Genomic DNA, 144179 nt, shown 5'->3' on the forward strand with positions numbered 1-144179 from the left:
TTTTTTTAGTTATTTATAAGTGTTTCTCTCCCTCACACATGGACAGTGCTTTAAACAGAACTCCATATTGGTGGGGCATTTGGTAGGTGTGATTTACTTAGTTGGTAACATTTTGTTGTGTTGTTTAGTACTGCTCTAAAAATCAGGTTTAAATGTTTTTAATTGAAAGGGGTTGGGACAGAACAGAGGCATCTGAGCCACGTCCAGTCTCACTTGTAATTTAAAAATAATAACATACAAGACCATTTTTCATAAGATTTGTACATGGACGTTTGGCCATGTAGAAATCCAGTCTGGAATAGACTTAACTGGCATCCACAACGTGAACTCATATTTATAAACATGAAATACATGTGTGCGCTTGGCTGGCTCCGGTGTGGGCAGCCCCGCTCTGGAATGCTAACGCACCAGGATTAGAACTGAACCGGACCACCCACAAAAGCAAGGCCACCCAAGGGAAAATGCAAGGCTGAGGCGTGCGGAGCTGGCAGGCTGGCCCGGGGAGAGCAGCTGGCCACCCCGGCACCTGCTGCCCTGTTCCAAACAGCTGGGACTCAGGATGCCTGGCCCAGCTGCCCCTGGGATGGGCACACACATAGACCACGGCCGCTTGGGCATCTGTCAACTCCAGTTATATTTGGTAGCGGAAGTTTGGCAGGGAGTTGTGTGGTCTACCAACTAAACTTGAGGCCGATTATTCCCAGGCCAGAATCATAAAATTATCGTGCTGGAAGGAATTTCCAGTGCAGGAGGTCCCAAACCTTGGTGTGAATTACAATAACATTGGGAACTTCCTGAAAGATTGATTCCAAAACCCAAACCTTAGAGTCTAATTCTGTGGGTCTGTGGCCGAAGCTATTTGAAATGTGTATTTTTTTCTTACAATCACGAGGACAATATAGACAAGGTATTTATCTAACACAGATGAGGTGGAAGTTGCATTCTAAGAGTTCAAAAAACACAAAAGATGTTTGTCACTGATCCAACGCACCCGCCTGAAAGAGTGTAACTAGGTTGTATCTTATTGACTTTTAAGTTAGGGAGTGCGTAATTACACCTAAAAGTAGAAATTTACCATTTGGTAAATAGTAAATTAAAAAGTCATTAAAAGTGATCTCAGTTCAAAGAGAAAGCACAGTGAGTAAGGCACTTGCTTTATACACAGCTAACCTAAGTTCCATCATCTGCACCACATAGTGTACTTCAAATTTTTCCAGAGTGATCCTTGAAATCTGAATCCTTGAAATCCCTGGTTTCCCCCCAAAACAAATAAAATTACCATTTCCTTTGCAAAATTAAAAAAAAAGTGACCTCTCAACTTAAAAAAAAAAGTGGTATCTTTTTTTCCCTCTGGTTAGATAGCTTGGATCTTTAGTAAGGTAAAGTAAAGGTAAAGGCCCTCCCGTTGTTCGTCGATTTGCTCAAGCAGGCCCAGTAACGTCTCCATTGGAGACTTTGTTGTTACTGTGTTTGGCATATCGAATACATCATGGGGAGCTTGCCAGGCTCTGCCGTGCAGACGAGATACTCTCGGTAGCTTGCCGGGCTCTCCGAGAGGGGCTGAGGAATCGAACTCGGGTCGGCCATGTTGGCTGCGTGCAAGGCAAACGCCCCACCACTGTGCTATCGCTCCAACACCCATTAGTAAAATAAATAAATCTTTAGCAAAATAAATAAATTATTATGTATTTATCTTTAGTAAAATAAATAAATTTTACTATCTTTAGTAAAATAAATCTTTATCTTTAGTAAAATATCTTTAGTAAAATTTATCTTTAGTAAATATATCTTTAGTAAAATAAATAAATTATTCACACATGGAATTTTCTATTTTTCCTTTGCAATATAAATGAATAGGCTGGTGAAACTTTTTAGATAAGGTGTTTAACTTAATGTATCCATCTCCTATTTCTTTATTCTCACTTTAAAGTAAGTCTAAAGTTCTAAGGATTTGAAATAAAAAAAAATGCTCTCATAATACAAATAAACATGGAGAAAATTAGACTACTCTGTGAAAAAACTTAATGATTTTTGTGTGGCCCAGAGGACAATACAAGCATTGGCATTGATTTGGCAAGACAGGAAAGAGAGCAGCCAAATTGCCCACACTCTGCAGAAGAATCACTAGCTGAACATCAGTAGCTTTTGGAAACTGAGTCCGACTCACTTCTATGATGGTTTTACAGAGGTATTTAGGTTATCTGAGAGCCATCTCAGATTATATTCACATGACTAACTTTTTAAAGACAAGGTTAATAGCTTTCAAAGGAATTTTGAAAATTGAAAGATAAGACCTAGCTTATCTGATAAGTTATTAACAAGGCTTCTTACCGGGTAGCAGTGGAATTACAAAAAGCAGTATATAATTTTCATCTCAATAAATACAAAGGAGTCCAGAAAACAACAGGTGAAGAGCTTTATGCATCAATAGCTTTATTCTTTCAAACAAGTAAAATATCTCATTTAAATTTACATTTAAAAATGCTTTATAGTCTTGCGATCGTTTTAGTGTTTATGCTTTGCAAGATTTGAATGTTTTTGTAGTTAGTTGGTAGGTTCCCGTCAATAAATTTTCTATAATATATATGATGCATTTGTTTCTTTTATTACGTATGAGTATGTATGTAGGAGTAACATATCTATACTTTTAACTAAGAATATGTACCCAGCCCACATGCATGCACATGAACACATACACACAACATCATTATTTAGATCAATTTTAAATATTCCATTTCTTCTCATCTTTTGTTTATTGTTGCCATGATAGATTTTTTTTTTCCTTTTCCTTCAAGTTTTCACTTAGGAGAGAATGGCAGATTCGAAGTCCTGGAATCCATAGATCTAGATTTATCAATGTTTTTGTCAAGCAGAGAGGTAAAAAAAAATGTTTTTATGTCTCTGTGTTGTTGAACAAGGGCTTTGTTGCATGAGACAGTAGGCAAGAAGGAGAAAATGAGAAAGATAAAGGCAGAGAGACATAACAAAAGAGACACACAGAGAGAGCAAAACAGAGATAGAGACATTAAGTTCAAGACTGAAGTAGGACACATTCTATGCATATTATCACTTTGCAAAGTATTCCAAATATACATATACAAATTTATTAGTACAAAATACTTTAAAATTGTCAATACATTCTTTTGTTTTTAATATCATAACATGGGCTGGAGCGATAGCACAGAAGGTAGGGTGCTTGCCTTGCAAGCAGCCAACACGGCCAACCCAGGTTTGATTCCTCCGCCCCTCTCAGAGAGCCTGGCAAGCTACCAGAGTATCTTGCCCTCACGGCAAAAGCTGGCAAGCTACCCGTGACGTATTCGATATGCCAAACACAGTAACAACAAAGTCTCATGATGGAGACGTTACTGGGTCTGCTCGAGAAAATCGATGAACAACAGGAGGACAGTGATCATAACATGAATATGTTTTGGGGTGTTTGTGCTCGGCTGGCTCAGCCAAACTGGGTTTGATTCCTCTGCCCCTCTCGGAGACCCCGGCAAGCTACCGAGAGAATCTTCCCCGCATGGCAAAGCCTGGCAAGCTACTCTTGACATATTCAATATGTCAAACACAGTCACAAGAAGTCTCACAATGGAGACATTCCTGGGCCCACTCAAGCAAATCGATAAACAATGGGAGGGCAGTGCTACAGTGTTTATAACACGTTTAACAAATGCTCTAAAGTAGTGCTTGAGGAAATAGTTCAAGTGAGGGAACACATGCCTTGTATATGAAAGACCCAGAGTTAAATCCCTGCTACTGAATGTTAACTAAAGATAACCAGACATAGTCCAGGAAACCTGGGACATCCTGGATTCTTCTGTCTTATACTGTGCCAAGCAGTTCTGGTCTGAATCCTATAAAAATTACTTAAAATGTTTTCAATAATACCGTATTCATCTTCTTGTATCCTTAATGTATTTGGAGAACAAGGTCATTTATTTTTGCCAGTTATTCAACAAGTGGCACAGAAAAGAAGATTGTCTTTGGAAATGGTTTGTAACAAGGCTATGACTTCCTACCTACTTAAGCTTTCATTTTGATCACATGGTATTATATATTTTGCATCTGTCTCCATTTCTTGGCAGAATTCCTAAAGCCATAAGAATTTCTAGGTTATATGACTATTGGTTATTTAAATATTGCCAAAATACATAATGACAGAAATGGGATTTTGACCTTGAACTCTGACAGAACTGTGGGGAAGAGATTGGGGATAAAGTGTGAATTCAGTCACATGGACAATAACACAATCAGGGGTACGTAGTAAATGACTATACAAAGTCTTGAAACAATAAGACTCTAAAATATTTTGGGTGGATGAACATAGATGTGTTAGGAGAGTGGTTTACTCAAAACAAACAAAGGAAAAATCCCAAACTTTAAGTCTGTCTACCTCTACCTCCTCCCACCCATTCCCCACACACCAATTTTGCCAAAAGCATCCTTCATTTGATTGTTCCTGAGCTGAATTCTTTATAATGAAGCAGATAAGAAATATAGCTCTTTTCTGAATTACTTTGCTCACCTAGTGAATTATACCTTGAGAGATTCCTTGAAGCCCATAAAATTATACCTCGTTTGTTAAGTATGAATGGTCTCTGACACTGATTTCAGGCTTCTGAAACAAGGAAATTATGATGGGGTGAAGTCTTCAAGCCCATTGAGTCTGATAGTACCTTGGGTTTTCAGTGTCATATTCAGATTGAGTTGTGGTGTTTGCAAATAAGTGGTACTGAGGAAAAGATGTTAGAATGCACACACTAAAATCCATGACGTGTTTTTTGTTAAAAGAGGAAGCGCTGCAGGTTTAAAGCATTTTCATAAGATTACCAATTCTTCTGGATCTTCAGGACTCTACAGTTATTGGGTTTACATTAACTTGAGTTTCTTCCATCTTCATTGCTGAGTGAATGATTTTCTAGACACGTGAGGTCATAAAGTAAATTCTGGCATCAGGTTTTCAATGGATAGCCTGAATTCCCTAGCTAAGAAGAATGTATTTAAGAGCTATATCATAAAATATAAATATTGTGAAAAATCTATCATGGAAGTATTTTGAATCAAAGTGTTGTTTTAACTTGGGTCAAAACATTGAGTAATAATAATAATAGATGGTATAAATAATGATTATTTGGCCCTAGAGTGACAGATGCTTGCCTAGCATGAAGCCAACCCATATTTTACCTCTGGCACCACATGTAGAACCCTGAGCACTATCAAGAGTAATCCTTGAACACTGAGAGAGACAAGCTCTGTGCAATGCTAAGAGCAGAAAAAAAGGGTATGATTATTTTCTCTTTGGAGGATTCAAATCAATTTAAGGTTTTAGAGAAAAAAATGTTTTAGAAATCTCTTTACCATCACTCAATATGTTGAAAAATGCCCCACCTACATAAGACTAAGCTATGATCATTTTATCTTTCCTTCAAGGTAAATGCACAGAATATATAATGAAGGAAAAGTTGGTGATACACTCCAGGACCTCAACATAAAATACCTATTTGAGAAAGGGAAACAGAAGGGAAGAATAAGGGAATTAGACTATAAGAAAATAGAAAAGCTCCTGGTATTTAACTATGACAAACCCTTTGCCCCAAGTTATAAAACTTACAAGCAAACAGTACGTGTGTGAGGGGAGGGTGGAGAAGAAAGATTTTTCTGGAAGTGACCTAAGGATCCTAGTGAGTTTTTGAAGGCACATTGGTGGTGGGGGTGCTTTAATTTTGTACATTTATTCTATAAACTTTAACAGTACTGCAAAAACACTTCAATAAAAATAAAAATCTTCTATGGCTTTTTCCCTCTAGAGAAGCCTGTGTTCTCATTTGAACACGTAACTCTAAATGTTCCCTCACAACATATCTCTAAATTTCTTTCAATGAAAACCATTTTATTTCTTTAAAATAAATTTGCACAGCAGAAAGAGAGAGAGAGAGAGAGAGAGAGAGAGAGAGAGAGAGAGAGAGAGAATCACAAAAAGAATAGGAAACCACAAAATTTGGAGGAGATTTTTGCACATCATGCATCTGACAAGTGGTTGAGATCCAAGATATCAAATATATATATATATAAATTTTTATTAGTGAAACACCATGAGGTACAGTTGTAGACTTACAAATTTTTGTGTTTGGGTTTCAGTTATACAGTGATTGAGTACCCATCCCTCCACCGGTGCCCATTCCCCACCTCCAATGCTCCCAGCATCCCTCTCACCCCCCCAGCCCCCATCCCACTCCACCCCTGTGGCAGGACATTCCCTTTTGTTCTCTCTTTCCTTTTGGGTGCTGTGGTTTGCAAAAGAGGCATTGAGTGGCTATCATGTTCGGTCTATAGTCTACTTTCAGCATGCATCGCTCATCCTGGGAGGACCCTCCCAAAACTCTTTACTTGGTTCTCCCCTCTCTATGTGAGTTGCCTTCTCCCTCAGCATGTGCGGTTGGCCTCCAAAACATGGATTGAACCTCCTGGTACTTATCTCAGCTATTCTTGGGTGTTAGTCTCCCAATTTGTTACTTTATATTCCCCAGATGAATGCAATATTTTTGTGTCTATCCCTCTCTTTCTGACTCATTTCGCTAAGCATGATACTTTCCATGTTGTACCACTTGTATGTAAATTTCATGACTTCATCTTTTCTAACAGCTGCATAGTACTCCACTGTGTAGATGTACCGAAGTTTTTTTAACCAGTCATCTGTTCTCGGGCACTCGGGTTTTCTCCAGACTTTGGCTATTGTGAATAGTGCAGCAATGAACATAGAAGTGCAGATGTCATTTCGACTGTACTTTTTAAAAGTATATTTCTTGACAAACTCACACAACTTAATAAAAACGGTCATAAAACAGAGCCAATGAGATGATATAGTGGGTCATTCCATGCACCCTACTCAGGTTGGATTCCCATCACCGTGTATGGTCTACTGAGAATCACCAGGAGTAATCCCTGAACAGAGAGCCATTATTAATCCCTGACCACAGCTGGGTGTGGCTCAATCTTAAAATTGGGGCAAAACACTCAAAAACATGTCTCACAGATGCATGAAAAGTTATTTATTCTTACTCATAACCAGGAAACTGTAACTAAAACCATAATATGCCATAACTTCAGACCTGTGAAAAATGATATTATTCACAAGGCAAAAAAAAACAAGTATTGATGCTGATATGGAGAGAAAACTCTTATATATTTTATGTGGGAACGTGAACTGGTATAGTCCCTCTTGAAATTCTTTGAAAAAAAAAAAGAAAATAGGGCCAGAAATGTAGTACAGCAGGTAGGGCACTTGACTTGCATGACACCAACTCAAGTTTAATCCCCTGAACCCACCAAATGGTCCCTATAAGCACAGAGTCATGAGTAAACCCTTAGTAGTGCCGAGTTTGGCTCAAGCACCCTCTCATAAAAAGAAAACACTCTATTATCCAGAAAATCTAGGAATGCATCTTCTAAGAGAATATTCGTACCTCTAGGCTCTTTGGAGTATTATTCACAATCACCAAATCATGGAGCCCTGTTAGAGGATGAAGGAATCAATAGTGTGTTCATGCAAGAAATGTTATCCTCACATTAAAGAAAATGACATTGTGCCATTTGGAACAATAACTGGATGTTTTAAAAAATATCTCTTTTAAATTTGCATTTCCGTTTATTTTTTCTGTCTATAATACTAATAAAGAAGAGTATAGATTTCTGTACACCTCTGAAGTACGATGTTATAATACAATGCCCAGAAGGAAAGTGTCAGTATCTCTTTAGCAGAGGCTGTTCAACCCTTTCAGCTGTTCTCGTTCCCTAGGTAAACTCTACTCTGTAATCAGAGTATAAAGGTTTATTTCCATTGGACATTTTATCCTCTTCTACTTCCTCCTCATTGACCATGTGTGAATAAGATCATATGGAATCTGCCATTCTTCTTCTGGCTTATTTGATCTATCAAAACGGACAGATTTCTTGAGGTTATTAGTTACATGGAATCAGCAAGAGTAAAAAGTAATTAGCAGAAAGTTTCAGTCACATGTTGAATATAAAAAACTAAAGCAACAGTCTGATCAGAAAAGGTAAAAGGTAAAGGCCCTCCCGTTGAGTCGATTTGCTCGAGCGGACCCAGTAACGTCTCCATTGGAGACTTTGTTGTTACTGTGTTTGGCATATCGAATACGTCACAGGGAGCTTGCCAGGCTCTGCCGTGCGGGCGAGATACTCTCGGTAGCTTGCCGGGCTCTCCGAGAGGGGCGGAGGAATCGAACTCGGGTTGGCCATGTTGGCTGCGTGCAAGGCAAACGCCCTACCGCTGTGCTATCTCTCCAGCCCGTAGGTTAACAGTAAGAAGAGTAGTAGGTTAACAGTAAGTAAGTAAGTAAGTAAGTAAGAGAGTAGGTTAACAGTAAGAAGACCAGGGATCGGTAAGAGGTTGCAGAAGCTGAAGAATGTGAAAACTTTAAGTAGCAATCATTAAGACTAACTGAGAACTTAACATGAGGGGTCAGATGATATGATAACATGAGTGTTTGCATAGATAATGAATGGATTTATGATAGGTAAATCACATAATTTTCTGGGAATTATTTTTCCTGTGCTTTTTAATAAGTATAACCGTAGTGCTTTGTCAGGTATTGTGAACACATAAGGATATAGTTATATACAGTGTGTGGCATATAATAGACTCAAGATAAATGAGGACTCTTTATTATTGGCTAAGATTTGGGTGTCAGGAGAACTGAGTGACAATTATATCACTGCATCACTGTATCATTGTCATCCCGCTGTTCGTTGATTTACTCGAGCAGGTGCCAGTAACGTCTCTATTCCATCCAGTCCTGATATTAGCAGCCTCTCCTTACTCATCTTTCCCAATGATTAGAGGCTCTTTCAGGGTCAGAGGAATGAGACCTATTATCATTACTGTTTTTGGCAAATCTAATACACCATGGGGAGCTTGCCAGGCTCTGCCCCTGCAGACAGGATACTCTTGGTAGCTAGCCAGACTCTCCAAGAGGCATATGCTCACTCATTTGTGAGGGTTGGCCTGAACGTGTGGAAGGTTGCCTGGAGGTGGCAGTGGTTGGGTAGTGGAGGTCAGCTACCAGGTGGGGAGGGTTCTCACCTACCCACCTCTGGGGCGCCTCGAGTGAAAACATCCTGGCATGGAGTTTTTGAGTTTCTATTTTTGATCCATCCTCAGTGGTTCTTAGGGCTGATGCCTGGCTCTGTTCTTAGAGATCACTCATAGAGGGTGCTAGTGTTTAAACCCAGTTCAGCCATGTACAAGACAAGTATCCTACTCACTGTACTTCTCTCAGCACGTAAAGTAGTATTTTTAAAATATTTATGTTTGTTTACCTTTTCTCATCCTGCATAGCATATAGGAAGAGCATAAGACTGAGTTAAAGGAAGAGTAAACGATACTGGTTTCAACTCTTAGGAAGCTCCCTCTCTAAAGCTCAGTTTCTATTCTGCAAAACTTAATGCTTTCTGTGAAACATGCAGTGAGAAGTTGAAATCAAGTGAGATAATGAAGCTTAATTTAATAAGGCAACTATTTATGTGTATGTATATATACACACATATTTATTGCTTTGTTCTTTTGCTTGCACTTGCTATTATTAATCATTACAGCCCCTGACAGAAAATCCATCAATCAGTGTGAACTTCTTCCTTCTTTCATTCCTTATAAATTCCTCAATGAAGAGACTTCAAACTCATGGGACAAGTTACCCACACCTCAGTAAATCTGTCAAGCTGTCACCTCTGTTTCTCACTTCTGAACTTTCTGGTTTGTAGTGCAAATAAATAATTTCTTTGATGCCTCAATATCCTTCAGGAAAGACTATAGTTTTTATTCTCTCAATTTGTGTGCTATATTGAATCACAACTAAATCCTTATTTTTATCTTTTCTTGGATTTAATAAATTTCTAACCTTGTCTCTGAGAGGATGTTACCTCTTCTCAATTGAGTTATGACTGTGGATTAAACTTTTCTTCTTGAAACCCAACCCCTCTCTAGTTTTGTTTTCTGTACTTTTCCTCAGATAAGTGCAGAAAACTGAAGTCTCCAAGCCTGCTTGGATCGGGGCTTAGCATCCTCCACCCAGATTCTCCACATTCCAGTAGGCAGGGGTCACACCCACCAACTGGCCCCCTGGCACCATGTAATCCCATCAATGGTCAAGACCCAGAGACTATAAAACCCAGCTCCCAGAAGAGAACAGCTCAGAGTCTCCTGCTCTTGCGCCTGGCTGTCCTCGCTGGGGCCCTTGGAGGGGAATGGATTGAGTTTCCCTCCCCGCCCCGACCAGGGCTCTGGCAGCCGAAGACCTCCAGAACCAGCCATCACCATGCTGAGACCACTCTCCACACGCATGAAGGTACCGGCAGAGGAACAAAGGCATGCGGGTCCCGGGGCTGAGATCTCCAAGCCTGCTCGGATCAGGGCTGAGCATCCTCCACCCAGATCCTCCACATTCCAGTAGGCAGAGATCACATCCACCAACTGGCCCCCTGGCGCCGTGTAATCCCATCAATGGCCAAGACCCAGAGACTATAGAACCCAGCTCCTGGAAGCGCACGGCCACATTTGCGGCCACAGGACATATTATTATCTCATTCTTACTTAGGACAAAATGGCAGGCTACTGAATATAACCTGCCCACACAGCAGAGTCTGACAAACTCCCTGTGGTGTACCAAATATGCCAAATACCAGTAACAATGATGGGTCTCATTCTCCTAACCCTGATAGAGCCTTTAATATGGCACTTATTAAAAAATCTCAGGGCTAGGATGAAGGAGACATTACTGGGGTCTGCTCTAGGCAATCGACGAACCACAGGATGGTCGTGATCGTGATTCCTCAGATATTCCTTAATTTTCATTATAGATAAAACATGGCTACATGATATCATTTACCTGAGAAATAAGTGAAATAATTTATAATCATAAATACTTGGATTTTATATTATCTTCTTAGCTGAGATTCTTAGTTTTATTAAAAGTTAAAATTTATAAGTATTCAAAATATGTATTATCTGTTTAAATTCTTTTCTAGCAAACAGATATTGTGTTAGAATTCAAATCACAATGACATATGAACTATTATAATGCCATATGACCCTTATATTTAAATAAAATATAATAGCTCTCTGGAAAGAAAGATGGCGGCCGCACGGGAGCCTTGTGGACAGCAGGTTTGAGCTGAGGATGGTGGGAGCGGCAGGGACCTCATGGGAAGGGGGGCGTAATGGGCCGTCCTTCACGCCCGACCGAGGTCGCCAGCTGCCCCCCACGAGCGGCTCTCCGGCACGGCCACGACTCCAGAGCACAGAAACCAATCTCTTAACTATCTAACTTTTAATAGAAATTCTTCCAGGGTCAATAAGTAAAATAGCAGAAATCTAAAACTGTGCGGCCGCGCGACATCATTTTATTCTTAAACCAAGTTGTAGAAAGCAAATCATTTCACAACGCTGTTTAAGCATGTCTGATTGGGGGGGGGGGTCGTAAACTCTAAACAATAATTGTGCATCTTCTATCGAAACAATGTATCTAGTCAAAGTAGATAGAGTATTAACTAGAACTCATCTGCCTCACAGGAATTGGGAGGGGTGGGAGGTGGGGTTCTATTGGGGTTCGCGGTTAAAAATAAGTATTGGTAAAGGGAAATGTGCTTGATACTTACATGACTGAGACCTAAACCCGAAAGCTCTGTAACTTTTCCCACAGTGATTCAATAAAGAAATAAATTAAAAATAAATAAATAAATATAATATAATATAATATAATATAATTCAAAGATTAATGAGAAACCTGTCATTTCAACATCTTCTAAAGTCAAGGTGGTATGCTGTGTAGTGTTTTTGCATTGTGAATGCAAAGTACACTGTAACAGAATTGTGATTTACCTTGTAATGTCCTCTCCAAACAAAGATAATTTCTTTAAGGTCCTGGTAACCAAAGAGAATTTCTGTGAAGCAGTGCCTAAGCTCAAGAAGATAAAAGTATTGGGCGCCAGAGTGATAGCACGGGTGGGGGAGGGGGAACTCGCCTTGTAAGCAGCCTGACAGGGTTGGATCTCCTGAGCACTTCCAGGAGTGATTCCTGAGTGCAGAACCAGTAGTAAACCCTTAGTTGTGTTGGGTGTGACTAGAAACAACATCTTTTAATAAAGGAATATAAAAGTATATGGAAAGTATATGGTAATCTTTCTATTTAAAACTATAATATGAGTAGAGAACTGGGACTTTGTATTTACTATTTAATTGTACTTACTTATAGAAAAGGATAGTCTAGAATTTGTCATCATTTTACTGTTAGAGCACAGCTGACTGAGAAGTACAGTTGTTAAACACTTTGAGTAGAGTAGAAACAGCATTACTAAAACATTATTTCTAGAGACAAAAGTTATTCAGTAAAGACAATTGAAAATGATGAAGTAAATACATGAGTTTCAAAAAAATATTTCATAACAATTGAAAACAATTGCTCTCACCAGCTTTTCATGACCATTTTCTGTTACTTTAGAAGCAAATAACTAGCACAGCAGAGTATAAAAAATTAAGAAACATAAAACTAAGGTTATCCTTAGCTGTGTTTTATTTATTTATTATTATTTTTTTTTTAGTATCTGTTTTCTTTTCTTTTTTTTTTTTTTTTCTTGTGAAGCACCATGAGGTACAGTTGTAGATTTACAAATCTTTGTGCCTGAGTTTCGGTCATACAATGATCAAATACCCATTTGATTTATTAATTTATTAATTTATTATTAATTTATTTCTTTATTGAATCACTGTGGGAAAAGTTACAGAGCTTTCGGGTTTAGGTCTCAGTCATGTAAATATCAAACACATTTCCCTTTACCAATACTTATTTTTAACCGTGAACCCCAATAGAACCCCACCTCCCACCACTCCCAATTCCTGTGAGGCAGATGAGTTCTAGTTAACACTCTATCTACTTTGACTAGATTCATTGTTTCAATAAAAGATGCACCATTATTATTTAGAGTTTACGGCAGAGTCTGGCAAACTCCCTGTGGTGTACCCAATATGCCAAATACCAGTAACAATGATGGGTCTCATTTGCAATGAACATTTCAGAGTATTATGCAATTTCTTATTTTTCTGAGTTCATTTGAATATGGTGGTCTCTGAATAATTCCTTTTTATTACTGATTCAAATATTTAGATTTAATTTATCTAATGCTATGTCTCTCAACTTTTTTGTTCCATTGAAATAAATTGAAAAATAAAATTGTAAGCTATTTAAAGTTAATATCCTTGTGATATGTCACATATTGACATATTGGGAAAGGATTCCACTCATCCAGTTAAGTACCATACCCATCACCAAATGCATACATACATATGTTTAAATAAAACTTAGTGAAAACGTGGAACTTCTATTCTCAATGAATTTCAATAAGAGAACATGGTTTTCTAAACTATTATACAATAGATTGTCAGATCTAAGTCATCCCGTAGTCTGAAATTTTTTCCCGTTTGCAAAACTCTCCCTCTTTTCCCCATCTTGTGCCCTAGCACCATTTTTCTTTTCTTCTTCTAGTAATTATCCCTTTATATATATATATATATTTATAAGAGACACCTTAAAATGTCTATTTTGCTTATGTATTTTATTTAAAACTATGCCCTCAAGTCTCACCCCTATTGTTACAAATGCCAAGATTTCCTTCTTCCTAGTGGTCCACCGTTTCCTTGTCTATGAATATTAGACATTTCCTCTTTATTACTCGCCTACAGTCTGTTATAAACTGCCTTTACATTTTTGTTTCAAGTAGGAGAGCGTTTTCTTGCAATGTATGATTTCCACACAGAGACTCTCCACACTCCTTCCCCACCGCATACCTGGCACCACCATTTTTCGTTTCTGAAAAGAAGCTGAAAATCAGCTAATAACTTCTGTGGCACAGACAAACTCTGTGAATTTCTTGCCTGGGTAGTAAACTATGGCATGGGAAGGGGTGGGGGGAGGGGTCTAAAGGCTAGGAAAATACTAGTCTCACTTTCTGATTAAAATTTATCAAATATCTGCCTTCCTGCATTTAGCAATCCCCAGAAAGGGGGATAATGGTATGACGTAGACGAAAGTGGATGAAGGGATGAGCTCTTTAATGGCAGATAAAACACAACCATGGGCAATGTCTTAAGAAAAGAGACTCACTTCTCTAGTCTATTTTCTTTAATGTAGTGAGGTCTTGTTTTGCTTCAGTTTTGTTATTTGGGGGCCATATCCAGCAATGCTTAGGGTTTAGTCCTTATTCTGCACTCAGGAAATACTCCTGCCTGTGCTGGGGAATATTTCCTGTAGGATGCTGAGAACCAAATACATGTCAGCCAAACGCATGGCAAATGCTCTAGCCTTTAAGGTGTTTTTTTTTTCTTGTTTGTTTTTGGGGGGGCGTCACACTCAGCTGTGCTCAGGGCTTACTCCACTCCTGGCTCTGCACTCAGGGGTCACTCCTGGTGGATCTAGGGAGACCATTTGTGTTGCTGGAGATTGACCCCATGTCAGCCGTGCAAGCAAGGCAAGCAGCCTACATGCTGAACTGAACTATCATTTGGTTGCCCCATAATGTCTTATTTTTTTATTCTTAGTTTACTGTATCTTATTCTTGATCTGGGGCCAGACCTCACTTGCTGGGCAGCTGCTCCAAGCTGTGTTCTTAGGGGTCATTCCTTAGCAGTGTTCAAGAGACCATTTGGTGCTCTGGGTTGCCCCAGGCCTCCCACATGCAAGATAGGCACCTTGGCCCTTTGAGCTCTCTCCCAAGCCATAAAGTGCTTTAAATGGTCTCTGTTGATTAATATGTCAGACTTGAGATATGGGGCATGTTTTATTATGTTAATTTTATGGATGTGAAACTGGGGCTGAACAAAAGTCCAGAAAACTAAAATAATCATTGTGGAATGAGGCCTCCCTTCCCAGCTGATCCCTCTGTGTCACTCGACAGAGCATACCACTCGAGAGTCGGTGAAAATGAAAGCCAATGGCATGTCTTTGAGCTTGACAGGTGTTAGGTCTTACCCAATTTCCACAAACAAGATAAAAGAAGGGCATGCTTTTTTTTTTTTTTTAAGAATGGGACTCTGTAACTGGATTTGGAAACAAGACAAAAAGAGATTCTGAGGAAGAGATCTTGTGGCAGCCCTGCATTCCAAATGTGTGAAAAACCACGGAAAAAACATGAACTGCAATAAATTGTGACTAAAGTGAGTTAGCTGCCTCTGCTTCCTGGTGACTGGCTGTCAGCTGGCAGTTCTCAGAAGCTTTCAAACCCTGGGCATGATAAGCATCCTCCAGTTCAAAGACTTCCTTGAACCTTTTGGACCTATAACTGCAACTTGAGTTCCTGTTGAAACAGGCTTCTCTGGGGTGGTTTCCAGCCCTGCTGGAGACACAGCACTGTCAGAACTAGCACCCTCAAGGGTGCACGCCGCTGACATTCCCTTCTCAGCTCCAGGAGAACAGAGGCTGCCTGGGAGACTGGCCTGAGGCCTGACACCTGGTACTTCATACCTGAGCCAACTGACCCTGGTCACTACCACAGCCAATGGGCCCACCCCTCCCTGCACAGCTGCCACAGAATGCCAGATACACTGCAGTAACATTAGAAAATGTGTCTCTTGAAAAGGCAGCTTTGAAGGGAGTTCTTATCAAAGGAAATCTTTTCGCCTTCATCTTACTGGTTTTATTTTTGGGGGGAAAGAGGCATGCCATGGTGGTCCTTAGATCCTGCTTCTTGCTCTGTGCTTAAGGATTATTTCTGGGTGCTCAGGGAGGTCATACAAGCATCCAAAGAATTGAATCAATGTTGGCTGTGTGCCTTATCCACATACTATCTCTCTTGATCTCTCTATCTTACTTAAAAATCCAAATCTAAAAGGACTTTTCTGTTTCTTTGGGGGTGTCACATCCGGTAATGCTCAGGGGCTATTCCCGGATCCGTGCTCAGGGATCACTCCTGTTGATGTTCAGATGTTCATATGCGGTGCTGTGGATTGAACCCAGTTAGCTGCACACAAGAAAGTCACCTCAACCCTATACTATGTCACAGACTCAGTACATTTTGTTTGTTTTAACGCATCCATTCCCTAGGACTAGAATGTCATCTTGATACTAAATCGTATATATTAAAAATTCATATGTTGACAATGATTAGCTAGGTTGACCTATGTTCCAGAGGCGAGGGAAATCTGCTTAGAAGTATAAGATGCTATCATCTTTTCTTGATTGGTTGCACTGAAAAATGAAATTGGTGGAGCAGAATTACCTGCCTCCACCCCCACCCCCCACCCCCACAGATATTATTTCTTTTTTACTTTAGAGAGGAAGTTCAGCTACACTGAGCAGAAACAATCCCGTCTGATCAATGAAACACTTCATTCAACATTTGTGCCAGCTTTTGAAAAATAGTAGGTAAATCTGCACACAACTCTTGGTATTGCTTTCAAAATTGCCAAATTATTGACTGGGTGATGTACTTTAAAAAAAAAAGAGTGAGATAAAGAAAATCAAAGAAAGTAAAAGAAACAAGACCATCTGCACTCAGCAGGACCCAGATCTTAGAAGCTTTCAGAAAATGTTAAGAAAAACTTTCAGACCCAGATCTTCTAATCTATTCAGAAAATTTCACATAGAACTCATTCCTTGCAAGAGGTGATAGGTTTAGCTAAGACTTGCATAAAATTACTGGAACAAAAGTTCTTGTTGAAAGGTTCAGTTGTTGGATTCTAGAGACAAGACTGACCCTAAAAGAATCATTCCAATGGAACTTACTTGATTCAGAAATTTAGGAGAAATTGTTGAAAACCTAAAAATACTGTTCCAAAGATTGACTTCTCCTTAATTGGATTCAGCTCCCAAGTTACAGTCTTTCCCTTGAGTCTCCCTTGTATTGAATGATTATTTTCCTGATCTATGTTTATAAAGAGTCCTCTTTATTGAACACTAGAAGTCAATATTTTAAAGTATGTAAGAGGCAGATTAGATTGTATACAGATTTTAAAATTTAGCAAGTTCCTTTGGTGTGGGAATGGTAGAAGAACGCATAATATCTTATAGGAATAATAAATAATACTTATAATTTTCCTGAAAATCAAATGACTTCCTCATTCCAGGCCAGTATTTCCTCAAAAGCATGCAGATATTTCCAGTATCTCCATGAGAAATGCTTCTTGTATCATTGCCCTGACAGTTTTCTGTCAAATACATTTCTCATTAAAATTTGATTTAAAGCTGATGAGATATTTATTAAGGTACATAAATGTACAATATCATTTTATGATTCCTATATTAAGAGGTTTTTATTTAGTTTACCAAATGATAAAAATCACTTTTTTTGTGTGTGTGTGTTTTATAGTTCACTCTAATATGAGTGAAGTCAAAGTATGTTGGTATCATTTACTGTTAACTTTTCTGCATACTTGTTTTACTCAGAATCTCCCAGCTTTATAAAAGATGATGAGGACGACAGAACAAACTTACCTATAAGCATCCTTACACACTGTAAGAGGTGGTTGACTCTTGATTAATATACTTTTAAATTAATATACTTTTAAAATTTTCATGAGAATTCATTGAAAGAAAATTCAATCATTTAAATATTTTTTCAATAAAATAATGCACTTCTCAGGGCATACATGGAAACAACTAAATGCATTTCTTATATGTGACAAATTTTCCATGATTAATATAACACACACATTATTGCGTTTTCCTCTTTTATTCTTTCATAGCTCACAAGTGGGACTCAGAAGACCCAGGGTCTGCCCAAGTGATTCACAGCCAACTAGGCTGAAGAATCTATGCAGAAGGCCTGTCAGTGTGAAGTTTCTCTGCCCTGCAGTGCTCTGGGTGATTTGGTGCACTCAGTGGGGCTGGGATCTCCAGACAGCAGCAGGCACTGCTCAGGGGACGCTGTGGTGTCAGGAACGGAACTCTGTAACAGCGACCAATCATGCTCAGGACTTACACCTGGTTCTGTACTCAGAGATCACCCCTCGCAATGCTCAGGAAATCAAACGGGGTGCTGGAGAGTGTATTCTGGTTGGTCATATATGCAAGGAAAAAGCCTTACGTGATGTGCTATTTTCCTGACCCACAACTCTCTTCTATTCATATATTTCATTTCCTTCTGAAGAAATTAAAATCTAACATACTATTCAGTTTGTTTTGTTCGTTATTTTCTATAGTATTCTGTTGGAATACAGTCTCCTTAAGGCCAGGGGTTTTAGTCAATTTTGTTTATTTTGCTCCAACCCCGATATTCCCTGTCCATGGTTACTCACTAAATAGTTATTAACTGAAGAGGCAACTGTTTTGAAAATCTAAACTCACAAGTGAAGTGCACAAACTTCACCTCAGTATTATATTAATGTAGCAATATGTAGTCATCATATAACTGTAAAAGAGAAATAAATAAATTGATTTGCTCCATGATAAGTGCCAGTTTTTATTTTTATTTTTGTTTGTCTTTTTTTAAAAAAAAATTAATAACTAAAACACCATGAGGTACAGATATAGACTTAGAATTTTTGTGCTTGGGTCTCAGTTATACAATGATTGAGTACCCATCCCTCCACCAGTGCCCATTCTCCACCACCAGTGATCCCAGTATCCCTCCCACCCCACCCCCTTCTACCCATCCCACCCAGCCTAAATAGCGGGCATTACCTTTTGTTCTCTCTCTCCTTTTCCGTGCTGTGGTTTGCAAAAGAGGCCTTGAGTGGCAATCATGTTCGGTCTATAGTCTACTTTCAAAATGCGTCTCCCATCCTGGGAGGATCCTCCCAACACCCTTTATTTGGTGCTCCCTTCTCTATCTGAGCTGCCTTTTCCCCTAGCATGTGCAGCTGGCCTTCAAACCATGAAGTGAACCTCCTGGTACTTATCTTGGCTATTCTTGGGTGTTAATCTCCTATTTTGTTACTTTATGTTCCCCAGATGAATGCAATCTTTCTATGTCTTCCCTCTCTTTCTGACTAATTTCACTTAGCATGATACTTTCCATGTAGTACCACTTATAAGAAAATTTAATGACTTCATCTTTTCTAATATGACTTCATCTTTTCATAGGACACCATTGTGTAGATGTACCAAAGTTTCTTTAACCAGTCATCTGTTCTCAGGTAATCAGTTTTTTTCCAGATTCTGGCTATTGTAAAAAGTGCTAAAATGAACAAACAAGTGCAGATGTCACTTCGACTATACTTTTTTTGGCTCTCTGGGAATATTCCCAGGAGTGGTATTGCTAGGTCAAATGGGAGACCAATTACTAATTTTTTGAGAATCGTCCATACTGTTTTCCAAAAGGGCTGGACCAGTTGGCATTCCCACCAGTAGTGAAGGATGGTCCCTTTCTCACCACATCCACGCCAACACCAGTTGATTTTGTTCTTTTGGATGTGGGCAGTCTTTGTGCTATGAGATGATACCTCATTGATTTTTTGATCTGCATCTCCCTGATGATTAGTGATGTAGAGCATTTTGTCATGTGCCTTGTTACCATTCGGATTTCTTTTTTGAGAAAGTTTCTGTTCATTTCCTTGCCACAATTTTTATGGGGTTGGATGTTTTCTTCTGGTGGAGTTCAACCAGTACTTTGCATATCCTTGATATCAACCCCTTGTCAGATGAGGATTAGGCAAATATCCTTTCCTATTCTTTAGACTGTCTTTGTATTTTGGTCACTGTTTCTTTTGAGGTACAGATCTTCTTAGTTTAAGATAGTCCCATTTGTCTACCTCTGTTTTCACTTGCTTGGACAGTGGCATGATGGCATGATATCTTTGAAGATACTGTTAGCTTCAATGTCATGGAGGGTTTTGCCAACTTTGTCTTCAATGTACCTTATGGATTCTGGTCTGATGTTGAGGTCATAAATCCATTTTGATCTTATTTTTGTACATGATGTTAGGCAGAGATCTGAGTCCACTTTTTTTTGCATGTACCTGTACAGTTTTGGCAGCGCAATTTGTTAAAGAGGCTTTCCTTGCTCCATTTCACATTTCTTACTCCATTATCAAAGATTAGATGATCATATATTTGGGGGGAGATGTCAGTATTTTCAACCCTGTTCTATCAGTCTGCAGCCCAACCTTTGTTTCAGTACCATACTGTTTTAATTATTACTGCTTTGTAGTAGAGTTTGAAGTTAGGGAGTTTGATTCCTACCATTTCCTTCTTCCTAATAACTGCTTTAGCTACTCATGGGGGCTTATTGTTCCATATGAATTTCAGGAGTGTTTGCTCCATTTTTTTGAAGAATGTCAAGGGTATCCTTACAGGGATCACATTGAATTTGTACAATGCTTTGGTAAGTATTGCCATTTTAACAATGATAATTCTCCTGATCCATGAGCAGGGGATATCTGTCCATTTCCTCATGTCCTCTTCTACTTACTGAAGTAGCATTTTCTTCATAGAGGTCCTATACTTCCTTAGTTAAGCTGATTCCTAGGTACTTGATTTTCTGGGGCACAATTGTGAAGGGGATTGCTTTTCTGATGTCACTTTCTCCTTTCTCATTATTTGCATACAGGAAAGCCATGAATTTTTGGGTATTGATTTTATAGCCTGCAACTTTACTATACAAGTCTATTGTTTCTAGCAGTTTCTTGGTAGAGGTTTTAGATTTCTCTAAGTATAGTTAATAGTGAATAGTGAATAGTGAGAGCTTGATTTCTTCCTTTCCTACCTGAATACTCTTGATATCTTTTTTCTTGCCTAGCTGCTATTGCAAGTACTTTCAGTACTATATTGAACAGCAGTGGAGAGAATGGGCATCCTTGTCTCATCCCTGATCTTAGAGGGAAGGCTCTCTGTTTTTTGTTGATTTCTGCTCTAAGTTTTATAATCTCTTTCCTTCTGATTGGTTTAGGCTTCTTTTGTTGGTCCTTTTCTAAGAAGATTGGCACAGCATTGGGGATGAACTGGAAGAGGCTCACAATAGTGAGCGTCCCAAGATCCTAGACGATGCCTGGGGGATGTATGTGGAGAAAGCCCAAGTGCCAGCTTTTAAATGCAGACCAAAATGGAGGTTGAGTCACCTTCTAAGGAAGAGGAATGAGATAAAGTTAGAACTACAATGTACAGAAATGCAAAAGGTGTGTATTTCAGCAACTTTATTTTCTAAATTGAGTAATTTCACAAATATAAACAGTATGGTTAAATTCACAATGAAAAATTTCTTTATTATACTTACTTGGCAGGAGATATTGCATAATTATGAAGGTGGTATCTCCCGGGTGGGATTTATTCACTTTATTCCAGATCTTCAGATCCCTCCTATTTGTAATAATGGAGGAAATTTCACTACATAATTGTGATATTAGAAAACTGCATTTGCTTTCTTCTCTGAAAAATATCCTTGATAACATATTTGCTATGTAATGTCTTCCCATTAAGAATATCTAAGTAATGTTTGGAGAAATTCTCTAAAAATATACAGTAGTTCAATGCTTCTAAAACAATAGGTTGTTTCAAAATATTTAAGGTAAGCATATTTATATTTCAAAAAATGAAATTTCATGTTTATGCTCAACTAAATTAAATTTTCATTATAATTTGAAAATTTTAATTAAATTAAATCTTCACTAAAAACAAAGGAAGGACTATAAATAAAGTATGGCCTAGAGAATTGAGTTTTGATTGATTTGATCCATGAGAACAAAATCTTGGAGGTTGTGTAAAAAATGAGAGCAAAGATTGCAAATAAAGCTGAAATGTACGTGCATCATATATGATCCCCTGAGTGCCACCAAGAATAATTCTTGAGTACAGGGCCAAGAGTAACCGCTGATGATTGCTAGGTGTATCCCTCAAAACAAACAAAAACCAAGCAAACAAATGCAAAAAGGGCAGAATTTGTGCTGGAGTAAGACTTAGAATTAAAATATTGTTGTATCTTTTGACTTTAGTAAGTAGAATTTTTAAAATGAAGACAATATTATTTATAATAAACTTGCTTGTTTTTTAGGGTCATTATTTGCAGTAGTCTAAGTATAACTAGGATTTTTTTTTTTACTTTGCCTGTTTATTTTGATAGTACTAACTCTGTACTCAGGAGTTACTCCTTGCAGTTATCTTGGGGCTATATGGAGTGGTGAGGCTCAAACCCTGACTGGCAGTGTGCAATGCAAATGCCCTGACTTCTACACTACTGTTCTGATCCATAATTAGGATTTTATCAAAGGGCATAGGTCTACTCTTTGGAGAGACCCCAGTAAGTAACTTGTTTTATTTCATGGTGGTAGGGAGTTTGCGGGTCTTCTTTGATAAAGACTGTGTGATTACTGACTCTTTGGGAAAATCTAATCCTAAACATTAAGATAATGACCCCATTATGCCTTCACCAAAATGTTGAGAACAATTTTTTTCCATTCATGGATCTTATAATTCTACTTTCTATAATCATGGAAACTGTGACTTAGAAATAATTTAGGAAGAATTTCTTCAAGAATACAGGGACTGGCTAAAGAAGTTCCTCCCAGAAGCAAGAACGGTTGATACTCCATAGTTGCTGCCACCACCTAGTACCTCTCCTGTCACAAACTGGAAAGCTAGGACTCATCCAACTAGGGACAATTTTTTTTTTTTTTGCTTTTTGGATCACGCCCAGCAATGCATGCAGAAGTGTTACTCCTGACTCTGCACTCAGGACTTACTCCTATGGTGCTCAGGGGAGCATATGGGATGCTGGAATCAAACCTGGGTTTGCCGCGTGCAAGGCAAATGCCCTACTTGCTATGCTATCACTCCAGCCCCAATTCTTGAAAGCAAATTAGATATCTACCAGAATAAATTCTTCTGGAACAAAAATCATACTGGTCAGATTTTTTACATATTAAGGTGTTATTACTTAAATATGGTACCATTAACTTTAGATCACTTGATCACTTGACATCCCATTACTCACCAATTTACTCGAGAAGGCACCAGTAATGTCTCCATTCATCCTTGTCACGTGCTAGTGTAGGCCAAAGGCATCTGCTCGTTCTAGGAACATGAAGAGCCTCAAACCGATTGTTCAGGGTCTTGACGAAGAAGTCTGACCATCTCGTATGTGGGTGGCGACGTGATCTTTTGACATCCCATTGAATCCAGTGGGTAATGGCTCTAGTCCAGTGGTCATTTCCAAATCTCATTACTTGTCCAGCCCATCTGATTTTCGATACCTTGGCAAACGAGACAATGTCCCTGATTCTTGATCGTCAATGGAAGTCAGAACTCTGGATTCTTTCTCTCATTTGAGTGAAGCCTGATACTCTAAACATAGCTCTTTCGATTCCTCTTTGGGAGACCCGAATAACATTCTCATCCTGTTTTTCATAGGACCCAGGTCTCTGAGATGTATTTTAATGCAGGAAGAACAGTGGAATCAAACAGATGTGCCTGGAGCTGGAGGTTCTTCATCCTCTTAGCTATTTCTTTGACACTCTTGAAGGCATTCCAAACCGCTCTCTTCAACCTGTGCAACTCAGGTGCCAGGTCATTCATCATGTTGACTTCTCGACCTAGGTACACATAACTGTTGCATTCAGAGATGTTTGTTCCATTGAGAGCGAATGGAATGTCAGGAACGAGACCGTTTCTCATTGTCTTTGTAAGATTCAGCTGTAGTCTGACCTTTCCACACTCACGGTCGAAGTCGGCCAGCATTTGTACTGTTTGGCTAATGTTTGGTATTATTAGAATGATGTCATCAGTGAACTGGAGGTGGTGTAGTTGCCTACCATCTATCTTTACTCCCATTTCTTCCCATTCCAGTCGTTGTGTGATGTTCTCGAGGGTGGCACTGAAGAATTTTGGTGAAATGGTATTACCCTGACGAACCCCCCTCTTGACATAGATGATCACTTCTTTGTATAATGATGAGATCCTGGCAGTAAATCCATAATAGAACTCATGGAGGATCCTGATGTGTTGAGTTTGAATGCCCTGTTTGGCTAGGTAGATCATAAATGATGCAGAACTTTTAAATAGTCAATATTTCACATGTATATGAATGAGGTTTTTTGTTTGTTTGGGGCCATAACTTGCAATACTCTGGGATTAAAATTGTCTCTATACTCAGGAATCATCTGGGATGCCAGCGATTGAACCAGGGTTGGCCACGTGCAAGGCAAGTGATTTACCAACTTTACTATCTCTCCAGCTCCTGAATATCAATATTTTAAACTTTTTGTGTTGTCCTCGTATGAAGCAGCATAGACTGCTGTTTAGAGAAAGAAATAATGCTGCCAAAGTGTCCTGAAATAGACCTCAAAGGAGTTAAGAGGTAGAATCAACATTAAAACCAGCTAGGTCCTACAGGTTAGAAAAGAAAGTGAAAAATAGTCTCCTTATCATGTGCTCTCTCAAAGCTTACATGAGGAAGATAAGTGCCTCAGAGGGCAGAGGTGGGATTTACCGCCGTAGCACCTGCCAGCCAGCACCTTTGCTTTCTAGAAGACGAGTTCCTGCTTCCTTTCCCCTACAGTCTCTCTTGGAGCATGCAAGGCAGATAGTTCTCTGCCCATCTTTGAACTGTCTCTTGTTGTTAATAGAGTTTTCTCCACCTTATTGCTTTAGGGCTCCCTTGGAGAGCTACTTGGACCTTTGCACTTATGCTTCCTCCCTTTTGCATTGTGATAAAAAAGTTCATTTTACCTGAGGATTCTTCTGCTTTTTTGTTCTCTCTCTCTCTCTCTCTCTCTCTCTCTCTCTCTCTCTTTCTTTCTCACTTACACAATCTCTCTTCTCTCTCTCCTGTTTATTTTAGGCCACACTGCAGTGCTCAGGGCTTACTCCTGGCTCTGTGCTGAGGAATCTTGCCTGCATGTCCTTGGGGGAAACATACATGGTGCCAGGAATCAGACTAGAGATGGTCATGTGGAAGGTAAGTGCCCTACCCACTGCACTACCTCTTTGGCCCTTGTCTTCTCTTTTACCAGGGAGACAAAAGGCCTTCTAGGTAGTGTCCAGAGCCTTGGATCCACTCTCACTGTTACTTGGTGGACAGTAATGGTGCTCCAATTCTGGGGTCAGACGTTGTGTGAATGCTCAGACTCTGACATGCTGTGGACCATATGCATCGCCGTATTCTGTTCAATGGCCTCCAGGAATACATTCAGAGATGCTGGGGGCCGTATGATATGGGAGAAGAACCTGATGTATGTAATATGTGCTCTAACCCTTTTGCATTCTTCCTGGTTCTATTTCTTTTCTCTTCACTCGATTTCTTTGGATTCGAATTTCAAAAGGCAGCAATTTTCTTGAATGTGCTCTAAGAAGATTGTCATGCTCTCTTAAGTTTTATATTCCCACAACTCTAGATTAAAACATTACAATAATCAAAGCGTGACTAATATTTTAAGGGAAACATTAACTTCTATAGTTAGCTTTATAGGTTTTACATAATTCTTCATTGCATATGATTATTATTTTTGTCACTAGGACAATATAGTGCTAAATCTTTTCTTTCTCTGGGATTGTGGATCTTTCAGTAACAGTGAAACAGCTTTGCGTATGTGGAAGTCATATAATGTCACAAATGATGTTTCATTTTGTAAGATTATGAACAGTTTTCCAAAGGAATTATAATGCTTCTATTAGTATTAGCATTTTCTAATTATGTTCTCTCCTGACTGAAAGAAATCAATATTTGTCTTCCTCAAAAGAAGCTCTGTTCTAATTTGATAGTTTAGAAAAGCACAGAAGAAATATATTTTTTCTCATCTGCTACTTCAAGGAAAAGATTCACACAAACTTATGGTTCTGAAGAGCTCATGTTGCCACCTATTTCAACTACACAATCTGTATGCCAATTTATCTATGCATTGATTACAGACAAAATGTAAATATGAATGGATGGATTTCATAAAGTATGATATCCAGTGATGGTTCTAAGTTCTGTCTTTCCTAACCCCAAACTAGAAATTTCCATACACACATTACATTATACACAAATTTCCATACATAATATATATAAATGTATGAACAAACCTTTAAAAGTATATAGGAATACATGAGGAGCAAACACATTCTGGTATCAATTGTTTAACACTTTATTTCAGTCACATGGTAAAAATAATCTTTATCATGTTAAGTTGCAGTGCACAGGAAGTTCTGGTAAAAAATTAACTTGAACAAGGGAAGAAACAAACATGCATTTTCAGCTAGACAATTTATACAACCCCAATAAGTCAAAAAACTTATTAAAATTGTGACTTCCCCTTAAGTGCTCTTATAAGTCAGTTCTCTTAGTCTTTGATAAACTATGTTGGGATCACTCCTTTGCAGCTGCAAACGAAAGCAACTTCAGCAGAATTCAATTCTGTATGCTGTCCTGGGACTTAGCCAGTGGGGAATCACACATGCACTCAGAGCAAGGATCAGATTTGAGAACCAACGGAAAGGGCTAGGTGGTTTCTCGTGCATTATTTAAAGCCCTTGTTAGTGTTTTAGATATCAGAGTACTGAGAGAAGGGGGAAATACCTTGTTCTCTTATATCTAATGAATCCACTTTTTAATAGACTGGACATGCGCAATAAAACCCAATAGTGATTTACTTACATCAGTCAGCTGACTTTTCCCCAGGCAACTTTGTGTGCAGGAGTGAGATGGGCCCTTGGGATTGAGAGATGCCCTCATAAGAGGGTCAGTAAATTGTTCCAACTGCAATAAGATTTTCTTTCAGTGAATGTTGGGTTCTAATAAAAGTATTCCCACCAGATCCAGTTCTATACTGTTTCCTGCCATAAAATTCCTACATAGTAAGTTACAGGAAACTCTGAGGACAAAAGTCCCTGGAGAAGTAGCTGATTTAATAACAAATCTATCTTTCAATATCGAGTAGACATGCACCTGCACTTTCACAGCTGCTGGATTACAAGAATGTCGCAATCTCTACCCTAGATTCCCAGATGGAAGAGTAAAATTTAATGGGTGATTTCTACTGACATATGCTTTTAGCTCTTCCATTTTTAATACTCTAAACAAAATGAGTTTTAGAGAAGCAGAGTCTATGGACATCTTTATAGTAGAATACAAGGAGATAAAGAATGGCTACTTGTCTTCAAATGCTACTTGACTTATGAAGCTGTTTGAATCTTCAGAGATTAATTTCTTTCTAAAATAAATTCATGGAAGGTCAGCTATTTGAACTGCGATTGATGAACTTTAAGGATATCATCACATTATTTCATCCCACATATGGCAGCAACATTTAGAGTTATGTAGAATGACGTTCAAATAAAGAACATTTCTTCTGGTTTTCTGGGGGCCACATCTGGCTGTGCTCAGGGGTTTCTCTTGGCTATGCACCAAGGGAACACTCCTGGAAGGGCTCAGGGGACCACATGCGGTGCCTGAGATAAAACACAGGTCAGCTACTTATAACTTAATCACTTAACTTCCCGTTAGTCGTCGATTTGCTCGAGCGGGCGCCAGTAACGTCTCCATTTGTCCCTGTCGCGTGCTAGTGTAGCCCAATGGCATCTCTTCGCTCCGGGAACATGGAGGGCCTCAAACCGATCGTTCATGACCTTGACAAAGAAGTCTGACCATCTGGTAGGTGGGCGGCCACGCGGTCTCTTGACATCCCGTGGAATCCAATCAGTAACAGCTCTAGTCCAACGGTCGTCTTTAAATCTCATTACGTGACCAGCCCATCTGATTTTCGACACCTTGGCAAATGAGACAGCATCCCTGATTCTTGATCGTCGACGGATGTCGGAACTCCGGATTCTCTCTCTCATTTGAGTGAAACGTGATATTCCAAGCATAGCTCTTTCTATTCTTCTTTGGGAGACCTGAATGGCGTTCTCATCTTGTTTGCGTAGGGCCCAGGTCTCTGAGGCACATGTTAATGCAGGAAGAACAGTGGAATCAAAGAGATGTGCCCGGAGCCGGAGGTTCTTCGTCCTCTTAGCTATTTCTTCGACGTTCTTGAAGGCGTTCCAAGCCGCTCTCTTCCTCCTGCTCAGCTCGGGTGCCAGGTCATTTCTCATGTTGACCTTCACAGAGCGGGGAGAAAGGGCTGCAAAGTTCAAAAAGAGAACTCCCAGAATGACCACCAACTGGGAACTCTTTGGTACTATTGCGGCAACATGGGAAGATGCCATTGTTGACAACATTGACGAGGAATACGATCGACTGGTTCAGCACCTCCATGAATGTGCGAGGAACGCCAAGAGAGAGATAGCCACAAAAAAACGCCTGTCTTCGAAAACTCTTGAGCTAATTCGCCAGCGTGGTTTGGCGCATGCCTCAGGCAACCGCAAGCTAACATCCGAGCTTGCAAAGCAGTGCAGAGATGCGATCAAGGAAGACCTCAAAGAGAGAAGAGCAGAAGTACTGGTAGATGCGGCAGAAGCCAGGAAAAGTATTCGTAACGCCCGCCTGTCCTTCGCCAACTATAAGACCAAGATGACTGCCCTCCGACGTCCTGATGGATCCATCACATCCTCCAGAATGGCAATGGAGAAGATTATCCATGACTTCTACTCAAATCTCTTCGATAGCCATGTCCACTTGCCGACATACCAAATTCCACAGGATGGGTATGTCGTTCCCAACGTTCTCCCTTCCGAAATCCGACACGCCATTTCGTTGGTAAAGAAGCAAACAGCACCCGGCCCAGACAAGGTCAGGTCAGCTACATGCAAGACAAATGCCTTAACCTCTGTGATCTCTCTGGCCCTACTGAAGAATACTGTTAAAGTGGTGGATTCTTTATAGAAGCTGCTCCTGCTGTGAAGGCTGTTCCTGCACAGTAGACTCCTGGAGACTGTATTTATTTTCATGGGTAGGACTGGGAAGTCTCTTAAGATCTTTGTTCAAGAAACAAAGGGACTACTTCATTCCAATGATACTCAGCCAACAGTGCTGAACATTCAGTGTTGGAATCCAGTGACTCTGGCTGCATGGACCCAAAGGTGCTGGGCCTCCAGGATTATACCCAGCAGTGTTTGGGGTCCAATCAGTGTAAGAGATTGGAAAGGAAACCCTGACTCCTGAGCTACTTCCCCAGCTCTTAATTTTTTTTAGAGGAGTACTAAATTAAAAGCAGTTTAGACAAAACCTTACATTATTTCACCATTTATAGGAAAGAGTCCTTGCTGGTTGAATTTATCAATGTTAGAGATAGTAGTCAGTTTATTAATTTATAAATTAATATACAAAGGAAGAGAATAATTTAAAACTTAACTCAAATATTACTTTTCTAAAGCAACGTTCTTGAAAGTAATTAACGAATAGATACATTTAATTATGTACACCCTTATTATTTGTTATTTTTGTTATTTTTAATATTTTTACAATGTTGTAGGCAGGTTGATAAGTGGGCTTTCTTAATGAAGTTTTCAAGGAAGTTAAAAAGGAATTGTTTAGCCTGAAGTAATCAAAGCTGAGGACCATATCCTATTTGAAATGCAAATCCTGAACTCTTTGCAAATAAATAAGCTGAGACTCAAGAAAAGAGAAAAGGGAGATGCGAGAGGAGAATCTAAAGATATCAATAAAAATATAAAGAAAAAACATCATTAATACTTTCCTATTAGACACATTTCACATAGATTAAAAAAAAACAAAGTTTTTTTTTTCTGTGATATCACCCAGACTTTTATGCATGCAGAAAACAATAGGGTAAGACAATTTTGAGAAATTGTATCTAACATTCCCTAACATTCCCTAAAAAGTCCTTCTCTGCATTTTCCCCTCTGGAGAAGCTCTTGTTTTCTCTTGAACATGTGTGATTCTCTTTCTCTCCATTCACCTTTCTTTAAGTGAATGTCAAAAAACTATTCAACTTCATTATTTTGTCTCTCTCTGAAACTGTTTTGCAAGGTTATGTTTCTGAAATGCTGATTCTAAGGTGAATGCTAACTTTCTTTTCCTGCAAAGACCGATTCCTCACTTCAGGGTGAGTTCATGATTCCCTGAGAACTGAGGTGGTGGGTATCAGTTCCCACACCATGAAGATCAAGTGGATTTCAGGATTTTACCTGTAACAGTATTCTCATACCCCTTTAATTTTTTGATACTACAGTTCCTTTCTCTTAAAGAAGATATTCACCTTGTGCTTGTCTTGGCACTGGTCCTGTCCCCTAAACATTGGCAGGCAGGATCACTAAGAATAGATCTAGGAGTAAACCCTGAGAATAGCCAAAACCTCCATCTCCACCCCGTCGTGCCCCCCTCCCCCAGTGATACTGCTTTGCTGGTAGTGAGAAAGAAGATATCTTATCGCTAAGAAGATAATTGATTGAGAAAAGCTAGAACCTCATGCAATTTTTCTCTAAACATACATCTACCTACAATTTGATGAACTTTCAAGTTTCCTACTTCATTCACTTACACAGTTAAAGGTATGTGCCTTACCTTCCGTTTCAACTTCTTAACCCTGTGGATATTTACTCCTCTTTGTGTGAAGGAATATGGGCTGTGCAAGGTAAATTATAATCTTTATTTTTTTACATTCTAAGCAACGTTTCTTATGTTTTCAATAGAGATTAGTCTTCTCTTTCAAGAGTTTCGGTTTTAAATTCAAAATAGAAGGATTTGTACACTTTTGGAAGACCTCCAATTTTATAAATTCTTCATTGCGGAATTAAGGGTGTGAAAGGATGTGTAAATATTTGGTGAGTGGCTGAGTCATTCCAATGGAAATATTCCCCTTCTGGTATTTTGGCTTGAACTGAAAATGCCCTGGGCCTGAGCCTTGACTTTTCATTCAAATATAAGAAGTTGAAAAATAAATGTTACATATAGCACATATTAATGATCCCCTTGAGTACTCTATTTTCCATAAATATAAATTATAAAAGGGGCATTTTCCTGCTACACATTGAATACTTAGAAGTTAGAAGGAGTGTGATAGAGAGAGGTATGGGTTGTGGAAGAAAATAAGGAAGAAACAATTTCATTTCCCATATATTCTAATTTAAGATGAAGGAAGGAAGGAGTGTCAGGTTAAAGCAGAAGTCCTCAGTTCCCTGTTGTAACTTAATCTTTAAAGCTGGAAGACAGGACCATCTCCTGCTTCTCTAATTAGATTTTTCTTTTTAATTCTCTGTTGATGACTTTCCCATATACTAAATCTCCTTTTCAGTTGTGTTTTTGTGATCCAAAATTTTTGAAGTGTAATTATATACAAGGAAGTAATAGAAATTTTGCATAAACTTTATTCTGATTTTTCCACTGTTAATTTTGCCTGTTTTATAACTTAATTTAAGCAGACTTTTATGGCGTGTATTTATTGGACTTTTTATGCAATATTCAAAAATATTTTATGCTGTGGCCTATAGTGCTAGTTTGGGTTTTTCAACCGTGTAGTATTCTACTATTAACTTATTAAAATCTGTGTCTCAGTTCAATTTTTTTTACTGGTAAGGAATTTGTGGTTATTTCTGTTTTAAAAAAATATGATTAGCAAAGCTCCATGTACATTTTCTGACATATATATATATATATATATATATATATATATATATACTCTTTGTGGGCTGGAGCGATAGCACAGCAGGTAGGACGTTTGCCTTGCACGCAGCCAACATGGGCGACCCGAGTTCTATTCCTCCGCCCCTCTCGGAGAGCCTGGCAAGCTACCTAGAGTATCTCGCCCGCACCGCAAAGCCTGGCAAGCTACCTGTGACGTATCCGATATGCCAAACACAGTAACAACAAAAGTCTCATAATGAAGACGTTACTGGGCCCGCTTGAGAAAATCGATGAACAACGGGAGGACAGTGACAGTGACATACTCTTTGTATTTGGTAAATATGTGTGTGTGTGTGTGTGTGTGTGTGTGTGTACAAATGCGCACATATGTATATGAGAAATTTTGGTGGGGTCACAGGATGTGATACTAACAAACAGAGTAAAGTAGATTTCCAGAGTAGTTGGAGTTGTTTTGCAATCTCTTCTTTTCTGTATGAGAGTCGGTTGCTCTGTAGCCTCACCAAGACTTGCATAACTCTACCGTCACATTTCATGTGGAGATCATTTTCTCTTTTATAATCATCAAATAGCAATCTACTGTGAATATTCCACAATTCATTTATTCTATGATGAAAACACTGGGGTCTTTAGCCATTATGATGGGAACATAATAGCGTTTAGATTTCATGCCCCTGAGGATCTAAGTTGTTGAGATCCCTCTCATACTCTTTTGCAAGGATGATACCATGAGATGCATACGAATCAAAAAATACATAAGAGGTTAAACTGTTTTTCCAAATTATAACTTGAGATGCTAGTCTACACCGACTGCCTCAGAACGTGATCTATTTAGGAATAGAATCAATGTAGATGTAAATACTTACGTTGAGCTTACGCTGGAGTCGGGTGATTCCAAGTGAATCCCAAATAAGTACATGTGTGTGGAGGATGATCATCTGTTACACTAGCTGCGAATAGAAAGCCACATTTCTTGCTTCTAGAACTGTGAAAGCCACCAACGTTTGATCTTATAATGTTTCAAATGTGTGCTGCTTTGTTGCATCAATCTAGCAAGCTAATAAAAGCAGCAACTCCCAACTCTCTGAACAGCAATCAGATCGAAATGATGTTACCTTTTCTTTGGGGAGGGGGGAACGATCACTTAGATGATGGGCTGAATGGCAGCATTCCAGCACAGAAACATCTCGAATCCTGCCAGTACAGCAGGGACTTGGCAGGGGAATGAAATAAGATGGGCTGCGAGGGAGGGGCCCCGGAGCAGGGATTTTTATGTTAAAATATTAACAGAACAGAAAACTATGTTAGAGGGCATTAGGCTCCTTGCTTAAACAAGTCTTGAATAATGGTCTGCCCTTTTTAACGTGTTTTGCCAATTTTGATAAAAATAAAACCAATTTTCAATTTGGACCTTATTCAGGAATTGCTGCACCTTCACAGCTCACAAAGACTGTGAACCTGTGTTTCTGTGTCTCCTTAATCTCCCTGATTCATTCAAAACATGACTTAAGTGAGAGGCTATCTGAAATGGATGGAAGAATAGTACTTATGATGGTTTATGTACAAAAAAGATATCACTCAGTTAATAAACTTACACTGGAGTGAGAAAGAAACAACGTTTCTCTGTTTCAGTTCTGGGCCATATTTACCTGAATGATCATTCTGCATCATAACTGTCATTTTCACATCATAACTGTCACTTTCATATTATCTGCCTCAGTGAATTAGGGATTGTAAAAGAACAAATGGAACATAAAACAGAAACTGTTTCTCTGAGAGGGATGTATAATTTAGTTTACGGGAGATATTTGATAGCACATCACAGTAGAGCCATGATGGAAATATACTTTTCTGCACTGCTGAGAAACCAGGGCCCAGTCAAGCTTGAACAGAGAATTAACACCCAAGTACACCACTTTGACCTGATTTAGGTGAAAAAAATAATTCCCAGGCTGGGATTATACTAGTGGCTTCCTTCCTTCCTTCCTTCCTTCCTTCCTTCCTTCCTTCCTTCCTTCCTTCCTTCTTTCCTTCCTTCTTTCCTTCCTTCTTTCCTTCCTTCCCTCTTTCCCTCCCTCCCTCCTTCCTCCCTCCCTCCCTCCCTCCCTCCCTCCCTCCTTCCTTCCTTCCTTCCTTCCTTCCTTCCTTCCTTCCTTCCTTCCCTCCTTCCCTCCCTCCTTCCTTCCTTCCTTCCTTCCTTCCTTCCTTCCTTCCTTCCTTCCTTCCTGTCTTCATTCCTTCCTTCCCTCCTTCCCTCCCTCCCACCTTCCTTCCTTCCTTCCTTCCTTCCTTCCTTCCTTCCTGTCTTCATTCCTTCCTTCCATCCTTCCTTCAATCCTTCCTTCAATCCTTCCTTCCTTCCCTCTCTCCCTCCCTCCCTCCCTCCCTCCCTCTCTCCTTCCTTCCTTCCTTCCTTCCTTCAATCCTTCCTTCAATCCTTCCTTCAATCCTTCCTTCCTCCCTCCCTATCTCCCTCCCTCCCTCCCTCCCTCCCTTCCCTCCTTCCTTCCTTCCTTCCTTCCTTCCTTCCTTCCTGTCTTCCTTCCTTCCTGTCTTCCTTCCTTCCTTCCTTCCTTCCTTCCTTCCTTCCTTCCTTCCTTCCTGTCTTCCTTCCTTCCTTCCTTCCTTCCTTCCTTCCTTCCTTCCTTCCTTCTCTCCTTCCTTCCTTCCTTCCTTCTTTCCTTCCTTCCTGTCTTCATTCCTTCCTTCAATCCTTCCTTCAATCCTTCCTTCCTCCCTCCCTATCTCCCTCCCTCCCTCCCTCCCTTCCCTCCTTCCTTCCTTCCTTCCTTCCTTCCTTCCTGTCTTCCTTCCTTCCTGTCTTCCTTCCTTCCTTCCTTTCTTCCTTCCTTCCTTCCTTCCTTCCTGTCTTCCTTCCTTCCTTCCTTCCTTCCTTCCTTCCTTCCTTCTCTCCTTCCTTCCTTCCTTCCTTCCTTCCTTCCTTCCTTCCTTCCTTCCTTCCTTCTTTCCTTCCTTCCTGTCTTCATTCCTTCCTTCAATCCTTCCTTCAATCCTTCCTTCCTCCCTCCCTATTTCCCTCCCTCCCTTCCTCCCTTCCCTCCTTCCTTCCTTCCTTCCTTCCTTCCTTCCTTCCTGTCTTCCTTCCTTCCTGTCTTCCTTCCTTCCTTCCTTCCTTCCTGTCTTCCTTCCTTCCTGTCTTCCTTCCTTCCTTCCTTCCTTCCTTCCTGTCTTCCTTCCTTCCTTCCTTCCTGTCTTCCTTCCTTCCTTCCTTCCTTCCTGTCTTCCTTCCTTCCTTCCTTCCTGTCTTCCTTCCTCCTCTCCTTCCTTCCTTCCTTCCTTCCTTCCTTCCTTCCTGTCTTCCTTCCTTCCTTCCTTCCTTCCTTCCTTCCTTCCTTCCTTCCTTCCTGTCTTTCTTCCTTCCTGTCTTTCTTTCTTCCTGTCTTCCTTCTTTCCTGTCTTTCTTTCTTCCTGTCTTCCTTCTTTCCTGTCTTTCTTCCTGTCTTCCTTCCTGTCTTCCTGTCTTCCTGTCTTCCTTCCTTCCTTCCTTCCTTCCTTCCTTCCTTCCTTCCTTTCTTTCTTTCTTTTCTTTCTTTTTTTCTTCTCAAATAAAGTGAACTATTCTAGGGGATTCAAGTTACTTTGTAAGCTAACCTTCATAAAGGACAAAATGCTGCATCAAAATTGAAATTTGAAATTATCTTCTTATTTTTTCCTTCTCAAGAATATTTGGAGGCAGGGGAGCAGGCACGTGTATGTGCATTTATGAAGCACTGACAGGTAAACATAGCTATATCAAAGGTCAACTCTCTCTTTTCTATAATCTTTTTCACTTTTCTTTCCAAGATTGCCCTCCATAGGTACATCCTGACATTCCTTGCTACTCATAATGGGCACAATGAAATGTCACAGGTAAGCATACACTCAAGATGTCCTTGATTCCAGCCTGCAAACATTTCTGTGACTAATCAAGTAATACTGCCTTTCAGAGCAACAATGCAGTCTGGGATTTTATATTTCCCACTGCCTGGCAGTAAGCCAATTTTTTTACCAAAAATTGTTGAAATGATCTAGTGTATTCCTCTGAACTTCCAATTTAAATTTTCTCCTCCATGTATGATTCCAAATTTAGAAAATATTTATCCCTGCACATGGCAGTCTTAATGATCAGGAGTGATTTTACCTTAATAAGTCCTTCCAGTTTAGATTTGTATCAGCCAGTGTTTGAAAATAACCTAATAATGTAATGAGTAGCTCCTCAGATAGGAGCTGCATTTACCACTTGAATATAAGTTGATATTAGATTTAGCACTCAGATATAACAGATAAGATAGGGGCCACCTGTGTTTTGAAACTCTTCTCCAGTCTTCAGCTTCTGTTTACACACATAAAGAGATAAATAATTTTAGCCTCCACTATTAAAATAAAACTTTTCATTTTAGTGTTGCAGGTGTTCAGTTGTTCTAGTAATAATGGACTATTTATTTCAAATAATGAAATGTGTTACCTCTGGGACAGCATGTCATTTTTCTATGTACTTTAAGTGATTCCAGTGGCAAAATGAACATGATTTCACAGACAGCATGTAAACCAAACCTGGATTTCAGAACATCTTTAATGCATCTCCCGCATATGACAGTTGAGATGGTGCAGTCATAGTTCAAAACAAAGCCTTCAATATATTGGGTCAACACCATTCCCAACTTATTAGTTCATCAGTCTTCACCTCCCCTCTGCCATTCCTGTAGGATGAGCAGAGCAGGTGACTATGATGAAAATTTGCTGTTTAATTGTCTCAATAACAGAATTTCAGGACAGCAGAGGACATTAGCTGGCATGAGTGTGCCCGTAAATTGACTGACCATAAGTTGTTAACCCAGGGAAATAAAGGATATTTACAGACAAAATATCCTGTATTCTGCTGTAGCTTTACTAATCAAATCTCAAGCACACTGGCTGCCTACAGAAAGCAGATGTGGAGATAGGAGAAAGGATGCTTTAAGGGTAAGAAAATCAAAATGTAAGAGTATTTGAGATCCATTTATTTTTTATTTGCCTTTCTCCATTCTCTGGAAAGATAGTGTTAGGACTTGAGAAGCGTACAATAACTTCACTTTATTTTATTATTTTTCACTCAGGCATTGATCAGAGGAGAAATCAGTAAGAGGAAAACCGTGGTTTTACAATATCTTCCCATCAACACCCAAATCATTTGTGATTGTCCAAAAACCTGAATGAGAATGAACTTACATTTTGACTGATTTACACACTCTTCCAAATTCTTCCCAGGGCAGCTGTGAAAACTTCCGAATAGAACACAAGCTAGCATCTGCAGTAAAATGAACCCATAGTAGCTGTGAGTCTCTATCAAAAACACACAAAATAGGACAAGTTTTCTCCTTTACTGAGAACAATTGGACGATGTGCCTGTAAGTAAGTAAAGTAAAGACCCTCCCGTTGATTGTCGATTTGCTCGAGCGGGCCCAGTAACGTCTCCATTGGAGACTTTGTTGTTACTGTGTCTGGCATATCGAATACGTCACGGGGGGCTTGCCAGGCTCTGCCACGCTTGCCAGGCTCTGCCGTGTAGGCGAGATACTCTCGGTAGCTTGCCGGGCTCTCCGAGAGAGGCGGAGGAATCGAACTCGGGTCGGCCATGTTGGCCGCTTGTAAGGCGAATGCCCTACCGCTGTGCTACGTGCCTGTATGCCAAGATTATGATTTAATTGAGAGAAAAAGCAATAGAAAAATACTTTGAAGTATAAGGCATCTGGCAATACTCAAGAATATGACTAGCAACATGGTGTGGCCTTTTAATTTATTTTTCATCTACCTTTTAAAAGTTAAGGTACTATGATTTATAGTTATTGATAGTTTAGACATACAATATTGCAGCACCCATCCCACCAGTGGTGTCAACTTCACCTTCCGTCCACCAAAATTCCCAGGTTGCCTCCTATATCCCCCACCTGCCCACCCCTGCACCCCAGCCTGCCCTCTTGACAGGCACCTTTCTAGGTTTGGTTGTTAGAGTTTAGGTCTCTTGACTTTAGTATTTTTGACTGTCTGGTTTGGATATTTGGCTCTGTTATCCCTTAACACCATCTTTGTGCCTGATTTCCCTGACCTAACGCCTTTGCTTCTCATCTGATGTGGCCTTTGTAAGCTTATCACTTGCAAGATCCAGTACAGCTCATAGAGAGATTGTTAAGAATTCAAAAATATGTTGATGAGCCCTTCCTGTTCATCCCCAACGCTGCGCCAGATCTCTCCATCCCTCAGGTCAGTCTTTATTCGAACCTGGGACTTTGCTCTCGCTGAGTATGCGCCCCAGGCATCCTCCAGGACCCTGGGCCGCCCACCATCCCTGGGCATCTTCACGTTCGTCCCCAAGGAGGCACCTTATCTCTCTATCCACAGGTTGTACTCCCCCCACACACCAGATACCAGTAGGGGGTGTGGACTCTTCAGAAGTGGGCGTGACCTATGCAGAAGTGGGTGTGGCCTAATTTGGGGCCTGCTGACACTCATGCAGCTGCAGGTAAATTTATCATACCCAGCAATCTCATTTAACTCTCAGTCTCCTTCCCACCACACCAACATGAAGAAACAGTGCAAATCCCTACCACAAGGAAAGGACAATGAAAAGAGTCCATAAGCCTCATTAGGTGTTACTCAGCTAAGGAACCTCTCTGATAACGAATTCAGAGGTTCAATGAACGCAAAGAAATGGTGGGACAGATATCCAGTAAATTAAAGGAGGACACGAAAGAAACAATGGATCAGACAATTGAGAAATTACAGTAAGAAATGAGAGCAGAAATTGAAAAGCTATGCACAGAAGTGTCACGAATAAAGGATTCAGTAGATGAAGTAAAAAAAACTCAGTTTGTGCCCTCAACAGTAGGATGACTACAACTGAAAACAGAATCAGTGAGCTGAAAGATCAGCTGCAGGAAGCCTACAGGCAACACAAACAATGGCAATAGAACTCAAAATAGCTCTAGAGTGAAGCAGAGTCCTAGCAGATGACTCCAAGAGGAACAACACTAGAATCGTTGGAGTACCAGAAAGTCAGGGAAACAATCGTAATGTAAAAGCCATGATTAAACAAATCATTGCTGAAAAATTTACAGAGCTGCACAATATAGCCATTCAGATTCAAGGAGCCCAAAGGGTGCCAACTAAAAGAGGCCCTAACAAAAACACTCCAAAACATATCATAGTAAGAATCATGGATGTTGTGGATAGAGACAAAATACTGCAAGCAGTAAGGTCAAAGAAAGAAATCACATACAAGGAGCACCCCTTAGACTCACAGCAGAACTATCAGAGGAAACCCTCCAAGCTCGAAAGCAATAATGAAATATAGTGAAAAAATTCAATGAAATGAATGCTTCACCAAGAATACTCTATCTGACTAAACTCTCACTCAAACTCGAAGGAATGGTACACCATATTCTGGATAAACAACAGCTCAGGAACGTCATATACTCAAAACCAAATCTAAAAGAAGGAATAAAGGGACTACTATAAGACAAGACAAAACCGACAAGCACAACAGACCCTTAGAGAAAGATGACAGAAAACCCCATAACAATAATCTCTGTCAATGTCAATGGTCTAAATTCACCAATTAAGAGACACAGAGTGGCAAAATGGATTCAGAGACAGTACTCAACAATCTGTGCCTAGAAGAAACTCATCTGAACAGTCAGAGAAAACACAGACTCAAAGTTAAAGGATGGAAAACAATCCTGCAAGCAAACAGCACTCTCAAAAAAGCTGGGGTGGTCATCCTGGTGTCTGACAACATAAATTTCAGGTTGAAAAAGATTGGAAGAGACAGTGAAGCCCATTTTCTGTTCATCAAGGGATAAGTAAAACAGGAAGAAATCACACTCTTAAATGTATACACACCTAATGAGGGAACAGCTAGATATTTAAAACGACTGCTAACAGATTTTAAGAAGGACAAATAATAGCCGGAGACTTCAACGTTGCTTTATCGCCTCTGATAGATCAACAAGAACAAAACTCAGCCAGGAAACATTGGCTTTGAAGGAAGAAATAGAAGAGAAAGGACTTATAGACCTATACAGGACTTTACACCCCCAAAAGAAAGAATGCATTCTTCTCCATTGCACACAGAACGTTTTCCAAAATAGATTACATGCTAGGCCACAAAACATACCCCAATAGATTTAGGAAGATAAAAATAATATCAACAATTTTTTCAGACCATGATGCACTAAAGATAGAAGTGAACCACACACAGACACAAAGAACTAAATTAAACACCTGGAAATTAAACAACTCAATGTTGAACAACGAGTGGGTCAGGAAGGAAGTCAAGGACGAAATCAATAGATACCTGAAAACAAATGAGAATGAAGACATGAGTTACCAGAACCTATGGGACGCAGCTAAAGCCATGTTAAGGGGAAAATTTATAGCTCTGCATGCATTTCTCAGGAAGGAAGAAAGGGCCCACATAAACAACTTCACTTTACAGCTCAAGATATTAGAAAAGGTCCAACAAAAGGAGCCCAAACCAGGCAGAAGGAAAGAGATCATAAAATTTACAGCAGAAATCAACTACATGGAAACCCAAAAAACAATCCATAAGATCAATGAAACCAAGAGTTGGTTCTTCCAGAAAATAAACAAGATAGTTAAACCACTAGCAAGACTCACAAAGAAAGAGAGAGAAAACCCTAATAAATAGAATAAGAAATGAGAAGGGTGATATCACAACAGAAATCAAAGAAATTAAAATGTCATCAGAGACTACTTTGAAAGACTGTATGCCGGGAAACAAGAGAACCTAGAAGAAATGGATAAATTCCTGGGTCCTTATAATCTCCAAAAGGCTGAATCAAGAAGATCTAGAATACCTGAAGAGTCATATTAACATCAATGAAATTGAAACTGTAATCAAAAGTATTCCCCAAAACAAAAGCCCAGGTCCAGATGGATTCACCAGAGAATTTTTCCAAATATTTAACGAGGAACTATTGCCAGTTCTTCTTCTGAACTTTCCAGGATATTGAAGAAACAGCAACTCTCCCAAACAGTTTCTATGAAGCTTATATCTCTCTGATACCAAAAGGAAACAAAGACACCACAAGAAAAGAAAACTGCATGCCGATTTCTCTGATGAACACAGTTGCAAAGATACTCAACAAAATACCAGCAAATAGAATTCAACAACTCATCAAAAAGATCATACACCATGACCAATTGGGATTCATCCTGGTGATGCAAAGATGGTTTAACATTCAGAAATCAATCAACATAATCCATTATATCAACAAAAGAAAAATAAAAACCATCTGATCATATCAATAGATGCATAGAAAGCATTTTACAAGATCCAGCACCCATTTATGATGTAAACTCTTGGCAAAGTGGGGATAGAAGGTACTTTCCTTAATATAGTTAAAACCATCTACCACAATCCTATGGCAAGCATCATCCTCAATGGGGAAAAACTGAGAGTCTTCAATCTAAGATCAGGGATGAGGCAAGGATGCCCACTCTCTCCACAGCTGTTCAATATAGTACTGGAAGTACTTGCAATAGTGGTCAGGCAAGATAAAGATATTAAGACATTCAGGTAGGAAAGGAAGAAATCCAGCTCTCAGTATTCTCAGATGATATAATACTATACTTAGAGAACCCCAAAACCTCTACCAGGAAAGTCCTAGAAACAATGGACTTGTATAGTAAAGTTGCAGATCATAAAATCAATATTCAATTGTCCATGGCTTTCCTATTTGCAAATAATGAGAGAGAAGAAAATGACATGAAAAAAACAATCCCAATCACAATTGTGCCACAGAAAATCAAGTATCTACGAATCAGTTTAAGTAAGGTTGGAAAAGACGTGTACAAAGAAAACTCCAAAATGCTACTTCAGGGAAAAAAAGAGGACACGAGAAAATTCAAAGATATCCTTGCTCATGGATCGGGAGAATTAACATTGTCAAAATGGCAATACTCCCCAAAGCATTGTACAAATTCAGTGCAATCCCTATAAGGATACACATGACATTCTTCAAAGAAATGGAGCAAACACTCCTGAAATTTATATGGAAAAATAAGCTCCCACGAATAGCTAAAGCAATTCTTGGGAAAAAGAAAATGGGAGGAATCAACCTCCCTAACTTCAAACTCTATTACAAAGCAATAATAATTAAAACAGTACTGGAACAAAGGCAGAGCTGCAGACCAATGGAATAGGGTTGAATATACTGACATCTCCCCCCAAACATATGATCATGTAATCTTTGCTAAGAGAGCAAGAAATGTGAAGTGTAGCAAGGAAAGCCTCTCTAACAAATTTTGCTGGAAAAACTGGACGGCTACATGCAAAAAATGGACTCAGATCTCTACCTAACAGCATGTTCAAAAGTAACATCTAAATGGATTACAGACCTCAACATTAGACCAGAATCCTTAAGGTAAATGAAGACAAGGTTGGCATAACCATAACCCTCCATGATATTGAAGCTAACCGTATCTCCAAAGATGACACGCCACTGGCCAAACAAGTGAAAACAAAGATAGACAAATGTACTATCTTAAACTGAGAAGCTTCTGCACCTCAAAAGAAACCGTGATAAAAGTACAAAGACAGTCTACAGAATGGGAAAGGATATTCACCCACTACACATCCAACAAGGGGTTGAAATTAAGGATATACAAAGCACTGGTTGAACTCCACAAGAAGAAAACATCCAACCCCATAAAAAATGGGGCGACGAAATGAACAGAAACTTTCTCAAAGAAGAAATCCGAGTGGCTAAAAGGCACATGAGAAAATGCTCGACATCACTAATCACCAGATAGATGCAGATCAAAACAATAATAAGATATCATTTCACACTACAGAGACTGGTTCACATCCAAAAGAACAAAAGCAACCTGTGTTGTGTGGATGTGGCAAGAAAGGGACCCTCCTTCCCTGCTATTGGGAATGCCAACTGGTTCAGCCCTTTTGGAAAACAGTATGTATTGTTCTCAAAAAATTAGAAATGGAGCTCCCATTTGATCCAGCAATAGCACTCCTGGAAATATATCCCAGAGAGGCAAAAAAGTACAGCTGAAACGACTTCTGTACTTATATGTTCATTGCTACACTGTTCACAATAACCAAAATTTGGAAAAAAACCCGAGTGCCAAAGAACAGATGACTGGTTAAAGAATCTTTGGTACATCTACACAATGGAATACTATGTAGCTGTTAGAAAAGATGAAGTCATGAGATTTACATGCAAGTTGTACTCTATGGAAAGTATCATGCTAAGTGAAATGAATCAGAAAGAGAGGGACAGATGTTGAAAGATTTCATTTTTCTGGGGAATATAAAGTAACAAAATAGGAGACCAACATCCAAGAATAGTGGAGATAAGTACCAGGAGGTTCACTCCATGGCTTGATGGCCAGCCGCACATACTAGGGGGAAAGGCAGCTCAGATAGAGAAGGGAAAACCTAAAGGGCGTTGGGAAGATCCTCCTTGGATGGGAGATGCATGCTGAATGTAGACTATAGACTGAACATGATTGCCACTCAATGCCTCTTTTGCAAACCTCAACATCCAAAAGGAGAGAGAGAGAGAGAACAAAGGAGAATGCCCTGCCACAGAGGCTGGATGAGATGAGGGGATGGGGGAGGGAGGGATACTTGGATCATTGGTGATGGAGAATGGACACTGGTGGAGTGATGGGTACTCAATCATTGTATAACTGAAACCCAAGCACAAAAACTTGCGTCTAAAACTGTACCTCATGATGTTTGACTAATTAATTTTTTAACAAATTAATAAAATAAATAAAAAGAAAGAAAAAGGTAAAACAAATACACTGCTGAATTTGTGTACATTTAATGTATATAGAAATAATGCTTCCTTACATTTGCCTTGCACAAGCAAGCCCGGCTCAGCCGGGTTCGATTCCTCTGCCCCTCTCTGAGAGCCAGGCAAGCTACCAAGAGTGACACTCCCACAAAGCCTGGGAAGCTTCCTGTGCCATATTCAATATGCCAAAAACAGTAACAACAAGTCTCAAAATAATGGAGACGTTACTGGGCCCACTCAAGCAATATCGATGAACAACAGGAGGACAGTGACAGTGATGCTTTTTAAAAGAGAGAAATGTGATTTGTATGATTCTTATATCAAGGTTAAAGAAGAGAATGTAGAAAAGAACACATTGAAGAATGAAAGCAGTTGGAAAAGATGATTCTTGCTTGAAATTGGAAAAAAAACGTGTCACTGATGCTTTTATAGACTGCAACTATGAAGTAAATAATTTCAAGAACTTATATAATTTTTATAGATGCATTAGAATCATAAACTTTCACCACTGAGGCAAACTCGAAGAAGCATATTTTTTCCAGTAAATAAAATGATATACATGTGCTTGTATATTTCTTAAAACACACAAGAATATAACTTGGCTATAAAAATATAAATACGGCTTCAGTTTTTCTACTTGAATATTGGTGGATATAAGTGAACAAAATAACTTGACAAAAATCTAAAGTTTCATTTTTCCTACTTTAATGTTGGTGGGTATTTGTGAACAAAATGACAAAATATATTTCTAGACATAAATGCATTCAGAAAATATATATGTATACATTAAGAACCTTGTATATGCCACATATATTAAGAACTATGTTCTGTTCTGTAATTTAAGTGGAAAATAAAAACTGTTTTTATATTTTTTATTTTACTTTTTTGCTTTTTGGGTCACACCTGGCGATGCACAGGGGCTACTCCTGGCTCATGCACTCAGGAATTACTCCTGGCAGTGCTCAGGGGACCATATGGGATGCTGGGAATTGAACCTGGGTTGGCCACGTGCAAGGCAAACTCCCTACCCGCTGTGCTATTGCTCCAGTCCCAAAACTGTTTTTATTTTTATTTTCCACTTAAATTACAGAATCCAACACACTTTATAGTAGGCTGAAAATAAAAACATACAGTGAGAAATAACACAATGAATACAAAGTGTATATAAAGAACATGCTTTAGACTGAGAAGTATAAAGGGACGTACAATGCTTTTTATATAAAGGCAAGACCCTTACGGGTGGGAACAGGGAAATAGTGTGATCTGATAATAAAATTCTTCCATACAGAAGCTACACAGAAAAGAGGAAAGGTTGTTGGTAGAATATAATAACATTTGACTTGAAGTTTATATTTAGGTTTGTGGCAGATGATGGGCAATTCTCTAATAAATCAGGTACTGAAAGACAAGTAAATTGTTTCTCTTCTACAGAGATATATAGATAAGAATTCACATCATCATGTGTGTGGAACCACCTCTTAAAAGATGTCAATAAAGAAATAAGAAGAGCTTCAAGAGGGTGTAATTCAAAAACATGAGACCAATTCTTAAAGATATTTAGAGACAATAGGTAAAATTGAAAGCACTGGAATGTTAAATTTACCTACAGACATACATTGAATCTAATATATATCAGATTCAGGGCTGGAGCAATAGCACAGCAGTAGGGCGTCTGCCTTGTGCACAGCCAGCCCAGCCAAACCGGGTTTGATTCCTTCACTCCTCTCGGAGAGCCTGGCAAGCTACCAAGAGTATCTCGCCCGCACGGCAAAGCCTGGCAAGCTACCCGTGACATATTCAATATGCCAAACACATTAACAACAACTCTCAAAATGGAGACATTACTAGACCTGCTCGAGCGGGCCGAGTAACGTCTCCATTGGAGACTTTGTTGTTACTGTGTCTGGCATATCGAATACTCTCGGTAGCTTGCCGGGCTCTCCGAGAGGGGCGGAGGAATCGAACTCGGGTCGGCCATGTTGGCTGCTTGTAAGGCGAACGCCCTACCCGCTGTGCTATCGCTCCAGCCCAGTTGATAGCACAGCAGGTAGGGCGTTCGCCTTACAAGCAGCCAACATGGCCGACCCGAGTTCGATTCCTCCGCCCCTCTCGGAGAGCCCGGCAAGCTACCGAGAGTATTCGATATGCCAGACACAGTAACAACAAAGTCTCCAATGGAGACGTTACTGGGCCCGCTCGAGCAAATTGACGAACAACGGGAGGGCCTTTACCTTTACCTTTACTAGGCCTGCTAGAGCAAATCGATGAACAATGGAAGGACAGTGTTTGACAGTTTTGGATAGATTCAGATATATTTACATCTAAAATATGTATTATACTATACTTTACAGGAATTTTATTCCACAAATCCCAGAAATTTAAAAACAAGTCATATAAAAAGTTATATATAATTTGCATTAGGGACTTTTGCATTGATTTAAGTTCATAAATGGGGTTAAAAGAAAAAAGGGTGATGGAAGAATATTTTATCCAAATATAAAGCATAAAAGTCAGTCCTTATGACTTAGAAATCAGAGAATGGCACCTCATTTCTCTGTTGAAGAGAATATTCTACTTTGACCATGTGATAATTATAGTTGAATGGAGGAAATAATGTTCGGGAATAGTCTTTTATTGGATCAATGATTATGTTCAAAGTGAAAAGATGGTCATTGTTATTTGTACCTTTACTACGTGTCAACTATGTTCTATTTATAAAATGTGCTTTTCAAAAAAATAGGGTCCCAGATCACACATGTTGGTGGATGGGAGAGGGATGATAAAATAATACTCCACTACTGGTATGTCTCCTGCCCCCGTGCCTGGCTGTTCCTCGCCAGAGCCTCTTGGAGGGGAGCGGGTTGAGCTTTCCTCCCCGCCCCGACCAGGGCTCCGGCAGCCGAAGACCTCCAGGACCAGCCACCACCATGCTGAGATCACTCTCCGCACACATGAAGGTACTGGCTGAGGGACAAAGCCGCGCGGGTTCCGGGGCCGAGACCTCCAAGCCTACTCGGATTGGAGTCGAGCATCTTCCACCCAGATCCTCCAAATTCCAGTAGGCGGGGGTCACACCCACCACCTGGCCCCCTGGCGCCGTGCAATCCCATCAGCGGCCAAGACTCAGAGACTATAAAATCCAGCTCCCGGAACCACGCGGCCGCATTCGCGGCCTGACATCTTATCAGGGCATCTTTTTATGACATCTTATTATCTCATTCCTACTTTGGACAAACTTGCAGGCTATCGAATGTAGCCTGCCCACATGGCAGAGTCTGGCAAACTCCCTGTGGCGTACCAAATATGCCAAATACCAGTAACAATGATGGCTCTCATTCTCCTAAAGAGCCTTGAATATAATCTCAGGGCTAGGATGAAAGAGACGTTACTGGGGCCTGATCAAGGCAATCGACGAATAACAGGATGATGAATGAATGAAAACTGGTATGTCTGAAAGTGTCAGGTCAAACCTGGCTACTGCAAGTGGTGCTTAAGGAACCATGTGGTGCTGGAGCCAAGGATGGAATTTAGGGCATATCCTTGCCTCTTCACCCATATCTTTGGTCCTACATGGAAAAACAGTGCTTTCTTAAAGTAGCACTGTAGCACGGTCCTCCCATTGTCCATCTATTTGCTGGAGCAGGCACCAGTAATGTCTCCAATGTGAGACTTGTTGTTACTGTTTTTGGCATATTGAATATGTCACGGGGAGCTTGCCAGGCTCTGCTGTGCTGGTGGAATACTCTCAGTAGCTTGCTGGGCTCTCTGAGAGGGACAGAGATATCAAACCCAGGTCAGCCACATGCAAGGCAAATGCCCTACCCATTGTGCTATCACTCCAGCCCTTAATTTCTTAAAATTTCTTAAAGTAATCTCATTTTAAAGGGGAGAGATAACACACTAGGCAAAGAAATCAAGTGATCAATTCATGCAAAATTACAGAGATTATGGCAACCTGAAGAAAGAATGTTTTATTAATAGAACTTTTCTTAATACCAGGACTTATTAACATTTTTAAAAAGTATAATTCATAAACTCTATAGATCGATATTTGGTTGAACCTATATCACTGCATCAAAGAAATTATTGGAATATTTTGGCATTATACTAAAATGAATAAGCATCAGACGTTAGACCTTCAGAGTTCTAATTGGTATTTTAACTCAAGTACTTTGCCTTTGAAGAAATTGGACCCTGGTGTATCACACAATCACTGTGAAAACAAAGGTGTATTTATGTACATTGTTAGTGTTCTCTTCCACCTCATCTCATTTGTGTGTGGTTACCAAGAAATGATTGTTTAGTACTTAGTTTTATAGGCATTGCTGAATTCTTTTTCTTTTCAGAACTAAGAATCAGCATTATACATAAACCCAGAAGTTAAGGCGGTAGGATTTTTTCTTTAATATAAATAAAAACATAAATTCTGCTCTAATGAAGTTACTTATATCAGTTACCTTTGTGCTTATTAGTAGAAGTGGCTGCCCAACTCTCTCCTCCACATTGGGTCAGAATTTTTGGCAGGTGACTCAAATAAATTTGTCAAATTCTTAGGAGATAAAATTTATTTTAATATCAAAAACAATGAAATTGAAGAAATGTCATTTCTATTGACTAGTTACTACTATAGATATTAAATTATGATCAGTTTGGGTGCTTGGAGAAATCCTTATTCTACTCCAAAGGAAAAATTTATTTTGTTAAATTAACAGAATAATAATGATTAAAAAATGTAAGAGTATATGAATGTTGAATGAATTGACATTAAATGAGTGCTTCATGAAAATGTTATTTTCTGTAACTGAATTTAATACAGCTTTAACAGTTGGATAGTTCTTGATTAAAAATTAAAATTAATTTTATTTATTTCAACAACCACTTACTTCATGTCCAACTTTCACTCTGTTGGGAGTGGTACACAAACAAGAGGTGGCTCAATCATTATCTTTGTTAGGTGTAGAAAAATAAGATACATATTATGATGGATTCTATAAAAGACCTTATAGAGATAAAAATGAGAGGAATTCATTGTGAGTTTTAAGAATCCACCCCCCTAAAAAAAACTGAGACTTTAATATGATGAGGTAACATCCAATTTGAGACCTCAGGGAGCTGTTTAAAGAACAAATGGAACAGATAAAAGTGAGGAACTTAGAGCAACATAAATATTGCTGAGGGGAGCTTGATTAGGTGATTCAAACTTCACAGGCTTTAGTGTACTCAGCAGCGATATCAAGACAGCAATAGCTACCCCACAAAGTTGAGATGAACAGCCAGTGGATATAAAGTGCTTGGCAAATGGGTAAACTCAGTAAATGATCTCGATGTCATTAATGCCAGGCAAGACAGACAACAGATGCGTGCTTTAAGGAAGAAAGGAAGTTGTAAGTAAAACCAAAAAGTTATAAAAATCAAAGTCCTAATATGGTCAGCCTTGGAAACATCAAGAATTTTGTGTGATTTTTTTACTTTCATTTCCTTCTCAATTTCACAGTGTTAGCTAGATTTGTTTCATGGATTGAAATTCCTTCTCCAAATTCTTGAGTTGAAGTTGCATGCTCCATGGGATAATGAAGGACCTTGCCAGGCAGCTCAGGGGAGATAGAGCCTTGAGGGTGGCCTTGAGCCTTGAGTCATGTGTCCCAGTATCCCTCCCACCCTCTGGCCCTATGGGCTTCACATGATTTTCAGAAGAGAAGACAGAGAGAATTGCTCTCTGCCTCATGCATACAGGGGCCAGGTCAACACACTTTGAAATGGCTGCTGTCTTCCAAACAGAATAAGAGGTTTCAGAAGGAAAGCTACCTTACAGGTGCCCTGGACTAGGTTTCCCAAAATAAATGTCTGTTGTTGAGGAACGTCATGCCCCCTTTTATTATGGCCACCCAAGCTGACAAACATGGTCAGTAATTCCAGACAGAAATCTGATGCCACCTGTTTGATCTGACTACCTATAAAGAATCTCTGGGACATTTGACAGTAGTTTCCTTCTACCACTCTTTCCTCTTCTCACTCACTCAGAGGTCAGAATGCTATTGTCTAAACCTCTGATTTGACAGATTTCCCTTTTATGGAACCCTTTTGAAGATTTCCTGCCCTGTGAAGAATAATGTATAAACACCTTACCAGAGCTTTCTCTTAGCCATGTTTCTTTATTTTCAAACTCCTTCTCTGATTCATTAAGCTATGCTTACAGAAACTTTCTCATTCCAGAACTTAATAAGTTTTCAACTAGTGCGTTCTTTATTCTGTTCCCTCTACCCTAGAAGCTAACTTTGGAGGTGCTTCCGGGACCACTCCAATTAAACCACTCCCTTTATTTTTCATAGTTATTCTGTGCAATTATACATTTTGGATTGATTTTCCTATCAGTCCAACATTAATAACAACCTGCATTGGAAAACCTCGTGTCTATCTTTTTTCGCAGGCTTCTTTTTCTGAGATGTCCTTGATCAAATTCTTCTCCATAGACTTGAAGTACGCCAAAATATAAAATTAGCATTTATTAATATCAAGGAAAATAGAATTATAAAAGAATTACTTTTATTGTTATTAGATAAATGAAATTAAGTTCTGTATGATGTCACAAAAATAAAGCACCTATATTTCAACAAAAAAAAACAACATTTAATTCCTATTTGTTATGCTGATATTACTGAAATCTAGAAAATGAAAAGGGATCAGTTTATCAAGGAAATATCAAATGATAGATATCATGGTATTTTCATCAAGTGTTAACCAAACATTTCCACACAAAATGACTGAAAAATACATAATTTCCTTGAAGCATCTTCATAATTAAAATATTTATTCTTTTGAATTAAGAAAACAGAATACTCTTTGATTAGTCACAAATGCAATTAATAAGATTGTCATTAACGATACTTTTTTTTAGACTTACAAATTTTTGTGCTTCGATTTCAATTATCCAATGGTCAAATACCCATCCCTTCATCAGTGCCCATTTTCCACCACCATGTTTCCAGTATCCCTCCCACCCTCCATGCCCCCCATCCCACCCTGCCTCGGTGGCAGGGCATTCTCTTTTGTTCTCTCTCTCCTCCTGGGTATTGTGGTTTGCAAAAGAGGCATTGAGTGGCAATCATGTTTGGTCTATAGTCTACTTTCAGCATGCTTCTCCCATCCTGGGAGGATCCTCCCAACACCTTTATTTGGTGTTCCCCTCTTTATCTGAGCTCCCTTTTCCCCTAGTATGTGTGGTTGGCCTCCAAGTCATGGAGTAAAATTCCTGGTACTAATCTCAGCCACCCTTGGGTGTTATTTTCCTATTTTGTTACTTTATGTTCCCCAGATGAATGCAATCTTTCTATGTCTATCCCTCTCTTTCTGACTCATTTCGCTTAACATGATCCCCAGGAGTGGGATTGCTGGGTCAAATGGGAGCTCAATTTCTAATTTTTTGAGAATCATCCATACTGTTTTCCAAAAGGACTGAACCAGTCGGTGTTCCCACCAACAGTGAAGGAGGGTCCCTTTCTCGCACATCCATGCCAGCACTGGTTGCTTATGTTCTTTTGGATGTGGGCCAGTCTCTGTGGTGTGAAAAGATATCTCATTGTTGTTTTGATCTGCATCTCCCTGATTATTAATGATGTAAAGCATTTTCTCATGTGTCTTTTAGCCATTTGGATTTCTTCTTTTAGAAATTTTCTGCTCATTTCGTCGCCCCACTTTTTGATGGGGTTCGATGTTTTTGTCTTGTGATGTTCAACCAGTACTTTGTATATCCTTTGAAGATAAGATTAGCTTCAATATCATGGAGGGTTTTGCCAACTTTATCTTCAATGTACCTTATGGATTCCGGTCTGATGTTGAGATCTTTAATCCATTTTGATCTTACTTTTTTACATGGCATTAGGCAGAGATCTGAGCCCACTTTTTTGCATGTAGCCATCCAGTTTTGCCAGCACAATTTGTTAAAGAGGCTTTCCTTGCTCCACTTCGCTTTTCTTGCCCCCTTATAAAAGATTAGATGATCAATATCCTTGTGGTGAGATGTCAGTATATTCAACCCTGTTCCATTGGTCTTCCGCTCTGCCTTTGTTCCAGTACCATGTGGTTTTAATTATTACTGCTTTGTAGTAGAGTTTGAAGTTAGGGAGGTTGATTCCTCCCATTATTAACAATACTTTTTATTTTAAAATAGATCACCTTAGGTCTACTAAATTGGCAAGTGGCTTCTGTTCTTAAAGTAGATGATAGAGACTTGGGATTTATGATGAAGTAACCAAATCAGAGATTCTTGGTAGGTTCTACAATATCTAGTATTTAGTATTTGAATGGTTGTAGAAGCTTCACATGGACAAATCCAGGAAGTTTGGAATATTTGGATGTGCATGCCAATGTTCACATGAACATTTATGCTCCTTCAGAGCCTTTATTGTATTTGGTGAGCACAGATACTATGCCAAAATACACAAAACTGTTACTCTATGCCTGTTGCCACTTGGCAGGGATAACTCTCCCTGTCTGCCCAGCTTCCATCATTTTCTACTTTTTTTATCCTATTACTTATCTTCTGCTGTACTAGGAACAGCCCTTAAACACGAATGTGCTGAATTTGGAAGAGATGCCCATACTTCTTGTGTATATATTTCAATCTGTCTCTTGGAATCACTAGTAGGATTAAATGCAGTGGATTTTGCTCATTTCCTACGCTACTTCCTCATTCTACCTGCTCTTCTAGCCCTCAGAGTCCCACCTCCAAAGGTCATATATACCTTGTCTCCAATAATGCTAAGCTAAGCGAATAAGCATTAAATAAAATGAATGGTCTTGTGGACTGTAGTAAATGCAGATTCTGGGGAAGAAATCTTTGGAGAAACAGAGATCAATTTGGCTCAATGAGAGAAATTTAGTAAAAGTGGTGGTAGAAGTGTTCAGAGAAATTAGTGTATTGGTGGGGAGGGAGATCAGATTATTTAGAAGCTGCCTTAAAACTTTCATCCAGAAATAGCAAACCATTAGAGGTATTTAAGAAGAATCCTGAATATATATTTAAAACTTTCTGTTTCTTTTAAGATGTGAAGGAGAACAAATGTGTAGATTGAAAGACAAAATAATCATGATGTAGAAAGATAGGTAAGAATACTAGCATGGCCATCTTGAGGCAGTGATGAAGGTGAGGCATTTTAATACAGAAAAGCTGAAACTGACTTCAGGGCAAATTATGGCTCTTCCTCTTTGTAATCCAAATATTCAGATGCTGAAAGGTGTTGAATGTGCCAAGGGATGCCCATAAGTCTCTCATCTGAATTCCATTGGTGTGTGCGTGTGTGTGTGTGTGTGTGTGTGTGTGTGTGTGTGTGTATGAATTTTAAAATCAAATCATCAGGGAACGTGAACTTCACAGGGGATATACTTTTTATATTTGTGAAAGTGTGTAATTTGTATATATAGCGGTGAGTGGTCATTTTAAGACACACAGATCATTTAAGTAAATAATTTTGTTTGGTTTTTGGCCTCACCAAGCAGTGTGAGGACTTATGTCTGGCTCTGTGCTCAAGGATCACTCCATGGTAGAGCTCAGCGAATGTTCTGCCAGGGACCAAACCCAGGCTGACTTTGTGCAAGGCAAACAAACACACTCTCTGCTGTACTATTTCTCCGGCCCCAAAATAAATAATTTTAAGTAACTGAAGACCAGAGTGCTGGAGTCTAACCTACTTGTATATTAAATTGACAATGAATGAGGAGGAGAAATTTGGAGTTCAGTAAAGGACAGGTGGCAAACTTTTATGGTACAATGGTCTTTAGTGAACGAGGAAGAGGAATGATATTAAAGTGGGAGAGGGAGAAAACTCATTAGTAGGTCCAGAGAGTGAAGGAGAAATAATAATCCTTGGTTGATCTATACAGGCAGCAGCGTCTTTGGTGTGCAGCCAGTTCCGTAGGTTAAGAAAGTAAGCTAATATTTACCTGGCAGGGAAACACCATGATCACGAAGGTGATTTTTCCAGGGTGAAGCTTATCCATTGCACTCAGAATGTGCTGACCCCTGTGATTTCCCCAAATGTGGGAAACTCGACTGCATAATTTGTGATACTGGGGGATTGCATATGAAAAAAAAAGGAAGGAAAAAAGAAAGAAAGTAAGCTAACTGTTCAAAGGAGAGTTTGAGGGTTTAGAAAATAAGAAACTGTGGGTGAGAGAAGGTGAAGGTGAAGGATTTCTGGATTTAAAAAAGCAAAATGAGAAGGGGGAAGTGATGCATAGTGAATGACATTCCACAGGGAGAGAGCATAAGGAAACAAGAAATCTGGAGAAGATAAAAAGTTGGGAAACAATAAAAGTAAATAAGGAGAAGAGCAGATGATATAGAAAGAGTGATTGAAAAAAGAAAATCAAGTCTTATCAGGATAGGTACAATAAGAAAAAATATTTCATAGGATTGCTCAGTTTCTTACTAATATAACCAAGCTAGGAGATGTAATGTGAAAATCCCTTAGAGGAGGCCAGAGAGCACAGGATCAAGACTTGTCTCTTACTTGTGGTCTACTCCAGTCCAATAGATCCCTGATAGCACAGGATCCTTTAAAACCACAGGATGTAACTCTGGAGGCCCCCAACAACCACTGAGGTAACCCCAACAAAGCAAGTCTAGGCAGCACCCTTGATCTTCACATCAGACCACTGGACTGATTAGTAATGTATTGCTGGGAATCATTGACAATGTTTGCCGTTATTGACTTCTGATAGTAAGGAGTCTCAGAAGAACTAGATCTAAGAGATTACTGGTGCCTTCACAAGAACCACTGACTTTGATTTCAGCTTTGTCCTTCAGTCGAGGCTAACTCAGATGTGCTTAACTAGATGAATTCCAACTTCTACCAGTGGTCACACTGAGCATACATGGAAATGCATGGACTATATTCATTGACAAAGTTTAGAGATATGAGCATCAAATGCATGTAGGTAAAAAATATAATATTTCATGTTGTTTTTATAGGTTGCTCAGTTTGACTCACCAAGATCAACACTCTTCTTCTGAAAAGATTTATTTGTGAATAGGCTTGATACATTGCATTGATTACTATTTTAAAAGAGAGAATTTTACGGGGGTATGGTGCCACCAGTAGGTCTATCTGTACCTGTGAGGCGAGTGCAGCAGCAGCCTGATGGCGCCTTCAGACTTCCAGATACCCCAAAATTGCTGCTGTGTCTTTGGCCAGACCCCAAAAACTTGGGGCAAAGTTTACCAAGAAAGTAAAGGGCCAAAAGTTAGGTATGTGGGAGACACACCCACAGACCACCTCGGGCTCAGCTATAAAATTGGAGGCATGGCCTCTCTGGTTCCTGATTGAACTGCTTAACGGCCATGATCCCAGAGACTCAGAAACAAATCTTGAAACCCAACGGCTTTTGGCAGAAATGCTTCTGGTCCCTTCAGTAGGTCACTGGTGCTGGGCCAACCCAGGTGGGAATATGTTTTGTGCCTTGGCCTGGTCCCCTGGCGGCCCAGTGGCCGCCATCCTTCAGAGGCCACTGGACAGTCATGTTTGGGCCCCCAGTGATGAGACACGCAGGGCCTCATGGGATAGGGGTGAAGCTGGCCCTTTCCTCCCCACCCCAATGAGACCCCAAGTCATCACCCACGGATGGCCTCTCTGGCTCCTGATCAAGCTGTTTAAAGGCCATGAACCGAGATACTTAGAAACAAATCTCGAAACCCAGTGGCTTTGGGTAGAAATGTGTCCAGACCCCACAATACGTTACTGCCACTGGGCCACCCCAGAGGGAAAGAGTGTTGTCACTTCGCCTGCTCCCCCTTGGTGGCTCAGTGGCCATCATCCTCCAGAGGCCATTGGACAGTCAGACTTGGGCCCTCAGTGATGAGACACGCAGGGCCTCATGGGATGGGGGGAAGGGGAGCCGGGCCTGTCCTCCCCACCTTAACAAAACCCCAAGTCATCGCCCACGAACGGCCTCTCTGGCTCCTTATCAAGCTACATAATGGCCTTGATCCCAGAGACTCGGAAACAAATCTTGAAACCCAGCGGCTTCTGGCAGAAATGCGTCTGGACCCCACAGTATGTTACTGTCACCGGGCCACCACAGGGGGAAAAGGGTGCTGTCCCTCCGCCTGCTTCCCCTGGCGGCTCGGTGGCCGTCATCCTCCAGAGGGTATTGGACAGTCAGGCTTGGGCCCACAGTGACGAAACTTGTTGGGCCTCAAGGGATGGGGGTGGAGCCGGGCCTGTCCTCCCTGCCCCAATGAGACCCCAAGTCATCGCCCATGAACCGCCTCTCTGGCTCATGATCAAACTGCTCAACGGCCATGATCTCAGAGACTCAGGAGCAAATCTTGAAACCCAGTGGTTTTTGGCAAAAATCCCTCCAGATTTAAGTGTTAAAATTTCAGAATTTCAAAATCACATGGCCCTACTGCAGCCACGCAACATCATATGTTATTCATAACCAGCAACAGAACACAAATTGTCTACTGTTGCCTTTTCAGCAGATCCTAGTGTTGGGGTAAAATTTCAAATAATAATGGTGGGGCTGGTGTCAAAATATTGAATGTGTTCAAAGTAGAGAGAGAGTAATGTGGAAATCATCTGCCCCACAGGTAGGGGGAGGGTGTGAGATGGGGGTATACTGGGGTCTTTGGGGGTGAAGAATGGGCACTGGTGAAGGTACGGGTGTTTCATTTTATGACTGAGACTTAGACCCGAAAGCTTTGTAACTGCTCTCATGGTGATTCAATAAATAAAATTATAAAAAATAAAAAAAATCCAAAAAATAATAAAAAATAGAGAATTTTACAAATTCATTTAAATATAATATTTTGGGGTTTGATTGTTGTTCATTTATCCAGCTCTTTCTTTGTTATGTTTTTCTCAGATGAAATGGCTTGAGGAAATTATTGATATTCATATAGCTTAGTGAAATTTAATCAAGAAAATAAAACTCAAAAGGTTGAAACTATGGTTTTGATACAGATAAAATTGGAACTAATTCATATAAATATTTTGCTTTATTTGAAATCACATTTTTTTCAGACAGTAATCAAACTTGTGTGCATTTCACGATTCATTTAATTAACTTTCATGTGTGTGTGCGTGTGTGTGTGTGTGTGTGTGTGTGTGTGTGTGTGTGTGTGAAACCCTTTGCAGTGTGGTAGAGTTCCCAAAATCTGTGTAATTTTTCCCAATATTCAGACATAAAAACTGGATTATAAATGTTATAGGGAAACTTTTGCTCATTTCCAGTATCTACTGAAGTAAAATAGTCAGAAAGCAGCCAAAATCATCTTGAAATATTTAGAGATGATGATGTTTATATAAGCAAGGCATTGCCTACAACTTTCTTCAGATTGAACTAGTTTTAAAACTTAACAAACATTTTGATTCAGACCTATGTAAATGTGTAAATATTTAGTGGGAATAAAAGCAAATAACAGAAATGGGATTTTATGCACCAGTTTCGGAGACTTTTATCTTAATTACAATTTAGTATGTTATCTATATGCTATGGAAAATTGTTTTCACTTCTTCAATTACGCAGTTCTTTAAAGAGTGATTTGCAATCCTAAACATGACTTCATGAAATCTTCCATCTAGCTCTGGCTTTACTGCCATTTGAGGGGGCTAATCAATCAAGGGACGAGACAGTGAGTCAAGAAAGAGCTTTATAAGGCAACAAAGCTGGTAGGATATAGCAGTCATGACCTAGAGAACCAACTTCCTTGCACTATCCAAAAAAAGCAACTTATATAAGAAAGTACTTTAAGAAAAGTAGTTTAGGACTGCTGGCTGGTGGTCACTGAAATCTCCTGAATGCCAGTTCTCTGGGATAGATGTCAGTATAGCTATATATCTGAAGAACATTTCTGTTTCACAGTTCAGCAACACATTTGAACTCTTCTGGAGGTTAGGGGGAAGAACAAAATAAAGATAATCGTTTTTGCATTTCTAGAGTCCAAGCTTAGAGGATTTTGCAGCCTGGTTCTAGTTTTTCTTTTCTAATGATTTCATTTATTGGGGAGGCGGGGGGGGGGCAGGGAGTGGGTACCCAGGCCGTGCTCAGGGTACTTCGGCCCACTCCCAGCAATTCTGGCTTTGCTGTGGGTGTCTGAGGACACCATTCTTTAGCCTACAAGTCAGTGCTGCTCAAGGGAGCCTGACCAAATGGCCATACTTCTCATTGCTGTGGGGGAGCATACGGTACTGGGGATTGAACATGGGCCACCGGCATGAGAGATACACATTCTAGTCCTGTGAGGGGGTTTGTCCTTGCTCTTGAGGTCAGCTCTCGATACCGTTGACTGGCTTTTATTTCTGAAATCACATTGATTTTTTTTTGTCATTAGTTTTTAAGATCTTTATTGAGAAATGTGTTTGACATCATTCTGCTCTGTTTGTGTTCTCTGATTGACTAGTACCCAAGGTTCACAGGAGACCTGCAAAATCAGGCTCTCTGACTTTCAGCTAGAACAAACTTACCAAAGAAGAAAGCGAAACCATAAACTTGCTCCTACTAATTTTTGCTGGTAGTGATCAGTTAGTGACCTCTTTAAAATATTTTAAAATATGCTGAAAAGAGTTTGAGGCAACGTTGGTTGAGAAAAGTTAAAGATCAAATGTCAGGACTGGAACAAGAGCACAGCGGGTAGGGCGTTTGCCTTGCACACGGCCAATCTGGGTTCGATCCCCAGCATCCCGTATGGTCTCCTGAGCACTGCCAGGGGTAATTCCTGAGTGCAGATCCAGGAGTAACCCCTGCGCATCCCCGGGTGGGACCCAAAAAGTCAAACAATAAAAATAAAAAACAAAAAAGCAGATGTTTATGTTTAAGAGTGCTGTGTTCCCACTCCTGGCCTATCGCCAATATGTCAATATCCCTCCGCCACTGTCTCTGTCTCTTGGCCACCATCCTTAAATGTAATCTCGGTTCTGTTCTTTCAAAGGGCCTGTTTCCACTGCACACTCTCTGTTGCTTTGCTTTGTTTCTTTATATACCACACATGGCAGAGCATCCTGCATTTGCCTTTCCGCTCTGTCTGGTTTTGCTTAGCATGACTCTCCCCTCTACTTCCACCCATATTGTAGCAAAAGGCAAGATTTCATCTTTTCTTGGGATGACACTGTGTACATATTTATCACTTGTTTTATAATCTGGGCTGGAGTGATAGCACAGCGGGTAGGGCATTTGCCTTTCATGCAGCCAATATGGCCAACCCAAGTTCGATTCCTCCCCCGCTCTTGGAGAGCCCGGCAAGCTACCGAGAGTATCTCGCCCGCACAGCAAAGCGTGGCAAGCTACCAGTGACGGATTCGATATGCCAAATACAATAACAAGTGTCACAATGGAGACGTTACTGGGCCCGCTCGAGCAAATTGATGAACGACGGGAGGACAGTGACAGTGACAGTTTTGCAATCTATCTTTTGTCTAGCACTTGGGTTGTTTCTAGATTTTGGTAATTCTAAATAATTCTATAAAAACCATGGTCACGGTCACGGCCCTCCCATTGTTCATCGATTTGCTCGAGTGGGCCCAGTAATGTCTCCATTGGAGACTTTGTTGTTACTGTGTTTGGCATATTGAATATGTCACGGGGAGCTTGCCAGGCTCTGCCGTGCGGGCGAGATACTCTCGGTATCTTGCCAGGATCTCCAAGAGGGGCAGAGGAATCGAACTCGGGTTGGCCATGTTGGCCGCTTGTAAGGCAAACGCCCTACCGCTGTGCTATCGCTCCAGCCCATAAAAACCATAGGGGTTTAAATTATATGTTTTAATATATTATAAAACTTATAAAATAGGTTATGTATAAACAAAATAGGATAAAATAGGACATAGATTTTTATTTCAGTAAGTCAATATTAATTAAGCAGAATAACCTTGAATATACTCAACACTTTTTTATCCAATTTTCACCATTACAGTTTGTAACTTCAAATCATTTATTATTTTTAACATCAAATTGGTATTTTAAGGACCCAATACGTGATATTGATATCATAAATCCGATGTAATGGGAAAATTTTTTTTATATAAAAGATTTAGACAATGAGTCTTCTAAGCAGAAAGCATTGAAAAAGTTACAGAAATACAATTGAAGAAGGTTATTGATAACCAATATAAGTTTCTCTATCTGGATAAATAATAACTTTCTTTGTATTGAAATCTTGAGTAGGATGTTATAAAAACTAAATAAGTAATTAAGTATGTCACAAATTTCAAAGTAATATTTTAAAAGTTCACTCAAATAGTATATCATATGACTGACCTATTTAATTACCCTGCTCCCTTTTCATAATAGTATTTCTTTGGATGGTTATGTAGGAATGAAATTGATGGAACCTATAGTGGTTCCTGTCATGTTTGCTACACTGATTATTACATTAGTAGATAAATTTTGGTGCTACTGTTTTTATAGTTTATGCATGCATATAGTTTATACATTTTCTCAGTCTATAACTGATATAATTGAAATATCATAGCACTTAGAAATAATAATCTGTTTTTCATTTCTACTCAACTATTAGAATAGGAAAAGTATAATTTAGAAATATTTATACTCTGGAGTCTTATGTGTAACTATGGAACTATTACAATCACAAAACAAGAAACGAAATAAACATTTTCTGGTATATAGGAGTAAATTAGTACTTGGCCCTCAATCAATGAGTTTGGAGAATTGCAGACAATTGTGTGACATAATTCAAATGGTATTTATATTTGTGTTTTAAATACTATAAATAAAGTAATGGCTTTAAGCCATAAATTTCAGAGTGGATCAAAGTTTCAAGATTTTACTCGCCATGTTTTCCAAGCAACTTAGTCTTAGAACATATGTGAAAAATTCATGCATGGATAATACTTGTAAATTATTTATTCATAAGTAGATTTATTTATCTACTCAGTTATTAAATTAATTATTTTCTATTTTTAGGAATCTGAGGCTTAAAAAATAGTAATTTATATTTGAGTTAAGGTCTTAACATTTTGTCATTGAAGCATCTGGAAGCTTATTATATTCTGCCTATAACTAATGTAAACTATATTTATAAATTTTACCATTTATAAGTATAACAGAAACACTTCTCACATTTCATTAAATGACTTTTATAATAGTCCTGTAAGAACAAACACTGAATATTCAGATTATAATTTAAATCAACAAAATGAATTTATTGTTCTAAGAGAAAGCAAAGCTTTATTTTATTTATTATTTATTTAAAATTTGTATTATAGTTTACAGTAGTGTATTATAGTACAGTAGTGTATTATAGTAGTGTATTTGTATTATAGTTCACAATTTTAACATTTGAATTCATTTATTAAAAATTAAAATATTCATGCTAATTATAAAATTAGGAATTTCTATTTCTTTTCTCTAATGTTGTTAAATTCTGCCACTTTAATTGGAAGGCACATCTGATGGTAGAATGATACTCTATTACTTTTCTTTCCTTTTGCTATTTTAAATTTTTGAACAGGTAATGTCAGAAAATATCACTAAATTTTGTGTTTTTACTCGATGTATGCCTTTTTACAATATAGTAATAACAACATGTAATTTTTATTTATACTTAATTATTTATTATGTTATGTTAACAGCCTATAACCACACAGTCAATAATTCAATTTATGACTAATTAATCTTCACTATGATTTATAAAAATAATTTAAGAAACCTCAAAATTTTAGTAACCTTTTGGGTTTTAATGGGCAAATGTGTCAATTGGAGGCAAATGCTTGGAATTTAATCCTAATGTTTAGAGAAAACACTTTCTTTACTCTGAGATTAGAAAGTGCTGGCCTGTGGATAGTAAGAAGAAAACTCCCCTGAGGATTTATTTTCTTGGCATTTAAGGAGTGGAATGAATATATTGTACTTAAGAAGGCCCGATGAATTGTTAAAGCAGAGAAAGAGAACAATGCTGTCCTTGTACAAAATTCTAAGCTTCAGACACTTTACCAGTGAGAGATACAGTAGAAGGTTCTCAGAAAAAATGAATGTATAGAATTTATATAATGCTTTAAGTAGGACCATCATTTTCACGATATTAATTCTTCTGATCAATGAACATAGAATATTTTTCCATTTCCCAGTATGATTTGTTGAAGAGGCTTTCCTTCATCTACTTTCTGTACCGAGCTACTTAATCATAAACTGTCCATATTTCTGGACTCTGAATTTTATCCCATTGGTGTTTTCACTAAAATGGATTAAAGATGTTGCCGTTTTGCCTGAATTCATAAAATACGTCAAGAAAATACATAGGCAGAGTTTCTGTAGTATAGATTTCAGCAGTGGATACATGGATTCAGCCTCTTTTACAAAAAAGAGGAAAAAAAAGAAAAAATAAGAAGATGAGCTTGCATGAAACTAAAACACTTCTGCACTATAAATTAATTAAAATTTAAATACATCATAACGAATGTGAGAAAATATATCCACACCATTCATAAGACAAAAGACTAGTTTGAAAAATAAATAAAACACTCACAAAACTAAAAAAGCAAACAACTGCATGAAAAAAATGAAGAGAAGAAGACAGTTTTCCAAAGACATACAAATTACTGATTATCAGGGGAATACAAGTCAAAAATGACAAAGATGGCACCTCACATCAGTGAGCATTGTCTTAGTCAAAAGGGTAGAAACAACCAGTGTTGGCAGGGATGCACGGGGGAATGAGTCCTCATCACTGTTGGTATGAATGTAAACTGATTTGGTGTAAATGTAAACAGTATGAAGGCATCTCAAAAAATATATAGAAATAGTACTGCTATAGAATCCACTGACTTCACTCCTTATCATCATTTCCAAGAAGACAAATATAACTTCTAAAAGACAAATGCACGGCATGTGCCTTGCCATACTGTTTACAATAGTCAGGATCTGGAAGCAACCCACATGCCCAAAAGCAGATGAGAGGATAAAAAAGATGCAGTATATGGACAAAATAGAATACTACCAGCAATTAGAAAGAATTAAATAGTGGCTTTTTCTAAATTTTGGTGGAACTAGAGGGTTTATGTTAATTGAAATAAGAGTGTAATAGAAAAATGCTGGATGATCTCATTCTGATGCAGTATATATAGAAACAAAGCAAGGGAACGGACAGTACCAGTGAATGCTCACCTTTGGACTTACACAACAGAATTAAGGCTACCCAGTGGGTAGGGATGTGAGGAATAGAATAGACTAGAAGTGACATACCAATAGTGCTGAAGGTCTTTGGCACTTTGGTAGAAGAGGTGCTAGTTCGGTAACTTTGTGCTCCCAAAGTAGAAATATCAACGCTTTTGTAAATAATATTCTCTCTATAATAAAAAAAAAGAAGTAATGAAGTTTTAAAAAAGAAAGAAAAGATCCCAGGGAATTTTTAAAATTCAAAGAAACATGGTTTTACATAGTTAAGGCATAGGTATATATTAAAAAGTGCATTAATTTTTAACTTCTGGGATGGATGAGCCTCATTTCCTAATATGTTTGGATTGCAAATAAATAATTTAGTTAATGTTTCAGCTAATGTCTCAAAATAATGTAGCTTCAAGAAACAAATGAAGAATATTAAAAAGACATATCTCTTTATTAAAGCTTTTTTCAGTTACAATGATTTACAAAGGTATACATAATAAAGGTTCAGTCATACAATGTTCGTACAGTAATCCCACCACTATTATCAACTTCCCTCCATTAATGTGCCCAGTCTCCCTCTAACCCCTTATTGCAGGCACATTAAGTTTAATTATAGTAGTTGGGGTCTCTTGCTTCCAGTGTTGGCTCTGTAGTTTAAATATATACATATACCTTACCTTCATGCGACCAATCTGGCCTCCAGTCCACCTCTTCTTACATCCCTCTGCCTCTTTTTACTTCCTCCCTTCAGTTTTCTCGTTCCCTGGCCTTCTGTAATGCAGGATCAAGGATGTGTCGACCTTTGGTACCTTCCATTCCCTTGTCTCATTACTCTATATAACACAAATAAGCTGCAATATCTGTTATTTGTCTTACTTCTGACTTGCTGCACTTAGGACGATGTCCTCCAGTTCCGTGCAAGTTGCAGCAAATTTCATGACTTCATCATTCCTTGCAGCTGCATGGTATCCATTGTTTCTAGGCACTTCATGTATTCATTATTCAGTTATCTGCCTTTGGACACCTGGCTTGATTCCATATCCTAGCTATTGTACTAAGTTTTGCTATAAGCAGATATATGAAGATGTATGAATATATCCTTTCCGATGTATGATATTTGGTCTTAGAGGGTAGTGAGGTATCATCATGTCACGTGGAAACACTGTTTTTACTTTATTGAGAATCTTCATTCTGTTTTCCTTGGGGATTAACAGCAGACAGCATTCCCACCAGCAGTGGATGAGAGTTCCTTTCTTACCACCTTGCTATCAACACAGATTGTTTCTAATTCTTTCAATGTATGCCTTTCTCACTGGTGTGAGATGATATCTCATTTTCATCTTGATTTGCATTTCCTTCATAGTTTTTTCATTCATTCATCATCCTGTTATTTGTCGATTGCCTCGAGCAGGCCCCAGTAACGTCTCTTTCATCCTAGCCCTGAGATTATATTCAAGGCTCTTTAGGAGAATGAGACCCATCATTGTTACTGGCATTTGGCATATTGGGTACGCCACGGGGAGTTTGCCAGACTCTGCCCTGTGGGCAGGCTACATTCGATAGCCTGCAAGTTTGTCCAAAGTAGGAATGAGATAATAAGATGTCATAAAAAGATTTCCTTCATAGTAAGTGATGATAAACACATTTTCATATAAAAAAGATGAATACTATATATACATACACATACATAATGTGCTACTATGGGGATGAAAAGTACAAGCTTCAATGTGCTAACAATTGTCATTTAGGAGTTAAACAGGTTTATCATTCATGTAGTTATCTGGGTGTGGTCTAAGGTTTAGACAGTCAGTTCTTACTTGACTAAAAGGAAGTTCCTTAAAAAGTCCTGTGGAAAAGGCATAGAAATGCCATGTATTGTGGCATGCATGCCAATGACTACGTGAACAGTTGCTTAAGGTCAGAGTCCATTGAGAATGTGCAGAAACAGCCAGAGTTTGGTGGCTCTGAGTATTTATTAATGTGGTCTAGCCCAATCTGCCAGTAAATACCACATTCGGACAGACTCTGGCCTTAGAGCTGTAAAATGTCAACTTATTCCTCTCACACGATGTGTTTTCTAAGAATGAGTCTAATGTATTGGCCCAATTCCTTTATCCCTCAGAAGCACAGGTCAACTCATTCCCAACTTTACTTCCTTTCAGCATCACTGGAGGGCTATTACCATTGTATTTCACACTCATATGGCTACCTCCAGCCTACTGAAATATTTGCTACTATGTGAAATTTAAGTTAATGAGGATGAGAGTGGTAGAGACCTTCCTTCCTGCTTTGCTATCTCAAGGTTAAGGTGTTAGCTGGGGACCTTCAACAAACCTCATCTTCCCTTCATCTGGTCTCCTGGATACACCAAACCAGGAAAACAGAGATAAGGGCTGACTGTTTGCTCAATTCATACCACCAATCTCCCAAAGTCAAACTTTGATGTTCATCAGTTTTTATAATGTCGCCAAATTATAGAGTCCGATAATTCTTAGATTCAGAAAAAATATGATTTCAAGATAAAACAATTTTAATAAACTCTTTTTAATGTTTATATGCATATATAAATATAAGTTCATACATACACAGTGTCTTAAGGTATTATTTAACAAAACTTATTAAATAAAAATAATTACATTTAAATGTTCTTTAAACCATGCTGTGACCATGCTAATGGTTAAAATTAAGTACCAAGAGTTTGAGTATACATTTCCATCAGTTGGAAATTTTTCTTTATTCAGTTTTGGCTAAAGGTTGTACTTTCCTTGGAAGACACCTGACTCCTTCCTGAAGGAGTACAGTAGATAAAAATACACACTATATCACACAGATACATGCTCAGAAGCTAATATATCTACTTGCCTATTTGGACAAATTATTTAATTGTTCTGAGTATCAGTTTCTTTATCTATAAAATGAGAAAACTAAGCACCATACTACATTATTTGAGTTAAAATATGTACCCCCACACTTCATGATTTCTATATGAATATGCTTATTATCTCATTCCTACTTTGGACAAACTGGCAGGCTACCGAACGTAACCTGCCCACACGGCAGAGTCTGGCAAACTCCCCGTGGCGTACCCAATATGCCAAATACCAGTAACAATGATGGGTCTCATTCTCCTAACTCTGAAAGAGCCTTGAATAAGGCACTTTTTAAAAAATCTCAGGGCTAGGACGAAGGAGATGTTACTGGGGCCTGCTCGAGGCAATCGACGAATAACAGGATGGTTGTGATGATCGTCATGAATATATGTCATGCATAGCAGTCAATTATCATATAGGAAAGATATACAAAATTTCTTATATATAATTATTAGAATATTTGAAAAATTAAATAGAAGGAGGAAAAGAATGAAGGGAACAGAATCTGGACAAAATAAACTCCAAGAGCGTTTGATATCAATCAGCTACTTGATTGCAGCCACATGAAAGCAGGTATTAGATACTCTTTGAACCATTCTTCCCATACTAATTAGTAGAGTCATTCATGTTGATGAAATAAGAAATTATGTCAGAGTTCAGGGGAAAAGTATTTTAAAATTTCTATGTCCCTTGGTAGTCCCTTGCACTATATAAGTAGTGCATATGTATGAGAGAAATGAACTCAGAAAATAGTACTATAAGACCCTGAATTTTTCATTCATTGTACATGCAAATCCTATTTTCTTGCATATTACGGCCTTCTGAAAAATTTATGAAGATAATGGATACCTAAAAGCTATAGTGGGTCCCAAAAACATAGTATAGGGGATAGGCCACTTGTGTTCCCAGCACCCATATGATACCCTAAGCCCTGCGAGGGGTGATCCCTGAGTACAGAATCATGAGTAAGCCCCGAGGATAGTTTGGTGTGGCTTACAATTTTAAAAAATAATTTAATACATGTTACAAATTCATGTTACAAATAGCTGTAAGGAATATAAAACAGTTGAGTGTTATTTGCGTATTTACAATCACAGTGCAGTACTGGCTACTCTCAGCATTAGTCATTTGATGGCCTTTGCTGTTAAGGACTCAGAAATCTTCAAGCAGATTTGGCTTGCCTTTGAGTGACCAGAGTCATCCAAGGCCAGTTCTCCGTAAGAGTCCAGGGTTGAGTACAGGATGCTGACTGGCCACAGAACTTCCAGAGTTGCCTGTGAGATTACACAAACAAACACTTTTCACCCGCGGTGAGAAATTACAAGATGTGGTGATCCCATGTAGAGAGAGAGAGAGCGGGAGAAAGAGTGAGAGCATCTTGCTATTTCTGCTGTCCTCTTGATTTTTCCTTTTGTGTAGTGAAGAAAATGGATCCCTGGGGACAACTCTCACACTTGTTACCCTCCATTTCCTCATTCTAACTGAGACTAAGTAATGGAACTGCGTTTTAATGGCCCACTATCCCAAACGCCCTCCTAACCCTTTAGCAGCACTGCTTTGTAGCTGACAAATATGACAAGCAAGGCTAACAAACCCTTAGGCCAGCAATATTCTCATCTTTAATCCATCATAGACATCAAAAAATAATGAGATTTCTTGAAATGATGCCAGCAGTGAGCTCATATGACACTGAGATGATAAATTTACTCAACTGCATACAAAGGAATAGCTAGCAGACCCAGGTAATTTCACAATGCAGAGAGGCGCTGTGTGATATGCAAGAACCCTTCACACATTTTCTATGTGTAACTAGACCCATAATCTAGTTTCTTTCTATTTTTAATCTTGCTTCTAGATCATGCTTTTTATTTCTTAGCGTCTTGTATAAAAATTTAATTATTATTGTTTTAGGGTGTTTGAGGAGGTCATCCAAAATTTATTTTTGGGTCACATTCAGTGGTCACTCTAGTATTTACTCCTAGATATGTATTCTGCCATCACTCCTGGCAGTGCCCAGAGTTTACTACTGGATCTGTGCCAGGGATCACTCCTGGTGGTGCTCAGAGGAGACCATATGTGGTGCCAAGCATCAAAACAGGATTGGTTGCATGCAAGGTTACCATATTAATCTCTGCACTATCTTTTGAGCCCAATTCTGTTATTGTTTGCTAATGCTGAAAGAGAGCTACTCAAGTCTGTCAGCATCATACTGCTCACGATGCAAAATTATAAGGTAAAATATTATTCAAGGATTTTTATTTTAGAAAAAATATATAAAAACGGTAAATTCTTTTAAAATTTTAGATGATTTGCTCTAGAGGATCTACATAGATTTTGCAGAGGCCCCAGACACTAATTCTATGCTGGTGGAAGTTAAGAGGAGATGTTACTCATGGTTTCTCATTCTAGACCATTGTGGGGTGAGGTGTTTCATTAATCAAAGTTTGTGATTTTGATTTGAGATTATAATTGAGCATGAAAATGTGTATGTAAGTTACTTGATAATATTTATGATACCATGTCATGGCGCATCAGGTATTACTCCTCACCAGACTAAATTGCTTTCTTAAGTTTTCAGTATCATGAAAAAGTCAAAGTCACTTTCCAAACAATAGCAGGAAAATCAACTGCTAAGCTTTTCTTCATACTTCAAATCAGCATCAGTGTTATGAGTTGATTATCTTCATCTCACATTGTCTCATTATACTCTCTGGCTTACAAAACTCACCTTTATCTTTATGATAACAGAACAAGCCGTGTATCTGCTAATGCAGACACAAGCATGAAAAAAAATCAGGAATGGTCATTGCAGTTGCCTGTAATTTGTCTGAAGGATGAAGATGCTGTTTGAAAGGCCACAAGTAGGGATTGTTTACTGGTCTTCTGCTTTATTTCCTTGGGGAAACAATAGCCAATATACAGAAGGAAGAAGATGTTTCTCACATACTTTTAGGTAATAGAGAGAAGTTGATTAGAAATGTGGTACCCAAATTGGGGCCAGTGGGGCTTACCTACGTTTACTAGACATCCAAAATCTAGGACTCTACCCTAGGCTTCAATTAAGAACCTATACTTTAACAATATACTCAAGCAATTTATACTCACATCAGAATTTTATAAATGAATGATGCTTAAGAAAAATGGCACAGGGAAAGTAGTCTAAAAGTCAATGGCATATTTCACATTATTTCACAGAAATTTAGTTTGTTAAATCAAGGTTGGTGAAGTTAGATTGGGAAATTTAGTGTGGTTCCACTTTAATTTATTAAGAAATTATTTAATTTATGAGAAAATGTTTTCTTTTGGATTTTAAGTCAATAAATCTGGGTGGAACTGTATCACTGTATCACTGTCATCCTATTGTTCATCAATTTGCTTGAGCAGTAACGTCTCCATTTGTCCCAGCTCTGAGATTTTAGCAGCATCTCCTTACTCGTCCTTCCCAATTCTGCCATATTGGAGGCTCTTTCAGGGTCAGGGGAATGATACCCGTTATTGTTACTGTTTTTGGCATATTGAATATTCCACTTGCCAGGAGGAGTGGAACTAATAGAAATATTTATAATGGAGGAGGTAACAAAGAACATTGCCCATTTTTAAGTTACTGTGTGACCATATGGACTATTAAAATTTTAAGGATTTTCTTAGTGCCCATTGATGAAGATCATGTCCAATATCTATTTAATTCATATCCTTCAGTGGGCTGGAGTGATAGCACAGGGGATAGGGCATTTGTCTTGCATGTAGCCAATCCGGGTTTGATTCCTCCATCCCTCTCAGAGAGCCAGGCAAGCTATCGATAGTATCCTGCCCTCATGGCAGAGCCTAGCAGGCTAGCAGAGGTGTATTTGATATGCTAAAAACAGTAACAACAATTATCACAATGGAGACGTTACTGGTGCCCACTTGAGCAAATTGATGAACAACAGAAAGTCAGTGCCAGATCCTTCAGTAATTAGTAGAAGAAAAGATGAGAAGATAACTTATGTCTTCTTTGAGTAAGAACTTGACACAAGGAAGAACATAATATTTGAAATGTGTTTATTAAACTGTTTTTTTTCAAGCAATACAAATATATTCCTCATTCACCACTCTTATGCAAATGGGCCTCATGACTTTCATGACCTTTTGGCAACAATATTTCTAGAAGTCTTGTGCACTGGACACAGAGTTCAAAGCTGATTTAGCTTCAAAATAAGATGCCAAGTATAAAATCCATGAGTAAAACTAGAGCAGGCATTAAATCATGCCATAGAAAACATGTCACTTAGTGAATGGTTATCATAGGAAGAACAGAGGGAGAGGGAAAAAGTGCAAGTTGTACCCAAACGGAGAGAGAGAACACAGGGGATTGCCCTGCCACAGAGGCAGGGGGGATGGGGGGATGGGGGTGGGAGGGATATTATCCATGGTGGTGAAAAACGGGCACTGGTGGAGGGATGGGTATCTGATCATTGTATAATTGAAACCCAAGCACAAAAAAATTGTAAATCTACAACTGTAAAAAAATAAATAAATAAAAAGGAAAAAAAAATGTGCAAGTTGTCTGAACAGAACCAGCAATTGAGAATGAGCATGGGTCCCTAAAGTGGTCTGGTGTTCAGGAACAAGAGCCTTTGCCAACCAGCTTCCTTGGTCATTGAGTGATAAAATAAAGGAACTGAAATCATCCAGACATCTTGGGGGCTGAGTGAGGAGACAAAAGTCCTGGCTCAGAATATGATCAAGATTGTGTTGTGAAGGAAAGGCTGATCATTGTAATGCAGAAGAAAATCACACATAAGTTTTTCAGTCTAGGAAAACTGAGGAAAAGATGTCCTTCTAGAAAGATCTTCTCACTCTCTCCCTTTCTCTCTCTCTTTCTCTGTCTCTCTTCCTCTGTCTCTCTCCCCTATTTCTTCCTAGCTCTCTCTTTCTCTCTAGCTCTCTCTCTCTCTCTCTCTCTCTCTCTCTCTCTCTCTTAGGTCTCAGTTTAATATCACCAAAGAACATTCTAATAATCGATCTCCTGGAAATTAGTGTTTTGTTGATATGGTCAGTTGTTGGATAAATGCTAATCAAGCAGGTGGAGCAGACAGGAAAAGGATGCCTGAGTGGACAGTCAGCAGTGGACTGTATGAACAAGCTACAATGGAAAATGAAATGAATTAGTAATTCTATAAGTTTAAATTATTTTAACTCTTTTCTCTGAGTTTTTAGGCAACATAATCAAACTAACTTATTAACAGTGGGGTAAGGTAGGGGAGTGGTGGATGATGTAATTATGTTTGGTTATCTAGAAAACTTCAAAAGTAATTCCCAAAAGAAAATTACTTGATTGACTATTCAGGCATATGAAAATTGTACTCTATGAGGAAGATACTATTCAAGGGAACGGTATCCTAGAGCTATTAGGATTTGGAAGCAAAATCTGAAGGCTGTTCTGTATCATGTGGTTGAGGGAATGGTTCATCAGTTTTCTGACTTGGGTATGTGCCACCATTATGGAGTCCACACACATGGGCAAATTAATCACCTTGCCAAGTTGGAAGCTTCTCCATCTAGTATATTATCCTCTCTATGGGCACCAGCAGGTGGTTAGCCTAGGCAGGCAGAAACAGGATTCTACTCTGTTTCCATAGTAAGTGGTGGGAGGCCTAGTGGCTGAGTGTCAAGGAGAATAGAGAAATTATTACTAGAGAGCTTCTGAAGCGCACTGGGGAGGTACAGGAGATTTGGAAGGCTTCGGCAGGTCAGTGCGCTCTACATCCAAAACTTCACAGAAGCCTTATTGGACATAGGCGTATACAATTGAGTCATTTCCTTTTCATTTCCTTCTATTAGGGCTAAAATTCCATGGGGTTGCAAGTCATTGATTCAGCCCTGATAGAATCCACCCGTACTACTGGTGGGCATCTGAATGTGAAAGATGTGGTTTTGTGTTGCTCGAGGACAAAATGCCTTCAAATAGATTGTCTTGGAAGCAGAGAATATGGTGGTTTATTCAGTTACTGTGTAAAGCATGCATCCAGCAATATGTCATGCACATGAAACTAGTCACTGCTTTTGTTTGGAGATAAGCAGCAGTGTTCTTCTTCATCAAGGATCCAAATGCAGAGACACATCTGTACTTTAGGCACTAAGTCCAGCATTCATCGATATAGATTATCCCCTCATATTGTTGAAAAGTCCTGTGTTCAAAACTTGTTACATTCTCAGAAACAGGTAAGAATGCTTTGACTTGTGTGAAACTATAATGGAAAGAAAGTGTCTGTAGTAACAATAGGCCTAAAATTTGAGTCAATTAATAGAAAAACAAACTAGATTCATTAGAAATATCTGTCTCAATGCAGTTTTATTTTTATTTTCTTTGTTTCTTGATTGGGTTCAGATACATTTCTTCTTCTTATCCTGCTTTGATTTGAACAAAATAGACTGATCCTGAAAATGGCATCATTTCAGCTCACTGGCTTTTGACTAGCACAATGGAAAATGCTAGTGGGGGATTAGAAGGTGAAAAAAAGCCAATATTTCACACTATGTTTTATTTCATTCTTCACTAGTAACTGTATTTTCTCCTCCATCATCCCACCTCTTCCAAATCAGCTCTGATATCTCTCACCGTGTATTTGGCTTCTAATATCTCCCTAACATCAGTCCATATTTTTGTACTACTAGAAATTCTAACAATTTGGTTTCTCCTTTCCATTAATCTTTGTTTCTTCTGTGAATTTTTAGTCCCCTGAAACTTTCACAATGAATTCTGTACATATCTCTACTTTTTCTGTCTAATACCTTGGCATGATTTTTTGATACAATTGACTGCTTGGATTCTTCCTTGGAGAAGAGGTAGTGCAGAATATAAGATGTGTGTTGAGGATCTATGAGCATGGGCCAGTCTCTGAAGTCAGATTGAACTGGAATAAACAGATATGTGAAACATACACTATAGAGGCAAATATGAAATCAAAAACTCAATCTGAGTAGCATGTGAGGTTCTAGATACAATGAAGGAAAATAGAATAAAAAACTAATGAAGTTCACAATAAGAACAAGACGACTCAAAGCTAAAAGAACTTTAAAAATCAATATAGAGGGCCCCTTCCCGGGGCTGTGCATGTAACTAGATCCCCTGAGAAAAGCCGGTTTTCGTCCTTGGTCTGTGGGAAATGGGAATTGAGGCACACCACACGAACCCAAAGCTAAGCCATTCCAGCACCCTCTGCTCACACAACCAGGTAGCCACCCATCAGCAGGGCCCCTTCCTGGGGCTGAGTATCTTACTAGACCCCCCCTGAAAATGGCTAGTTTTCATCCTTGGTCTGTGGTGGATGGGAATTGAGGCACACCGCATGAACACAAAGCTGAGCGTTCCAGCATCCTCTACTCACTCATCTAAGTTCTCGCCAGGTGGCAGGGTCCCTTTCCAGAGCCGTGGCCGCTAACATGGCCACGAGTTTTTCTCCCCCTACGTATCCCATAGGAACCATAAGTTACCCTCTTAGATGGAACTTTCACTAGGTTAGCTTAACCACCAGAAACACATTAGCCAATAATTCATTAAGCCCATCTCAATTAATTCTGCATCTTAAGCAGAATAGTAACAGTGAGCGTGAAGGTCTAAACCACACAGATCAGAATGGCAAAGCAATGCAGAAGCCCACCAAGCTTACTTATTGAAGCTTACTTATTGAAGAGGCTAGCCCAGAAGACACCAACAATAATGAAGTGTTAGACAACCTCTCTGACAAAGAATTTAGAAGGGATCTACTGAGGATGCTTAGGGGGTTGAAAGAAATAATGGAAAGCAATCCAATAAAAGACAACAATATTTGAAGGTAGAAATGTGGAAAATGCAAATAAAATTACAAAGGGAAATGTCAGATCTGAAAAACCTGGTAAGAGAAATGAAAAACTCAGTGGAAGGCCTCAGCAGCAGAGTAACAGCTGCTGATGATAGAATCAGTGATCTCGAAGATGAAGTCCAGAGACTCTCCAGAAAAGAGCAGAAAATGGAAAAGAGACTCACAATTCAGGAACAGATGGCAAGAGAAGATTGTGATGAAGCCAAGAGGAGTAACATAAGAATTATTGGAGTCTCAGATGGACAGGAAGAAAACTCTAATAAAGAAGAAACTGCCAAAGACATTATTGCTACGACGTTTCCAGAGCTAAAGAAAACATGCAACCAAATTCAGGAAGTCCGAAGGGTACCAGCTAGAAGAAATCCAAATAAAAATACCCCAAGACACATCCTGATCAAAATGATCAAAACCTTAGATAGAGACAAAATTCGGAAAGCAGCAGGATCAAAGAAAGAAATTTTCTATAAAGGAGAATCCTTAAGATTAACAGCTGATTTGTCTGATGAAACACTCACGGCCCCAAAAACAGTGGTGGGATATAGTGAAAATCACAATGAAATAAATGCCTCACCAAAAATACTTTACCCAGCGAAACTCCCACTCATAACAGAAGGAACAGCACACAGTTTCACAGACAAACAGCTCAGGAACTTCATAGACTCAAAACCATGGCCCAGATGGATTCACTAGTGAAGTCTTCCAACTCTTTAAAGAGGACTTACTCCCAATCCTCTTTAAGCCTTTCCATGAAATTGAAGTATCAAAAACACTTCTGGACAGTTTCTATGAAGCAAATATCACCCTGATACCAACAGCAGACAGAGATATCACAAAGAAAGAGAATTACAGGCCGATATCCCTGATGAACACAGACGCAAAGATCCGAAACAAACTATTAGCAAATAGATTCCAATGACTCATCAAAAAGACGATACACCATGACCAAGTAAGATTCATTCCGGGGATGCAGGGATAGTTTAACATTCAGAAATTGATCAACATAATCCATCATATCAACAAAAATTATAAAAACCATATGATCATATCAATAGATGCAGAGAAAGCATTTCACAATATCCAGCAACCGTTTATGATGAAAACTCTCAGCAAAACATCCATTGAAGGAACTTTCCTCAATATAGTCAAAGCCATCTACCACAAGCTCACAGCAAGTATCATTCTCAATGTGAAAAAACTAAAAGCCTTCCCTCTAAGATCCGGCACAAGACAAGGTTGCCCACTTTCACCACTCCTATTCAATATCCTAGTGGAAGTCCTGGCCATTGTAGTTAGGCAAGAGAAAGGTATCAAGGGAATACAGATAGGAAAGAAAGAGGTCAAACTATCAGTATTTGCAGACAATATGATTCTATACTTAGAAAACCCTAAAGATTCTACAGAAAAGTTCCTAGAAAAAATAGATTGGCTTAGTAAAGTGGCAGGCTACAAAATCAACACCCAAAATTCCATGGCTTTCTTATATATAAGTAGTGAAAGAGAAAAAATAGACATTAAAAAATTAATCCTGTTCACAATAGTACCTCAGAAAATCAAGTACCTTGGAATCAGCTTAACCAAAGAGGTGAAGGACCTATACAAGTAAAACTACAAAACACTACTTCAAGAAATAAAAGAAGACACTAGGAAATGGAGACACATCCCCTGCTAATGGATAGAAAGGATTAACATTATCAAAATGGCAATACTGCCCAAAGCATTATACAAATTCAATGCGGTCCCTAACAGGATACCCACGACATTTTTCAAAGAAATAGATAAAACACTCCTGAAATTTATATGGAACAATAAACCCCTACGAATAGCTAAAACAATCCTTGGGAAAAAGAAGATGGGTGGCATCACCCTCCACAACTTCAAACTGTACTAAAAAGCAGTAGTTATTAAGACAGCATGGTATTGGGCTAGAAACAGATCTGCAGACTAATGGAACAGAGTCGAATATTGTGTCACAGACCCCCAAATATTTGACCACTTAATCTTTGGCAAAGGAGCAAGAAACGTGAAGTGGACCAAGGAAAGCCTCTTCAACAAGTAGTGTTGGGAAAACTGGATAGCTACCTGCAAAAAAATGAACTCTGACCTCTGTCTAATGCCAGGCACAAAAGTCAGATCAAAGTGGATTAAAAACCTCAATATTAGACATGAATCCATAGAGAAAAATGTAGGCAGAACTCTCCACGACATTGAAGCTAAAAATATCTTTAAGGATGCAACAGCACTGATCATGCAAGTGGAAGCAAACATAAACAAATGGGACTACATTAAACTAAGAAGCTTCTGCACTTCAAAAGAAACTGTGACCAAAATACAGAAAAAGCCTACAGAATGGGAAATAATATTTACCCAATACCCATAGGATAAGGGATTAATATCCAGGATATACAAGACACTAGTAGAATTGTACAAGAAAAAAACCTCCAACCCCATCAAAAAATGGGGATAGAAATGAACAGTAGTTTCCTCAAAAGAGAAATAAAAACGGTCAAAAGGCCCATGAAAAAATGCTCCACATCGCTAGCCATCAGGGAGATGCAAATCAAAACAACAATGAGATTATCATCTCACACCACAGAGACTGGCACGTTACAAAGAACAAAAGCAACCAGTGCTGGCGTGGATGTAGGGAAAAAGGGACACACTTTCACTGTTGGTGGGAATGCCCACTAGTCCAATCTTTCTGGAAAACAATATGGACAGTCCTTCAAAAACTAGAAATTGAGCTTCCATATGATGCCATAATACCACTTTGGGGATTATAATCCGAGGATGCAAAAAAGTACAGTATAAAGGACATCTGTACCTACATGTTCATTGCAGCACTGTTCACAATAGCCAAAATCTGGAAACAACCCAAGTGCTCTAGAACAGATGACTGGTTAAAGAAACTTTGGTCCATCTACACAATGGAATACTATGCAGCTGTCAAAAGAGATGAAGTCATGAACTTTGCTTATAAATGGATAGACATGGAGAGTATCATGCTAAGTGAATTGAGTTAGAAAGAGAGGGACAGACATAGAAGGACTGCACTCATTTGTGGAGTATAAAACAACATAACATGAGGCTGAATCCTAAGAACAGTAGATACACAGGAGAGATAGATTGCTCCATAGCTGGAAGCCTGCCTCATGAGCAAAGGGGAGAAGGCAGCTGGAATAGAGAAGGGGTTGCTAAGAAAAAGATGACTGGAGGAATCGGTCGGGATGGGAGATGTGTGCAGAAAGTGGATAAAGGACCAAACATGATAACCTCTCAGGGTCTGTGTTGCAAACCATAATGCCCAAAAGTAGACAGAGATTATGGGGAATCATATCTGCCATGGCTGCAGAGGGAGGGTGGGAAAGGGGGGTTATACCAGGGATCTTAGTAGTGAGGAATGTTCTCTGATGGAGGGATGGGTGTTTGATCATTGTGATTGTAACCCAAACATAAAAGCTTATAACTATTTCACGGCGATTTAATAAAACGAATAAAAAATCAATATGTCGTTGTTGAATGTTCTCCAGTATCATAATGGAATCTTTCTGGAAAACAATATGGACAGTCCTTCAAAAACTAGAAATTGACCTAATTAGCAACATTACTCATTGTTTTCTTTATTTAAATTTCCACTCTTCTCATCACAATAAACTATGCATTCTTGTTTCATTCCCCATCTTCAACTTTCCCTTTCTCCCACTTTCTTCCTTTATTTCCTTCTTCTCTTTCTCCAATTTTCATATTTCTTTTGTTTCTATCTGTTCTGAGAAATTCTTGTCTTCTAGACTAAGCTCAACTTATGTAAAACAGTACAGGAGGATATAGAATGATTTAGAATGTATTAGAATGTATCCTTGTATTTCTCCTACACTAAGTAACATAAGCCAAAATAAAAATTGGATATGTAATATCAACTACTTTATCTGAAAGGGAAGTGCAAAGATAAGTCCAGACATATTCATATCATCAGGTTGAAAATGACATTTTACAAAATAATTTTTGATGGAAGAACTCTTTTAATAAGATAGAAATAGTGTGCATAATTGGGATTCAAAGTGGATATGAAGCAAGCTTCTTGAAATTAAGAATACGTTCATGCATGGTAATATTTTACATACTGAGTAGGATTCCAGTATTTCTCATAGCAAGCATGACAAATGAATGATTTTTTAATAAATGTATAATAACCAAAGTACAGTATAGTCTCCTATGAAGGGTTCTAAAGAAAATTACTATTCAGTATAAACATGTTGCTATGATGGAACTCATTCAGAATTTGAAATATGTGAAACAAATCTTGCTGGCAATGAGAGTTGAAAATCCCTGGCTTATTTTCCCATTTCCTTTGTAAAAGAACATACTCCCTAAACTTATACTGACTCATCTAAGACTACTGACAATGGCTCCGTGAGATGAAATTATAATAAGGGTATCTGAAGAATAAACCACGATTCCAAGGGACCAGATAAATGCATTTTGCCAAGTGAAACTCCCAACTCAGAAACAAAACTTTTTTCATCTTCAGATGACCTCAGATGATAGCAAACCAGCATCATCTTCTGATCAGATGTTCTACAGAAAATGGAACACTCTCCTGCCCCTTTTTTTCCTTGCCCAACTAACATTAAAGAAGACTCATATCCTTGGAGTATACAGCTTACTTATTTGTAGCAATAAGAAATGAAAGATGAAAAACATTTTAAAAAGCACAATCTTTAATCTTCTTTAATATTCTTAAAACATCCAAAAGAATGTGGAACTTATTGATTTATTGCACTTAATAGTGAGACATGTGATACTTTTCATTTAGGTTTGAAACAAAGTAAAAATGTCCTTATTATTAAAAAATTGAATATTACAATAAAACCCTGAGATAATGACATAGAACAAGAAAAATACAAAACCTACACTACCAGAATCAAAAAGAGTATGAATTTATAATAAGATAATGCATTATTGGTGAAATTGTCTCCACAGATAAATGTAGAGAAAAGAAACTCCAGAAATAAACCCAAACAATCACTTTATCATAACAACAAAGGCAATTCAGGGGGCAAAGAAGGGTACTTTTTCTTCTTTTTAATAAAACAATTGATAATTTAATAAGGGAGAACTATAAATAATAGCTTTCGTTTTTCTTTTGGGACCATTTTGAAGGTCACATCCAGCGGGGCTCGGGGCACCATGTGGTGCTGGATAACTAATCCAGATTTTCTGTGTGCAAAGCACACACAGATCTTTTGAGGCATCTCTTGCATCAGCTGTCTTCTTTCAATCAGTGAAGACCTTATTTGTGTTGCCTTCCAATAGACTACAAGGAAGGACATTTTGAAAAGTGGCGGCTTTTCTGCTCTGCAACTCTTCTCATCGACACTGCAACTCTTCCTCTGTGCGAGGATTTATCAATCCTGCCACTTTTCTTTAATACAAAATATCAATATCTAAATAAGGAACAAATATGCTCATTCACTATACGCAATTTTAGGCAGCATGAAAAATCACATGCATATCATTAGTATTAACTGAGACTTACTATAGACAAAGGACTATGTTTTCATGTTATTATCTTAAGAAAAAGAATTCTTGACCTCAAGAAGATTATGACTCAGGGCATGATTGTTCATTTGGTATATATAATTTCTTAAAGAGACAGAAAGAGAAGGTTCATAAATATCACTACTCTGTCAAAGAGGGGTAAGTAATCTTATTTATACCTAGTATGTCATGGGAATAGAAGAAGGAAGTGTAAAAATTCTGACTAGAATTGATGCAGAGATTGTTAGGATAATGTAATGAATGAGAACGTGCATGACAGAAAATGTGAGCTATAGTGCTGATTTGAAAAATATATATTTTCATAAGAGTAAAACTATCAGAAATATAAGTTAGAGAAAATTAAAATAAGTTATAAGAATGATTAATTTTTAGAAATATGTTTTATGCACTGACATAGAGGTAGAATTAAAAATAATAACAATTACTATTGTTAAGGTGTTAAGAAAATTAAAATTTAAAAAGTAACAACTAACTAGCTATATGCTGAAAACATTAAAAAGTAACCTAGACACAAACCTTATGCCTTCTACAAAAATTAATTCAAGATGGATGAAAGTGTGAATATAAAACTTTTATAAGACAATATAGTAAAAATCAAATGAAGATGAACTTAGGTTTAGTGTTAAGTGCTTAGATACAAAAGCAAATGCATGTTGCATAAAAAACAAATGATATTGTAATAAATAAAATTTTAAAAATCTCATCTGTGAGGAGTGATATTTACATAATAAAAAGATAAAATACACAGAGAGAATATTTGAAATACATGTATTTATTATCTATCTACCAAAGAATATACTTCCAAATTACACAAGAAAAACTTTTGGAACTAAACAACAGATACAAAACTAGTAAGGATCAAAGTTTATACAGGTAATAAGAAAGAAAATATACTGGTGGCAAACTTATGGGAAAATGCTCAATATTATATGGCATCCAAGAATTAAAGTAAACAAAATATACTTTATACAACTCTTGGAATATCTAAAATCCCTTCTTCTCTAAATGAGAAGCAAATAATACCCCAGTTAAAGTAGTTGTATTGACTATGAGGAACAATAAAATTTTCAATTACAACTTATAAGGATGTAACAGGGAGCAGTTTATGTAGCTCAGAATAGAACTATCTCACATATATGAAGTTCTGGTATCAGTCACCTGCACTTAAGAAAAGGATGGAGGGTGGGGATGCTCAGAACAGAACTCCATTCTGTCCCATTGGAAATGATTATAGTTTATTTGGAGTTTGGAGTTTGCCAGTTTCTTGCAAAACTAAACATAGTCATCCCATATCATGCCACATTATGTTTCTAGGTGTTATTGCAGCTGAATTGCACTTTTATGTTTATGATTAAAGTAAACTACATATAGGTTTGTACTGGAGCAATAGCACTGTGGGTAGGGTGTTTGCTTTGCACACTGCCAACTGGGCCGACCTGAGTTCAATTCCTTCACCTTCAATTCCTCCACCCCTCTCGGAACGCCCAGCAAGCTACCGACACTATCTCACCCACACGGCAAAGCCTGGCAAACTACCCATGACATATTTGATATGTCAAACACAGTAACAACAAGTCTCACAATGTTACTGGGCCCACTCGAGCAAATCAATGAACAATGGGAGGACAATGACAGTGACATACAGGTTTTAGAAAAGCTTTGCTTATAACTGCCCAAACATGAAAACAACCCAATTAGTCTATAACTGGTACATGGATAAATAAACTTTAATGTACCAGTCACTTAATCACTTAATCACTTAATTCCCGTTATTCATTGATTTACTCGAGCGGGTGCCAGTAACGTCTCCATTCATCCCTGTTGCGTGCTAGCATAGCCCAATGGTATCTGTTCGTTCTAGGAACATGCAGAGCCTCAAACCGATCATTCAGGGTCTTGACGAAGAAGCCTGACCATCTTGTAGGTGGGCGTCCACACGATCTTTTGATGTCCCGTGGAATCCAATCAGTAATGGCTCTAGTCCAGCGGTTGTCTGTAAACCTCATTACGTGTCCAGCCCATCTGATTTTTGATGTCTTGGCAAATGAGACAGCGTCCCTGATTCTTGAGCGTTGACGAAGATCAGAACTCTGGATTCTATCCCTCATTTGAGTGAATCGTGATATTCCAAGCATAGCTCTTTCGATTCCTCTTTGAGAGACCCGAATAGCGTTCTCATAATGTACCAATCTGTGATATTATTCAGTAATAAAATGATCTATACAACTATGAAAAATATGAGAAGATTCACCATAAATATACCTTTCTAAGTGAAAGAAGCTGGGATAAAACATATAACTCTAGTTGTATATTTTCCAGTTACATGTCATTCTGGAAAGGGAAAAACTATAAAAATTAAAGTCATCAATCATTGCCATAGGAGTGCATATTGGTGAGGTAGGCTGACTAGATAAATAAAGGATTTAGGTTTTTTTTTTTTTTTTGGTTTTGGGGCCAAACCAGCAATATTCAGATCTTATTCTTGGCTCTCTGCTCAGGGGTCATTCCTGATGAGGCTGAGAGATCATATGTGGTGATGGGTACTATACCCCAATCTGCTACACACAAAACAAGCACCTTACCCACTATACTATTTCTCCAGCCCATAGAATTTTTTTAATTAAGATAGTGAGGCTATACTGCATGATACTCTAATTTGAGCATAAGATTTAGCATATGTAAAAGCTTACAGAACTTGATAACAGAGGAGACAATCTAGGCAATTCTATTCCTTGAAAGTTAAGATTTTAAAGTTTGGTGAATACCAGGATAAACGCAGAATGAAGAAAGAATGTAACTGGATAGTGAATACCTGGGACAACTATATTTATTTTCTTGATTATCTCAATAGACTGAAACATTTAAGGTCATGAATTATGTCTTAATCATTTGAAAAAAATTGTTTTTAGCACATGGATGTATATAATTAATTCTAACCCAATAAACACATAATATTATCATCTAAGAATAAAAAATCAGAATCCATCTTCATTACCATAGAAATCTGTTTACCTTATGTGGATACTTTATGTAAGTGAAGTGAACACCATTTTATTTTTTACTGTTATATTTAGGCTTTTGCTGGAACATACTCCCAGACTTAAGGAGTCATTTCTCTACCACTTCAGAAGTAGCAGCAGCTGTTACATGTTTTCAGCTTCAGGGAAAAAAAAAGAAGCTCTGTATTTGGATTTGTTTGAAGGAATTAAAGTCTGAGCCTTTGGACAAAACGAGCATGTCGTTCATTATCCATCATCCCAGAAATTTCCCTTGGGTGCCTTTGCTTTTATCAGTCTGGTCAGGCTGACATCTGTTGCTTTGTCTCTCAAGACTTCTCCTGGAACTGTGTTAAATTAAATTAAAGTACTTCAATTCATCTCTGTATGTAAATATTTTCCACCCTGATGAATTAATTTTGGATTGAAATCTATAAAATTGTGCTATCTTGACCCAAGTTCCGTGTTAATCATTATGAATCTTAATCATCTTTATTACATCTTTAAATTCAAGAATTATATTAACATGGCAGGAATTACAAGTAAAGCAGCCAGTTCTTCTAAATTCAGGGATTCTCTTTTAATCATTAAACTACTGAGACCTTCAGTATCATTAAACACACATCCTCCCTGGTAGGGTGCTGTTCCATTACAAGGCTACACACGCTGTTGACGGTTGAATTATGTACACGCACATTCAAACACACGTAGGCACACATACATGCACCCTCACACACGCACACATATCACATTGAAGGACCTAGCCTCTAGCACGACAGAATGTAAAAGTATTGGAAATAAAGGTAAAATAAAGCTGTTGGGGTGGCTAGCCCGATGTAACAGGTGTCCTTTTGAAAGTGAATTTGGAGAGAGATGTGCGTACAGGAGTGGGGAAGTGAAGCCATGTGATGACAAAGGCAAAGAGATCAAGGGGATTTTTCCACATACCAGGGGATGCAAAACATTCTTCCAAAACCAGTAGAAGCAAAAACAAGGCATGAAAGAGATTCCTGCGTAGAGTACTCAGTACTCTCCAACATTCCCAATGCTCTCTGGAAATGGCATGTTAGGAACAATATAGCAGGGGTTGAGCTTGGAGAACTGTGTTCTTCCAAATTTGATTTCACTTAATTCCTAAATGTGTGCTTTAAATATTCATACAGCAAGAATGTGACATCATCGATGTATGAATATCTAAATGACATAGACGAAAACCTGTGGGAAGCTTGAGCTTCCTTTAAACATCTATGTATACTTGCTGAATTCAGCAGAGAGGTCAAGACTAGTGACAAAAACTTGCCAATTATTAGAGTGTAGGTGGTATCTAATACCTTGAGACCAAATGAGATCATCAAGGGACTGAGTCATGGGTGAAAAGAGAAAACATCCAATGACCACATCTTGGGAAATCTCCAAAACTATGTGAATTGGATAATGGGATAATTTTAACTAGAAGCTAAAAGTAACCTAAAAACAACTAGTCATTGTGGCAGAAGGAAAACTAAATAGAGTAGAAGACTGAAATCAAGCAAATTATATTCTATTGAAGAAGAAATACTCAACAGTGCAAAGTAACACCTACTGACCTGATAAAACTTCTCACGTCTCAAGGATCAGCTGTGCGATGAAGGTACAGTGTAGGATGGTGGATTAAGTTGGGTGTGTAGATTTTGCACCCTGACAGAGTAAGAGGAGCCAGTTGTTGAGGGTGTCTGCAGCAACCGATCTAATAAATGGTCATGTAATAAAACTAGGTAAGGAAAGTGAAAATATAAAAGAGGTAATAAAGTAAATACAGACAGATCAAAACTTTGGAATTGAGGGGCTGGAGCAATAGCACAACGGGTAGGGCGTTTGCCTTGCACACCACCGACCCGGGTTCAATTCCCAGCATCCCATATGTGCCCCTCACCCCCGAGCACTGCCAGGAGTAATTCCTGAGTGCATGAACCAGGAGTAACCCCTGTGCATCGCTGGGTGTGACCCAAAAAGCAAAAAAAAAAAAAAACCTTTGGAGTTGAGGGTATGATCAGTATCAACAAGGAATCAGTGTACCTCAGAGTGTCTAGCTGAGAGAAATAAATGGAAGGAAACACCACAAGTAAAAGGAAGGCAAGAACAAAGTCACCAGGAATTAACATAGAACTCTTAGACTGATGATATGTAAGAAACAAGAAGTGACCAAAGAGATAATAAGAGAAAACAATGAAGGTTGCTAGTATATTGTGGGAAGAAAAAATGCTCAGAGCTGAGGTGACAAGTAGTTGGGAAGAAGAAGCTAGATGTAGAATTAAGAGACATAAAGATCACAAACTCACCACAGGATCTGGGACCAAAGATCCTGAGGAAGAAAATAACCTGCTACTTGAATGACATTCTGAAAAAGTATTGTCTTCAAGAGAGAATCACTTTTTACTTAAAATTTCACAAGGAGGGGCCAGAGCAATAGAAGAGCAGCTGACCCTGATTCAATCTCCAGCATCCCGTATAGTCCCCCAAGCAGTGCCAGGAGTAATTCCTGAGTGCATAGCCAGAAGTAACCCCTGAGCATTCCTGGGTATGACCCAAAAAGCAAAAAAAAAAAAGAAAGAAAGAAAGAAAGAAAGAAAGAAAGAAAGAAAGAAGGAAGGAAGGAAGGAAGGAAGGAAGGAAGGAAGGAAGGAAGGAAGGAAAGAAAGAAAGAAAGGAAAGAAAGAAAGAAAGAAAGAAAGAAAGAAAGAAAGAAAGAAAGAAAGAAAGAAAGAAATTCACAAGAATTTCAGGCATTGGCTAATTGAAAGATTTCTAACTGCAGAGGTTAGAGTGGGTGGGTTTCAGGAATTTGAAAAGAAGTATATCAAAATTAGTGTCAAGAATGGTGTAGGATGACACAGAATACCTGGGCTTCTTAGACATACAAAACCCCAAATAAAGTCTATGAGGAATAAACTCTGATAATCCGAAGGGACATAAAATGGAAGGTCCTTGAGAGTTGGAAGAAGGGGCAGAGATATATTCAGGAGTCCTTGGACTCCTGGCTGACTCTGTCAGTGGATGCCCTAGGGTGGGAATGATTCCATGTCACTGCAAGCATGTGGTGGGCAGCTCCTGACATTTCTCTGTCAATGCACTGCACATTGCTTTACCATCTATAAATATATGGACGCTCATAAACCAGCAGAGCATTCACTTTTACAAGGCTCCCACTGGACCTTCTGAGCCAACACATAGCAGTGTGAGTCAATCCTTAGAGTGATGTGCTCACTCTAAGGGGAAAAAAGAAAATAGAGGAATATTTTAGCTCTGATGTACTTTTCAGTCTACTTGGCTGTGGAAACATCTTGGACAACTTCCTAGAAGACACAGAAGGTTCATACTGTGATTGGATTTGCATGGGAGCACCTTCTGTCTCTCAGTCTTCTTTGGGCTCTGTTGTTTATGAGAAGTTCTGCTTATTTTATTATTTAATTCCACTCTAATTCTTTTAAAATACAGCTCAATTTACTTTGGAGATAAGTCTGTCATTAGTTGACAATGTTCACAACACTGCTGTGATAGACACATTTATAAGGGCTCTGAAATCCCACCCCCACCCCCATATCCCCACCCAGGGACTTCTGAATAAATGTTTTAAGGCATAGTTCAGAGAAGATCTAAATCAGATATCACTCATGTTGATGTTCAGAGCTGAGCATTTTATTGTTAACTACTCTGATCAAGATTCAGCTGGGCCTGTGCATGTGATTAGGAGAGTTTCAGTGCTCTGATAGAAAGGGCAGTAGATCCAGTAAAAAATGACAATGTCACATTCTGCTCCTTTTCTTTTGCAAATACTGGAGAAATTTTGAAGACTGTTCAAAGGAAAAATGTACCAATTCCTTTGTAAACCCTCTTGGGTACTTCAGACCTTGCAGTGTTTTCATATTATTAGTATTTGAAGGTGACTGTATACATGTTCTGGTTACCATTTAATGATCACAGACCTCTATAATGTGCCAAAAGCATCCTTTAACGGTTCACAAGTTACCCCCATTGAAGGGTGCCAACACCTGATGTTGGAAATCTATATTAATATTCAATCATTGCAGTTTGCATAGTTGCGGTAGGTATCTTCAGTTAGATAAGACAAGGTTTTCAACTTCGAGAAAAAAAAAGGACATCCCTTCATGGTGTTTACTTTGAGGAAAAAAAACTGGGTTCATTTTTTTTTTCTGTAATGGTAATTTAAGAGTTTGAAGACTTTCAAACTCATCTCATTATAGAGCAGCTTAAATTTCTTATTGGTACTTACTTCTGAGTCCCTGACTAAAATATCTCTCATCCCTGACCTGCTCTCACCCTTCCTCAACAGTGGCCAGGTCTTTCTTTTCTCAACTGAGAAGATTGAGTAACCTGGCTTAGATAACTGAACTCCAGTTTTCTTTTCTTCATGTTGTCAACTACCCAACATTCTTTAGGTCAGGGATATCAGTGAGAAGTTCTGGCATTTTACAGTACCCTCAATATAGTCTTTCCAATTGCCATGCTGAATCACCTCAGTGGTTCAACTACCTCAGACACTCTATTGAGGCATGCATAATTGTGATTCAGTTCGATCATTTCTGTCTTACAGTTTTCACATCTGTCACATGGCAATATATAACACTTCCTCATTAGGTTGTGGAAATACTAGAGTTAGTTCGCATGTACAGATCTCCTTGCATAGGACCGTGCATGGTCTACAGATGCACAATGTGTGGTTGCTTTTGTGGCCAGATAGATCACTCTCAGAAATCAGCTTTATAGACTTTTATCGTTGGACTTTCATCTGAAAAATATGTTGGGGTTCTCTCCATACTGGCTCTGATTTCATCCTATTTAAAGATTAACTGAACCAGAACTGAGATTACAAGTACCCTGCATACTTTAATGTTCTTAGAAATTCTGGGATATTGTAAAATGCAGATTCTGGTTCTGTAACATTAAGGATGATATCCAAGATTCTACTTTCTTTATAAATTTATCAGATGATAAAGATGTTGCTGGTTTTTGAGTCAGCCTATTTGGGGAATAGAAGAGAATCAGAGAAATAGAGAACTCTCAACCCTAGCTGAATACTAAAGTTACCCTAAGAAACTTCATCATTTCAGTTTCCAGACAGAATTTCATACTAATTAAATCAGAATTCTAAGCTTTCTGTCTTTGCTAAAGAATAAATAATAGTGACTGATAATGAGTCATCTGATTTGAACAGGATGTTGTCATAAGACACAAAAGTTACTTTTATTTTGTGATTGAAACCTATTCAAAATGAATACCAAGATGGTCCCAAGAAGAAAGTCACAATTTTCAATGTTGAAAAAATGTCCTAGAAACTACCCTTAGTAGAAGAAGGAAGATCTTGATATTTTACACTTAAACACATATATATTTATTTTATTTCTGGCACATTGCATTTTGATGGATACACTCTTTCTCCTTTTGAGATAAAACTCAGAGCCTGTTGTCAGAAACAAACTACCTGGAAATAGATAAATGTGACAGTGGGACTTATGTCTCTTTCGCTCCAAAACTCTGCTCATTTCTAGAGGTACTCATGAATCTTGTATAATAATGGTATATCCATAGCAGGGGCCTTATTTAATTGAAAGCAATTAAATACAATTTCAAAAGGCACGCCATTTTCATGTTTTAACACATATTTTTGAGACCTATAAGCAGGTGATAACTTAATTTCAAGAAAGTGTGGTTTATCTGTGGTTCCTTATGTCAGTCGGGTAGGTTTAATGTTACCAAGGCTACTCAAAAATATCACTATTTGACAAATTATAATACAAATTTCTCATTGTGTTCTTGGTGTTCTTGGTCTTGGCACCTGTTCTTGTAGAGAACTATGCCTAGCTCTTTCAGTTTTTTGGCTCTTGGGGTTCACATACAGTGATGCTCAGGAGTTACTCCTGACTCTGCATTCAGGAATTACTCCTGGTAGTGCTTAGGGGTTCATATGGGATGCCAGGGATGAAACTCAGGTTGGCCGCAGTGAGGCAAATGCCCTACCCCTATACTATCGATTTGGCCAAGGATGTATGCATATCTCATGGATCTGTCCTTTTCTAAGATATTTGAGTTATGAGGCAGGTGGGTACAAAGCATGGAAGATTTTACATGAAAAATTTGCTTCCACCTTCCTTCTAGTGATTTCTATTTTCTATGGATAATGAATAATTTTTGGAGAGCCAAGAGAATGTAATCTTACCAGAAAAAAGGGGGGAGAAACTTTTTTTCCCAAATAAAATAATATATAAAAGAAGAATATAAATGTTCAGTTCGCATCTACAGATGGTCCTTTACCTGTTCATTACCACCTTTATTTGTTTGCTTGAGTTTTGTTGTTGTTGTTCTTGTTGCTATTGTCGTTGTTGTTGTTTGGGGTGGGGTCACAGTTGCCAGTGCTCAGCATTTTCTCCTGGCTCTGAGCTCAGGAATCACTCCTGGAAGGGCGACATTGTGGTTCTGGGGATCAAACCAGGTTGGCTATACCTGCTTTCCTATCTCCCTGGCCACATTTTCTTCATCTCAATACTTCTGCTCTTATAAAATTACTCATCATTATTTTAAATGAGACACTACATTCCCAAGAATTAACCAAGGGAGGGAAAATGCACAGAAATTAGGAAAGATCACATTTCTATTCATATCAAAATTTTAATTAACTTGTTTGTGAAACTATGAATTACATAAAACCACATCATTACCTCATTCCAGTGGAATCTATTGCATCCAATTCCTTTCTATGATCAGTTATACTTATGTTCTTCTATTCTCATCATTTCATGTTAGGAACTGGAAGATTAAAGTGAACTGTCAAGATAGCAAGTGAAAAAGTACATACTAACTTTAATTCTGGTGGCTGTTGATCTCATGCTGTGATGAGATTTTAAACTTTCATACATTTATATTTGAATCCATTTTCAATGACCATTCTTATGCGGGAAAATCTATATTTATATTTTCATATGTAAATATTCCATGTAATTGCATATTTCAAACTATTTTGTTCTTTCTTATACTAGAAAGGAGACTTAGAAACATATGACTTTAACATAGTTTGTAAATAAATTATGTAACATTTAAGAGTCAGGAGGTATTAAATGCTGAAGTGTCTACAAATACTCTAACTCCATGTTGCTATCTACAGTTAGTGCTGAAATAACCAGAGAGGCACAATAGACAAAGGCAGAAATAGCTTAATTGTTACACAATGAACCCAGTAGAGACATCCTGATGTATATTCTAAACTTGTTCACAAATCTTAAAAATCAGAAAGGTATTCTTTATTTACATGGAGTTTTTGATAGAGTTTTATATATCGATCATTTTATTTTGTTTCAGATTTGCTAGGATTATCTGGGAATTTATGCTAAACATGTTTGTCCAAATTGGGCAATCATCAGGATTTAGTAAAAGTCCCATTATGATTATCCAGGAAAGTGGCACCACAGGAATAAAGGCCATATGGGGTGGTTTTCCTCAGACTGAATAAGGCAGTCAATGCATATGACAATTTGGTCAACACCCTGTCAGCAATAAATAGCTGTATCCATGTGGGTTTTTATGATCGGTTTACATTGTGCTTAAGCCAGCCTCTGACTCTCTTCCAATTTCAACCACATGAGAGAAAATGCATTAACACAAACATGAAAGAGATCTGTTTTCATTTTGTTCACATTCATTTACTTTGAAAAAGCCATAATCTTTCCATTTAAGAGCTTATATGGTAAATGAATGATGACTGAGGTGTATGTTGGATAGATATGTGTATAATTTACCCAATTTACTTTCTAGAACCTTTGTATTCAATCTATTATTTTTGAGATAAAAATGGGAATTGTAAAAAATAGCTCATCTTTTTCAAGAACTACTTTGCAATCTAGAAGTGACTATTATATATGGATAAAGACTCTAATTTGATATTGAGAAAACTGGGTTGTGAGTCCAGTTCTGTATCTGAAGAACTCTGTGACTTAATCTCTCCGTGAAGCAAGGGAGGACAAAAGTAAGTCTTGAGATATGTGAAAAGCATTAAGTACCTGTAATATGTGTGAAGTACTCCCCCACATGGCTGACATTAGTCAAGTGTTCATCATTAACTCTCTCTATGCCAGTACTAAATAAGACTCTTGACCCACACTTTCTTCTCTAATCCACCATAGAGAGCAACATTTTAAGTTTTTTTTAGAGGAAGAACCTGAGACTCAGAGGGCTGAGCTACTTAGTATGATGCTCATTTTCATAGATGACCCACTAAAATGCTATTTCATTTTTCATATTACTCCTCATACACTAAGCACACTGAATGACAATCTTTATTTTGGGGCATAAGTGATCTCCCAAAAGGTGAGCAGGACCTCTCAAGGTGATTCTCAGCCAACTGGTCAGGTTTTTTAATGCAATGACTCAAAGACACTAATCAGGATTTTTGGTGCCAGTGGCCACCAGGGTCAATCGTGTGGTACTCAGGGACCCCCAAGCAGCACCTGACAGTGCTCAGGATACATATGGTGCCAGAGGTTAAATGATAATGTTCTGAATACAAGACATAAAACTTAACTTTGTAATTACTCTGTAATATAAATCATAAGGGTAAAAAAATCCACTTTTCTGGGCCAGAGAGGTAGCATAGAAGGTAAGACACCTGTCTTGAATGTGAACAATCCCAACTGAATTCCTAGTGCTATATACAATGTACTGAGCACAGAGTCAAAAGTAAGCTGAGTACTGCCAGGTGTGGACCAAAAACAAAGATAATATAATATTAAAGGAAAGTAAAATGCATAGTTCTAAACTAAAACTATGGACATTATACATGAGTTAAAAGTAAGGGGAAGAGCAATAGTACAGTGGGTAGTATGGTTGCCTTGGATGTGCTCAATCCCAGTTCAATCTCCAGCATCAGAGATGGTCCCCTGAGCCCTGCCAGGAGTGATCCCTGAGTGCAGAGCCAAGAGTAAGCCTTGAGCAGGGATAAATTGGTCCAAAAACAAAAATAAAAAATGGAAACCAGACCAAAATGAATTTTTATTTCCTCCTTTTCCTCTTTATATACTGAATTTTGCTACTATAAAATTTACTACTCAGAGATTTTTTTTATGAACTCATTCTTATCACATTAAGATATAAATAATGAAAGTGTGAGAAAATTCAATAAAAACATGATCATATCTTACTCAGAGAACCTTTGAGGATTTGTTTTTGTAAATTAAAGATTAATAAACCAATAATACTTATAAAACTCACTGGACTTTTTTGTTTTGCAAAAATGATTTTTGTCTGTTTGATTGATTTTATCTGTAAATATCTCTATATTACTCTCACATGTTATTCCTAAGAGAAAAATTTGGTAGAACACAATCAGATTAAAAATCAGCGTGTCTGATTCATCTTTCCCCTTCATTTTAATTTGGACAAAAAGGTTATATAGCTCTTTTTATGTTTTATTCTTACACATGTTTGTCAAGGCAATACACAGCATGTATTCCTAATGACTCTTGTTTTCTGTTGGAAATTGTCTCAAAATGTGTTACTATTTGGAGCATGAAGAACAGCAACAATATTATCTGCTTTAATTTGCCACTCTGCAGCTTGCCTCTCTAGTAAGCCCTCACGGATCTCTGGATAGAGATGGTCCATAGCTTTGAGATTAGCTAATCCTATGAGATAATGCATCTTATTTCTGCAACCATCTGTGGTGCGCTGCCAGGAATTTATAAATGGCAGTCTATGCTTCTGCTCACTCCGGGATACTTAGGCAATCAGTCTGCAGAGATAGGAATAAAAACCACCCAGCCTTGAGAAAGGATGACATCCTCACTTGGATAAATAAAGGTACAGGAGGACTATAACTAAATAAAACATAAGGAAGCACAGTTCAAAGTGAGAAGGAATACTTCCTAGAATAAGTCATAGAATTAGAAAAAAAAGCCCTGAATTTTAAAGACTTTCTGGTTCCAATTTCTCACATTAATGATGAGAGGGAAAAAAATCCCAAAAGATTGTTACAGAGTCTCTGGACTCTGTGAGTTGAAGCCTGCACTCAACCTAATGGGCATGGGTTTTGCACTGGACTGGGCAGGTCTGACCTAGGATGTCTTCATGACAACTGTAAGCATATTGGATTAGGAGAACTTGGCATTCTGCATTCCACAAAATAGGCGTGAAGTCTGGGAGGTAACACGGGGTAAGGTGTGTGCGTTGAACGTGACAATCACTGCTTCCATCCCCAGCACTGTTCTCCTGGCTTCAGCTAGGATTGATCCTTGAGTTCAGAGACAGAAGTAAGCCCTGAGCACCACCGTTTGTGGCTCCAAAACTAAAGCATTAAAAAGCAAAACAGGACAGGGTTGGAGAAATAGCACAGGTGGTTGCTTTGCGCGTTCCTGACCCAGGTTCAGCGCCAGGAACCCCATAAGGTTCTGCAAGCCTGTCCAGCAGTGATCTCTGAGGGCAGAGTCAGAACTAAGCTCCAAGCACTGCCAGGTATGACCCCATACCCACCCCACCCAGCACAATAAAATAAAGCAAAACAGGACAGAAAACTGCTTCACTGGGTCTTTTCTATTTTTAATTTAGAGACTTATGATTCATACAGGCTGAGGAGTGAGGCCACCCTCAGTGCCGAAAAGTTCAAGGAATTAAGGAAAAAGTAGGGAAGGAAAACAAATTGTTGTCGAAAACCACAGAATCTCATGGTCAGGGCAAGCCAGGAGATCTTGAACAGAGACCCACTGACCCCAGTTTACAATGCGGGGCTATCCCCAGGTGCTGACGGTTCTGCTGTTAGGAGTGATGTGGAAGATGGCAGGGCATAGATTTCTGTAGTTGACCTGGAACAGCTTTAAAATTTCAAGGTGTTTTTGAAGGCAGATGACTTTCATAGGCTACTGGATTGATAAAAACTTCATAATTTCAGGGGAAGCCCACTTTTGCACTTCTTCCACATGATCCTTTGGGGAACTTTCAGGTTGCATTGAGGCTAATGAATATATTCTGTTTATAATAGAAGGTTTTCCAGTTGTCTGTGGTTATGCTTTTGAGAGCCTGATAGAACATAGACAACAGAGATTTACATCATACATGACTGAACTGACGCTATAAAAGTGCAAAATCAGGTTGCCTGTGTTTATTCAGTTAACACCCCAATCTGCTTCTGCATCTTGCAGAAATATGTATAGCAATACATTAGAAGGGGAACTCCTTTTGCTGTATTCTGTATGATTGGAATTTGTGACTATGCATAGGACCAGAAGATAAAACTTGATGCAGAAATAAAATCCATTCTTGGACAATAATAATTGTACATTGGGGACTTTAATATATATTTAGACACATTTTATTTTATCATTAATATTTATTTAAATGCAAATATCGATTCAGTATGACTCCCTTGGACTTTACTGACTCCAAGTTAGGTAATGACAATATCATTTATGTTGCAGTTTCTTATTCATACCACTGTGTCCTGTGGCTTCACATGTTAAGAATCTAATTCAAACTTGAGTTAGAAATCTGTTTTTTCAAGAAGTCTTATAAACACAGACCACCTCTTATAGGTTTAATTAAATAAAACACTGATGGGATCCAGATAGATAGTACAGAGATTAGAACATGTGACTAATTCCAGTTCAGTCCCTGCCACTGTGGTTTCTTTAGCACTGTTACAAATGACCTCTGAGGATAGAACAAGGAGTAATCTCTGGGCAGAAGCAGGTGTGACCTATAAAAGCAATGAAAACAACAAGTCAATGCACAAAGCTTCACTATCTACCCCTAATATGTGTCCCAAGCCTAAAACCCTGTTAGAAATAAATCTGTTTACAGCAGTTAGGTCTCTTATCTTGCACACAACTGACCTGCTTCAATTCTTGGACCCAATATGGTCCCCCAAGCCCACTTCATATGAGTGCAAAGCCAGGAGTAAGCCCTAAGCACCACAAGATATTAAGCAGAAACACAAAGAGAAAGAAAGAATAAGTTTAAGAAATTCTATGACATAGATCCTCACTCAAGTGACAGGAAATCCTCTCCAGTCCCAGTGTCATCCCAAATGTTTGCATGCGACAACTAAGGCTTGATTCACCAAGCCAGAAGAGAAGAATCCTCAAAGAGCAGTAATCATGCTTCAGATCTGCAGCCTCTACCACAAAGTCTGATTGTAGAAATTTGCCCGATGGATGTGGCATACTTGCAGGGGAAAGTGCACCATGCACATATTGTAATCTTTTTGCAGTTGAGGGGGTACCAGAAAGTAAATAAAAGTATGAGCGGTATGCTTGACCTGGATGCGATCTCTCCTTTCAACTTAATAAGATTCGCTGAATTAGAATCGAGATGGGTCAAAGACATACAAGGCATCATCATTTTATGACCCAGTGGGTGCTGCCAGTGCCGGGGTGTATTTCAGGACTAAAGTATCTTGTCCATAGGCTGATACTTTTCCCAAGACATCAGCTGGAGACAAATGTAGCTCTTTTTGGAGGATCCAGTGATGATGGTTGAAGAACTGTTGAAAATGGTATTGTGGACCAATGAACCCTGAGATCATTCGGTGAAGAACAGGAGGGAAGATCTCTGCTGTGCTAAAGTCTTTTAAAAAAACAAGTAATGATTATTTATGGGTCAGGGGAATGAGAGACATCTTTTTTTACTAGAACGAACAGATGCCATTGGGCTAAGCTAGCACGCAACAGAGATGAATGGAGACGTTACTGGCACCCGCTCCAGTAAATCGATGAATAACGGGGGATTAAGTGATCAAGTGATTATTTATAGGTAGAAACCACTGCTTTTAATGCCTTTTATGTCTAAGTTCTCAAGAGAGTATATGGAAAGTACAAAAAGGATACCACCTGAGACAACACGAACAAAGTCTTTATTAAACATAACTTGAGTTAACTGGCAGCTCATTTCCTCCCAAGTGCCATATTACAAAGATTTTACTGTGTGTATACCCTATGTATATAGGTTAATGAGATGAGGTTTTTATGTGGTTTATGGAAAGCAGTTCTCACTATTTTATAACCACTTCCCACCCTTTCCCCTGTTCTCGGCAGTAAATTCTCCTTCATTTAATGCCCTACATTTCGAACTCAATTTCTAATTGCTTAGGTCACAATTTTCTAGAGGTCTAAAATTTTAAACTTAAAGTTTCACTGATTTTCACCTCTACTCCATTTTAACTATCATAAGAAGTTAGAGAAGGTGAGAGAGTGAGAGAGAATAAGTTGTTTTTGCCATGATTGTCTTTCACCTGACAGTATATAAAGAGGAAAGTCAAATCATAAAGAAGCTGAGATCTTATTCTGTGTCAGTAACTAGCTTATCAGCAAGAAAAGCATGAAAAAGAAACCCATAATTAAAACATTTTGAGAAATAAGGTTTCTTTATTCTAATTTACAAATGACAGATGATTTTCAATTAATAGATATGGAGAGAAATTGTGGAATTGTTGCCCAGTGTCTACAAACATTAAGTTTAGGAGTAAGACAATTTGTTAGAAAAAATACAAGAAGAGTTGTCAATTAGAAGTATAGCCCTTTTCTGTTTGAGGCAGAGATGAGTTTTGGCTCTCCATTTACTACTATATTAAACTTATATGTAGACTTAAATGTTACTTCCCAAAAGATTCTCAAACTTGAGCTTCCTGCAAGAGTCCTAGGGCACATTTGTTATGATGCATGGTGTTTTTCCCTTTAGATTTGGAAATGGAGTAATATTGTAAAAATTTAAGAAAGGCTTCTGGCTTACCATAATCCACAGGAGGCTTGTGTCTATGCCCTCTGACTTATATACCTATAGTCTGTTCTATTAGTCTCTGTTCCTCCCTGGGGAGTAGATGATGACTCTCCATCATTTGCAGAACAGGCTTCAAATAATAATGAAACCAACCGAAGAATGCAAGAGAAATCATGAAAAAAAGAGTGTAGGTTTAAATGACAATACAACTGTAAGGTCTCAGTGATGTCAGTGTCTATAAACACATAGGTAACATGTATTCTATATACACATAGGTAATGTTCTATGTACATGTGTGCAATGTGTATATGTATTTGGATTCTCTAAAAAAAAAAAGCTAAAATTCCTGGTCTACTCTCTGAAATTTGTCACTTTCTTAAATGAAAGTGAGCAATACTGAAACACTGCAGGAATACTCCTTTAACATTCTTGTAAGTACTATAAGAACCTTTTTGTTAGTACTACAAAGCATACAAAGGATTTAAGAACTTATAAAACTTACAGAGAAATAATTTACAGTACTTTGAGAGAAAGGATTTAAAAGAAACTACAAAGATGACACAAACACAATGAGTGTTGTGAACTTTCTCAGTAAAATAATTTTGCTGGGCATGATTTAGAAGACTAAAATGGGGAAGGAAAAAGCACTTCTGTTGTAATTGCTGAAACACTGACTAGAAATTAAGACAGTGGAATAGCTTCTTAGTTTTATGACCACGAAGCAAGTCAGTGGTTTTAAACATTTTACCAAAGACAAGTCGATACTGAAAATAGGTCTGTTTTCCACTAGTTCTTTAGAAAAGAAAATGTTTAGCTTTCCCCAGTCTGTCAATCTTGTGGTAAGGAAATGCCACGGGGCACCTTTTTATAAGAATCTGGACTCAGCTGTACAAATCATAAAATAAGTTTTATCCCCTTTTAATCCAACTGGTATTCAAGCCAATGGATGTATTCAGAGGCAAAATACAAAATAGACTCACTTTGAGACTATCCCCAAAAGAGAAGAACATATAACTATGATCACCTATTTATAAGTGAATCTTCTGTTTACTGACATTTATTTTATTATTCTAAAATAATTCATGACACTACATGAGATATCTCCTAGAACTATCTACTTGCCTATAGAGAGAAAATCAAATCAATGCAAGTGCCCAGGGTTTTAGCAAACGGAGGGCAAAGTCCTTGAGGAACGGTAGGGACATTATCCTTTCATGATCTACTCCTAATGGCAAATTGGTACACAATAATAACAAGTGAATAGTGCAAAACAATTTCAACCTTCAACCTCCAAATGACAGAGATGTAGAGCAATAAATCATTTCCTTTTTCTTATACCTCCCCTCCTTGACCTCAAAATGCTGTTAGAGTCACCTCATTAAGTTTGAGTATTAGCATGTATGATGTCTGCCTTGGTTGCTTCAAAAAGTCTAAACATTTCCCTTCTCATACTAGTCAGTGAAAGCATTGCTAGTAGAAGACATAAACATGGCTTCGTCAATGATGTTGGAGGGGACACATGGCTGTGTAGCAAAATGTGTCCCCTCAAAAAGACTTTTGAAATCTCTGATATAGCGGCAGCATCAAACATGGTAGGGTGTGTGTTGAGGGCAGATCATTTTCTGGTTCTCTTTCTTTCATCATGAAAGAATGGAGCTTAGGGGAGGCAATGGACATTCAAGTTTAAGGAACATTTCTCCATTTAAATTGCTTCATTGGATGCAGAGCATCTCACCCGAGACATCACACAATCATTTTGCAAAGAAAATTGTACTGTGCTTCTTAGTGGATTGAAGTTTTTTGAGAATTAAACAGGGTGATTCTGTTCAAACTTATTGTGAAATCCCTTCCTGTAAGATTTCAGCTCCTAAAGAGTTCCATGTGGCTTTGTGGAGCAGAAGTTGTGGTGACAAGGCGATATGTGTGGGTGATGTGAAACATTACTTAGGAAGTGAAGGGATAACCCAGCTTTCAGCTGGTCTGGATAAGGATGAAGTATTCAGATTACTAAACTCATTGCTCTTAGGAAACTAAGAAGTGTTGGTGGAAGAGCATTAAAATCATTCAATGAAGAGTCAATGAGCACTAAAAGAGAAGGGCAATAAGTAAATAATGTCCACTTTCTTCCTTCTCCTTCTAGTCTACCTCCTCTCCACTGAGGTTCCTTTGGACAGATGAATATCTTCAACAGCTATGAGCACCACTTATGCAGGAGGAATGGAGTTGGATCCCACTAGCACAACTTTAATAAAGACACTGTTTACAATTAGAACACACAAAAATCCTTCAAGATACTGCCCATTTGACTTTGAACCCATCATCAGCTGGGTGATCACACCCAGCTGAAATCAGTGTGGTGTGATCTTTCAAAGCTGAAAGATGGATGTGGATCAATGACACTTCTAGGCACAGTATACTTATTTCCAATTATCATCGAGTTAAATATCATCTACTTTATGATTAAACATGACTAAGTTATGAAATAGCATGCCGTAGGTCACAAGTGTCAGAATCCATGATTATGTGTCTTTATAACTCAAAACAGCAGAGCCTGGCAAGCTACCCAATATGCCAAGCTATTCAATATGCCAAAACCAGTAAATACAATGGGTCTCTGTATTCCCCTGACCCTGAAAGAGCCAAGCATTTGGCAGTATTAAGAAGGATATGGAAAAAGAGGCTAATAAAATCTCAAGGCCGAACTAGATTGCCAAAATGAAGAAGGACAAAAATGATTGTCTGTACTTCCAGTGCACATACACTGGCATCAGATGCATCCACTGAGGACTTCATGATGCAAGCACGAAAGATCAAGTACAACACCATTGGTCTGACCTAGACGAGAAGGCATCAAACACATCACGCCGTTTTCGACATTGGAGAAGAACTGTTCTTTAGAACATGTGTCAGTGGTGTCGGTGTCTTTGTCAACACGAACTTGGCCATAAACATTGATTCATTTGAATGCCTAACAACCCAAATCAGATGATTACACTTGAATAGATGGAGCTCACTGCCAGAAGTTTCTATCTTCATTGTTTATGCACCAACATCCAATTAGGATGAAGAAGAAATTGAGAAGTTCTACGTGGAGTTGGAGAAGTTCTATAAAGAAGACCACACCTGGCAGGCTATAAAATCAATATCCAAAAATTCATGGCTTTCCTATATGCAAATAGTGAAAGAGAAGAAAGTGACATGAAGAAAACAATCCCGTTCACAATTGTGCTCCAGAAAATCAAGTACCCGGGAATCAGCTTAACTAAGGAAGTAAAGGACCTGTACAAAGAAAACTACAAAACGATACTTCAGGAAATAAAAGAGGACACGAGGAAATGGAAAAATATCCCCTGTTCATGGATGGGGAGAATCAACATTGTCAAAATGGCAATACTTCCCAAAGCACTGTACAAATTCAATGCAATCCCCGTAAGGATACCCATGAAATTCTTCAAAGAAATGGAGCAAACACTCCTGAAATTTATATGGAACAATAAGCCCCCACAAATAGCTAAAGCAATTTTTGGGAAAAATAAAATGGGAGGAATCAACCTACCTGAATTCAAACTCTACTACAAAGCAGTAATAATTAAAACAGCATGGTACTGGAACAAAGGCAGAGCTGCAGACCAATGGAACAAAGTTGAATATACTGACATCTCCTCCCAAACATATAATCATCTAATCTTCGATAAGGGGCAGGAAAAGTGAAATGGAGCAGGGAAAGCCTCTTTAATAAATTGTGCTGGCAAAACCGGACGGCTACATGCAAAAAAGTGGGCTCAGATCTCTGCCTAACGCCATGCACAAAAGTAAGATCGAAATGGATTTATGACCTCAACATCAGACCGGAATCCATAATGTTTATTGAAGACAAAGTTGGCAAAACTCTCCATGATATTGAAGCTAATGGTATCTTCAAAGATATCACACCACTGGCCGAGCAAGCGAAAACAGAGATAGACAAATGGGACGATCTTAAACTAAGAAGCTTCTGCACCTCAAAAGAAACAGTGACCAAAATACAGAATGGGAAAGGATATTCACCAAATACACATCTGACAAGGGGTTGATATCAAGGAAATACAAGTTACTGGTTGAACTCCACAAGAAGAAATCAACCCCATCAAAAAATGGGGTGAGGAAATGAACAGAAACTTTCGCAAAGAAGAAATCTGAATGACAAAAAGGCACATGAGAAAATGCTCTACATCACTAATCACCAGATAGATGCACATCAAAACAACAATGAGATATCATTTCACACCACAGAGACTGGCCCACATCCAAAAGAACAAAAGCAACCAGTACTGGCGTGGATGTGGCGAGAAAGGGACCCTCCTTCACTGCTGGTGGGAATGCCGACTGGTCCAACCATTTTGGAAAACAGTATGGATGATTCTCAAAAAATTAGAATTTGATCTCCCATTTGACCCAGCTATAGCACTCCTGAAAATATATCCCAGAGAGGCAAAAAGGTATAGTCGAAGTGACATCTGCAATTGTTTGTTCATTGCAGCACTCTTTACAATAGCCAGAATTTGGAAAAAAAACTGAGTGCCTGAGAACAGATGACTGGTTAAAGAAACTTTGGTACATTTACACAATGGAGTACTATGTAGCTGTTAGAAAAGATGAAGTTATGAAATTTACATACAAGTGGTACTACATGGAAAGTATCATGTTAAGCGAAATGAGTCAGAAAGAGCAGGATAGACACAGAAAGATTGCATTCATCTGGGGAACATAATGCAACAAAACAGGAGACTTAACACCCAGGAATGGCTGAGATTAGTACCAGGAATTTTGTTCCATGACTTGAAGGCCAGCCACATGTGCTAGGTGAAAAGGAAACTCAGATAGAGAAGAGAGCACCAAATAAAGGGTGTTGTGAGGACCCTCCCAGGGTGGGAGAAGCATGCTAAAATTAGTCTATAGACCAAACATGATTGCCACTCAATGCCTCTCTTGCAAAACACAGTACCCAAAAGAAGAGAGAGAGAACAAGGGGGAATGCCCTGCCACAGAGGCAGGGTGGGACAGGGGGATGGGGGGTGGGAGGGATGCTGGGACCCATGGTGGTGGAGGATGGGCACTGGTGGAGGGATGAGTACTTGATCGTTGTATAACTGAAACCCAAGCACAAAAATTTATAAGTATATAACTGTACCTGATGGTGTTTCTCTAATAAAAAAAAATTTAAAAAGACAAAAAAGAAGACCCCACCTTCTACAAGATCATTGTCAGTGATTTTAATGCCAAGATAGGACCAGGAAGATCAGCAGGAGAACTCCACATTGGGACCCATGGCCTAGAATGGAATGAACAGGGTGAGAGACTGTCTGAGTTCATCAAGTCGACAAAGATTATCCATAGTAACTCACAGTTCCAGAAGGCAAAATTTAAATGTTGGACATGGGAGTCTCCCAGTGGACGGTTCCACAATGAAATTGACCCAATCATATTCAATTGATGGTTTTACCTGACTGATGTGGCTGTTGTCCCAAAATTCCAAATGAGATAGGACCACCATCTCCTTTGTGCAAAATTCTACTTCATGGAGCATGGGAAAGGGCTGCAAAGTTTAAGTAGAGAACTCCCAGAATGTCCACCAACTGGGAGTTCTTTGGCACTATTGCGGCAACATGGGAAGATGCCAACATTGAGAACATTGAAGAGGAGTATGATTGACTGGTTCAGCACCTCCATGATTGTGTGAAGAACACCGAGAGAGAGAGAGAGAGAGAAAGAGAGAGAGAGACACAAAAAGACTCCTGTTTTCGAAAACTCTCAAGCTCATTCGCCAATATGACTTGGCACAAGCTTCAGGCAACCGCAAAAGAATGTCCAAACTCACAAAGCAGTGCAGAGAAGCGATAAAGGAAGACCCCAAAGAGAGAAGAGCAGCAGTGCTGGCAGATGTGACAAAAGCTGGGAAAAGCATTTGCAACGCCCACCTATCCTTTGCCAAATACAAGACAAAGATGACTGCCCTCCAACATCCTGATGGATCTATCACATCTTTAAGAAGGGCAATGGAAAAGGTTATTCATGACTTCTACTCAGAGCTCTTTCATAGCCACGCCCACCTTCCCACATACCAAATTCTGCAGGATGGAAAAGTCATTCCCAATGTTCTTCCTTCCGAAATCCAACACGCCATTTCATTGTTAAAGAAGCAAACAACACCCGGCTCAGACAAGGTCAGACCCGAACACCTGAAGAACCAGCTGTCAGTGGTCATCGATACACTGGCAGGCTCTTCACACACTACCTGTCTGAATACAAAGTTCCGTCTCAGTGGAAAACCAGCAGGACTGTACAAGAAGGGAGACATCCACAACCTTGACAATTATCACCCAATCCTCCTATTGTCTGTCATCTGCAAGCTGTTCACTCGAGTCATCCTGAATAGGATTGGCAGAACACTAGCTGAAGGAGGACCATGCTAGCAAGCAGGGTTCTGAAAAGGATTCAGCATGATCAACCATATCCACACGATAACCAAGCTCACTGAGGTTTCTTGGGAGTTTAAGATGCCGCTCTGTCTAACATTCATTGATTTAAAGAAGGCCTTTGATTCTGTTGAGACGGAAGCGGTCATTGAAGCCCTAGCCAAACAGGGCGTTCAAACTCAATACATAAGGATCCTCTGTGAGCTGTATTATGGATTCACTACCAGGACATCACCATTCTACAGGGAGGTGATCATTGACATCAAGAGAGGGGTTCGGTAGGGTGATACCTTTTCATCAAAACTCTTCAGTGCCACCCTCGAGAATGTCATGCGACAACTGGAATGGGAAGGAATGGGAGTGAAGATAGACAGTTGGCAACTTCACCACCTCCACTTCGCTGATGACATCATTCTAATAACACCAAACATCAGCCAAGAGGCACAAATGCTAGCCAACTTCAATTATGAGTGTGGAAAGGTCGGACTCCAGCTGAATATCACGAAGACAATGTTTATGAGAAACAGTCTCGTTCCTGATGTTCCATTCACTCTCAATGGGACAAACATCTCTGAATGCAACAGTTATGTGTACCTAGGTCAAGAAGTCAACATGACAAATGACCTGGCACTTGAGTTGCGCAGGAGGAAGAGAGCGGCTTGGAATACCTTCAAGAGTGTCAAAAAAAATAGCTAAGAGGATGAAGAACCTCCGGCTTCGGACACATCTCTTTGATTCCACTGTTCTTCCTGTATTAACATACGCCTCAGAAACCTGGGCCCTGTGAAAACAGGATGAGAACGCTATTTGGGTCTCCCAAAGAGGAATCGAAAATGCCATGCTTAGAGTATCAGGCTTCACTCAGTGACAGAAAGAATCCGGAGTTCTGACTTCCATTGAAGATCAAGAATCAGGGACACTGTCTCGTTTGCCAAGGCATCAGAAATCAGATGGGCTGGACACGTAATGCGATTTGGAGACAACTGCTGCACTAGAGCCGTTACTGACTGGATTCCATGGTACGTCAAAAGATCGGTGACTGCCCGCCTACAAGATGGTCAGACTTCTTTGTCAAGACTCTAATTGATCAGTTTGAGGCTCTTCGTGTACTGGAGCAAGCAGATGCCATTGGGTTACACTAGCACACGACAGGGATGAATGGACATGTTCCTCGCACCTGCTCAAGTAAATCAATGAGTAAAGGGATGTCAAATGATCAAGTGATAACTCAGAATTTACTATTAGCAAGCAGGCACTGATAATTGTTATTTACGTAGTTTTGTTTATATTTGGGACTTCACACCAGGCTCTTTTCACTCAGTGTGCCTCAGAGAGGGGTGGGCAAGTGCCCTCCTTGCCCCAAGGGACCCAGCTCTGGCAGCCAACCTCCACTACCCAACAGCTGCCACACTCCAGGTTGCTTTCTGGACTGCGCGGCTGTGACACATCATTAGACACTTCCTACCCATTTTCCATAATTACCACACCATGCTTGATGGAATTCAAACAGTATATAAGAAAACATAGAGAGAAATACATATATTTCTCTGAGAGGCAAGTTACCGAAAGTATCCTGCCCACACGGGCAGAGCCTGGCAAGATACCCATAACGTATTCGATATGCCAAAACCAGTAACTATAACAAGTCTCATTCCCCTGACCCTGAAAGAGCCTCCAGTCATTTGGAAAGACGAGTAAAGAGAGGCTACTAAAATCTCAAGGCTGGGAAGAATAGATACATTACTGTTGCCTGCTCCAGTAAATCCATGAATAACGGGCTGAGTGTGATACAGTTACAGTTTATACTTATGGTTAAGTTGTTTTCCTATCCCCTTTGCTCTAGACCACTTATGCAGAAGACCACTTATGACCCCTTATGCACTAGGAAAAATTATTATGAAGTATATAATTTGGAGCGATAGCACAGCGGGTAGGGCGTTCGCCTTACACGCGGCCAACATGGCCTACCCGAGTTCGATTCCTCCGCCCCTCTCGGAGAGCCCGGCAAGCTACCGAGAGTATCTCGCCCGCACAGCAGAGCCTGGCAAGCTCCCCGTGACGTATTCGATATGCCAGACACAGTAACAACAAAGTCTCCAATGGAGACGTTACTGGGCCCGCTCGAGCAAATCGATGATCAACGGGAGGGCATTTACTTTACTTTACTATAATTTTATCAAGGCTGAAATGCTCAGGTTCACATATACTCCTTTGAAATAGATAGGTACGTTTTCCTTCCATCCCACAGCCTGTGTTTTGCATGTCTGATTGCTGGAAAGACTAACTAGCTGAAAACATTACACAGTATGGCAGCCAGTTATGTGTTATCTGTGTTATACTTTCTGGCTATGGCAAACATTAAACTCACTGATTTCTCACGAGTTAGATAGTTTTAGCAAAGTTTGTTATAGACAGAGGAATAAATAAGTTAATTTGAGCTACTTGTTAGAAGTTCATTAGTTTCCTGTCATTATTAAAACCCTATCCACATCACAGATTTAACTGAATGTTATGTTTCTATCTGTCTGTATTTTAGCCATTCTTCACACAAGTAATTTATACTTCATATTTTAATAAGCAAAGAGGCTAATAATCTTTCACAAAACCCAAAAGAATATACAAATTGGACACTAAATATTATTATTATAATCAAATAAAAGATTCCCTTTGTGATTTGCAGAGCTGTAAAGTTAGATACACTTGAACATTTTAAGATATTGTTCTCTACTTGAAATTTTCATTTCATTTCATTTCATCATCCTGTTATTCGTCAATTGCCTCAAGCAGGCCCCAGTAACGTCTCTTTCATCCTAGCCCTGAGATTATATTCAAGGCTATTTATAAATGGAGAATGAGACCCATCAATGTTACTGGTATCTGGCATATTTGGTACGCCACGGGGAGTTTGCCAGACTCTGCCCTGTGGGCAGGCTACATTTGATAGCCTGCAAGTTTGTCCAAAGTAGTAATGAGACAATAAGATGTCATAAAAAAAAGTTCTGATAAGATGTCGCGCGGCCGCGAATGCGGCCGCACGATTCCGGAATCTGGATTTTATAGTCTCTGAGTCTTGGCCGCTGATGGGATTACACGGCGCCAGGGGGCCAGGTGGTGGGTGTGACCCCCGCCTACTGGAATTTGGAGGATCTGGGTGGAAGATGCTCGACTCCAATTCGAGTAGGCTTGGAGGTCTCGGCCCCGGAACCCGCGTGGCTTTGTCCCTCTGCCAGTACCTTCATGTGTGCGGAGAGTGGTCTCAGCATGGTGGTGGCTGGTCCTGGAGGTCTTCGGCTGCCGTAGCCCTGGTTGGGGCGGGGAGGAAAGCTCAACCCGCTCCCCTCCAAGGGACTCCGGGAAGGAACACCCAGGCGCGGGGGCAGAGACTGCACTGTTCTCGTCCGGGAGCTGGATTTTATAGTCTCTGAGTCTTGGCCGCTGATGGGATTACACGGCGCCAGGGGGCCAGGTGGTGGGTGTGATCCCCGCCTACTGGAATTTGGAGGATCTGGGTGGAAGATGCTCGACTCCAATTCGAGTAGGCTTGGAGGTCTTCTACCTGAAATTATTATAAAATAAATTATTGAATACTGATATAATCTTAATTTTATGCAAATATTCATTGATGCAGGGTAATGCATTTATTTTTGGAAAGTCTCGATAAATAGCTATCACGGAGTTGCTGAAAATAAACATGGCATTAGGCGGCATGTTATCATACATCACATAAGAGGACTAACTTTTATTATAATCTATGGAAAATAGCTATACAAATGAGAGAGGCACAGGCATGTGAAGGAAATCATACTTATTAATTGAACACATATCTATTTAGCATTTCCTCTGTAGAATGTATGACAATCAGTAAGAAAAGCAAACTGAAAGGGTCTATTTTTGTTTGCCCAAGAAAGAGGAAACTGGGGGGCTGAAACAGTAAGTGCTGGGGTAGGAGGTTGTGGTAGGAGGTGAAGTCAGATAGTATACGGATATGCCTAATCTTATAGACAGTTGAAGACCATCGGAAGGACACTGAGTTTTATTAATTATAAAAATAGAAGCCAGCAGATTTTACTTAGAGGCATTGCATGATCTAAGAAACTGAAACTTTTTGGACTTGCTTCTCTTTTAATATATATTAAGTTAATATATTTATAAATTAATATTGATTAGTTATAATAAATATTATTAAAATATAAAGTAAACCTTCCCAGGCCACATATATTCTGAGTCTTTTATACAAACCAGATCATCATTAGTCTCGGGGGCTAAACTGGAAGCCATAGTGGAGAAACTTAAAATAAACAACTGTAACCAAAGAAAATAGAGGGCAGCTCAGAAGATGCTCAACAAAAATAGCAGAAATAAGCAAGTGTCTCATTGCCAGGTAGATGGATGACATCAGATGGAAAAGCAGGTAACAACTGGAAGTGGATGATAACAGTATTAGGAAAAGAGTGGTGCAGTAAGACACAAAGTCATAAATCTGACATCAAAAAATGAATATAAAATAAATAACATCAGATATTTCCAGTAGCAGTAGAGAGCACACCAAATTTTCTGATCAATGCCTAATACTGCAAGCACAGTATTTTACATGAGTAGAGTCAGAATTTAAAACTTTTGACAAATAAAATAATATATAACTTGATAATATCACAGAGGTAGCACTGTGGCACTGTTCTCCCGTTGTTCATTGATTTGCTCGAGTGGGCCCAGTAACATCTCCATTGTGAGACTTGTTGTTACTGTGTTTGGCATATCAAATACGTCATCGGTAGCTTGCCAGGCTTTGTCATGTGGTGTAAAAAACTATGCACGCAGAAGGTTGTCTGTTCGCGGGCTCTCTGGACGGCTCTATCTCACCGCCCGCGTTCGGTGCCCTAGAGCTGCTGTGTGTAGCCTGCATCGGGACGGCTTTTGGCCAAGGGCAGATGAAGGAAGAGACGAGGGCCAGGCCGGTTGATCTTAGTGGCAGTTTATTACAAGGAAGTTTATCCCATAGAAGAACTTATGTTGTGGAGGGCCTAGGTTCTCTCAAGCACATGTTCCCCTTGCTAGTCTCTCGGTAGTCCATCTTTCAGCCCTGCTCTCTCCTTCTTCATCTCCCTTCTAGTCTGGCTGACACTCCACCCAGTCAGGTAGCCAAATCAACATAAGAAAACCCTTCCTGACTGCTCAAGGGCAAGATACCTCTTAAGGTGTTTTTCTCTTTTCCTCAGTCCAATAAACTATCAACTATTTCTGAGGTTATGCAGGAAGGACAGAACGGTGTTATCCTACATCTCCCCCTTTTTCTTTTTACAAAAAACACAAAATTTGAAACAGGAAAAATTACTAGCTATTTTTGTGTGGACACAGTAAGAGATAACATTGAGACTTGTAGGGCAGCTCTCCTGGGAACATCTTGCCATAGACTCAGAGTACAGTGCTCAGGTCAGATTAATCATTACTAGCCCTAGCAGGGTCCAAATCTAGTTATTACTTTTTGAATCATGACAGCATTTGTCCATGACCAAGCTCTTAACTTATAGTTAAGCATTATGGCACTTTGGCCAGGCCCATCTCGATGCCAGGGTAGCACATAGCTTACGGCTTGCCCTGGGTCCATCCAGTCCCTCGTCGGGACCCTGCCTTTAGGGGTGATAGGAAGTGAGGGCAACTGAGGCTTAAGTTGAGAAAGCAGATGCCCAGGAATGAAATATCAGAGAGTCACATTACAAAAGCATGTCTTCTTGTGTCCATACAAAAAGAACATTGCTCTGAATAAACTTTGCAAAGGACTTAGGGAGAAGAGAAAAACAATAATTTACAAGTCAACAGAACACAAAGAAAGTTACAAATAAACACAGAGAATTGGGAGCACTGTGATGGGAGCAACCCAATAAACCTAAACTACCTGAGTTTGCAGGAAGATTCCCCCCCCCTTTTTTTTTTTACAAAAAACACAAAATTTAAAACAGAGAAACAATTCCAAATACAAGACAGTCTCATTAGTTGTAGTAAGATTTCAGTCCAACCCTGGACCCAGAGTAGTGCTTGTAGTAAGCGTCCAATTGTCCTGCACTGTACAGGGGTGATGAAAGTCACCAATGATGAGAGTCATTTAGTCCCATTCTGAAGAAACAAAGTGTCTGGATCAAAACTGAAGAGTTGTTCCTGTAACAGCATCAGGAGTGGTTGCAGCAATGAATCCAAGGGTAGCAGCTATGAGGAGTCAGATAAATTTCAGGAAGCACTGGATCAGCCGGGGATAACAATGTGGGTGAGATATTCTCGGTAGCTTGCCGGCTCTCCACTCGAGCAAATGGATGAACAACAGGAGGACAGTGCTACAGTGAAATTTGATAAAATAATCTAAATTAAAAAACATGTATAAGGGTCAAATAAGTTATTAAACTCAAATACTTTGATTATTAACCTAGGGACACTTTTTCTAATTAAATATTTAAAAATTAATAGGCTACTTACATGACCTCAGAAAATTGTAGTTAGAAGTTTAATAGATTTTTTTTCTTCCTGCCACCACCCAAATTACTTATTTTTCAACTTTCAAAGTGGGTAACAAAGATGAACAGCAACATCCTTGAAGAACACAGATAATCAATAGGCATACTAAAAGTGTTCTGTTTGCTTTATCATTAAAGAAATGCAAATCCAAACAACAATGGAATAATCACCTCACGCCATTGGTACTGGCACACATAAAGGGCAAAAGCAACCAGAGTGGTCTTGCATGTGGGGCAAAAACACTTACCTACTGCCGATGAGAACGGTAACTGGGTCAACGTTTTGAGGATGTGATATGAAACCTCAAAACACAAGAATTGAGCTTTCATACGACTCAGCATTCCTTGGCACATACCTCAAGGGTCTAAATGCTCAATTCAAAATGACATTTGTACTCTAATGTTTATTGTAGCTCTAGTCACAATAGCCCTAATATGGAAACAACCAAAGTGTCCAAGAACAGATGACTGCATAAAGAAACTATAGTTCACATACACAATCAAGTGCAACTCAGCTGTAAAACTAACTCATACAATATGGGGCTATGTGGGTGGAACTGGATATTACGTGTTTGATGAAGTCAAAAGGAGAGAAACAGATAAAAAATGATAAGTGAAGTATAAGGAAATATAGAAAGAGATTATCAAACAGCCAAAGACAATGGGATCTGAGAACCTGTCTATGAGCTTACCAAATTGGGGGATGAGGTCAGGAGGAGTGTGGGGGTAGAAATTATATGGGGGCTCTTAAAATATTAAGTATTAACATTAATTAAAATATTGAGTATTAAAATATTGGCTATATGAAACCCCCATTTTTAACAGTATTGTAAAGCACAGTGTCTACAATATTTTTAGAAATATTATTTTGGGCATCACTGAGAAAACAATTATACCCTGAATATACTTCCATGTTTACATTTATTAAAAATCAGAGAAGATATCCATGGATGGGTGCCACTTATTTGAGTGATAAGACCTTGGACTTTTGAGGTAGGCATTATTATTAATAAAGGCAGAAGTAGCTTAAAAAGAAACCTGTGAAATAATAGACCAATTCTATTATAATTATAATCAAAACATAAATATTTTGTTACAGCGTGTTTTGAGATTTGCTATTTACAAATTTGAAATGCTGTAATTAGAGATTAGTACTAAAAGTTTTGTTAAGCTTCAAGTTCACTTTACTTGTATTAACATGTTAAGAACATAAGGGAGTCTTCTTAGATCATGTTATAAAGCATATGTTGTTTATATTTAAAGAAGATGTAATGACAGTCAACGAGCTGGTGACTGAAAAGTCAGCACTAGGCCCACATTTTCCCCTGATGAATACATAGATACATTGTATAGAAAAACTTAGAGGAAATTTTGTTTGAAAAAAAAAAGAGCAATATTTTTTTTCTAAATCAACTTCAATCAGCAAATCAATGGTGGATTGGCTATAAATCAAGACTAAATGATGTGTCAAAATTGGAAGCAATTTTGTCTCCAATCATCCGAGAGGGGATAAGAAGCCAGCAATGGATGTTTACCATGAAGCATTGTGTAGCAGTTAGAAGCAACAGACTAGACATATGGGAAGCACTATTTTTTAAATTTGCTGATTAGAAAGTAAGGATAGAATAAAATATCTGATTAAAAAATTGGCAAGTAGAACAGTTTAACTATAAAATACACATAAAATAATACACCTGTTGTAGAAATGTCAATGGCCAAAAGAATGTTACACTTTTTAATTCATTACAGGTCAGAGAGGGGAGATTGAAAGTGATGAAAGAAATGATCAAGCAGTCAATTGAGACACCAAATGAGATAACGTGCTGTTAACTAAGGTTTATGGTAACTTCAATTCTCTTCATATGACAGTCAAGTACATATGCGCTAAAAATGTTGACTCTAAGTGTGCATACTCAAAACCAAGAGACATATGGTAATCAAATAATTATTCACATCTGGACTCATGAATTTTCTCATCTAGGAAAGATACAAAGGAAATATTTTGGAGGGAAGATAACTGCTTCTTAGATCAAGCAGTTTTAGAATCCATCTGGAAATGAAATACACTGACTGAATCTTACAGAAAATGACAGGAAGTGAATCAGAAATTACACAAACCACTATATATTAGAGATCAGTATATTATTAAGCTTCATTTTCAGCTGAGAGTGGGAAAGTCAAATAACACCGAACACATGCTAATTCAATTTTATAAAAAGGACCTACCTCAAAATGTGGATATTCGAGGGGGAAATGCAAAAGAATTGGAGAAAAAATAAAAAGCAAATAATCTACCAGAAACCTGGAGTCTGTTTAAAACACCTTATTAGAAGCCTAGGCAAAGTGTATGCCAAGGATTAGGAAACCCAGGTGCTCAAACAAAATCCCTGTATGGTTAACTGGTGAAGCAAAGGAGGTCATTGTAGGTGAGAAGCGGGGATGGCATTTTTAATGGAAGCATGACAAGAAAATTCACAAAGTAAGGCAAATCAGGTGCAAAAACCATACAGAAAATTCAGAAAGACTAAGAAATATGGTGCCTGGCATTCCAAGGAAAATAATAAAATCTTTTCAAAAATAAATCAACAGTGAGATGCCAGCTCAAGTACTAGGAACATACAATGATGCTGTTGGAAAGACTGACCCTTTGGATTAAAAGGAGCAGATGGATTCGTCCATCAAATCAATGGATTTGTTGTTTCTATTTTTATTTTTAAAAATTAATAATTAAATGGCTAGTGCCAATTAATTTTCAAAATTAGGAAAAAAAATAAAGGTAAACTTAAGAAACCTTCACTTTTCAATATTTCCTATCACTTATATGCTATCATCGGAAATGCAACAACCTTCTAAAAGTACAGAATCTAGGTAGTCTCAATATTGAATATTCTTGTAGACATTTTTCACAGGGATTCTGTGACTGTATGCTTTAACAGTTTCCATATTATTTTGATGATGGACCTGTTTAAGAACCACTGTCGTAGATGTGATTTTCCAGTTACATGTCACAGTAGCTACCGCAGGCCCATGCTTCACCAGAGATTGTGCCAGGCAATAACTACAGTGGCTTTCACCTAGAGAGAACCCTGAAGAGTGGCTTCTTTGGAATGTTCATTCCAAGTCAGACTCAGAGGCCCTGGGATTCACTCAGGGAGAGACTAGCCCCACACAGTCAGCGAGGTTTAGTGCTAGGTAATGCGGCTGCCTCAACCTGCAGTGTCAGGGACTGGATGGTGTCCAGAGGCTTTGCAGGCTCCACCTTGAGGTGCCCCTGGCCTCCACACCACACCCAAGTGTGCTACAGGAGAGAACAGTGCCCTGAATGGCCAGAAACCCTGTGGTGACTTTCCCAGGGTGCTGAGTTTTAACTCCATTTTCTGATCATTATTTTAAGACTCAAGATGATTTTGTTATTAAATATATATTGCAATACTTTGGGGAAGTAAATGGTATTTTTTAAAAGATGATTTTTAAATAATTATTTGGGTTATTTGACAGATTCTTATTTTTTTATTTTATTTTTTTATTAGTGAGAAATATGAGGTACAGTTGTAGACTTACAAATTTTTGTGCTTGAGTTTCAATTACACAATGATCAAATGCCCATCCTTCCACCAGTGCCCACTTCCCACCACCACGGATCCCAGCATCCCTCCCACCCCCCATCCCCCCCCATCTCACCCTCCTTCTGTGGCAGGACATTCCCTTTTGTTCTCTCTTATTGGGTGTTGTGGTTTGCAAAAGAGGCAATGGGTGACAATAATGTTTGGTCTGTAGTCTACTTTCAGCGTGCTTCTCCAATCCTGGGAGGATCCTCCCAACACCTTTATTTGGTGTTCCCTTCTCTATCTGAGCTCCCTTTTCCCCTAGCATGTGTGGTTGGCCTCCAAGCCATGGAGTAAACCTCCTGCTACTAATCTCTGCCATTCTTGACTGTTAGTCTCCTATTTTGTTACTTTATGTTCCCCAGATGAATGCAATCTTTCTATGTCTATCCCTTTCTTTCTGAGTCATTTAGCTTAATATGATACTTTCCGTTTAGTACCACTTATATGTAAATTTCATGATTCATCTTTTCTAACAGCTACATAGTACTCCATTGTGTAGATGTACCAAAGTTTCTTTAACCAATCATCTGTTCTCGGGCACTCAGGTTTTTTCCAGATTCTGGCTATTGTAAAGAGTGCTGCAATGAACAAAAAAATTGCAGATGACTATTTGACAGAATTTTAAACAGCAAGTAAATGAAATTATACAAAGATATATAGATCACAATCATCCTGTTGTTCATCGATTGCCTCGAGCAGGCACCAGTAACGTCTCCTTCTTCCTAGCCCTGAGATTTAAAAAGAGCCATATTCAATGCTCTTTCAGAATTAGGAGAATGAGACCCATCATTGTTACTGGTATTTGTCATATGAAGTACAACACGGGAAGTTTGCCAGATTCTGCCGTGCAGGCAGGATACTTTTGGTAGCCTGCCAGGTTCTCTAAAGTAAGAACAAGATAGTAAGATGTCACGCGGCTGGATTTCCGGGAGCTGGATATTATAGTCTCTGGGTCTTGGCCATTGATGGGACCAAACTGGCACTGGCAGCAGCTGGTGAGTGTGATGCCTACCTACTGGAAGATGGGGGATCTGGGTGGAGAAGGCCCAGTCCCGGTACCAGCAGGCTTGGAGATCTCAGCCCTGGGACCCATAAGCCTGGGTTCCTCTGCCGGTTCCTTCATGCATGAGGCTTTTCCAGACAGATGTAGAGTGGTCTCAGCATGGCTGTGGCTGGTTCTGGAGTCTTCGGCTGCTGGGGCTCTGCTCGGGGGTGGGGGGAGGGAACTCAACCTGCCCCCCTCCAAGGGGCCCTGGTGAGGACAGCCAGGCACGGGGGCAGAAGATATATAGTTAAGATTATTAAAAGGGGTTCAACTTTGAATGTGACCATTTTTTTTTACAAAAGATCTTAATTGTCAAAAGAGACTAAACAAAAATAAAGAAAATACAAATTAAATGCTTTAAAATAGCATTTATTTTTAATGATGTATGTAACTGGAGTATATAATTAAAACCTAGTTTTAATAGTTACGTTTATTTTATTTTTGAGGCCACAGTTAGGGATACTAAAGGATTCTGTGCTCAGGGATCACTCCTGGAGAGCTGCGGGGACTGTAAGTGCTGCTGTGGATCAAATCCTGATCCGTGATATGCAAGGCAAGTGCCTTAACTCCTGTACTGCATATCCAGCAGCTAAAACCTAGCTTAGTATGAATTATCGGAAGAAAACAAAACGAGTATTATTTTGAACTTGTATAATATAAAACATTTAGAAAATAAGAATCACACACATTTGAATTATTCTATAAGCATCATTATTTTCTTCTGTAGAATTGTTCCTAAACATTTTTTTGAAGAACATGAAGCAAAAGAGCTATGAAAAACATTCATAATGCCATTTAAAAAATTAACTGGTAACTTAGTGTTTTGTTCTTGAATTAAATAAAATGCACATAAATCAGGACATGGAACACTATTATCCATGCATGCAATTAATGTCACAAGGCAGTTAAAGATGTATATAAAATGCAACTTGCACTTTAAAGTAAGAGAATTGCTTTTCGAGATCTTATGATTCCATTTCTTTATAAATACTTAAATTATTTAGCAGAAAATGCACGGTCATAAAATTTAAAATGTTTTTAGTCATATGTATTTTTATTTTATTATAAAAGTGTTAATTTTAGAATAAAACCATTGAATAATAAAATTCAAATAACCTGGTGTTTTTGTTAGTCCTTTAACATCTTGAAGATTGATTGTTGTGAAATATATTTGATCTACTAAATATATATGGAATTCATTCAAACTTTTTTAAAAGTGTTAAAAAATATCATTCATAAAAATGTAAACTAAACATCATTTCCTTCCTTGGTGTGTTAATCTGATAGTCCTACATTAACTTCTCTAGTTCTATTTCATTTGAATTTGGTACAGAAGGAAATTGACTCTATAAATGTTAGTTATTCTTATAAAATAAAATTGTAACTACTCTTTACTCTTTTATTTTTCTAAAAAGGATGTTTGTTTTGTCTGAGAGATAAGAAACCAAGAAAATGCCCTTTTGTATTCTCCTGTGTCAGCCCAGGGAGCCGGATTAATGACTTCACAAGGAGAAAGATTCTTTCAAGTTACTGAAAAAAATTAATCAATAATGCTCCAAATTTTAGCTGGATATCTTCGATAAATTTCTGTTAAATTTCTACCTTTTATCCTTTGGCGAAGTAGGATTAACACCCACCCACTCACCCACTCACCAAACCACCACCCCGTGGTGCTCAGAAATGATCTGCTGGTAGGGCTCAGAACTCCCGCCGTAATGGTGAAGAACCAGTCTAGCATGAACTTCATCCTTTGAACTATCTGCCCAACCCTCTTGTCTCCTTTTTGAGTTATTGTCATTTGGCTCCACTGTCCTGTCTCTGACACTGATACAAACAATATGAGAGTTCAACAAGTAAGGCATATTGAAATAACAGATCAATAAAATCATCTTTGAACAGTCTCTCCCTGTGAGACCACATAGGTTTGTTCACCTCAGCTCCACCTGAAGCGATTTGAAAAGGTTTTGTCTGGAAATGTTGGTGCAATGCAGACTATCAATACTGAAATCCATTTACATAGATAATTTTCAAAATGCTGGTGGTGTTATTCTTTCTATATCACATTCTAGTGGAAAACATTCAGCATTAGGACTTTGTCTTCACAAGGTTTTATTGATCATACCATCATTTCCTAAGAGACATGCACCCGTTTATACAAATCACTCCACACCTAAAATATTTTTTTTTAGTGCTGAGAAACATCAATGAATGTGCATTTGTTCCTGTTATCTGGGACTATATTCTCAATTCTGCTCAGCAAATATTGACCAATGTTTCTGGATTTGGTCAATAATGGGAATAGTTGATTAATCTATAGTCTTGAAACGCCATTAAACACTCCAAGAGAGAAAGAGAAATCTACTTTCTAACACATCCACAGACATCTGACAAATAGACAGGAAACAATCAGATGAACTAAAACTGAGGTCTTGCACACATACACTAACACACACATTTAGTTATTGTCAGTGCCACTGCTCAAGGTAGCACTCGTAGAAATATGCAATAAGGAGTCATTGCAAACAGCTTTCAGTTTGTTAAAACAATTGGAGCTTAAATATAGTGGACAAATTGACTACATGTATACCAACTGATTCCATAGAAAAAGAATACCTAAACAAAAAACTAAAAGGATACATGCTATTTTTAATGAGGTTTATACACTGAATGTGATCTGAAATATATACAAACATCTTTATATGCAAATTTAAGCCATTTATAATCAATGAAAAGTCTAGCTCAAAACACACTTTATATTTTTTTATCCATTTACTTATATACCCATTTCCTTATTAATGTATGTCTTCTGCCATAAAAGTTAAAGCGCACAATATTTTTAACTTGTAAATATTTATCTTATCATGATACATGTCATGGCATGACTTAAACCCAGGTTTTCTGCTTTTAACTATTCTTAGCCTCTACAATTTCACTTAATATCGCTTGTCATCCCATTGTTCATCAATTTGCTCGAGCAGGGGCCAGTAATGTCTTTATTCATTCCTGTTGTGTGCTAGTGTAATCTAATGGCATATTGGGGGCTGTTTCAGGGTCTGGGGAATGAGACCCGTTATTGTTACTGTTTTTGGCATATCGAATATGTCATGGGTAGTTTTCTAGGCTCTGCCATGTGGGCAGGATACCCTCAGTAGCTTGTTGGGCTCTCTGAGACAGAGAGAAACTGCATCACTCTCTTCCGGGAGCTTTTTTTTTTTTTTTTTGCAAAACACCAAATCTATATTTACATCCATGTAAAATAACATAACTTTAAGCTGAAATATATCATAAATAAAAAAACAAGTAAATGCCTACTGTTTGACAACTTAAGTATCGACAATTAAAATAAATCAAACTGGAATGAAATAAATAAACGAAAAAAAAAAAATCCCAACGGATTGTACCTCTATTGTACTGCTGTCTCAGAATAAAAAAAAAAACAAAACATAAAAACCAGTAGTATTCCAATAGTTAATACTGATGGACCAAAAAAAAAAAAAAACATTGTTTGGGAGTACAAGGGCTGTTGAAAAAAAGACAAGTTTTTTTTTTTTAAAAAAGATGATTTTCCGGATTCAGAAATGTGGTCAGAAAGGGAAAAAAAAATCTGCAAGCCCCCCCACCCTAATTTCAGCATAACACAAAATTGGCTTGTTTTCAAATAGATTTGGTGATTTTTTTTTAAAATACAGGTTTAAACTTCAGCCATCTTATAGCTGAAGTTTTATAGCCTTTGGATCTTGGCCGTTGATGAGATTACCTGGTGCCAGGGTCAGTTTGTGGGTGTGACTGCCAAGCTATTGGAAAATTAGGGATCTGGGTGGAGGAGGCCCAGTCCCGATCTGAGCAGGCTTGGAGATCTCAGTCCTGGGTCCCACACACCTGGGTTCCTCTGCCGGTTCGTTCATGTGTGAGGCTCATCTGAGCATGTGGAGAGTGGTCTTAAGCATGGCTGTGGCTGGTGCCAGAGGTCTTCAGCTGCCAGGGCTCTGCTTGGGGAGGGGAGGGGAACTCAACCTGCCCCCTCCAAGGAGTCCTGGTACGGGGGCAGGAGGCTCTGTGTTGTTCTCTTCCAGGAGCTTGGTTTTATAGTCTCTGGATCTTGGCTGTAGATAGGATTACATAGCGCCAGAGGCAGTTGGTGGGTGATACAATAGTTAAAAGTTTCAATAGTTTCACTTAATCACTTAACTTCCCGTTAATCATCAATTTGATCAAGTGCCCGCCAGTAACGTCTCCATTTGTCCCTGTCGCGTGCTAGTGTAGCCCAATGGCTTCTGTTCGCTCTAGGAACATGAAGAGCCTCAAACCGATCACTCATGATCTTGATGAAGAAGTCTGATCATCTGGTAGGTGGGCGGCCACGCGGTCTTTTGACATCCCGTGGAATCCAGTCAGTAACAGCTCTAGTCCAGCGGTCGTCTTTAAATCTCATTACGTGACTAGCCCATCTCATTTTTGACACCTTGGCAAACGAGACAGTGTCCCTGATTCTTGATCATCGACGGATGTCGGAACTCTGAATACTTTCATTTGAGTGAAACGTGATATTCCAAGCATAGCTCTTTCAATTCTTCTTTGGGAGACCTGAATAGCGTTCTCATTCTGCTTACATAGGGCCCAGGTCTCTGAGGCATATGTTAATGCAGGAAGAACAGTGGAATCAAAGAGATGTGCCCTGAGCCGGAGATTCTTCATCCTCTTAGCTATTTCTTCGACGTTCTTGAAGGCGTTCCAAACTGCTCTCTTCCTCCTGAGCAGCTCGGGTGCCAGGTCATTTGTCATGTTGACTTCTCGACCTAGGTACACATAGATGTTGCATTCGGAGATGGTCATTCCATTGAGAGTGAATGGGGCATCAGGAACGAGGCTGTTTCTCATAAACATTGTGTTCGTAAGATTCAGCTGTAGTCCTACCTTTCCACACTCACGGTCAAAGTCGGCCGGCCAGCATTTGTGCCACTTGGCTGATGTTTGGTGTTATTAAAACAATGTCATCAGCAAAGCGGAGGTGGTGTATTGCCAACCATCTATCTTCACTCCCATTCCTTCCCATTCCAGTCATCGCATGATGTTCTTGAGGGTGGCACTGAAGAGTTTCAGTGAAATGATATCACCCTGCCAAACCCCTCTCTTGACATCTATGATTACTTCTTTGTAGAATGGTGAGATCCTGGTAGTGAATCTGCAATACAGCTCACGGAGGATCTTGATGTATTGGGCTTGAATGCCCTGATTGGCTAGGGCTTCAATGACCACTTCTGTCTCAACAGAATCAAAGGCCTTCTTTAAATCAATGAACGTTAAACAGAGCAGCATCTTGAACTCCCGAGAAACCTCAATGAGCTTGGTTATTGTGTGGATGTGGTCAGTGGTGCTGAATCCTTTGCAGAACCTGGCTTGCTCGCATGGTTGTCCTTCATCTAGTGTTCTGCCAATCCTATTTAGGATGACTCGAGTGAACAACTTGTAGATGACAGACAATAGGCAGATCAGGCGATAGTTGCCAATGTCATGGATGTCTCCCTTCTTGAACAGTAGTATGGTCCTGCTGGTTTTCCATTGGGACGGAACCTTGCATTCAGACAGGTAGCGTGTGAAGAGCCGAGCCAGTGTATTGATGAGTACTGATGGCAGGTTCTTCAGGTATTCAGGTCTGACCTTGTCTGGGCCGGGTGCTGTCCGTTTCTTTACCGACGAAATGACGTGTCAGATTTCAGAAGGGAGAATGTTGGTAACGACATATCCATCCTGTGCAATTTGGTATGTCGGCAAGTGGACATGGCTATCGAAGAGATTTGAGTAGAAGTCATGGATAATCTTCTCCATTGCTGTTCTGGAGGATGTGATGGATCCATCAGGACGTCGGAGGGCAGTCATCTTGGTCTTGTAGTTGGCGAAGGACAGGCGGGCGTAACGAATACTTTTCTAGGCTTTTGCCGCATCTACCAGCACTACTGCTCTTCTCTCTTTGAGGTCTTCTTGATCGCATGTCTGCTCTGCTTTGGGAGCTCTGATGTTAGCTTGCAGTTGCCTGAGGCATGCGCCAAACCACGCTGGAGAATAAGCTCAAGAGTTTTTGAAGACAGGCTTTTTTGTGGCTATCTTTCTCTTGGCGTTCTTCGCACAATCATGGAGGTGCTGAACCAGTCGATGGTATTCCTCATCAATGTTGTCAACAATGGCATCTTCCCATGTTGCCGCAATAGTGCCAAAGAGCTCCCAGTTGGTGGTCGTTCTGGGAGTTCTCTTTTTAAAATTTGCAGCCCTTTCTCCCCGCTCTGTGAAGTAGAATGTTTCACGAAGGAGACGGTGGTCCAATCCCGTTTGGAATTTTGGGACAACAGTGACATCGGTCAGGCAAAACCGTCGATTGAATATGATGTGGTCTATTTCTTTGTGGAATCGTCCACCGGGAGACTCCCATGCCCAACGTTTAGATTCAGCCTTCTGGAACTATGAGTTACCAAGGATGGTCTTGGTCGACATGATGAACTCAGACAGTCTCTCACCCCGTTCTTTCCATTCTAGGTCAGGGGTCCCGATGTGAGATTCTTCAGCTGATCTTCTCGGTCCTATCTTGGCATTAAAATCATCCACAATGATCTTGTAGAAGGTGTGGTCTTCTTTATAGAACTTCTCCAGCTCCATGTAGAACTTCCCAATTTCTCTTTCATTATAATGAGATGTTGGTGCGTAGACAACAAAGATAGAAACTGCTGGCAGTGAGCCACATCTATTCAAATGTAAACGTCCGATTCGGGTTGTTAGGCATTCTAATGAATCAATGCTCATGGCCAAGTTTGTGTTGACAAGGACACCGACGCCTCCGACACCTCTTTTATCGCATGTTCCGAGGAACAATTCTTCCCCAGTGTCGAAAACGGCATGGTGAGATTCATGCCTTCTTGTCTCGGTCAGACCAATGATGCCGTACTTGATCTTTCGCGCTTGTACCATCAGGTCCTCAATGGATGCATCTGATGATAGCATACGTGCATTGAAAGTACAGATGATCATTTTTGTCTTCCTTCATTGTGGCAGCCTAGTTCGGCCTTGAGATTTTATCGGCCTCTCCTTTCTCATCCTTCTCAGTGCTGCCATGTCGGTGAAGCCTTCAGGGTCAGGTGAATGAAACCCATTGTAATTACTGGGTAATTACAATGGGTCTCATTCTATAGTTTAAAGAAGAAAAAATAAGTTTAAATCAGGGCAATAAGTGATGATATATGTGAACAATGTTTTAATGAAAACTTGAAGGATTCCAAATTGACTGACTACATTTCTCTAGATGTGTGATCCTATTCTGAGATAACTGTGTTCACTTAACTTTCATAAACTTGCAAAGGAGATAAATATATTTTAAATATAATAAATGTAATGACAGAAAATATGGAATAAAATTTTTGGTAAGAGTAACCTTGTCATTTTTAAATGCAAATTCTTGATTTTCATGACCATCATATTTGTTTTAAAATTATGCAATGAGAATTTTTTTAATCCTATAGGGCTTATGTTTATGCTAAAATCATTGGAAAAGGAATATAAAGGAAAAACAAAAATATATTTACAATTCGAATTTTTAAGATCACAAGGGAATTTCTGCTACCCAAATAATTCTTCTCAGAAACAAAATATGATGTCTGAAATTTTAACTTTGCTTTTTCAAGGAAAGATACTCAAAAACATTTCTCTTTCATCATGAACACATGGTGCTTTCATGTGTCTGCTATTTCTTATATAGAGTTCTCCTAATTATCTTATTTTTTGTTTTCTAATAAAATCTATTCATCTAGAATTAATCTTTTATGATGAAGTCTTTGAGAATATTCTAGATTGGTGTTCCCCTGACTTCACTTCTGGACCCCATTCATCTTCTAGATTTATTTATCACTCATTCAAAAAGGTTTTGTGTTTATTTGTATTTTTGTTTTGTTTTTGAATGCTAGGTTCTTTAAATTTGAGTATCTCTGAAGGGAAAGATGAGGCAGTTATCAATCACTGAATTTTTTTTAAAAAATCCATTTATCACAGAAATGAGAATTTGGGAAATATTAAAATTTATGAAGAAATTCCCCAGATCTTAACCAGCCCAAAGGCATGAATATCACATGCCTTTGTGATGCAAATCCTGAGTTCTTTGCAGATATAAAAACGGAGGCACTACCCAGAGAAGGGTAAGCTATAGGAGAATCTCAGAAAAGGAGATAATATAGGAGAATCTAGAGGTCCTTATAAGAACATGAAAAGGCCATCAAGATGCAAGGTGCTTCCTGTGGTAACCCCAAGTTTGAGTTTTATGCATGCAGAGAACTTCAGGTCAAGACTATTATAACTATTATAAAATTATAATATTTATAAATTATAAACTTCTTCCAAAAGTCATGCCATTCTATGCTTTTAACATTCTGGAGAAATTCTCTTTCTCTCCCACTCTCCCTCCCCGTTTCTTTCCTTCTCTCTGTGTCTCTGTCTCTGTCGCTGTCTGTCTCTTTCTCTGCCTGTCTGTCTGTCTGTCTGTCTGTCTCTCTCTTTCTCTCTCTCTCTCTCTCTCTCTTTCTTCTATCTCTTTCGTCTGCCCACCTTCCTCTAGTATCTCTTAAATTTTTTCCAATAAAAAACTATTTCCTTCACTATTTTCCCTGCCCCTGAAATTCTTTTCCAACAGGGAAGGCAATTCCTGGAATGTCTGTGCAAGGTTAGGACTTTCTTTCCTTTTTCTCCAAAGAATAACTCCTTATTCTAGCCTGTTCCCTGGCTCCCCAGGAACTCAGGTATGGGGACCAGTTGCCACTAGGCTTCAGGAGTGGCTTGAAAGCTGCCTTGTAGGGCTAGTGGAATGCCAACAATGTGCCTTTAGGTGATTTTACTTGTCCTCACCCTAGCCAGGCTTTTCTCCAGGTGGCAAAGGTAAGTCATTTACTTGAGGCTATACCTTTGCTCCTAACTTCCCCGGACCTGCAGCACTACCATTGTGCTAGGCGTTTTGGGAGAAAATAGGATACGATATCTGTTTCTGCAAAGCTTATTTGTATTTGTCTAGGTAATGAGTTTTATCTCTGATAGGCAATCACTTAATTTTAGCTATGTTTTCAGTCAGAAAGATGCGCAAGATTAACGCACTTGCCTTGCATGTTATTGACCAGGTTTGATTCCCAGTACCACATAGGGCACCCTGAGAAGAGAAACAAGATTAAACCCAGAGTTCTGGCAGCTGTGGCTCAAAAACAAAAACTAAAAACAAAAGCTATATCTTCAGTAACCTGAAACAATTTTATGTAAGGATACAGTAAATGTGCTTTGTTGCATGCTTCAATGGTGTTGCTATCGAATGTTATTTAGAAACGCCTTTTATTTTTAAATTTTTAGATAAAACACTAAATTCTTAATGCTTAAAAATGATCACCTAGTCACATGTGAGAATTATATTTCTGGACATAATCTGTTGTTGGATCTAATTGTTTAACCAAGGATATGTTACATCAACTATGTGTGAGACATACAAATAAGTATAATTACATAAAAATCACTCTCTCTTCAAATATGACATTTCACTAATAGATGCCAGTTCTCGTTGTATTTTCTCTGTAGGGATATCCCCAGTAAAAGACATGGGAGTTTCTATAAAAATTTATTACATTTGTTCTTGGATTATAAGCAGCATTTTATGATGGATGTTTTGTTGTTACAGACCTCCTTTAATTTATAGGAAAAACTGAACTCAATTCCTCTGTTGCAGTAGAATATTTAATCTTTTTGAGCATTCATTTAACACTTATTCTCGGTGTTCTTAATAACTGAATGAGTAATAAAAAAGCAACAAACTTATAATGCAAATTACTTCTATTGTTAAATAGCAACAATGTTTCAGCAATCTACTGAATAATGATAAATTATAATGATTTCGTAACAATGTGTTGAGCCAGTAAGTCTAGCAGTAAGTATTCAAAAGCTAAAAATTGAAAAGACAAAAGAAAAACTGAAAATGGAAAAATATAACTCAGTTTCATGAATTCAAGTAGCTCTGAAAATCAGTCTGATGTTTCTCCCTTACTTCTCTTACTGCCCTCACCTCCTAGACCAAAAAGGGATTAAATATAAAGGCCAAATTTTAATTTTTTTCTAGGATTAATCTTAGTTTGAGTTAAAATAGAAAGAATCTCTGTTATAACATGATATCCCATTATTGCATCCAATGTATTCAATAAATAACCACAGTGACTGGAAAAAAGTCTAGTGGGGAGGGAGTGTAATAATACCTCATGATCACGATCCAGTGAGACCTCTATTATGACAATTGTGCATACAAAGTTGTGTGAAGGAGAGTAAAAGTTGTTGATGGCACAGAAACTTATGAGGGTGTTTTGAGTGACAATAGGTTTCTGGAAGGATTCTAGTAGATGAGAGATCATGTGAATAGGGCACAGATAGGCCTACCTCCCATATATACCACCATGTTGACTCACCCACTGTCCTGACTCTTCAAATTCAAGAACTAGATCTCTAAGAATAAGCGAGACGAGCAGCTAAAATTCATGGACACACCAATCTCCCTGGCTAAAAATCTCTCAGGCATTGTATGGAAGGGATGAAGCCAAGTGCTCGCCTTACCCAACCCCTGACAGCTGCACTCACACCCTACTGCTACTGCTATGCAACTACCTATGGCTTAACTCCATGGCTTCACTCAGAATCTCTTCAAATTCATCCCAGTTCTATGGATTCTGAAGTTTCACACATGGACAAGTGGCAACTCCAATTCCACAGTACTGAAATTCCAGAGGAGCATTCAAATTAGATGAGAAAGTAACATAGATGCCAACTAAACTCAACAAACAAAACCAGTAACACAGAGAGCTCAACATCAATGACAGTTTCGTAAACCCTCAAAAACTTAAAAACCACATGGTGAGATAGAACAATTTTCACAAATTTTCTTTCACTGGAATATTTTTAGTAATTAATTCCTTTAGCCATTTTTTGGTAACAAGCAACTCCTTCCCGGAGTCCCTTGGAGGGGAGCGGGTTGAGCTTTCCTCCCCGCCCCGGCCAGGGCTACGGCAGCCGGAGACCTCCAGGACCAGCCACCACCATGCTGAGACCACTCTCCGCACACCTGAAGTAGGCGGGGGTCACACCCACCACCTGGCCCCCTGGCGCCGTGTAATCCCATCAGCGGCCAAGACTCAGAGACTATAAAATCCAGATCCCGGACGAGAGCAGTGCAGTCTCTGCCCCCGCGCCTCGGTGTTCCTTCCCGGAGTCCCTTGGAGGGGAGCGGGTTGAGCTTTCCTCCCCGCCCCGGCCAGGGCTACGGCAGCCGGAGACCTCCAGGACCAGCCACCACCATGCTGAGACCACTCTCCGCACACCTGAAGGTACTGGCAGAGGGACAAAGCCACGCGGGTTCCGGGGCCGAGACCTCCAAGCCTACTCGAATTGGAGTCGAGCATCCTCCACCCAGATCCTCCAAATTCCAGTAGGCGGGGGTCACACCCACCACCTGGCCCCCTGGCGCCGTGTAATCCCATCAGCGGCCAAGACTCAGAGACTATAAAATCCAGATCCCGGAACCGCGCGGCCGCATTTGCGGCCGCGCGACATCTTATTATCTCATTCCTACTTTGGACAAACTTGCAGGCTGTCGAATGTAGCCTGCCCACAGGGCAGAGTCTGGCAAACTCCCCGTGGCCTACCAAATATGCCAAATACCAGTAACAATGATGGGTCTCATTCTCCTAAAGAGCCCTGAATATAATCTCAGGACTAGGATGAAAGAGACGTTACTGGGGCCTGCTCGAGGCAATCGACGATTAACAGGATGATGAAATGAAAATGAAATGAAGCAATACAAAACAAATACTGTGTGCCCTTTAAGGGGGCAGGCTTGAGGGATGATTGGGAAGATAAAGACAATGGTGAAGGATAGATTGTGGAATTGGTGTTGGAACATCAAAATCCTGTAACAACTATATTATAAAAAATTTGTAAACCATGGTGTTTAAAGTAAAACAAAAAATGCAGAGATAAAGAATAATATAGCTTTCACATTTGCTTTAGGAAGATGAAAGTAAAAAGATAGCATGAAAAATACACAGACATGTTGAGATTATAGAAATTAATAAGAAAGTCATAAATTGAACCAAAGAATCATGGTGAGTAGAATTTAATCAATGAGTTGGAGATAGCAAAGAAAGATATGTTTAAGTAAAATTTGTTCAGAAGACCAAAAAATATTCGAGTTGAATTTCAGTAAGAGGAATCAGTTTGAAACTGCAAAAATGTTAGACTAGATGGACTGCAACATTTCTTTTGCTGAGAGACAATACAGGAAAATAAACAGGATTTAAAGAGAAAGTTTGACTTTGATATGCTAGGTAAGGTGCCGGAAAATACAGAGACCAACAGGTAAAGATATTCAACAAATGATTAGAAATTTGAGTCTTAAAAGATGAGAATTGAAGATAATTTGTTGATGTAATTTATTGGTGTAATCATGAACAGCAAGATGTCAATCTGCATTATTTATAAATAAAAAACACTTTCTTTTCTCCTTATCTCTTAAAATTCTTGCAGTGAGTTTTTCTACTTCTCAATGGATTAAATCTCCCTGAAACTTTCTCTAGATTGTTCTCTGATAATAATAAAAAGAAAAAAATTTGCCACTCATTATTTTTAAGAATAGTTATCAAGGCAACATAAGAGCAGAATAAAAGCCAAGAATCAGACCAATGAAATAGAATCAGAGACCATTCATGTACAAGAACCATTAATTTATAACAAAGAGACAAAGAGCTTAAAATGCTGAAAGAAAAATGTCTTTAACAAATGGTGCTGGAAAAATTCACTAGTTACATGCAAAAAAAAAAGAGTTTAAATCCCTATCATACTATACATAAATTTTAACTCAGAACTTTTTAAACAAGTGACTGAATTCTGTAAAATTCATGATGAAAGCAGAGGCAAAATACCCTCTAATGTTGGTCATAGTGATGTCTTCAATGATTAAATTCCATTGGCAAAGGAAAAAATAAAACCAAGTCCAGAAAGATAGCTTAAGGTCAGTGTGTATGCATAACATAGAGAGGCCCAGAGTTTGATTCCTGGTACTAGCTGGTCTTCATACACCGCTGAGTATAATTCTGCTGGCCACCAAAATTTCTGGACACATGCATTGCAATTCTGGCCTACAAATCCACACACACATGCATACACTCACAAAGCAAAAACATACAAACAAAATTGCAAAGATCAAATCTCAAAAACTCCGCACAGTTAAGTAAAAATCACTCTCATCCTGTTACTCATCGATTTCCTCAAGCAGGCACCAGTAACGTCTCCTTTGTTCTAGCCCTGAGATTTTAGAAAGTGCCACATTCGAGGCTCTTTCAGGGTCAGGAGAAGGAGACCCATCATTGTAACTGGTTTTGGGCATATTGAATATGCCACGGGGAGTTTGCCAGACTCTACCGTGTGGGCAGGATACTTTTGGTAGCCTGCCAGGTTCTCCATAGTAAGAACTAAATAAAAGATGTCACGTGGCCGCAAATTCACGCTTCTGGGAGCTGGGTTTTATAGTCTCTGGGTCTTGGCCATTGGTGGAATTACACAGCATAATGCCTACATACTAGAAGATGGGGGATCTGGATGGAGGAGGCCCAGTCCCAATCCGAGCAGTCTTGGAGATCTATGCCCCAGCTCCCGCACACCTGGGATCCTCTGCTGGTTCCTTCATGCATGAGGCTTGTCCGAACATGTGGAGAATGGTCTTAAGCATGCCTGTGGCTGGAACTAGAGGAGGAATCGTTGAGCCTGACCTTGTGTATGTTAGTTAGGCTCATAACAGAGTTTTGAAAAGGAGGCAGGGGCTAAAAAAAGAAGAATGTTTTTAGAGTATTTTTTTAAAGGGAAACATTTTTGTACACTTGTATGATGTGTTACTTTAAGAGTCCCAAAGTTAAAATATGTTTATAAAGTTACAGCTGTCATCACCAGGACCCCTTGGAAGAGGGTGAGTTGAGTTTCCTCTCCACCCCAAGCAGAGCCCCGGCAGCTGAAGACCTCCAGTTCCAGCCACAGCCATGCTTAAGTAAAAATAAAATCACTAAAACAAAGAGGCATCCACTGAATGGGAAAAAGTACTCACACATTATATAGCTGACAAAGGCTAATGTCCAGGATAAATTAAAAAGTTTCAAAAACTCAACAGCAAGAATCAAATAAAAACAAAACAAGCAAACCCACCAAAAACTTGGAGAAGAGTTGAACAGACATGCCCCCCCTCCCCAAGAAGACATACATGGAAATAGGTACATGAAATGATCAATATGAGATCACCACACAACTGTGAGTACGTCTTATATTAAAAATGCCCATATATAGCAAGTGCTGTCACTGTGTGGGGGAGGAAAAAGAACCCTCATTTACTATTGGAAAGAATATATAGCTGTTCAAACTCTATCAAGAACAGTAAGGAGATTTGATTTCTCTAAAAGTTGAAAATAGAACAATTGTATGACCCGACGATTTCACGCTGAGGTATCTTTACTAAAGAGCACAGAAACACTAACTCAAAATGATTCATCTATTTCTATATGCATTTCAGTGATATTTTAAATAACAAAGATGGGTAAACAATATGTATCCATGACAGACCAGAGGATGAAGAAGTTGTATATACGAATGAGCAATGGACTGCCATGCTGATAAAATCTTCCTTTTGCCACAGCACAAATGACTCTGAATCTGGAGGATGCCATAATAAGCGAAGTTAAACACTGTAGCACTGTAGCACTGTCCTCCGGTCGTTCATCAATTTGCTCGAGCGGGCCCAGTAACGTCTCCATCATGAAACTTGTTGTTACTGTGTTTAGCATATTGAATACATCAATTCGTCACAGGTAGCTTGCCAGGCTTTGCCGTGTGGGCGAGATATTCTCGGTAGCTTGTGGGCTCTATGAGAGGGGTGGAGGAATCGAACCCAGCTCGGCCGGGCCAGCTGCATGCAAGACTAACACCCTACCGCTGTGCTATCGCTCCAGCCCAAGTGAAGTTAAACAGGAGGAAGAAAAGCACCAAGTCCCCATCCTATTCATCTTGTTTTTCCTACTCTGCTCAAAGTATAACATCGAAAATCTAATGACAAAAAGGTATGTTGATCTTAGCAAATGTCCCCTGGATACATCAAAATGAGTATTGAAGACTTTATTTCTATATATCTGTTACTTTTCTGAATCTAAATTGAGCTTTAAGAAGAATATTATCTAACTGAAATTATTTTCCTATACTTCCCATCATAGTACTCTGGATGAAACAAAAAAAATATTTTAAAAATAAAATACAAAAACAAGAAAAATGATAAAAATAAAAATTCATAAGTTACCCTATGAGTTAATTAGCCGGTTTAGAGATGCTAATTGGTAATAAAATTGATCTCTGGATAGAGTAAAATAAACTACATTTTCCTCTTTTGGTATATATTAATAGAAAGGAAACAGAGAATTCTGTTGTTTACTAAGTATCAGTCACCTAATGAAATTCAGCATCATTTATAATTCTGTCATCTATGTGTAGTGGACAGGCTGATTGTTTTCTGTGGGTCTCCTTCAGATTTATGACTTTCACAGTGCTATGTCATAGTGAAAATTAAAGACTTTTTTCATTAACTGTTGGCATAATTAGAGGTAGTGATGATCTGTGAAGGAGACTGGGGTTTAGATTTGTAGATGCTCATTTTAATATATTAACTGTGGCATTCCTGTTTTTATCTGCATAGAACAAAATTTCAGATAATTGATTTGTTTAAGAATGTTTAATTGAAAACAAATGGATTCATCTCTGGATAGTCTATAGTACCCCCAAATCAGCTATTCTAGAAAGGAGATTTGCACACTCCATTCTCAAATATTCCTGGTCCTCACTTCTGATGTTCTTAGTTTTGTTCATTCTTCCATTTGCTCACTAAGATGAGTCAACTCCTATTCCTTTTATAGAAAGAATAATTTAATAATTTTTGGAGCTGAAACCAGACATTTTGGGGCTGAGATTTAGGAGACAGGATCACAGTAGTAATAGCTTCGAGAACGGTGTGGGGAGATTTGAGCCACAACTAGCAGTACTCAGGGCTCAGTCTGTGTTCAGGAATCACTCCTGGTAGTAATGATATCCAGTATGCCAAGGAAACATAATGGTGTTTGTCACATCAAAGGCAAGTGTCTTAACACTTGCACTATCTGAACTTTAATGGGAGATTTTAAATCTCTAATTCTTAGTCTTCTATTCTGATAGGTGGTAGGGCCCACCTAGCTAGAATGACTGCCAACTGCCAATGACAGTTGGGGGACCAGTAGCAGGAATGAAAAAAATAACTGAAATAACTGACCCAGGAAAAGTCAGCCAATCCCAAGCTGCCCCAGACGGAAAGTCCCTAACTGCCAGAGGCCACCAATCAGGTAATAGGTCTGTTGACAGTTGAACTTTGGGGGGTATAAAAGGCACTCAGAGATGTAGGGGCTTCATTGCTGTCTGGGGAGATGGCCCTGATTGACTGATAAATCAGTATCTGGACTCTGGGCCTGGTGCAAAATAAAACTCTGCTGAACTTTCGCATTTGTGTTGCACTCGTTCCTTAGATCATGGACCCTGACATTTGGGGGCTTGCCCGGGATCCAACAACGAGTGCAAACCAGCACTACAAAGAATCATCTGGGAATCCTCCAGAGGCAGATGGCCACTAAGCCACCTCCTGATCTACAATCAAGGAAGCAGAAAAAAAGGAAGTGAAGCTGTCCTCCCTGCCCAAATTTCAGAGGACCCTGACTTTGTCCAGCTTCAACCACACTGAACATTCAGGAGGAAGTTGCAGAAGACAGGGGGCTTTGAAGAAAAGAAACTATCAGAATTTGTTGGCATTGCAGCGAAGTATCCCCCCACCCCCTGCCCCAGGACACACAGGAGGAGGATTGGGAAGCAAAGAAAATAATAAAGGTACCAGCATTGAGAAAAAGGAAAAAACCAAGGAGACCCCTGTGTAGAGAGAGGAAGGGCTGGACCTGCTGGATCCTGACCAATGTGACTTTTGTGAGGAAAAGGGACATTGGGCCCAAAATTGCCCCAAGAAGCAGGCTAGGGCACTGACCATTAAGGACTGAAAGTGCTTAGTGGTTCAGATCCTTTCCTGAGCCTCAGTCTATAATTGGGGTGGAGGAGAAGTTGACCAATTTCATGGCCAACACCCAGGCTCAACACTTTTCCCTCAAGAAACCTATGGGAAAGCTTTTGGGGGAGAGAACTCTTGCTAAAGGAGATAACGGAGTAGCAGAACATAAAAGGACAATTGAAAGGACTCTGAGCATTGGATCAGGGACAGTAAAACATAAGTTCCTGGTTCTCCTAAACTGCCCGTACAACTTGTATCAAACTGGGACAAGTCCTCTTTCATAAACTAAAGGCTATGACCCAATTTACAGAGACTGATGTTAACATGACTCTGAATTCCCTGGGGCCCACAACCACCCAGGGGCCCACTAATGACCTGCATGAAGGGATAAGGATGCTCTCAAGCTCCCCAAAGCAGGCAATGTCCCAACACCCAAGGCCAGGGAACAGATGCCAGGTATGGAAATTCCTGGGGACGGTGGGCTACTGTAGGCTCAGGATATCCCAGTTCGCTGAAATCAGAAAACCCCTATATAAAGAAGGCAAAGATTTTGTGTGGGTTGTGGAGACCTAATCGACTCTCCAAGAACTGAGGGGAGCCTTGCTACAGCCATCCCAGCCATCAACAAGCCCTTCCACCTGTATGTGGTTGAGAGAGGGGCACGGCAAAGGAAGCCCTGAATCAGAAGCTTGGCCCATGGGCAAGTCCTGTTGCTTACCTAAGCAAGAAACTAGATCCAATAGCAATGAGGTTTCCTCCCGGCTTGTGGATGGTGGCGGCCATCGTCACTTTGTGCAATGACTCCAGCAAACTAACTCTATGACAAAAACTAGTCATCACAACCCCCCATGTCATAGAGGGACTGCTCAGGACACCTCAGGACAGGTGGATGAACAATGCTAGAGTGACTAGCTACCAAGCTGCCCTCCTCAGCTAGCCGAAGGTTATATTCAAGCCTCCTGCTGTATTGAACACTTGCTCCCCTCCTGCGGAATGAGCTGCTTAAAACATCCCACAACTTCCAGGTTGCTCTCGTTTAGATGACAGGGATAAGGCCATAACTCATTGATACCCACTTTGACCTCCCGTGAGGGCTGGAAAGTGGGCACCAGTCTTAACCACAGATAAAACACTGTGGTCAGCAGCCTTGCCCCCAGAAAACCTGGAGCAAAAGGCAGAACTTGTAGCCCAGACCCAGGCACTAAGGATGTCCAAGGGCAGGCAGGTGATTATCTACACTGAGAGCAGTTGTGCTTTTGCCACAATCCACAACCATGGTGACATATACCGGGAGTGAGGACTGCTCTCAGCAGAAGAAAAAGGCATCAAGAACAAGGAAGAAATTGTGGACTTGCGCCCCGCCATCTGGAAGCCGGAGCAAGTGTCTGGGATACATTGTCCTGGACACCAGCGAGGAGATGGCCCCGTGGCACAAGAAAACCACCAAGCAGACACAGGAGTGAGAGATGCAGCTGTGGGTTCAGCACCAGCTCTTGTTGCCCTTCCTGACCCTGCTCTACAGGAATCAGCCAGCTACTCAAAAGAAGATCTGTAGTTCCTGGAAAAGCTGCCTGGGGTGACTAAGAAATATTTGCTGAGGTGAGTGGCCAGGCTGATCTCCAGTCTTACAGGCACTGCAGTCAGTCCTACCTGAAGTGCACCCAAGGTGGGCACACACCAGGGAAGGACAAACGAGTGACACCTCACACTTTCAACCCCGGCAATTAAGTATGGGTCAGATGTCATCAAGTGGGAACCTTGGAGCCAAGATGGAAGGGTCCATAAAAGTCTGGATCCACGTGGCACATCTGAAAGAGGTGCATGAAGCAGACGTCGACCCTGAGTGGCAGATCTGGGATCTGGTGACTGCAAAAGCTGATGGACTAAAGCTCAAACTAAGGACAGTGGATTGAGGTGGTGCCAGAAACCGAGTAACTTCAAAGCTCATTGCTTTGTGAGTTTCCTAATGTGGTACAGGGATCCCGGATTCTGATGTGATATAGAATCCGAGTTACTTTGAACATTGCCTCCCCGACCTGTGGGCACAACCTCTCCGCCACAACCTCCAGAAAGGGAGACTGTGGGTACTTGGGTAGCCGAACGTGCAGCACTCAGAGTGTCCTTGGATAGATGGAGTCCTATCTCCATGGGAATGGAATCTGTATCTAATCCCCTGGACAGATCTCCTTATAATTTGGAAGTGGAGGCTGAGTTAAAGATTTAACTGTCACAAAAACAAGGGAAGAAATGTTAGGTCCCACCTAGATGGAATGAATGCCTGCTAACCTCAGCAGCTGGGGTATCAGTAGGAAGAGTGAAGGAAATAGCTGAAATAACTGACCCAAGATAAGGCAGCCAATCTCCAGTTGCCCTGTACAGAAAGTCCCTAACCACCCTCAAGACCCACCAATCAGGGAAAAGTCTAGTTGACAGTTGAAGCTCGGGGTATATATGGGGTTTGGAGATGTAGGGACTTGCTCGCTCCCTGGGGAGATGGCCCTGATCCATCAGTATCTGGACTCTGTGCATGGTGTACAACAAAGCTCTGCTGAACTTTGACATTTGTGTTGCACTCATTCCTTAGATCATGGACCCTAACAATAGAAAGTTATATTCAAGGCACCAAAATTAACTCAGGTTACACAAGTCATATTAGAGCAGCCCTTCTAGCCTACAGTTAGGTATGAAAACACAAATCTGACACTGGCCATTCTTGTTTCTCAAGTGATAGACTATTTTTTTTGGGGGGGCGAGGCGGGGGGCTCTGTTTTTGTCATTGCACTTCCCCTGGTCTATAGTAAACATTTTTACAGATTAACAAAGTGCAGTACGCTGTATTTTTCAGGTCTATGTTTGGAAAACATTTCCCTGCTACAACAACCTAATGTTGTGGGCATGAAGATGTGTCAAGAGATACCTTAGTAGGAAGAAATCACCGCTCATCTGTTGTAGAGGCATGCAACCAGCAGCTTTTGCTTCAAAAATCTACTTTCTGCTCACAGTAGCCAGAACCTGGAAATAGCCCAAGTGCCCAAGAACATCTGAGTGGATTAAAAAAAAAACAAACTCTGGTACATCTACATAATGAGTACTATACAGCTGTTAGGAAAAATGAAGTCATGCATTTGCTTATACATGGAGAATATAATGCTGAGTGAAATCAGTCAGAGGGAGAGGCACAAATAGAACAATCACACTCATTTATGGGATATTAAAAATGAAAACATGAATAATATCCACAGACTGTAGAAACAAGGGCCAAGAGGTCTGGTCCATGGTATGGAGCTTGCTATCATTGGGAAGAAGGAGGGTAGTTAAGACCGAGAAGAAACCACTATGACAATGCTAGCAGTACATGATCATTCTGGATAAAATCTGAGTGCTAAAAGGAAAAGCAAAGTGATATGCATGACACCTTTTCACCCTTTCAGTAATAGTATTAGAAACAACAGTGCCTAACAGGAAAAAAAATGTAGAGGGGGGGAGGAGAGAGAGAGAGAGGGACAGACAGACAGACAGAAGAAAAAAAAAAGTCTGCAATAGAGGCAGGTTGTGGGGGGTAGTGTGGTGTGGGGGGTAGTGTGGTGTGGGGGTAGTGTGGCAGGAGAGAGAGAAACTGGGGGCATTGGTGGTGGGAAATGTTCACTGGTGAAGGGATGGGTGTTGGAACACTGTATGGATGAGATTCAATCACAAACCACTTTGTAACTAAAAGAAATGTTCTACTTTCTTTGCATAAAATGGTCCAAGTAAGGTCTTACCTTTCCTGTGGCAGCCCACGTTCATTTGCTGGGGGTAGCAGAGATAAAAAAGGAAAAGTCTATAATTTTCAGGGCTGGAGTGATAGCACAGCGGGTAGGGCGTTCGCCTTACAAGCGGCCAACATGGCCAACCCGAGTTTGATTCCTCCGCCCCTCTCGGAGAGCCCGGCAAGCTACCAAGAGTATTTGATATGCCAGACACAGTAACAACAAAAGTTTCCAATGGAGACGTTACTGGGCCCGCTCGAGCAAATCGACGATCAACGGGAGGGCCTTTACCTTTACCTTATAATTTTCAACACATGGGGAAATTCGAATAGACAGTATGCACTCAAGAATTTCCCAGTAAATTGACTTATAGTTTATCTGTGCTTCATTACAGAGTCCTTCATTTGTCTATTTTTTCTTTATTTTGTCAGCTAATGCTGTTCACTTCCTGAGTTCTTGGGTCTGTAAGTGTGAAATCTGTACACACAACTCCACATGTTCATGAAGTTAGTTTATTGCAGAGATTAAATAGGTTGTCCTGTGTTACTCCCTGATGCCCAGGGCTCTTATTCTTCTTTACCCCAGTACAAGGTCACTAGTCTTGCCAACAGGGACCAGGTCCTGTCCATGCTGCGTTGATCCAGTATTTGGCTTCCTTCCAAATCTGAAATCTTAGTCTGGAACTTTAAAAACTTGTGTTTCCTTGTTGTTGCTTGTCAAGGCCCAAGTGTTTCTTTGTCCCTTTGACAGTATTCTCCAGCCTCTTGAGGTTGGGTGAGAAACTTTGCTTTCCTGTCATCTTCCCAGGTACAGGTAAAGAGGAGCTCACTTCTGTCCAGGAAGGAGCATGGAGTTAGAGTTTTCCAGATCTGTGTCACCTTTCCAAGCATTTCTGCTCTCTCCCCTTAGCTATTTCTATTATGTCACTGGGTATCCCTCTTGCCCCAGATATTTGAAAGCACCAATTGCATTAACTAGGTTACCTGATGTTCTGTACTTTCTCTCCACTTTCACCATACCAATTGCGCAGATGCTAAGATATTAATAATAAATATCTTGAACTTCGAACTCTCTACTTGATTAAGATCCATAAAGGCTATTTTAAATCTAAGCAAACTGTCTTAAATCACTCTGAAACTATATATATATATATATATATATGTGTGTGTGTGTGTGTGTGTGTGTAAATATATGTGTGCACACACACATACAAACATATATAGCTCTTACAATGGTGTTACACATTATCTGTTTGCAAAAAATAAAGGGCACATTCTTATTTTCACGTCTGTATTCTAAGCACTTGGAATATTGACTAGCACATAAATGTCCATAATATGTGAAACAAGGCTTATGTGGACTGACTGTGGAAACCTGATCCTCAGTTTTAATATCCTCCTGTAGAAAAATACATCCTGAACTGATATATGTTACTGAAATTCAATCCATTTGTAAATTAGAGATGGCCAGTATATTGTGATTAACACAGAACTATGTTAGGAATTCAAAACATTTTTACCTAGTGGAGATTTATCTATTGTGAACAAAGTGAAATGTTCTTTTCTTTCAAATGGATAAGTACATTAGACCTTTGGCCATCTGGTTCATCTTTGAATCATTAGTCTTGATGGATAGTCTACTTACAAAGGCAATTATATTATGTGTGATTTGGATCTTGATGGAAAAAGATAAATTAACCATAGGTTTAGGCAACATAATAGATAGAATTACAGTTGGAAAAGAGCTTTACTTGAATAGCATCCAGACCAGTTAAATCACCCTCAGCTTGATCTGTGATAACAGCAACTCAGTGGTTATTGCTGCTTTTATGTTTTGTAACTGCCTGCTCTTGGTGAATAAGATAGCTCTGAGTCATCCAGAGTCTCTTGCCTTTTAAGACACAATGGATTTATTTGCATATTATTTGCATTAAAATCCTCTCATATACATTTAGATGACAACTAGGACAAAGCACCACCGACTCACTCTCAAAAAACTACTCAAGTAGTGGGGGTGATAGTGTGGAGTTTGTAGTATGCAAGTGATGCCATTAAAATTCTTAAATCAAAACGTGGTTGGCAAAATAGCAATATAAACTTCAAATTTTAGAAAACTGCATAATGAATCCATCTTATTTTCAGGATTTTAGTTTAATGGAAGTGATGTCGGTGGGCCCCACGGGTGACTTACGTGAAGCGGGGAGGAGAAAGACGGTCACTTTCTCCCCACCCGCCTCTGCCACTCGGGACCCAGGGTTGCTGGGTTCTTGTCTCGCCTCGCAGAAAGGAATTTCAGGAGTAGACAAGCAGTGAAGTAAATAGATTTTATTTGGAGGATTTTTAGGTATGGAGGGAGGGAGAGAGAGTGAGAGAGTAAAGTTAGACACGAAAGAATGAAAGTACACATCTCAAGAGGGGAGATGCGGGCGACACATGTGCTCGGGAACAACATGTGCTCGGCCACGTGGGCACAAGCAGCACATGGGCTCAGGCAGCATATGCGCTCCTTTCCTTTGTTCCAGATGGCCTTTATAGGGTTTCTCCAACCTGCCCCCACGTGGGGCTTCTTCCCAGGTAAAAGTTCGTTGCTAAGGAGGTTACCAGGGAGGTCCAAAAAGAGGAATTCCATGGGGAGGCCTATATCCTGAGGGTCTGCGGATGGTCTTATCAGGCCTTTGTTTTCTGTATCCACAAGTTGGGTCATTCCTAGAATTCTTCTTCCATTGCAAAGGGCCTTTCCCTATCTACCTGCCTACATCAACCTCACAGAAAAAAATTTCAGGAGTAGACAAGCAGTGAAGTAAATAGATTTTATTTGGAGGATTTTTAGGTATGGAGGGAGGGAGAGTAAGAAGGTAACGTACTCAAGAGAAAACACGGGCTTCTCCAAGGGCGGAGAGAGAGCCCCTACACACATCCTAGCATTAGACATGAAAGCATGAAAGTATACATCTCAAGAGGGAGATGCGGGCGACACATGTGCTTGGACACCTCGTGTGCTCAGCCACGTGGGCATAAGCACACATGGGCTCAGGAAGCATATGCACGCCCTTCCTTTGTTCAAGGTGGCCTTTATAGGGTTTCTCCAACCTGCCCCCACGTGGGGCTTCTTCCCAGGTAAATGTCCCGTTGCTAAGGAGGTTGCCAGGGAGGATGGGAGAGGTGATGGTCTTCTTTGAAATTCCTCTCCTGGCCTTTTGTTCCTGCAGGAGCTTCTTTGGGTCTGTTGCTGGAGCCAGGTGAGGGTCTTATCAAGCCTTAGTTCCTGTTTTCCTATTTTCTGCAGGGCTGGCTTTTGTCATTGCCTAGGGAGGGGGTCTTCCCTGTCTACCTGCTTACATCAGAAGCATTATTTTCTCTTAGTATTCATTTTGCCTCTCTATTGTTTTCTTGTTGTTTCCTTAACTTCTCTTTTCTTTCTTCTGTTTGCTTTTCTTTCTAACTCTTGAGTTTGATTCTTATAGCCAAATTAGTTTCTCCCCAAACCTTGGCCACCATCTTATTCCACATTTCTCTTTCCCCAAATATGAATGACATAAAAAAAATTGGGTGCTAGAGAGATAATGTGGGGTCTCAGGCACTGCCTTTCATGCTATAAACCCTGGTTTGATTCTTTACACAACAATTGATTCTCTAAGACTTGCCAGAAGTGATTCCTGAGCACAGAGCCAGGAGTAAGTCCTGAACACCACTGGATATGATTCCCAAATCAAAGGAAACAAAACAATGAGGTGAAGAAACAGAAGTCAAAGAACTGTAAAAGATTAATAGATTGTGGTGAAATAATTATTAGACATTTTTAGCAACCACAACATTTCTAGAATAAGTAAGTACTATGTGAGCATTTAATTACCTTTGGAACTACTTTTCCTTAAGCTATTTCTTTTTAAGGATATCACTGCACTGTACCACTGTCCTCCCATTGCTCATCAATTTACTCGAGCGGGCACCGGTAACATCTCCATTGTGAGACTTGTTGTAACTGTTTTTGGCATATCAAATATGTCACGGGTAGCTTGCCAGGCTTTACTGTGCGGGTGTGATAATCTCAGTAGCTTGCCAGGCTCTCGGAGAGGGGTGGAGGAATCGAACCCGGGTCGGCCCGGGTCAGCTGTGTGCAAGCTGTGTGCAGGCGCCTTACTGGCTGTGCTATCGCTCCAGCCCAAGGATATCAAATAAGTGAAAAAAATATTGACTTGCCATAATTTTTTTCCTACGGTTCTGATATTACCTTATTTTACACCCACAATTTACTCATTCACCATGTTCTGTCACTTTCAATATCTTTCTACTTATAATCATATTATTCATTTGGATGCTAAAAATCTCTAATAACCTTTGATATTTTGGTGTAAAGCCAAAGTCAACCATAGTTCCCAGAAATGATATCACTTCAGTGTGCTTTGCCTCTGTGACCGTATATTCCTTCTGTCTCTTCTTTCTCTCCTTTAAACTCTGTGGTTTGGGAGTGCACATTCTAGAAATGAGTCACATTCACTTCTTGGCGCTTTTCACTCTACTCATTGAGGATCCGTTTCGAGAAACCCTTGTTTCAGGCCAGGTGCAGTTTGCACGGTGGGGGTGAGGGGGATTTGTGGAGGATTACTTAAGGATGAGTTCTGAGAGTTCTGCTGCTAGCGGGAGAATGGGCCCCAGCGGCTCTTTCCAGCTCTTTCCATGGCTTAGCTCTCCCTGCATCCAGGTGATAAATCACACCTAGAACATTCCTCCTAGAACAGCAGCAGCGACCTAAAGAGACACAGACAACACTGGAGAACAGGGCTCTGGGGGTGCAACAGGAGGTTCGGCCCCCGGCAGAAACCCCCTTCCTGAAGAGGGCAGGGACTGGACTCCTGCCTTCGAAATTTGAGCAAGTGCCCTCTGCTTGTTTGCTGCTTTTATTTCCAGCTTTGTTCTCGGCCAGGTTCAGACTGACCTCAGTCTTCATTCATGCAGATCAAAGCTGGCCGGTGGCCATGGAGAAGCAGGTGCCCGCCCAGGCAGAGAGCCTTCCCTCCCCCAAGCTCCTGGAGTCTAGTGACCTGTCCCCAAGGCAGGCGGGTGTGTACATGCGCATGCATTGGGGTGGGAAGGCTCCATGTACGTGTGTGTGTGTGTGTGTGTGTGTGTGTGTGTGTGTGAGACACGCATATAAAGGGAGTCCCCTCCCAGGAGTCCTGTAAAAAGTTTGAGGGATAGAGATGGGCAGTGTTCTTCTGCTCTTTAACACACCCCTACCCCCCATATCTTCTTTGCCTGCCTTTGCAACTGTCTGTTTTGGAGCCTGGAACGGATGGCTGGACCCAGGGTCTGGGGGCGGGGGGCACGAGGCAGGTGCTTGGCCTTTCCAGAAGCAACCAAGAAGGGCTCTCAGTAGCCAGTAAGCATCTTTCCTAGCCCGCCCCCTCTTACCTGGCTGGGTGCACAGGATCACATCACCTGACCTGACACCCCGCACTTCCCCAGAGTCATCTGCCCCATCCAGACAACAAACAAACCCAACAATTCCCAAATCCCAACCACCTCATGGCCTGTCTCTGAGCTGAGGGAGTAGATGTCCCGGGAACTCACTGTGCAGTGTCTTAGGAACTGGGAAGTTTTTCATCCCAAGGCCTGAAGTCATCAGCTTTACGCTTGTTTCTGGTTTGTTATTGTTTGCGAGTCATAGCTGGTGGTTGTGGCAGTGCTCTTGGCTCGGTGCTCCTGGAGCACCTCACTCCTCACTCCTGGTGAGGCTCAGGGGACCTTAGCAGGTGCTGGAGATGGCACTCGGGCTGGCTGTGTGCCAGGCAAGTGCCCTCCCCTCTGTCCTATCAGTCGGGATCCCCCGCTTATCTTAATGAACTTATTCAGGGAAAATTGGTTGGCTCAAGCACGCCTTGCCCCACTGCACAGAACAGAGAGCTGACCCTTGAGTGTGTGGCCCTGGGTTCTGGGGACAAAGGAGGAACCATAAGTTTTTCAAGAATTTGTTTTGGTGACCTGTTCTGCTTGCTTTGCATCACATATTGTTTGAAAGGGGGATGTTTGCTCGGTGGGTGGGGGGGTGTAGGGAGGGAGGAACTGTGTATTGGGGATGAGGAGGTGAATCAAGTGAAAGACATGGGTTTTATTGAGGGCTGGGTATCAATGTGGCATCACGTCTGAGATCACCCCATTTCGGGACTGTTCCAATATTTATATAAAGATGAGAAAATGCCAAGTTCGGGCCGGGCCTGAGATCTTGGTGATTGCGATTGAGGGCCTCACGGGCCTTCTGCAGTTCCCTGCGCTGAGCGCTGCACTGTGTGGAAAGTTCAGGCCACCGGGAATCCAAGGACAATAAGCAGTGCTCAGGCCAGGCCTCCACCCTTCATGAGATGGCAGGCAAATGCCACTGAGGCAGGAGACTCTGGCCAGGGATGCTGGGAGCTGGGAGCACAGTAAGTGGGGGTGCTCTGAGGGTCTTGCACCTGCAGGATGTGTCTCCCTCCCCCCATGTGCAGTGGCCCCCCAATGGGGACATACTCAGTCCTGACTGCAAGAGCCCTGAGCACAGCTCTCCCTGCTTTAGGTGCCCATTTTTTGGGGGTGTCCTGCCTGAGGCTAGTGCAGGCTGGGAGTTGAGTGACAGCTCAGTGTCCTCGGGGTGGCCGCTGAGTAGCCCAAGGCCCCCTGGATCCAGTGCTGGTTTTCTTACCCCCCAGCCCTCAGGCCTGCTGGGACCCTGGGGCTCAGATCTGTGCACCCCAAACTCTCCCTACTGCAGGTGAAGGTGGGCAGGTGAATAGAACCATCAAGGTGGGGATCCAGGCCTGTACTTTCTATTTATTTTTTGCCCTTTGGGTCACACCTGGATTTGCACAGGGGTTACTCTTGGCTCTGCACTCAGAGTTACTCCTTGCAGTGCTCAGGGGACCATATGGGATGCTGGGAATCGAACCAGGGTTGGCCACGTGCAACACCCTACCTGTTGTGCTATTGCTCCAGCCCCTGGGCCTGTACTTTCTGATTTCATATTCTGGGGCTGCCTATGCACAAGGCCATGAGTTTGTATCAGATCATTTCTAGCAGTTGGGGAAGATTTAGGATCCGGGGTGTCTCAAGGCGGGGGATGAAACCCAAATGGGTGTGTGCAAATAACAGAGGCATTGAGTGTGAGCCCACTGTAGGTTAGCACAGCCTGTTCTCGGCCCCTGATGTCCAGGGAGACCAGTGAGAAGGTGAGTGAAGCGAGACATCACTGCAGTCTCCAGGGTTACTTGACAGCCTCACACCCTGTTTTTGTGGGTCTTTTATATTTGGGGAGTTGGGGAAAGTTTTGGCCAGACTTGTTCGTGCCAGGGGCATTCCTGGCTGTGCTCAGCGGCCCGTTGGGTGCTGGGGACAGACTTAAGAACCTCCTGGCACTTGTGAGACTGCTGCTTCATTTGTTCTTAGGTGGTCAGTTATATATCTGACACTTGTGTTGCTTTCTAAAGGAAACTCTGGGTGTATTTTATTTTGCTCTGTGCAAAGGCATCCAGGAATTCCTTCTGGAAAAGTGTGTAAGAACCTCGGACAAGGAGCCAGGCTGCCAACGTAGCCGCAGTCCTGCTTCTCCCTACCTGCTGTGTGGTCAAATGCCTTCCTCTGTCTGGGGCTTTGTCACATGGGGACAGAGTTGAACCCTGCCGGATTATTATTAAGGGGATCAGCCACCTGACTGTGCAGAGGGCTCGGTGGGAGTTTTGAGTGAGAGTTCTAGAAGGTGATTACACCACAGTGTGGGGCAGAAGGAGGGAAGGTTGGGCGGAGGCTTCAGCTCTGGCCCAACTCTGTGGGCTGTGTGCAGGGTAGGACTCTGCCTGCAGTGCTCTGACCTCTTCCCTGGACAAGTGCTGCCTTAGCACTCCCTGGGAATAATGACAGACGGAGGTGACTGGGCCTCCTGGGTCTGACTAGAGTAGCTTGAATAAATATTTTTCTAATTTTTATATCTTTGGCTCCCAAACAGTGCTCAGGAGGCCTGGAGGTCTCTCCCAGTGACTCCGGGCTGACATTACCCCGGGGCCTGCTAGGTCCTGCTGGGTCCCACATTCAGAGATGCTTAGAGCTGTGGTCTTTGGCCACTGGCCCGCAGGTGGGGAGGTTGAAACCCATGGGTCTGCCACCTTCCTCTAACTGCTAGGCCACGGACCACATGCAGGCGGGGTTGGCCCACCGTGGGGAAGGTTGATAAACTGCTGGCTGTTAGATCCAGAGACCCTGTGGAGCAGGGGAGCACACTGGGCTTGCCCCCACACGAGGCAAGCGCCTTCATCCCTGCACTCTCTCTCTCTCTGACCATTAGTTTCATTTCTTTCTTTTTCTTTTTTTCCCTTTTTATTTTGGGCCACAGCTGGCTGTGCTAAGGGCTCGCGCCTGGCTCTGTGCTCAGGGAACACTGCTGGTGGTGCTCGGGGGACCATGTGTGGTGGTGGGGATTGGATCTGGGTCAGCTGTGGATGAGTTGAGAGTTTTAACTCCTGGATTGCTCTCTGGCCCCGCTGGGTTCATTTTCTTCTGTAGGTTTTAGAAGACGGGCATGAAAGGATAGGGGTGTATGTGTGTGTGCGTGTGTGTGTGTGTGTGTGTGTGTGTGTGAGAGAGAGAGAGAGAGAGAGAGAGAGAGAGAGAGGCAGGCAGGCAGACAGACAAAGGAAGACAGACAGACAGACAAAGGTGTCTCAATTCCAGGTCTGGGTATACAGTGGTAAGAAAGTGATGACACCAGCTTTGTCCAAGTACCTGGGCCGATTCCTCTCTCTCTCCCCCTTATTTATTTACTTATTTATATTGATTTATGTATGGGCTGGAGTGATAGCACAGCGGGTAGGGCATTTGCCTTTCGTGTGGCCGACTGGGGTTTGATTCCTTTCCGAGAGCCTGGCAAGCTACTGAGAGTATCTTGCCCGCACGGCAAAGCCTGGCAAGCTACCCATGGGGTATTCGATATGCCAAAAACAGTAACAGCAAGTCTCATAATTTGTTGTGAGACATTACTGGTGCCTTCTCGAGCAAATGGATGAACAACATGAGGATAGTGCTACAGTGCTATTTTGGTGTAACTGAAAATGGAGGTTGTTGAAGTGGAGGAGGGTGAGCAAGTTAGAGAGAGTAACGCATTCAAGAGAGAACTCAGGCTTCTTCAAGGGCAGAGAGAGCCCCTACACTCATCTCAGCATTAGATAGGAAAATACACATCTCAAGAGAGGAGATGCCAGCAACATATATGCTTGGGTGCTACATGTGCTTGGCCACTTGGGCACAAGAAGCACCTGGGTCCGGGCAGCGTTTGTGTGCACTTACTTTATTCAAGGTGACTTTTACAGGGTTTTTCCAACCTGCCTGCACATGGGTCTTTTTTTTTAAATTTTTATTAGTGAAACACCATGAGGTACAGTTGTAGACTTTCAAATTTTTGTGCTTGGGTTTCAATTATACAATGATCCAGTACCCATCCCTCCACTGATGCCCATTTTCCACCAACAATGATCCTGGTATCCCTCCCACCCCCCATCCCCCCATCTCACCCCGCCTCTGTGGCAGGGCATTCCCTTTTGTTCTCTCTCTCCTTTGGGGTGCTGTGGTTTGCAAAAGGGGCATTGAGTGGCAATCATGTTCGGTCTATAGTCTATTTTCAGCATGCTTCTCCCATCCTGGGAGGATCTTCCCAACACTCTTTATCCACATTGGTCTTCTAAAGTAGAAGTCTGTTGCTAGGGAGGTTGCCAAGGAAAGTAGGGTTGGGAGTGGGCAATGATCTTTAAATTTCCTTTCCTGGACTTTTTGTTTCTCCTGGAACTTCTGCTGGAGGGGGGTCCAGCCTTCTCTGGGACTGTTGTTGGCCAAGTGAAAGTCTTACCAGACTTTAGTTACTACTTACTGCAAAGATGGCTTTTTGCAACTTAAACTGGTAATGCTATTTCCCAGGAAATTCATTGTCTTGAGGGCGGGAGCCTTCCCCACCTACCTGCCTACCTACATCAACATGAATCAGCCATCTTCGCAGGTTGCTCGTGCATGAATAAGCACGTTTTTCTCTCATCAAATTTTATTTCACCTTCAAGGGAGAGCACCTGAACTTGCCTACTATGGATGTTGGTGGGCCCACAGGTGACTTATGTGTAACGAGGAGGAGAAAGATGGTCACTTTCTCCCCATCCGGTTCTGCCATCCAGGACCCAAGGTTTCCTAGTTTCTTGGCTCACCTCTCAGAAAGAAATTTCAGGAGTAGACAAGCAATGAAATACATAG

At 39.8% G+C, this 144179-nt stretch overlaps 1 pseudogene; it reads left to right on the forward strand.

Moving 5' to 3' along the window:
- The first annotated feature begins 53208 nt into the window (after positions 1-53208).
- On the forward strand, positions 53209-53357 carry LOC130021865 (uncharacterized; annotated as a pseudogene).
- Positions 53358-144179: the final 90822 nt, after the last annotated feature.

Source organism: Sorex fumeus, unplaced genomic scaffold, assembly GCF_029834395.1.
Source record: "Sorex fumeus unplaced genomic scaffold, SorFum_2.1 ptg000018l, whole genome shotgun sequence".
Classification (NCBI taxonomy): domain Eukaryota; kingdom Metazoa; phylum Chordata; class Mammalia; order Eulipotyphla; family Soricidae; genus Sorex; species Sorex fumeus.